This window comes from Camelus dromedarius, chromosome 6 (assembly GCF_036321535.1).
Source record: "Camelus dromedarius isolate mCamDro1 chromosome 6, mCamDro1.pat, whole genome shotgun sequence".
Classification (NCBI taxonomy): domain Eukaryota; kingdom Metazoa; phylum Chordata; class Mammalia; order Artiodactyla; family Camelidae; genus Camelus; species Camelus dromedarius.
The window spans coordinates 75,769,628-75,882,003 of NC_087441.1; the positions used below are offsets into that span (position 1 = coordinate 75,769,628).

Here is a 112,376-nt window from a genome sequence, read left to right on the forward strand (position 1 = left end):
AAATTCAAAGCTCTTGAAAAGAGGGTCTGACTGGCCAAGGGTAAGGGATTTAGCAGCCCTTATCTGTGCCAGACAATTTTACCAGGAAATGAGTTGAAGGAGCTTCAAGTGGGGCCTAGACTCACTTTCCCAGCCGGATGGCACTCAGTAAGGGAGATGATTGCCTCAGAGGCTATTAGGATGCTAAAAGGAAGCAGGAATGAATGCTGTTGGGTAGACGAAATATGACAAACGTTTCCCATGCCCAGTTCATCTTTAGTCTTACCATCCCACCTCACTCATCATTTGTTAGCTAGTCCATAAATGGGCTATTTTATCAAGTTGTGGCCAGCCTTCAAGCATTTCAAAGTGAAATATAAATGACTTTCCAATTATCGGCTATTTTGAATTATTTACGCCATCACTTTCTTCCTTTTGCACGTCCTAGATCTGATCACGGACAGCGACTCTGTCATAACCATTCATCAGACAAAACTTTGGCATCGTATTTCTTCATTTACAAATACTTCTTTGGCATTGGTCTTTTATTTACTGCCATGGCAGGTGCTATGGCAGATAGAGAGGCACAGGATAAGATGTGATTATTGCTTTCCAGGTGCTTTGAGTTGAATATAAGAAACATAATACAAAATAAGTATATGCTATCATATATAATGTAATACAATATAAAGCAGCGCATAGCCAAAGATGAACGTATGTCTGTGAGTATGGGGGTAGTGCGGTGGAGGATGTAACTTGTATTAACGTAAGAGGAGCTCGGTGTGATGTGTAATTTAAATCTTAAAAGAAATATATTGGATCTGGGAAAGAGAGAAATTTGTGGCATGGCAAATAGACAATCTCTGTCCAGGCTGTGTTAATCTACATTATGATTTTTGCTGTTAATGTGTTCCAGAAGCTAGAGCAGACGTTGATTTAGAGTCTGTCTCTTCTTCTGCATGCTGCGTAAAGGTGTTGTCCCAGGTCACTGCCGTTGGCAATGGTCTTGCCTTGCACCTTGCAGGGAGGGCTGCAGCTCTGCTGTTTTTAAATGGACAGGCCCAGCCCGCTGTCTCCTGCTATCTTTCTGCTGCTAATGTCACGAAACGCCCCCAGCAGGATGAATAACTTTATTACTAAGCTGTAAAGCAGAGCAAGTTATTAATATTGTATCAATCGTAGTCTATTCATTTTTTCCCCCCTCTAATGTGGAGAGAGCTCACCATGTACTGGAAAATATATCCTTAAAACTGCTGAGTAGCATGTATTGGATGAACTGAATTAGAAGGCCCCATTGCTGCTGGAAATTTTGATTGGAAGCTTGTTTTAATAAGTTCAGGTTTACTTCTGGGACGCTCGTTTTCTTCAGGAGTTTGATTGATTAAGGCTGTCTAATTCTCAGTGGTAACTACAAGAAATTAGGTTTTGCTGTGAAGTATAAACAGGCCTGCGACTGATAGTATGACACTCCGAGCATTATCAGGAGGCCTGTGGACTGCTCTGTTGTGGGAGGTGATTGACACTGAAAGCGTCTGAAAATGGAGGTTTGCAGGAGCAGCCCAACTCAGCGAGGCTGCTTCCGTCAAAGTTTTCGAACAAGACGTGAGTCGGCCTGTTCTAGTATCATGTTACAGAGCCCACATTTAGGCAAGATATTCACCTCCTCTACAATAGCAGAAGCGAAGATGGAAAGAAGAAACAAAATTCCCTCCGGATCGGCGTGATTATTCTTTGAGGAGCGGGGTCTGCAGACATCACAGGTGGAGCCCCGCTGGATGTGGGTTCATTTCCCTTGGGCCATTAATAAACTACGAGTCAAGTATTCTTTTGTGGTGTTTAAAATTGAGAGTCTGGCTGATCCTTTTTTATAAGTTGATTAAAAAGCAAAACTCTCTAAAAGGACTCAGGACGCTAGGTTCTAGTCCTGGGTTTTCTGCCAGCTCACATGATTGTCAGCTTTTGTGTCCCTGGTGACAAGAAACACCTGACTCATAATATTGACATGCATAGTCCTCCCCTGGGGGTTCCAGGGAGCATCCAGTTCCTGGCTCACCAGCAGGGAACAGGCTGGTTCCCTCCCACTAGCCAAATACCACTACTGTATTGCTAGTAACAAACTAGGGTGACACTCTGCCATCCGCCGGTGCTCTACCAAGAATCTTTGCCCCTGGCTGGGGCCTGCCACCCAGGCAGTAGGGCTGACCAAGAATGAATCACAAATTTCTCTGTGTTCTATTTTCCTTACTCATAGGCCCCTTCCAGTTTTAAAATTCTGCAAGCATTGTGGAAGCCATAACCCAGCTAAATGAGACCTCTGTATGTTTATATCAGGCTAACATAAAATTGCCTGCTTATTAAGCCTCAGCGTTCTTCCAACACCGAATTCTGAACCTGACGGTGGCACAGGAATGTGATTTTGACCGTGTAGTTATTCTCACTGTTATTCAATTCCAGGGTTATGGCTACTCCCTTGAAAATAGTCTCATTTTCTTACTGTCCATGATGGATCTATCAGCCATTGATGCATAGCGAATACAACTCTATTATGATATAAACATGAGTGCGGTAGAAATATAAAATCTATAGTTGCAGTTCATTCCAGCCATCAGAGCACTAGCCCAGAAGTTCCATGAGAACCTAACTTTTGGTCTGGTTTGTTCAGGTCCTCAGCCTGGCACAGAGAGGATGTCTAGTAATATTTGCTGAGTCAGCTAACAACTTCAGTGACCATACATAAAGCAGTGGTATCTTTTATTTTTTTGTATTATCAGACTCTTCGTTTACAAGTGAAAGAAACTGGACTTGAATGAGCTTAAGCAAAAAGGAAAGATGCTGTTGTGTGACCAGTTCTGGAAGGGAGGGAGGAGGGTGGGTGCCTGGCCTTAGGAGAGATACTCAGGGACCCAAACCAGCAGGCCTTCTGTCTCCATCTCTCATCCCTGATTTGTTCCACATCCTCCACAAGGTGACTCAGGGCTACAGGCATCGCCTGGGTTCACATTTCAGGTTTACTGACAGAGAGGGACCACCTCCTCAGTTTTAGTCTGGCTCAGTTTTCTTACCCACTCTTAGTGGCAAAAGTTAGAAGCAGGGCAAGGTTCAGCAGAAGACCTTGTATCAAGAACTTGTTAGTTCACATTTAAAAGCAGGTTAAGGAAGGGTAAACTTCGAAGGATATTTCTTAAAACATTTTATTTTAGCTTGAATTAATTTGCCAATCTTTTGATGTGAAGCCAAGACTTTTCTTTTTCAGTCTGGAACTATTGTTTGGATTTCTATTCTGTTCTTGAAAAAAACAGATCTTCATGCATTTATACTTTTCGACAGTGATTTCTTTGTGATGGAGCAAAGTAAACTTAAAGATACTTGCAGTCAGTCTGAGTACAGAATCCTTCTAGGTGGTTAGGAGCTCCCCCTCAGCTGTGTGTAGTGGTATTTCTCGTTATTTATTTGACAGCTCTGTGTGTGTGTGTGTAAGACTCGCCTTTATCTACTTTCCCCAAAACTTTTCAGGGTACATGTCACAAAAATAAAATTTTCATTTCTGCTGCACTCACTTGATGTTTGCTTAGTATTTCATGAAATTACCCACTTTCAATAACTGTAAAACTGGTAGAAGGGTGTGGGAATAAATGAAACCGACTGTTGATTATTATACAACTCAAAAGGGGCAACTGAAGTACGTGGACGTCCTGAGTGAGGCCAACCAGTCACAGTGCTCGGTGGGCCCTGGGTACCAGCTGGTCTGGGGAGGAGAATGAAGAGCATCAGTTGAGTTTGACAAAGGCAACATCCTTGCCTTGAAGTCCTCACAGTGAATGGAGGGACAGACGTGCACAGATAAAGATTTGTAATGCAGACTGTGATGGCATCATATTAAAGATCTGTTTCCCCTGGCAAAGAGGAGGGGGTCACTAATTCTGCCCGAGGATGGGAGGTCAGTTGGAGCTGCTGCTTTACGAACAGCCAAGAGGGAAAGGAAATGGCAAGAACCAAAGCAGGGATGTGTGAAAGGGCAGCACAGAGCTTGTGACCACATCCAACTATCGAAGGTCCAGAATTATTAAATACTGAAGAAATGCCAAAACAAATGCATGAAAATTGGACTTTTTAAAACTTGACTGTAATGTGTGGGTTTATTTCTGGGCTCTCTGTTCTGTTCCATTGACCCATATGTCTTTTTTTTTTTTTTGAAGTGTAGTCAGTTTACAATGTGTTAATTTCTGGTGTACAGCATAGTGATTCAGCTGTACATATATATATATATTCCTTTTCATATTCTTTTTCACTATAGGCTATTACACGGTATTGAATATAGTTCCCTGTGCTACACAGTAGGATCTTGTTTATCGATTTTATATATAATAGTATCGCTAAATCCTGAACTTCCCCAAAATTGGGATAGTTTTTGAATGTTTACATTTAGCAAATTAAAACCATTCACATACATAAAAAGTGCTGCTCACAAGAGAGGGTAGGATTTATTTTAAAAAGCCACCCGGGCATAATGGGCCAGCAATGGGGTTTGTTTAAAATTGCTGGACACAGAGCTGAATGGTAAATGTTTGGTGTACTGATGTGACTCTATGTGTAGTATCATTTGAGATGAGCCCAAGTTTGATGTGGTCATAAATGTCCCACCATGGTGAGATGGCTTTCCTGCAGGCATGCCTCCTTACTCATGTACACGTGGGGCGTGGTATGTTAAGGTGACTGCATACTGAAAATGGTTGAGATGGATGACAAGTGTTGGGTATGTTTTATTTTTATTTTTTATTTATTGGGTTTTTTTTTTGAAGGAGGAGGTAATTAGGTTTGTTTATCTATCTATCTATCTATCTATCTATCTATCTATCTATCTATCTACCTATCTATCTATCTATGTAATAATGGAGGGACTGGGGATTGAACCCAGGACCTCATGCATGCTGAGCATGCACTCTACCACTGAGCTATGCCCTCCCTCTGGGTGTGTTTTAAAGAATCATGTTAACTAAGCAGTAGTTGGAGATAAGAGGCAAATCATTTGAAGACCTTGTAGCCATTCTCAAAAATTTGGACTAAAAGTAGTGGAGGACCCATCTGTTTCCCTCTCTGAAAACTACTATTAGCAGTCACAAGACAATTCTTGTATTTTCTCTTTCTATTAACATATTTTTAAAATAAGACACAGATCCTCCCCTAAAGATATCAAGCGGGTGCAGAATTAAATACTGAGTTATTGTGGACCCCTTGGACTGGATAACAAGATATTGAACAGTGCCCTTAGTTGAGTAACTTGGCATAAGGAAGGATCTGGCCTTAAAGGTAAAATTTGGGCTTAGGCTGAGTATGAGAAATGTTCAAGGAAGTACTCAACAGTGGAGCTTTGCACAAATTCTGATCTAGATAAAGCATCCCAGAATCTCACAGTTTCTGCCCTGCTTCTGAGAGTGACCACCGCCATCATTCACTCTGATATAAGCTACAAGGGATCTGGCCAGCGATGCCTCTCCCTGTGGTGCCGTATCTTTACCCTAACAGGTACGTGGTGACAGATGTCATAAACACACACGGACAGCACAGACATAAAAAGGTGGTGGTGTCTTGGAGAAAAAATAGTTGGCTGAGCGATGCCAGCTGTCTGAGAATATGATGATTAAGCCTGCTTTCTCATACTCATTACTATCTCCACACCTTTTAAAGAAAAAAGGAGTATACTTTTGGAAACATGATTGGGGGAATAACCTTTAATTGAAGGAAGGATATCTGACGGTGAGTCATGGATGGATTTTTAAGAGGGACGAACGCTGCTCTAATGAGCACCCACAAACTGGAAGAAATCGTGAAGCAGTTGACAGCTTTTCATTCATTAAAACTTTGCTTTTAGCCCTGAGTCGTGGAGTTTGATTCTTTCAGGCTTGACCAGCTCTGACAGCGCGAACGTGTTGACTCTCAGCACGATCGACTGAGTGGATTAAGGAAGATTTAAAAATACACTTGACATTTTCAGGAGTCACGCAAAAAAACTGTCAAGTTTTGACTTTTTCCTTATTTATCTTGACTAATTTTATCTTCCGTATGGAATTACAAGATCTCATAGAAATGATCAAATTTTAGCATGTTACATTGCAGTGATTGATCAATACCATGAGAGAATTTTAAAACCAGGCAAAATGGTAGGTGGGGTAGAAATGATGATGTGTGAGGGTCCAACTTTGGGATCTTTGCATTAGTGAGATCTTTGCATTAATGCAGTTGTCTGAATGGGCCCTGAGTTGATGATGTGTTTGGATTTGTTTATGAGGTACAGTTGTGATCTGAAATCTGTGTGACCTGCCCCCATTTACAACTTGTCCTTTTTGAGCTTAGAGTCTCCAGCTCAGCCCAGTGACAAAAGAGAGAATGTGTCTATTTAGTGTCTTAGACTCATGGTGAATGGGGTGTGAACGGAATTAGAAATAAACGTCTCACCATAGATGTTTCTCCTTTGTTTCTACCTTTTCCAAGTTGTTTCGATCTAGAGCAACTCCACTGCATCATGTGTTGCTCCTGCCAGTCACCAACACTGGTTTTATATATATTAATCTATTTTTAGGTGAAGATGGTAGTTCACCAAGGGCAGTATTTTTTACTACGACCTACAGTAAGAAATTTATTATATACCAATACATATAAATATACATTTATAATATAAATATATTCATATAAACATCTCTACATAGTATATAAGTAATATTTATATAAATACATATACAAATTATATAAACATATATATAAAATGAAAGTCTCACCAAGCAAACTTTATTCTTACCGCTAGTCATGCCCTCTGACTGGGACCGACAGGATGTGCAGGGCCCCCAAATCGGCATGTCTGCCCCATCCCGGCTGCCCAGTCTCCCTCAGTTTCACAAGAGAAATGCTGCGCCAGCCAACAAGGTTCAGCCCTGGGGCTCCTGGGTTACCCCATGGGCATCAGTCTTGGGGGCATCTGGTTGGCCCTTGGTGGGGTGGAGGGCTGGAGGATGGAGCACCCCAAAGGGATGGGGGCGGGGGGGTGAGTCCCTGTCCTACGCAGCACGCCCCTGCTGGGGTGACGGCTGGCTTTGTGAAGAATCCACTCTGCTGTATGGGGGGAGGGACTGAGAGCACTGCCCTGTGATCTATTCTATTCTATTCTATTATTTCACACTTTAAAAAATGTCTTCTGATTCTCTAGATTGACAATTTCCAACCCTGGTGTGCCTTTTCATTTTTCCATTTGGTGTCTGGGGAGAAGAATTTGATCAGCCGAGCTGGAATGAAGTGTCCATTCCTGTGCTCCTCACTATGGACACAGAGAATAGGACCTTGTAGTCCAGATGTGACCATTTTCTATCACAAACTTTCTACACCTAAGGAGCTAATTTGAGAGTCCTGTGAGCCAGGCAGCCACCTCAGGTGGCATCCGTTAGAGATACAAAGAACTTGGGATTTTGGACCCTAAGTTTCTCAAAGGCCCTGGCCCAGGGGATACTGACAAGTAGGAAGTATTATCTGATTTACTGGAGGAGAATCCAATAAGTAACAGGATGAGTGATTTACTCAGAGTTTCCACGGAAGGGACAAGGGTAGGCCCACGCCTTCTTACCCCTACCTGTGTTTCCATGTTGCTTGCTCAATGCAGAAGCCTTGTTGGCATTAAAACTGCTTTGTTTGTGTCATTAAAAAAAAAAAAACCTACATAATCCTATTTAGTACAATGTTCTCCGTAAAGCTGTCTTCACTGCTACACGTCTTATACAGCATTATAATGGCTTGTTTGACCATTTGCTGTGGTGCACATGTAAGCCCAGCAGTCTCTAATTTCCGGTGGTAGGGACAGCATTTCCCTTCCTTCATCTTCAGAGGTTTTTGGGATGTCCTTTCTGATTTCTCAGGAAGCTGGAATGGTGGCTCCACAGTGACAGCAGAACAGCAATTTGTGATCCTTCAAAAAGATGCAGTGCAAATAAAAATTATTACTCGGCGTTAATAGAGTAACATAGAACACCTACTATATTTTACTTTGATCCTCATTGTCCATCACTCTGGCTTTTCCAGAATTATGTTGATGAAAGTATATATTTTTTTTAATGTGCAGAAGACATTGGTCAAACTGGAAGAAAAGATCTTTATGCTTTAAAAAAATTAGAGTCAGTGGGGTTATGCCCCTGGACATTTGGGGAGACATTAACTGCTGTTGGTTGAGGACACTGACAGCCCCGAACTAAAAATTCTGTAATCCTTTCCAGATCTCTGTCAGGGTCCTGGTCTCTTAGTAAATAGATAAAGCCCAAGACGAGAGCCCTCACTCGGTCTGAATCATCACAGTGACCACCTTATACTTGTTGACTGCCCCGTTAGATCTCCACAGTGACGTGTGCTGCTCTATGTTGTGTGTGTTTCAGAACAGATGCGTTAATTCAGAATGTAGGTGACCGCTCCTTTTAGAAAAAGAAGATTCTGGTAGAGAAAGAAATATAAGTAAGGAACTCAGTGGTCAGGAAGGAACTTAGCTGGAGGTAACAACTCTGTTTTGTCAGAAGTTTGTATCTGGTTGTCATCATCATAGAGAAATCTCTGGTTTCTGCTTCAAAAGTCTGAGCAGTTTTTAACTCTATTCTGATGTTTATTCCCATTACCTGGCTCGCCACAGGAAAGGTTTCAAATGACTTAATATTTTCTAACACTTAACTGGGTTTAAGTCTCCCCTTGGGGGCTGAAAAGATAGCAGCCTGTCGCCCTCCCCCAGCCCCCAATAAAAGCTCGTCTGTAGTGTACCAGGAACGAACTTGAGCTGCTTCCTAAAATTATCATTCAGTACTGTCAGGAACGGAGAAATGGACAATCCTGAGCATGGAGTTTTCTACCAAAGTCATACACTTGAAGAACATCTCCAGGCAGTGGGGAGGGTTTTGCTTGGGTCCTTACCCCTTGCACTGTTCATGGCTCTACCTTTCCTCCAGGGGTATTTGCTTTCCCCTCGAAGGACTTGCCCGTTTCCAGGCTGATCTGTGGATCCACCAGTTCTCTCCGCAAAAGCCCTTTTCACGTTTAAATGGAGCTTGGAGGTACAAGGTACCCTGCAGAGGGAAGAATTCAGAGCCTGGCTGAAGTTGGTAGTAGTAGATCACGGATGTATGGGGGTGTCTAGACAAATTGTCCCATCTCACCAAAACATCCCCCTGGACTCAGGAGTAAAGTGATTACTTTCCGAGACTAGTTTCATGTACAGGGCAAGTCAGGAGAGGTTGCTGACACGTATTAGGTGGGTCCCCAGGCGGGACAGGAATGTCTCCCTTAGGAAGCCATTATGTGCAGGGTGAGCTATCAACAGACCATTCCCTGTCTTTGGTCTAATTAAGCTATACGCATTTCTGGGGGTATAAAATAGAGATGCTGACACACCAGCATTTACACTGCTGACACAAACGTTCTGAGTGTAGTTGATGTCGGTGGTGCTGACACACCTTCTCCTTGAGAGCAGCTGCTGCAGGTGCTTTCCCAGCATCTTCCGGTGGATTGACTCTAAGCGCTGTCTGGGCTGAGTCAAAACCTCCACGGCAGAGATTCAGTCCCCGCCATGAAAAATCACCTGTCACTGTTTCAATGACTTATTTCTTTCGTGTAATGACTACTTAAGTTAGAGCATGACTTCTTTTAAGTTTAGCTCAGTGTCTGAGGGAGAGTGCCGTGCTGTCTTTGTAGAAGAGGCTCAGTTTGCAGGGATTCAAAAATGACTGAAGTTCCTTTCGTTTGGGGTGGAAAGTGGAGGCGCGATTATTATTGTACAAAGTAAGTGAGGTCATAACAGATTTCACGTTAACTGACAGTCGGTTGCCACTGTAGACAATTTTGTAGATGAATGTTTCAAAATCCGCAGATTTTCAGCAAGAATTGCACACACCCTCAACATAATACACATATTACTTAAGGGCTTTAGGACCTCCTAAAGTCGCCGATGCAGCCCAGGTCAGGAAATTCCTTCATTAGTTCATTTCATGATCAGAGATGATCTCTGCCCTCTACATTTGGGGGTGTATTATCCCCAAAAAGGCTTTCAGAAGATAGCATCTTCACCCATAGTGTCTTTCTTTAATTTGATAATCAAGGATCATGTGAGTTAGCAGGATCTACTGGCTGTTGAAGGTGTATCAGTTCAAGTCTTCCACAAAGCTCATACCAAGACAGGATTAGAGGTGCGAGAGATTCCCCGGCAGGAACACCCATGGAGGATAGAAGGGGCGGGAGCAGGAGGTGGCAGGGGAACCTTCAGACCTGGGAGAGGATCTGGTACCTGTGAGAGCATAAAGGGAAGGAAGGCTTGGCAGGAAGAGTCTCAGCCAGGCCATTGGGAGTCCAGGAGTGAAGGCTGTGTGTTCCACACTGAGTGGGGTAGCCTCCCTCTCATAACCTGACCTGCCCCACCTTTGCCGGGGAGGAGCTTGGAGGATGCATGGTGGACAGGATGCTGCCGCAGATTCGAAGATGTAGGAGGCCGTCCATCACATGAGTCCCTACGCAAGGTTTCTTAAAAGGGTTTCTAGGCAGTGATCTCCATGGCCACCACCCTGGGATAACAGGGGCTTTGTAGGTGCAAAAGCGCACATCCTTACATTTTGATAACCGCTACTCTTTAGCTAGTATGCCTCTGCCCACCAAAAATGATCTCTGAATCCCAGCGAGCTTTTGATCTCTGAAAAGCCTGTTTTAAAACTAGATCTTAATAAGTTTCCCAAAATCATTTCAGAAAATGCATTTAAAATATAATTGGCTAAACCTAAATGAAAACACCCAGGTCTTCATTCTGAATTCAGTTGCCACTGTAGATAATTTTGCAGATGAATGTGATGAAACCCATAGATCTTCAGGGAGAATAAACCTCCCAAGATGGGCATGGTGCTGGATAAAGGCAGCCACAAGTCTCGCTGATTATCCTCTGAAATCCGTCTGAAATGTATGATCTTCTCGATAGTAAATAGGGGATGAGACAATAAAAAGTACTCAACTGTGAGAAAGGCAGACATTTCAATCCTTCTTTTGCAACATTAAACAATACAGCCTGCAATCTAGAGTGACAGGAGGAGAGAGCCAAGTGCAAAATGATGGCTTTGAGCGTGCAGGACTCAGTTAAACCCTGACCCCATTCCAGGGTGCAGCCCCAGAGCGACTGAGTGTACACCATGCCAGCTGGACTTAATGGAAGCCTCTCTCTTTCCATTTTTTTTCTTTTCTTTCTTTTCTTTTTTCTTCCCTCCCTCCTTCCCTCTACCTCCCTCTTTTTTTTTTTTTCTTTCTCTCTCTCTCTCTCTCCTTCCTTCTTTCTCATGAAAGGAACTCTTTAAGGTCTTCTGGATTCATCTTTTTAGCAAAAACCAAAAAAACAAAAATCAGTTGCTGCATTTTAGAATTAAATGATACACTTTAAAAGAGAGTATAAATTAATCATCAAGCCACTTTTTCGCCCCAAATCCAAGGCTACCCATAGATTCTATTTGTAACTTCTTCAATTAAAAAAGCAAAAATTAACTCAATAGCTGTAGGCAGTTGAAACTTTAATGAAACTTGATTAAGCCAACATTCAATTAAAGGACAATGTAGGTCACAGTTAGAAATAATTTACAGAATGAATGGGAAACACCTCTCATCCTGCTGTGACTAATATTTTTAAGAGCCGTCGCACTCCCTGTCCTCCGTTCCTCCCTCCACTGGCTTCATCTACGTCTCGTCCTGGAAAGCAGCTGTCTCTGGGGTTACAATGACATCTATGTGCAAATTTCCTAGAAGACATTCTATATCTATAATTTAATACAATTAAATATATATTAAACATAAAATAAATGAGTATGTAAGTATATATCCATTATATGTATAAAATAAAATACGGATTTTTATTAAATTTTCACTATAGCTGTGTGCGAAGTCTCCCTGTCCAGAAATCCAGCTCGCCCACTTCCGGCCGCTGTGGAATGGAGAGGGCGTCCCACGGCGGTCCAGCCGCAAGCGACCCTGTGAGCAGCCCATCGCTTCTGCCATTCCTTCTGGCCTGAAGGATGGGAGAAGACAGAAAGAGCACCTGTCCCTGGACGTGGATGTGGATGGCAGGCAGAGCCCTCTAGTCCTCCCTGTTCAGGACACAGAAGCCACACCTCCTTGGGGGACCCAGGCACCCGGGGCGGTTCAGACTTCTGAAGTTCTCCCCATCAGCTGAAGAACGCAGCACAGGCTGCCAGTATCCCCTGTCACCTGAGTAGAAAATAAATGGAACTGCAGGATATCCTTTGTCTGGTTTCAGAATGTCCCTTGGTGTTTGAACGCTTCTGTTTTCAATGACACAGAATCAAAGTAGCCTATCTTAGAGAAGCGAACATCCCTAATTTATTTTTTTGGGGGGGGAGGTAATTTGTTTTTCTTAAAAAAAAAATTTTTTTAATGGAGATGCTGGGGATTGAACCCAGGACCTCGTGCATGTTAAGCACGTGCTCTGCCACTGAGCTATACCCTTCTCCCCATAATCCCTAATTTTTTGAAAGATTTTAAAACAGGCTTTCACGATGCCTCTCAGATGATTGTGCGGACAGACTCACTGATGACCTTCCTGCTTCCGGGCTTTCTTCTGTTTGTTTTGCATTCTCTTATTTTGCTGTGAAAAAGTGTCTTGTCCACTGCCGTGTTGAAACATTCTAGTACAATTCTTGTGGGATAAAGTAAAAAATTGCTTGGCAAGGCATACCCCTCCCCTCCAGCCTCATCGCCCACCTTCACGCAACAACATATCAAATTTCTAGGACTAAACCCCCAAATACATGGGAGCTGTATGATTTGTGTCTCTTTCAGAGATTCTTGACATAGTTAAGAATTGTTATGCCTGACAAGCCACTAGGAAACCTGTGGACTGATTTTTGATGTTCCTTGAACCTCCTGATATGACTTACTCATTTTGAGTGAGACATACCTTAGAGTGTTTTTTGTTTTTGTTTGTTTTCTTTTTTTTTGCAGGGGAGAAGCCCCAAGTTGTCTGTGAATATTTTCAAGTGAGTCTGAACCCCAAAAGGCTCAGAACCGTGGTAAATCTATTGAGAGCTTGAGTACAAGTGAACCAAATTTGATAGAACAGTATACAAAATAAGAGTGGATGACAGTGTTTTAGTCAGATCACCAAGAGAGAACCTCATTGTAAAATGTAAAAACTGAGCGCCTGGGAATGATAATGACTTGCCTGGGGTCACTCACACACTGAACAACACAACTTAGATTTAATTGTGCATTGTCTTCCCTTTTGTTTGCTATTTCACTGATTTTATTTTTTTCAGCTAGAATAGAGTAGAAGCTACTAGAAAGCAGGGATCTTGCCTTGAAATGACGACAACGACGATGATGATGATGATGATGCTAAAGATAATTTTGAAGGAAATTGTGATTAAGTCCCATAACTAAAGTTAACTGTTAGTGCGTAGAGAACCAAGATACAAGAAAGATAGTTCCACAGTGCTCCTTCTTACGTATTGAGAGCAATCTACTTCTTAAAAATCCTGAATAATGAGAATTTACTGATTTCAATCAAGTACATTTAACAGATTAGGCAATTTCCAAATAAATGTGAGGTTTTCTAAATGAAATACTCTTGAAATGATGGACTCACGAATTTGCATTTATTACTTACTCAAAGCAGAGGAGTTGCTTTACCATCTTTGTTTAACCTTTACCAGACAGTTGAAATCTTCCCACTGTCTGTTTTACCGATTTAGAAGAGGTTTTAGGAACGGCTTTATTTTGTTAGTGAACTAAAGCGCCCTCTACTGTTTATTTTATGTCCTCACAGTCTAGTATCTGGTAAGATGCTTGATTTAGTAGAAAAGTGGTCCTTAAGGAAATAACAGCAGTAAATTAATTTCTGATAAACGCAAATTAAAACGATGGGTTATATTATTAAAAGGAAATTGTCCTTGACTAAGAATTTTTGAAGCGTTTATACATTTTATAATTTGATTAGTAAATACAGCTCCAGTTATTTGCCATAATATTTTTGTCGCTTATATTTGACCTTAAAAATGAAAATCCCACTTTATAAAGAGCACTTCCAACTTTTGATATTGGTTTAAATTCACTTTATACAGCTTTAGCTAGGTTGACCAATATCTTTTTAAAACGATGGATCAAGTAGATATACTCCCAATTTAAATATACAGAAGCATTAAATCATTAAGGGCTAATCATGACTACATTAATGTAATTAATAAAGTTCACTGCCGAGAAAAACTTCCATCTTGTTAAGATGTCATGCGATTAACATTCTGAATCACTCAAAAATAGAGTTATCCCAGAAGTTTACATGTTTTGATTGTTGTAAACAAATTTTGACTAATGATTATGCATGACTCTTCACCAAAAATTTCAAGTCAGATTTATTTCAGCCACTATTACTAATAGCATCGTTAAAAAATACATAAATGTCATCTCTAAGTCTTAATATTTCAGTTTTCTAAGACGCTTAAGCGGCTTTAGGATCTGTAGAGAACATTCTTATACAAGCTCATAAATCTAATCATTTAAGAACGTTTCTCTCTTTCTCACTCTCTTTTTCATAGGACTGTTGCATCACTGCCAAGCTTTTGAAAATTTTCTAGCTGTTGGTAGCTATTCAGTTCTTGCACAAAGACACAAATCCTGGCCGCTGGCCTTTTGGCGTCTGCTAATATTTTCACAGACCTCGATTGAACTTTCAGTCTGTTCGTGGGACTTCAGAGGCTGACAAAAGAAACAGCTTCTGTTTGTCTTTTTTCACCCTTCACTTTTAATCCTTTCCATAAGCCACTTGAAAGGACCATACAAGGCAGTTCAGGGATAAAGGGAGAAAGAAGAAAACCTGTGTTTCCTTAACAGTGTTTGAGTGAGTCTCCATTTTCTTCTCACCCAGAGAAAAGCAAATTAAGCAAACATTAGAACTTGGGGCAATCTGGTGCACATAACTAAGATTAGCATTGGACGAGCCTCAAACGTATCACACAGCCATTTAAGCCTCTCTTGTGTGCCAGAATGAATCAGCAGAAGCAGCCGCAGAAACACATACAAAAAAGGAAAAGTGCTTTAGCAGTGGCGCAGAACCAGGAGGGCCGGCCAGAGAGCAGTGAGCTCAGCCTTAACACAGCGACAGCATCCACGGTTGCTGTAACAGGCAGGTCCCTCTTGGGCGGGTCAGTTGGGCGTGCTCCCTTTTTCTGAAGCCCTAGGGGGAAGAACCACTTCAGTTGCCTTTGTCACCCTCAGCAACTCTTCTCCAAGGGACAAGGCATGGCCTGTCTGGTTGATGACTGATCTTACCTGCTTCCCAGAGTCAGCACATCCGCATCAGAGCTCAGATCACCTCCCGGGAGGTGGAAGGCTGGTCTTGGTGGCTGCAGTTCAGGCTGTGAGGAGCTCCTGTGTCCCCTTGGATCTCCCGCAGATGGGTGGCCCTGCTGCTGTCATAGCTACGGGCGCCAGTCAAATCCACTGGTAATAAAAATCTTAGGTGGACACCTGAAAAATGATAAAGGGCCAATTCACGGTGATGCACTTTGTCTCTGATATGTTTTCTCCCATGCTCTGGGGACAGCTGTATCGTTAGCTGGGGAGACTGCTGGGGACATTGTCGGTGGACAAGCTTTGCACACTGCAAATCCTCTCAGCCAGTGAGCTGTTTCATTTTCTTTTTCTTTCTTTTTAAATCCATACTGTCCTGAACGCCTTCTGCAAGATACCGTGCTTAATTTGCTGTGGCTGATCTTTCTGGCCTTCATGGTCTGGTGAAACTTTTAGACCTGTAATGTCAGACAAAATGTGTGGGAGTAGAAATGTGGAAGAAGTTGCAAATAAGGGACGCTTACCATGATGCGAGTTAAAATCCAAGTTTTGCAGTACCTTTGAAGAAATGTTTGCTGGAACACAGAATAAAAATAAGTGACAGTTTCGGGTTGGTGGGAGTTCTTTAAGGTCCTGAGGATCATTACTAACTTCATGGTGGTCCAGGAGGATTGGCTGAGAATCATACCAACGGTAGGTGGAAGGAACTGTGACTGGCTTCGTAGGATTTGGAGAGCACAGGAGCACAGGTGCTGGATGCTACAGGCAGCCTGTCTCATTGGGAACCAGCCCTGGAATCAGCCATTTCTCCTAGAAGCCTTAGTTCCTCTGAGTGAGGACCAAGGTCTTGGTGCCAGGTTTGCTGCTCTTGGTCTTTGCTCTTGGGCCCTTCCCATAAAGACAGCTGGAAAATCTACGTGTGTGTGTGTGAGTGTGTGTGTGTGTGTGTGTTCATACGTATACACATATGCATATACCTGCATACCAATATACTCCCATACATATATACATACGCATACATATATGTGCATATATGTGTATGTATATATGTGTATACTTGCAAACCAGCTTACATCATACACATATACATGCATACGTATGTGTATACCTCTGTCTATCCATCTCTCTCTCTAAAGTCTTGAGTTTATACCAATACCTCCTGTTCCAATCCACTCCCGAAGGGTTCTCTTTTGCCTTCTAGCATTCCATATTTGTGTGTTGGTCCTTCTTTCCATAGTGAAAAGTATGGCTTCCAACAGCATCAACACATGTACTCATTTGGTCGATTCTTTAGTATGTCTGAAATAGTTTCAGAATTGCTTTGCTCATGCCATGACAATAAACAGTCTACAAAGGTGAATTTGGGATTTGTTTAAAGTTCTCCCTCCTCCTCTACCCCAAGGGTATATAGTCAAATATTGTCAAATATTTATAAATTACTCAGATTGATGGTTCCTCCCTGCTTCCCTCCCAGCATGGTATTCCATTGTGTGTGTGTGTGTGTATTATACACCATAGTTTATTCACTCAACCTCCTATGCCTAGACATGACAAATAATATTCAGTGAAAGACTTTGTGCATATAGTACATGCATATTTTTATATTGTCGGGGATACATTTTCAGGATAAAAATTCATGGAGGGAATTCTGTGCTGAGATTTAGTTACATATAGCTGATGCGAAATTCTCAAATTCTCCTCCACAGAGGTGGTACCACACTGTTTTTGTAAACGGAAGGAGATTATTTTTCTTCCAGTTTTAGTGAGATATAATTGACTTACAGCACTGGATAAGTTTAAGGTGTACAGCATATGATTTGACTTATATACATCATGAAGTGATTAGCACAATAAGTGATTATCATGGACATCCATCATCTTGTAAAGAAATAGGCAAGTTTTTTTTCCTTGTGATGAGAACTCTTAGGATTTACTCTTTTAATAACTTTCACATATAATGTACAGCAGTGTTAATTATAATTATCATGTTGTACTTTATATCCTTAGTACTCATTTACCTTATAATTGGAAATTTATACCTTTTGACTGCCTTTATCCAGTTTCCCCTCTCCCCATACTCTGCCTCTGGTAATCACAAATTTAATCTCTTTTCTTTGAGTCTGTATGATTGTTTTTGTTTCGAAGTGTAATTGCCCTACAACGCTGTGTTAGCTCCTGGTTCACAGCACAGGGGTTGTACCGTCTTTCATGTCCAACGGCAACGTGGCGGTGCCTGTCTACACTGCCTCATCGTCAGAGAATATTGTAGAGCTTTTGAATTTTGTCAACTTAATGGGTGAAAAATGGAATTTCATTGTAGTTTTAATTTGCATTTCTTTTCTTTGAATGAAGCTGCACATCTTTTCTTATGATTAAGGGCCATTTTTATATTTCTTCTTGAGTTGTTGTCTCTGCCCATTTTTCTACAGGTTGCTTTTTATCAGTGAAACAGAAGTCTCAATAAATGGGGAACTTAACCCTTTATCTGTGATACATGCTATGACTCTGTTCTCCCAGTTTGTCAGTTGTCTTTGACTTTAATCAATTTTTTTTCTTGCCACAAAAAAATTTTTTATTAGTACGTAGTCAAATATAACAATCTTTTTTGAAATTGCATCTGAGATTTTAGTCACAGTTAGAAAGCCTTTCCTTGCATGTGCATTTTAGAGGAATCTGCTCATGTATTCTTCTGCTGTTTGCAGAGATGTACTTTATATATTTGTGTCTCTGATCCATTTGGAGTTTATTCTTGGATGTGACAGAAAGAATGGATCTGCTTTTATATTTTTCCAAACAGCCATCTAGTTGTCCCTACACATACGTGAAACACAGCATCAAGATATCTGCACCTCCAGTGATTCAAGGTACCACTTTGATCATAAACTAGATTTTGTATGTAGTTGGATCAATAGCTCGAGGTTTTATTCTATCCATTGATCTGATGGCTTATTCTTGTTCCTGTTCCATACTGTTTAATGAAAGCACTTTGTAGTGTATCTTTAATTCTGCCTGCCCCTGCCCTCCCCCCCTTACAGGTCTTCATAGTCAGTCACTTCCTAGCTACTCTTCTGTTTTTTCAGTTTTCAGTAAAACTAAAAATTTCATCAACACCAAGGCGGCTTTCACTATATTATCATTAATAAATCATACTAGTCTTGGATTATGGGACCTGCTTTTGTAAATACAGGGCAATAACAGCCATTATTCCTGACTGTGAAAAGTACTTCATCTATTTAATCTCTATAGGATCCTATAAAACTTATGTTTATCATCAAAGTACATTTTCTTTTGTCTCTAGCGTAAAATAACATTTACAAAATTATATTCCTAATAGGATTTCCTAAGAAACAACTATTTCTTCCATTAATTCTGGAAAAAACTTTTGTAATCTCAAGGCCAGCCACACATACTAGTTGATCAATAGGATTTTATACTCCACTGACATAGTCCAGAGCTTTAAAAAATGCATCTCAAAAGATATATCACATCACTTTATTCAATTTTATGTGGCTGTAATAAGCCAATGAACCATCTCATGAGCGCTTAACTTTCAGAGGAGATTGCCCTCAATTTAGAGAACTTTCACTTTAGAAACCTTCGTGACTATTATTGCTGTTGAAACTTTTAAGCATTTTATCATTTTTATGTCATTGGTGAATTATCATTTGATACATTTTTCCATTTTTCTATTAAAGTCTCTATCTTAATTATTTGAGTGCTCACATATTATGACTGTTAGTATTCTCACTGTCACAAAATTTGTAGATATTTCTCCAAATTATTTTTCATAGTTTGGCATATTTTGATTTGTAAGGTCTTAATTATCTTTATATTGGTCCTTTATCTTGTGGATTTTTGAAAATTGCTTTAATTCTTAGAAAACTTTCTCTCATCTTTAGATCATATATTCACCTATTTGGCTTTTAAGAAATACTTAACTCTTTCATTGAGTTACAATTTATTTTACTCTACAAGGTGAAGAACTACTTTTTGTTGTTAACTAATTGTTCTAGTATTATTTACTAGATAATTTAATCTTTATTGTTTTTTAACGATCTTTATCATATACACAATTAAAAAACTTGGGGGCGAAGGTAATTAGGTTTATGTATTTACTTATGTTTTTAGTGGAGGTACTGGGGATTGAACCCAGGACCTTGTACATGCTAAGCATGCGCTCTACCACTGAGCTATACCCTCCTCTGACAACTTTGTAAACAGGCTTTATTTTCTATTTCATCAATATATTTGTCTATTTTTGAATAGTACTATTGTATTTTAATTACTGTAGCTTACAACAATTTTTAGTATCTGGGTAAGGCAAGGCTCAATGTACTTCTTTCAAAATCTTCTTGACTCTTTTCACCTATATTTTAAAAATAGATGAATTCTGTGTAATTTAATAATTTTTTTTTTTGCCCAAAACTAACCATATTTATTCATTTCATCTCACGTTCCCCAGCAGACTCTGTCATCATCTTCATGCTGGTCTGTGTACAGTACTTGCATGTTTCTGTGGGTCAGACCTTTGGTTGGCTTGGTTTGTTCCCTGCTCTGGTTTCTCAAGGTTGAAATCAAGATGACATCAAATCTGCGTTCTTTTTTTGGAGGTTCTGGGGAGGAACTGGCTTCCAAGATCATTCCTTCTGTTGGTAGAATTTAGTTGAATGTGGTTGCAGGACTGAGCTCCTCCTCTCCCTGCTGGCCATAAGCTGGTGGTTGTTCTCAGCTTCTAAGGTCTGTTCACATTACTTGGCTAGCGTTATCAAGGCGGCAACGGTGGGTCAATCATTCTCATGCTCTGAGTTTTTCAGACTCTGCTTCTACCTCACTTCTTCTCTGCTCCTCTCTTCCCCTGCATCTCTCTGACTGTTGTCTTTATTCTGCATATGAAATTTAGGGCCAGTGTATCCAGCTTTATAAAAAAACCCATTGGAATTTTTATTGGAATCAGATTACACTTGTAAATTAAGGAGAATTGACAATTTGATGATGTTGAGATGTGCTAAGAAAGAATAAGAAATGTCTTTCCATTTTTTCAAGCCCATTTTTGTGTCTTACAGAAGTGTTTTATTGTTTTCTTCAAATAGATTCGGGGCATTTCTTATGAAGTCTGTTCCTAAATATTTTATCTTTTTTGTTATCTTGTGAATGATTTGTGCATTTATTATATCTCCTAACTGGTTATTATTTTTGTATATGACTGCTACTGACTTTTACATATTAATTTTATATCCTACTACTTTTATAATTATTTTATTGTTTGAATTCATTTTAGCATTGATTCTCCAGGACGTCCCCTGCATACAGTCATGTCATCTGCAGATAGAGATAGATTTATTACTCTTGTGCCTCTGGTGGTTTTCTCTAGTCTAATTGCATTGATTATTACCATTAAAAACACTAGACACCAATGGAGATAATGGGCTTCCTTACCGTTCTGGTTTGGATTTGCATTTCCCTGAAGACTCGTGATGTTGAGCAGCTTTTCATGGGTCTGTTGGCCATCTGTGTGTCTTCTTTGGAGAAATGTCTATTCAGGTTCTCTACTCACTTTTTGAATTGGGTTATTTTTTCTTTTGCTGTTGAGTTGTACATATTCTTTGTATATTTTGTATATTGACCTTTTATCAGACATGTCATTTGCAAATATCTTTTTCGTTTCCGTAGGTGGCCTTTTTGTTTTGGTGATAGTTTCTTTTGCTGTGAAAAAACCTTTTTAGTTTGATGTGTCCCAGTTGTTTATTTCCTCCTTTCCTGAGGAGACATATCCAAAAAAATTATGCTAAGGCCAACGTCAAGGGTGTGCTGCCTATGTTTTCTTCTAGTTTTATGGATTCATTTAAGCTGTTATTCCATTTTGAGTTTATCTTTATATATCGTGAGAAAGTTGTCTAGTTGCCTGTAGCTGTCCAGTTTTCCCAGCACAATTTACTGAAAAGGCTGTCTTTTCCCCATTGTATATTCTTGCCTCCCTTGTCATAGATTAATTGCCCATATAAGTCTGGGTTCATTTCTGGGCTCTCCATTCCGTTCCGTTGATCTGTGTGTCTTTTTTTTTTTTCTTTTGTGCTGGTAACCATACTGTTTGATTACTGTAGCTTTGTAGTATAGTTTGAAGTCAGGGCTCATGATACCTCCAGCTTTATTCTTCTTTCTCAAGACAGCTTGGGCTACTTGGAGTCTTTTGTGTTTCTATACAAATCTTAGAATTATTTGTTCTAGTTCTGTGAAAAATGCCTTTGGTATTTTGTTAGGGGCTGCATTGAATCTGAAGAGTGCCTTGGGTAGTACAGTCATTTTAACAATATTAATTCTTCCAACCCATGAGCATGGTAAATCTTTTCATTTGTTTGTGTTGCCTTCAGTTTCTTTCAGCAATGTCTTACAGTTCTCTGAGTATAGCTCTTTTACTTCCTTTGTTTAGATTTATTCCTAGCTATTTCATTCTTTTTGATGTGACTGTAAATGGGATTTTCTTAATTTTTCTTTCTGATAGTGTATTGTTAATGTATAGAAACATAACAGACATCTATGTATTTAGTTTGCATCCTACAACTTTACTGAATTCATTTATTAGTTCTAATAGATTTGTGGTGTCATTTTTAACATTTTCTGTATATGGTATTATGTCATTGGCAAATTGTGACAGTTTCACTTATTCTTTTCCAACTTGGATTCTGTTTCTTTCTTTTTCTTGTCTGTTGCTGTGTCTAGATTTCCAATGCAATACTGAATAAAAATGACAAGAGTGGGCATCCCTGTCTTGTTCCTGATCTTAGAAGAAAAGCTTCCAGCTTTTCACCTTTGAGTATGATAATACCTGTGGGCTTTGTCGTATGTGTCCTTTATTTATGATGAAGTATATTCCCTTTATACTCTGTTGTGAGTTTTTATCATAAATGAATGTTGAATTTTGTCAAAAACTTTCTCTGCATCTACTGAGATGAACATATGATTTTTATTCTTCAATTTGTTAATGTGGTGTATCACACTGATTGATTTCCATATATCAGACCATCCTTGCATCCCTGAGATAAATCCCATTTGATGATGTGATATGACCCTTTTAATGTACTGTTGAATTTGGTTTGCTAATATTTTACTGAGAATTTTGGCATCTATGTTCATCATTGATATTTGGTTTTGTTTTATGGTGTCTTTGTCTGGTTTTGATATCAGGGTAATGCTGGCTTCATAAAATGAGTTCAGAAGTGTTCCTTCCTCTTTAGGTTTTTTGGAATAGTTTGAGAAACATAGGTATTAACTCTTCTTTAAATATTTGGTAGAATTCACCTTTGAAGCTGTCTTGTCCTAAATTTTTGTTTGTTGAGAGTTTTAAATTACTGATTCAATTACATTGCTGGTAATTGGCCTTTTCTACTTTCTATTTCTTCCTAATTCAGTCTTGGGAGATTGCAATTTCTAGAAATTTGTCATTTCTTCTGGGTCATCCATTTTATTGTTGTATACTTGTTCACAGTAATCTCTTATGACCTTATGTATTTCTGTGGTATTGGTTGTAACTTCTCTTTCATTTCTGATTTTATTTATATGGGGCCTTTCTTTTTCTTGATGGGTCTAGCTAAAGGGTTATCAATTTTGTTTCTTTTTAAAGAATCAGATGTTAGTTTCATTGATTTTCATTGTTATTTTAGTCTATATTTTACTGATTTCTGCTCTGATCTTTATTATTACTTTCCTTCTACTAAATTTGGATTTTCTTTGATCTTTGTTTTTTATTTCCTTTAGGTATAATGTTATGTTTTATTTTTTGAGATTTTTTTTTTAATTTCCCAAGATAGACTTGTATTGCTATAAACTTCCCTTTAAGAAGTGCTTTTGCTGTATCCTATAGGTTTTCGATTGTGTTTTTATTTTCATTGGTATCCAGTTTTTTTTTTTTCTCTTTCATTTCTTCAGTGACTTATTGGATGTTTAGTAACACATTGTTTAGCCTCAATATGTTTGTGTTTTTTGCAGTTTATTTTCTTATAATGGATTTCTAGTCTCATATCATTGTGTTTGGAAAAGATGCTTGATATGATTTTTATCTTCTGAAATTTATTGAGAATTGTTTTGTGGCCTTGCATGTGATTTATCCTGGAGAATGTTCTTTGTGCACTTGAAAAGAATGAGCATTCTACTGCTTTTGGATATAATGTTCTATATATATCCATTAAGTCTATCTGGACTAATATGTAATTTAAACCAGTGTTTCCTTACTGATTTTCTGTCTGGGTGTTCTGTGATGTAAGTGTGGTGTTAAAGGCCCTTACTATTATTGTGTTACTGTCAGTTTCTCCCTTTATGTCTGTTAATATTTGTTTTATGTATTTAGCTACGCCTATATTACATGCATATATCTTTATAATTGTTATATCTCCCTCTTGGATTGATCTCTTGATCACTATGTAATGTTCTTGTCTCTTTTTACAAACTTTGTTTTAAAGTCTCTTTTGTCTGATGTAAGTATTACTACCCTGGCTTTCCTTTCATTTACACTCACATGGAATACCTTTTCCATTCTCTCACTTCCAGTCTATGTATGTTTTTAGGTCTGAAGTGTGTCTCTTGAAGGCAGGATATATATGGGTTTTATTTTTGCATCTATTCAGCCACTCTGTGTCTTTTAATTTGAGCATTTAGTCCACTTACATTTAAAGTAGTTATTGATAGGTTTGAATTTATTGAAATTTTGCTAATTTCTTTTGGGTTGCATTATAGTTCTTTTATTTTTTTTTTTTTTATAACTTCTTCTTTTGTTCCTCTCTTCTTCATTTCCTTTCCTCTTCTCTTCCCTTGTGGCATAGTGACTATCTTTAGTGTTATGTTTGGGTTCCTTTTTTTCTGCATGTGTATCTATTATAGATGTTTGGTTTATAGTTACCATAAGGTTTATATATAGCAATCCATATATGTGTGTATGAGTATTTTAAGTTGCTGATCATTTAAGTTCAAATGCATTTCAGCAACCCTGCATTTTTACTCCCCCTCAACATATTTACTTTTTTTGACATCATATTTTACATATTTTGTTTTGTATATACCTTGACAACTTATTTCTGACATTAATTTTACTACTTTTGTCTTTTAGCCTTCCTACTAGTTTTATATGTGGTTGATTTACTACCCTTATTGTATATTTGCATTTACCTATGAGATTTTTCCTTTTGTATTTTTCATGTTTCCAGTTGTGGCCTGTTTTTGTTTGTTTGTTTAGAGAAGTCACTTTAAAATTTCTTGTAAAGGTTTGGTGGTGCTGACCTCTTTTAGCTTTTGCTTGTTTGTAGAACTTTGATTATCTCCACCAAATCCGAATAAAAGCCTTGCTAGGTAGAGTATTCTAGTTGTAGGTTTTTTCCTTTCATGACTTCGTATTGTGCCATTCCCTTCTGCCCTGCAGAGTTTCTGCCGAAATGTCATCTGATAGTTTTATGGGAGTTCCCTTGTATGTAACTTATTGCTTTTCCCTTGTTGCTTTAATATTTTCTCTTTAATTTTTACTATTTTAATTACAACATGTCTTGGTGTGGACCTCTTTGGGTTGATCCTGTTTGGGACTCTCTGCTTCCTGGACCTGGATGTCCGCTTTCTTTCCCAGGTTAGGGAAGTTTTCAGCTATTATATGTCCAAATATATTTTCTGCCCCTTTCTCTTCTTCTTCTGGGACCTCTATAACACAAATGTCAGTACGCTTGATGTTGTCCCACAAGTGTCTTAAACTGTCCTCATTTTTTAAAAAGTCTTCTTTTTTTCTGTTTAATTTCAGTGATTTCCATTACTCTGTCTTCCAGCTTCCTGACCCATTCCTCTATATCACCTAATCTGCTGTTGATCCATCCTAGTGTATTTTTCATTTCAGTTATTGTATTCTTTAGTTCTGTTTGGTTCTTCTGTGTATTTTGTAACTCTTATTAAATTGCACAGTGGGGAAAAGAGTCATTGCCCCTACCCCAGCTTCATTCTTTTGCATATAGCTGTCCAGTTTTCTCAATACCATTTATTGAAGAGACTATCCTTTTCCCGTTGTATATTCTTGACAACTTTGTTTTAAATTAATTGACCATATATGTGTGGGTTTATTTCTGGCCTCTTTGTTCTGTTCCATTGACTTATATGTCTGTTTTATGCCAGTACCGTACTGTTTTGATAGCTATATAGCTTTGCAATATAGTTTGAACTCAGGGAGCATGATGCCTCCAGCTTTGTTGTTCTTTCTCAAGACGGCTTTGGCTGTTCAGTGTCTTTTGTGGTTCCATACAAATTTTAAGATTGTTCTATTTGTGTGAAAAGTGCTATTGGGATTTTTATGGGGATTGCACTGAATCTGTAGATTGGTAATATAGACATTTTAACAATATTAATTCTTCCAATTAACAAAATTAATTGAGAAAATACCTTCAATGAGCATGAAGTATCTTTACATTTATTTTTTCTTGTCTGCCTTTCCTCGGTGTGCTACAGTTTTCAGTGTATGGGACAGGTCTTTCGCCTCCTTGGTTAAGTTCATTTCTAGGTATTCTATTCTTTTTGATACAATTGTAAATGGGATTGTTTTCTGAAAAAATTTTTTAAATAGAACATTTTATTTTGTGACAATTTGAATCACGTGAAGTCATGAGAAATAATACAGAGAGATCCCATGTACTCTTTTTGCAGTTTCTCTTAATGGTAGATCTTGCAAACCTATAATACAATGATCATAATCATAATATTAACATTTATACAACAACCAATCTTATTCAGCAAGATCTTTAATTTTCTTCATTTCTTTCTTTCCTTCTACCACCTCCTGTTTAAGGAGTACAACCTCTTCTTTCTCTTAAATCTTCTCCCAGAAGCACTGCCTCTCTGAGGCTGCCACTTAAGGTCCTGAAAACTTTTACACTCCCTTCCTGTAGCCAGCCAAGGCTGTGAACTGCCAAATCCTAACCTGTGTTCAACATTTTTGTGTTATATTTCCTCCTGTTGGCCCCCTGGCCCTGAATCCCTGTACCTACAGGCTTGATGGGATGGTTTGCAAGTATTCAAAGCTTTGCTAGAAATTTTTTTCCCCTCATAAGTGATTTGAAGTTTGCAGTGTTTTCTAGCTCCTAACAATGCTTACGTCATAGGTTCTGTATACTTTTATTTGTTCTCCTTGTTGACCTTACAGTTATTTTGGGAACGTGATGGGGAGATTTGGAATCAAGCTGCTGCTATTGTTCTTCAACCTCATTTAATCTCTCTAACAGCTTTATGAATTACTGTCAACCCTCAGCCCTTTGAATAGGAGGAAACTGAGGCCCGGAGAAGTGAAGTGATACCAAGAAGTTGGCAAGTGATGCACCAGGAATTGCTGATACACATTTAATAAAATCTCAAGAGTGAAATGACAGGAACATTTCTATCGCTTAGGTCACTGCTATCACACAGACCCACAGTGGTTACTGATGTTACTGCTTGAGTATCTCCAGTGCTAAGGGACTCACTGCCTCCAAATGAGTCTGCTCCATCTTTGCATTCTCTAATGTGGCTTAGAGTCCTCTCTTATGCTATGTTGAACTCTGCTTCTGTGTATCATGGCCCTGGTACCAGTTATGTCAATTTTATGCAAATGAAGTTCAAATCTAAACCCTTGTCCTCACTCTTAGCGCTTTGTTGTTGGAAGTCAGAAAGGCATCCTATTCTTCAACAAGGCTTTTCTGAGTCTCCTTTGCCAGTGACTGTGTTGTTTTAGGCATGTCCTACTTTACTTATACCTCTACAGAAATGACAACAGAAGGTCTTGGAAAACCTGACCAACATAAAATAGAGTACACTGATGTGTGGTCCTACTCTGAACATGAGCTATATGTCATATATGTTGCATTGTGGGTTTTTTGGACTGTCGTGTCACTCTTTGGGCTACAAAAGCAATGGTCAGGAAGGGCTCCAAGTCTCTTCTGCACGTGCTGATGACAAGTCACGTGTCCCTTGTAGTCCCCGCCCAGTTGCTGTCTGACCCCAAAGATTGAACTTCTGCATTTACACCTACTCAATCCCATTGTATCCAAATCGGCCTTTTTGGCTTCCTGAGATTTCACTTGGACTTTGACTCATCTATTGTAACACTCTGCTTCCTTTAAAAAATTAATCATGACTCCAAAAATCATGTCTTTATCTTAGTGAACATAAAAATGTGGTGGAGGACAGGGTTGAAAACTCTGTTCTGTGGCCACTCAAATTTCCCCTCTAAAATTGATGATTCTTAAGGCAGAACTTAAGGTATGTGACACCTTATGGGCAGAATATATCCCTCTTATTCATCTATTCAGTATTTTTAAATGTACCTGAAATTGTAGCCAAACATTTGACAATCTTGTGAAACAAGATTTTCAGTTTCAATTTCAGGTAAATGGGTGAAATCATCTCCTCTTTCAACAGACCAAGTCTTCATTCTTCCCCTTTCTACCCCCATCCTAGCTCATTTCTCAAAGAATGAAATTCACACATGTTCTTTTGAATAGGTACCACTGTGTCATTTGGGTATCACCAGTACAGTGATATCACATACTTTCTATGAGCCCTTTCTCAGTGTGTGTGGACATTTTAATTTTACCTTAGTGGGTTTTTTTCTCCTCCTTAGGCAAAATGATATTCCCTTGGCCAGACGGCTGCCTACACGTTCCTAACAATAGGCGGTGATGTAATCACAGGTTTGTTCCCTGAACAGGGGGGATTATCACGTATTGTAGGCATAAAAAGTTTATTTCTAATCAAGATAGCAATGGAAATATTTCACAGGAATTTATCTTCTGTAAAGTTCTGCTACATAATATATATCCATATAAGCTTAATACAGTGAATGACCATGTAGTTTTAAATGGAAGATCAAGTTTTTTTTTTTAAATGAAAGTTTGTCACATTTGGATTTATATCAAATCCCCACTCTCCTAACAAAACAACCCAAAGGCTCAGCACAATTAGGTAGATCTTAGATCAAACCGAGGTCTACTGGAAGAATCACACTTTGGGCAGCGTATAAGCTGTGTCTAAACTTTATATGCTAGTTGCTATTCCCAGCAGAAAATGCTGGTGCTGTCCAAGTCATCAAGAAAGTCTTCATCCTCTAAAATACACAAAATAGGGGTGCTCTTTTGGGTGTGCTGAGAGGCAGGGAAGTCTTGATTTCCCAGTCCCTTTCCCAGCCTCTGTATCCCCTACCCCGATCTCCTCTTGCCTCCAGCTTTACTACAGATATACGCTACTCTCTGTGTTCTACCTGGTTCTACTTTTCTGAAAAGTCCTTCCAAATGCAAACAAACTGAAAAGGTTAAATTGAAAAAAGTGAGTAGATGAGTAATCAAACCAGATGTCAAGAGAAAAAAGAAAGATGTCCCTAGAAAGCATTTTAAAAATGATTTCTAACTATAATGGTTTAAATTTAGAATATTTAAGCCAAGAGGTCTCTATTACTAGTAGTGAAATTCACCTTAAGTTACATTTACTGTTTATCCTGTCCAGGTTTTCTTTACGCATAAATAAAGCGAACAGGCAAATTTAAAAAAAAATACACAAAACGTTTGATATATATGTAGAATATGGAGAAAAATGACTGAAAATGGTATTCCAAAATAAGTTTGCATACTAATCATTATTATTTAATATAAACAATAACCTTGGTATATTTGAGGTCTGTCAGATTTCTAATGGTTTAATTAACACAGAAGAAATAAGAATTCTTATGTTAAAAATAGTACTTTATAGAATGGTTTTGAAATGACAAAATTATAAGGATAAAGAGGTTAATGGTTGCCAGGAGTTAGGGGTGGTGGACGGAAGGGAGGTGGGTGTGACCATAAAGAAGATCTTTGTGGTGATGGAATAGTCTGTGTACTAATAGCAGTGGTGGTTACAGAAATCTACATACGTGTAATAAAACGGTACAGGACCACACACGTATACTGTGCCAATGTCGGGTTTCTAGTCTTGATGGGGTACTGTAATATTGTAAGACACAACTATTGGGGGAGACTGGATGAAAGGTATGTAGGATCACCCCATACTGTTTTTGCAACTTCATAAAAATCTCCAATTATTTCAAAATAAAAAATAAAAAAGCAACTTATACATTCTATTCATTGTACGTAGATCATTCTGCGAGTTAGTTATTTGCCAAGGTTAAACATATACCCAGGAACCTCCCTAATCATTTATGGAATAAGGCAGGATTATAAACAAATAGACAATAGCTTAAAAGCTACTGAATGAAGGGGCAGTAATGTTGTGATTAAGTAACGTTACAGAGTTAGAGTAATCAAACAGGAAAAGGTTTCAGCAACTAACAGAGCTAAACCCCAAGACTCAAGAGGTGACCCTGCTAATTTAGGGGACAGCACGTCCTCTTTGTCTTCCATCTTACCTGAACACCGTGGCCCCCGAGGTCATTCAGTAACTCAAGTAATGCAGCAGCCTGGGTCCCCAGGCCCTTCTGTTCCCTCAAGCTTCAGGACACCGAGCCTCAGCAGCGAGGTGCCGACTCTTGGGGGTTCCCTGCTGCTGACTGTCATGGTGGTCAGGGCTACCCAGCCGGCTGTGTGGTGTTTTCAGCCGGTGGATTTGGAAATCCCCAAACTCTGAGCTTAAACATGAGAACCTGGATAACTGGGGGGCTGCCTGTAAAGAAAGCAATACATATATGGATGATGGTGTAACTGTATGGAGTCACAGTGCTTGAGTGACAATTAACGTAAAGAAGGGTGAAGTCACGTATCAGCTCGCACCACAGAAACTTAAGTGTAGTCAGAAATTTGAGGAACACCCAGGACACTTGTGCATTCTTTAGCTAACATTATTGCTGACTGTCTGCTGCCAGAACTTGACTCTCAGAATTAACAAAGGCAGAACGATTTCTCAAGAGGCTGTCAGATCATGGCATTAATAAGCACCAGACCAAACACATGGGCCAGAGGCTGACAGAGACTTTTTTCCTACATGCTCTGAATCTTGGATTAACCGTAGACATCAGATTACAGTGTTTTTTCAATTGAAGTATAGTTGATTTACAGTGTTCTGTTAGTTTCTGGTGTACAGTATAGTGATTCAGTTGTACATATATATATTCTTTTCTATATTCTTTTCCATTATAGGTTATTATAAGTTATTGAATATAGTTCCCTGTGCTATACAGTAGGACCCTGTTATCTTTTTTTCTGTTTTATTTTAACTTTTTAATTTTTTATTGAAGTATAGTTGATTTACAATGTTAGTTTTAGATGTACAGCAAAGTGATTCAGTTACATATACACATACATATATATTTTTTCTTTTTCAGATTCTTTTCCATTATATGTTATTACAAGAAATTGAATGTAGTTCTCTGTGCTATACAGTAGGACCTTGTTGTTTATTTATTTTATATATAGTAGGTATTATCTGCAAATTTGCAGTTTTAACGCACTTTCATTACTATGGTAAAATCAGAAGGCAAGTGAAAGAACTAAGTTCAGGTTCCTGCAGACCTGCAGTACCAAAGGAGAGCTAATGAATGAAAACAATTATGAACTGTTGGGTCAGAGAGACCTGGATTCGAGACATATATCTGGCATCAGCAAACTATGGAAGTTTGGGCAAGTTATTTAGGAAAATTATCAACGTTAGGGTAGGTTGTGTTCTGGTTGCAAACACTCTTTCTCTATTCTCAACCCAAATCTCAGGGAGTTTACCAGAACAAAAACTTCCTTTGTATGTCCAGACTGGTCCAGGAGAGGGATGCTGTCCAGTAGTCACTCAAGGATCCAGGGTGACAAAGGCTCCATTTTGATGAGTGTTTCACCAACACAGGTAGGAAGGGACACAGTGAATTGTATGCAGGCTCTCAGTGGTTCCCTGGTAGATCTGCCCTCATTTCATTGACTGAACCGAGCAAGCCCCACAGCCACACCTAGCCTTGGAGGACGTGAAAAAGAGCTACTTTCTTATGCACCAGAAAAAAAAGGAGGATCTTGAATATTTGTCAGAAACCCAGTGACTACCACATTTTCTTAACTCTTTCGATTTCAGTTTCCTTCCCTGGAAAAATTGGGACAGTGATACCTACTCAGAGGGTCCTTGTGCACGAAGCTTAATGTTTGGGGGTGGATCCAATCCACTGCCCGGGTTGGAATCCTGGCTCCAGGCTTGTCAGCATAACCTTGGGTAATTTTCCTAATCTTTCTTGTCTCAGATTCCTTATCCGAAAAATAATATTAGTGCCTATTATTTAATTATGAGGATTACATCAGTTAATATAAGCAAAATGTTTAGCATAGTGCCTGGTACAGAGCAAGGATTTTAAGTATTTGCTTTTGGCCCCTAACATGGCTTGTGGAACACAGAGAACGTTAGTGATGGTCGGTGGTTATCACAGTGATGGTGATTACCAGGACGGAGGCCATGCTTGTTGTCAATGAATACCGTGAGGAAAAATCTAATCGGATTCCAGCTAGTGAGCTGGAGTGGATTATGTAGAATTCAAAAAGGTTCACAGGAGCACGAGAGGCTTCCTGAAGAGGTAATGACTTCTGTCTGCTCGCCACTGGTGTCCAGGGCCATCGCTGGGCTGGCATATCCTGGAGACGTGTGGGTATCTGCGGAGCGGGACGGAAGGGGAGGTGCAATGACTGCACGGGAACCACCACCGCCTCGTCAGAGCTCCGGGAAGGAGGGCTTGGCCCCTCCAGCACCCTCACGTGACCGGGCTAGCAACAACACCGAAAACAAAACGATCTTAAAATGCAAAGGTGGTTTTAAAGACTTTTTTTTTTTCAGGAATGTGTAAGCGTAGGTGTTGAAAGCATTTCAGTACATCTAGAAATTTACAGCCTCCCAGTGACTGAACGACACCTGGAGACCTGGCATCACCAAACTGCAGAAACTGTTTTACCCTGTGAAACTTAGAGGTTACAGTAGGACAGATTTTTCTGAATCAGAAAGGAAGCACTTCAAGGCCATCCTTGGCTTTTTGGTGACAAAGCTTTCCATGAGCTCAACATCACAGAATGTTTGGCTGTCACTCCAAGATCACAGGGTATTTTTCTAGTCAGTCTGGAGGCAATTTTTAATTTTAATCGTGATTATTTTTATGATCATCGAGACTATCATATTTGTCTGTTTTTGACTTGCAGGCTCCCAGGGAGAACATTACAGAGCTGCATTAACCTGAAGACTCTAAAGTGCACTTAGTTCAAATTCTCCTAAAAGTAAACTGTCTTTAAGAACGTGCCATTTGGTGCAGCCATTATGGAAAACAGTATGGAGATTCCTCAAAAAACTGAAAATAGACTTACCACAGCATCCAGCAATCCTACTCCTGGGCACATATCCGGAGGAAACTCTAATTCGAAAAGATACATGCACCCCAATGTTCATAGCAGCACTACTGACAATAGCCAAGCCCTGGAAGCAACCTAAATGTCCATCAGCAGATGACTTGATAAAGAAGATGTGGTCTATATATAGATATACACACAATGTAATATACTTAGCCATAAAAAAGAATAAAATAATGCCATTTGTGGCAGCATGGATGGAACTAGAGTTTATCATACTAAGTGAAGTAAGTCTGAAAGAGAAAGAAAAATACTATAAATCCACTTATATGTGGAAGCCAAAAAAAAAAAAAAAGACACAAATGAAATTATTTATAAAATGGAGACAGACTCACAGACATAGAAAACAAACTTATGGTTACCAGGGGGAAAATGTAGGGGGGAAGGATAAATTGGGTGTTTGGGATTTGCAGATACTAACTACTACATATAAAGCAGATAACAAAGTCCAACTGTATAACACAGGGAATTCTATTCAGTGGCCTGTAGTAACTGGTAATGAAAAAGAATATGAAAAGGAATATATCTATATACAGATATGTATGTACACACACACATATAACTGAATCGCTCTGTTGTACACCACAAACTAATACAGCATTATAAATCAACTACACTTTAACAAAAAAAAGAAAGAAATCAAAATTTTAAAAAAGTATCAGTTTACTTGGAGAGAGACTACTATTATTTTGACCAAAATTACCATTTTTGTGTATAGGACTCTCCCAAGCCCCGCAGGAGTGGCATCTCCCAGCTATTGTGACAACCCAAAATGCAGGGGCACGTTTCCAACCCCCTCATGGGGCTGTGCTGTCCCCAGGTAAGACATACACAGGGAGCTTGTTAGCACATGTGACTTGATATATGAACGAGGCAAAGTTTTCTAGTTTTGACTAAATTATAAAAGCTCCCTCAAGCTGATTTTTGAAGTTGAAGCCTTTTTTTCCTTAAAAAAAATTAAATTTAAGATAGTTTTAACAAACACAAAACACTCCTTCATTCAAATAAAAGACAAAAATTCAATCACAATAACCATTCTAAAGCAGAAAAATAAAAATGCCAAATTTGCACTCCATTTGTATCGCTGACTGTGAGTGGTAGAGGGTTTATATTTTTCTAGCCCAGTCCCGGGTTCCCTGGCAGTGGAAACACTCTGTCGCATCAGAGGCACGCCAGCGGTGTCTGCTTCTGTTCTCGTGTGGCTGCTGACGGCCGTGTAACCCTGGGGAGGTCAGTGAACCTTTTGGTGACCTGACCTCCTCCCCTGAACCATGTAGCAACATGCAGTAGATGAATTCCTTTCCAATCAGCCATTTCATCCTGATTTTCCAGGACGTGGAAAAATTGGGGTTGCATTGGCACTGTGAGCTTTTGAGAGGAGTGGTGTTCTGTGAAATGGAATAATACCTTGAAGAAAAGATGTTTACTTAAAAGTCATCTTGCCAGGGGGAGGGTATGGCTCAGTGGCAGAGTGAGTTATTAGGATGCACAAGGTCCCGGGTTCAATCCCCAGTACTTACATTAAATAAATCAATAAATAAACCTAATTACTACCCCCTCAACCACCAAAAAAAGTCAACTTGCTATGTGAACTTGTGGATGGTGGGAAAGTGTGTGCCCATTTCAGAGAATGTTCTGCAAGATGTGTGCTGTTGCTGTGTTCTGAATGATGCTCTGAGAGAAAAGATTTCTCTTGTGACTGCTTGGATAAGAGTTCTACCAGCCTAATTTCAGATCAGGTGATATAGCTTTGGTTCTTTTAGTATTTAATTAAAAAAATTTTTTTAATTAAAGTATAATATAATCAGAAAGTGAAAAAATTTTGGCTTGAAGACTCTTTGTGACGTGTCATACCTGTGTGACTAGACCTTAGACCAAGAATCGACACATTGCCAAACCCCCCCTCCCCCCCAGAAGTCCCTGGCATCTATCACCATAGATACAGTTGCCTGTGTTTGAAATCGGTATAAATAGAAACATACATAGTATGCCCTCTTCTGTGTCCTGCTTATTTCATTCAGCTTTGTGTTTGCGAGATTTACTGAAAATTTCAGGTGAAGTTGTAAATTGTTCATTCTCAGTGCTGTATAGTATTCTGTTGTAAGTATATACCACGGTTTATAAATCTCTTAGTAGGCACTTTGGGTAGTTCCCACCTTGGGGCTACTACAAACAGTGCTGCTATGAACATTTTATTCACTTCTTTTGAAAGACACTCTACAGGTTTCTGTGAGGTTCATGAGAACTGGGTCACAGGGCTTAGATACATTAAGTTTAAGTAGATGTACTGAACAGTTTTCTGAAGTTGTTGTCCCAACTAATGTTTCCACCTGCAGTATCATTTTACATCTGCCAACGTTAGGTTAAAAAAAAAAATTCACTAACCTAGTAGGTGTGCTTCAGCTCACCTACTCACAGCAAGCTGAGCTGTGATTTCAGCTGGCATTGACTTGATAACCAATGAGGCTAAGCAACCTTTTCTGTTCATCGGTCATTTGTACATCGTCTTTTTGTTCAAGTTTTAGCTAATTTTTCTCCTGGGTTGTCTGTCTTCTTAATTTGGAGGAATTCTTTATGTACTCTGGGTACAAGTTGTTATGTTTGTTGCAAATATCCTTCTTCTCTGTGCACTGATTTTCATTTTCTTAATGATGTCTTTTGATGAAGAGAAATTCTTGATATTATTATTTTCCAAATTGTTATTTTTTTCCCCTTTCTGGTTAGTATTGCCTTGTAAACTTTTTAAGGAAATTTTGCCCACTCCAAGGTCATAAAGATGTCCTACATTTTTTCCCTAGAAGCTTTATTGTTTTACCTTTCATCTTTAGGGCTACTGTCAGTCCATCTGGAATTGGCTTTTATGCATGGTGTGGGGTAGAAGCCAAAAATGCACTGTTTTTAATGAGGGTATTAAATTAACCCAGCACTGCTTATCGAAAAGACCATCTTTCCTCCAATGCACTAGTGTCATCTTTACCATAACGGTGTTTATTGCTACACAAATACACACCATACTATGACTTATAATACGTCTTGACATTTGGTAGGGTAACTTATCCATCTTTTCTTCAAGATTGCCTTGCCTATTTTTTGTCATTTGAATTATAAGTTTTAGAATTAGCTTATCAATTTCCAACCACACAGGCACACACACACACACTGGCTCAGATTTTGTCTGGGACTGCACCGAATCTATCTGATCAACCTGGGGAGAACTGGCCACTTAACGCTCCTGATCCTTGTTCTCCATGGCTGTGGTCTCTCTCTCCATTTTATTCAAGTTTTTAATTTCTCTTAACAATATTTAATTTGCAGTGTAGAGGGCTTACAGAACTTTTGTTAGATTTATCTTTGGGATATTTGATAGTTTTTGTTGCTGTTTTAAGTGGTATTTTAAATTTCATTTTAGTTTGTGGCTGATATACAGAAATAGAACTCATTTTTGTACGTTATTCACATAGCTTTCCAATGATGGTTAACCAAAATAATGCCCACAGACTTATTGTGGGTTGATAACTTGCTCTCTGCACTTTTAAGATGAAGAGGAGGGGAGAACTATATGTAAGTCCAGAAAAATGTAAGCCTGAGTTTATAGAAATAGGTTACCACCAGGCATAAGCATATTTATATTATAAAGACTTACTAATTTAAACAAATAGGGACAAGGAGACCATGAATTCATACACAAATAAAGTATGTATTAGACTTTTATTTCTGATGAGTTTTTATGACACAATTAAGCTTGCAAAGAACTGTAGTTAAAGCTTATGTTTTTTCAAATATAAATGGATAGTTGCATTTTAAAAGTTTTTTTAAAAGTAAAAAAATTGGCATTTACTTATCAAACGCCAAGTTTACAAATATATTGTAAAGATAAGTCATCCTTATCTGTATCTAGAGAACTTGAAGAGTAAGGTTCAAGTTAATAAAATTTATTTGTACTAAGTACAATTTGAATATATATATAATATACTTAATACATACATACATAACCATGCATGTCAACACAGACACATTTAGCCTTTTGATTATATAACTGCTTGGCTATATCTTCTCAGTAAATACACACACATATATAACAGTGACCTCCCAAGCATGTGTATTAACACTACTTACCCATGTCACGAAACAGGCTAGTAACAATGAGAAAAGACTTGCAAGAATAATGCCGACACTAACAATATTATATAGATTTATATCTAGACATTTTCATAGACAGGGAAATACATGTTCCAGGCTATTGAAATTCATTTAGTTTTGAAAGGCTGAAAAAAGCAATGATACCACTGAATAAAATTAGGTATTTCAGATCCACGGAGTAAACAAGACGTTTCTATCCTGACACATTACACGTAGTTATTGGCAGGTTCACGTGAGTGAGGATTCTGTTTCTATCACTGAGTTATCCTCAGCATCTGGAACTGGCACCTAGGAGGAGCTCAGTAAATACTTCCCGGGCCAATGGAGTAAGTATCAGCGCACCTTTCAGTAAGCTTTGGAGCAGCTACATTCATGACTCAAAGTCAAAATCAACCGGCATCCGGAATATTTACGCGGAATAACTAAAAAGCTATGGAAAAAGCCCAAGGGTCATTCCCCTTCTTCTACTTTGAGCTGGTTTTGCATTTACCCATGTAATCTGCCCCTCCTGGCAGGAAGCAGAATCTCAAACATTCACAGTAACTATTTCCGCGAGAAGACTGGAGAGCATTGTCTCAAAGGCGTCCTCCTGCAGCCCGCGGGCAGCGCCTGCAAAGGCTGACGACTCAGCCCGGCTGGCGCTGCTCACCCAGCCCTTCAGCAGCGCCGTCCTCCACTGCGGCAAGGCCGGCTGGTTCCAGCGCTTCCTTGAAATCACACCCTAAAGTCATCATATTCCTGCACCAATTTTTCTTTTTTTGTGGGTTACACTCACAGGAAACAATGGTTCCTATTGTCTTTCATGCTGCCCTCAGCAAGAAAGTGAAATTAATTCCTCTGATCCTTTCAAAGCAGTCGAATGTCTTTTAGCTCAAACCTGGTACATGCTGATGTGCCAAGGCAACATATACAAGTCATCGTGTCTAGATTTAATAGCAAAGCAGGCACTGCGTTATTTTCTCCTTCTAAGGGCTCGCTACATGAGAACACACCTTATGTAAATGTGCTCCTTGAAAAGAAAACTTACACTGATTAGAGAAAAACCAAGAGAGGAACACACATTTTGGCTTACACCAAAATCTAGACACAATGATCAATAAATCTTTGATTGAAAATGTTTACATAGAAGAAAAAATGAAGAAGGCGTGTGTTTTCTGGTTAAGGCTGAACCTAGTAGTCAGTTCTGTAATTTTTCTTAAAATTCTCTTTTTGCATCCCACCCGCCTCCCCGACAGTCCAGTCTTTTCTCAGAATGTGTAGTTATATTCCGGGTTTAAACAGCAGGCCCTGTTCTCACTGTTCATCATTACCACTCCTTAAGCCTGGGGCTCCAAACTGCATCTGATTCTTGACAAAATATCAAGTCCCAGGACATCAGAACTTTGCTTAAAAAAAAAAAAAAAAGCTAAACTCAGTGTAGAAATGCTATTCAGGTTAATGGAGAATTAATGGAGAACTGTTTGGTTTAATGTAGCCTCAGCCTCATAAGTTACCAGAAGCTTCATCTCCTGGGTATATGGTAATCCTTTTTTTTTTTTTCCTTTCCCTCAGTCAGTATTGTACTGGTCTGACAAATTATTTTTTATTTGTTAGCGTGACTCAGACCACTGACTCCCTTCCTTTTAGAGTTGATGTCATAAATAATAAATAAATAAATACTGGATAGGATCAATTACAAGACACATACGAAAACATTCCCAGGGCCGTTCTCTTTAGTTGATTTCCAAGGCAGAGAGAGTAAACAGCCTTCTCCCAGCTTGCTTACTGTCCACAGCTGAGAGTGTAGGATGTTTACAGTATCTGTCCCTCAGTGTTCGGTGGGTGGGGCTGGCAGGCAGGAAACCTAACATCGTTTCAAGATACCATAATGCATTGTGGGAAAAGACCAAAAAGCATACTTGGGACCAAACTGTGGCCCTCTTAGGGCTGGCCCTGGAAGGGGTGGTGCGGAGGCCACCTGATGCTACGTTCTTGCCCCCAACTCACTTCCTGTTCTCTTCCTGCTCTGCCCATCCTAGGATTCTCCTAGGCTGTACAGCTTTGGCCTTTGTACACTCATAAATTCTGTAAACATGGCATTTGCATTATTCTGTGATTTCCCAAAATGGTCTCAAAAGATTCATTCACCCCTTAAATGGTGCACCTTTCCTCTCTGCATGGAGAATTCAGCCTCTCGCTCTCTGAGATGCATAACTTTGTTTTAACTTGCACCCACAGATAACTGAGAACCACGACTGACCTGAGCTTGCAGACAGAAGACAATCTGTCTGTTTAATTCCTGAAAGTTAGTTACTTTAATTCTGGGTTAGGTAGTCATAAATTCAAGCAAATGAGCAAAAAGTAAATATGATAGGACACAAGGTATATGCATAATATGATGTATTATAAATTGTGAATATAATGCTGAAATTTAAAAAAATCTAGTATTTGGAAGGAAGTAAATCTGTAATTAGATGCATACACATGAGTGGAGTTAGTTGATACCTAAAGTTCTTATCTAAGACTGATTTATTCAGGAGGGAAGTTACAGTTCAGTGGTAGAGTGCATGCCTAGCATGCATGAGGTCCTGGGTTCAATCCCCAGTACCTCCATCAAAATAAATAAATAAACAAACAAACCGAATTACCTCTTTCTCAACAGAATAAAAAATAAATAAGAATGATTTATTTAAATAGTTCCTGGATTTCATTTGCTATGGGGCACAAAATACTTGAGTGAAAACAAAAGTTATCCATATTACATATCACAAGACAACCGTCCCTGATAAAGGACCCCCACACAGTAAACCAAAGTGGCACCTAATTTCAAACTGTTACTGGACATGGTTCATTCATTCAACAAACATGTGAGTGCTTACCATAAATCAGCAATGTTTTACATTCTGAGTGATGAGAAATTAATGGTATCATCCTTACCCTCAAGAAAGGCACAGCCTCATCTTCCAGACAGACACAGAAACCACTGTTCTAAGTTTGACAAGCTGGGTCCAAAGACCCTTGCGAGCTGGCTGTTAACCCAGGCTGAGTCTTAAAGAGCAAATACATTTTGCTCAGTGGAGGTGGTGCCAATGGCGGTTTGGAAGAGGACAGGGAAGGAGAGTGTGTAGCTCTCAGTATACGTGGAAGAACAGTCCTCCTCACTAGAGTTGGACTGTTCAAGAATTCAGCAGAGTTGGAGCCAAAAATGGATGTGAGTGAAGGGAGGTGAGGCTGGGGTAGAGCAGAGGGGGACTAAGGCAGGTCCTTACACGCAAGGCACACAGAGGTTTGGGCATCATCTCCACACTACGGGAGAGACAGGAAGAGACTGCAAAACAGGCAGGTGGCAGGACCATGCCTGCAAACTCGCTGTGAGGCTGCAGGTGAGGAAAACAGGCAAAGGACTACCCCACTGGTGCAGAGGAGGGCACTTAGGGAAGCAGTAGTGAGGACACAGGGATCAAAGACAAGAAGTGAGGAAGGTAAAAAGAGCAGAACCCAGTGCGGGGCTGGCTGGGGGGAGGCAGCAGTCAGAGATGATTCCCGTGCACTTGGATGGACCCTCTGGCTGGCAGGTGCTCACAGCTTCTTTAGCCCCAGCCCAGTGTTCCCTCTTCTGAAGCCTCCACTGGTCCCTGCACCCTTAACACCGGCGCCCGTTCCACTCTCTGACCATCAGGGTCCTCTGCATATCCCTCTACCACCGCACGTACGCTTTATTGCAGTTATCTGCTTACTTGTCTGGCTCTCAGTTAAACACTATGTTTCACTGCACTTCACGTCAAACAAAAATTTCAAAGCCATGTAGCCAGAGTTTGTTGGGCACCACAAAGAGGTTCCCAGTAAATGTTTACTGAATGAATCAATGCATGAATGTATGATGCCATCTGCCACCTGGGAATCTGCTTGACAGTTTGGAGATAATGATTCAGGTTTTAAATATTTAAATGACAAGTATTTACCAGTTCCTGAAAATTTGTTTGAAACTCTCAAGGACTATTATCCCTCAGTATCTGTGAGGGATTGGTTCCAGGACTCCTCAGATACCAAAATCCAGGGATTTTGCTCAAGTCCCTTATATAAAATGGCCAAGCACAGTCCGTCCTCTGTATCCGCGGGTTCCACCTTCGTGGACTGAACCAACAGTGGATGGAAATCTACTCACGGGGAACACTCAGATACGGAGGGCTGATTGTAATTCAAGATTCGGCTGCTTTACTTTTCCAAAGGACTCACAGCTAAGAGCAAAATTACTGCATCACAAGCAATCTTTCCTTCAATGACAGTGAAACCTTCTGGAAAGTTAACTTTTCAGGAAGACTATTTGATTTATTTGATTTCTTTCTTTCGTGATGGATTCCAAATGAAGTAAAATCACAGTCCAAAGTAAGTGCAGAGGAGAAATGCGTGTAAACAGTTTATAAATGGACAAGAAAGAAAGGAAATAGTCTTAATAGTTGGATCTGATTATTGAATAATAATTTAAGAGTTTAAAATGTTCTAACTGGAAATAGCCACACCCTGACTAAATACAGTAATTAAAATAATTGTAGTTACGTAAAGTGATGCTTTTAAGCACTCAAATAAGAAGGCTGAGAAGTTCTGGCTGTCACATGGAATCTACTCTTTTTGTTTAAGTAGAACTGTTGATTTAGCATGCATTTTAGTTACTGATAAAGCAGTAATTTGCTCAAAGTGACCCAAAATAAATATTTATATATTTATAAATATATATATAAGAATAGATTTATTTCAAGGGTATATCATATCTGATCACATTTGGCACATTTTGTACTCAAATCTTTTAATCTGTTATCTGATTAAAAAAATAAATCCTGCAGCAGTACAGAGCTCTCTCAGCACACACAGTAGCTTTCTCCAAATATCACTTTTAAGTTAAGATGTAGTCACGTCAAGATGTAGCTTTATGAGTGACGGGAGGAAAAACAATTGTTGCTACTTTCGAAGCTTCATGTGTCCCTTGAAAGCAGGATTTTCTCGCCCAGCCACGGGTGTTCCAGGCTGCAGGTCTCCACTGTAGCACCGTGGAGATGCTACGTGTTCCCTGCTGAGGATGCCTGCATGCATCTCACTCCATGGGCACGGCTCCATAAGCTGTTTTGCTACCTGCTGCCTCCCCTCACCTGGGCCGCACATTTGCCATGTCTCCTTCCTTTCGTTTGCTCTCCCTTTGCCCCTCGTGTGAGATGAGCATTTACTAGGGAACAATCCCCTCTCCCTGCCCCCAGTTGACAACAAAATCCAAACCTCCGACAGTAGGACAATCATCCTTTCAATGAATAATGAACTCTATGGAAATTTCTAGAGCACAATCAGGAGAAAAATCACAATGAAAATGTGACAATATGCATGCCTTCACTTGCAGTACTAACTTTAAAGTTTCTTACTCTAGTTTGTTTGTATTTACTTGAGATCCTAAAGGAAAACTAATAGGATGCTTCGCCACAAGGTTACAATATATGGATAACCAACAACAATGTGACTTTGAAATAGATACAAGCACAGAATATGTTCATAAAATTCATGGAGAATTATCCAACTCAAAAGTTCCACGGTTTTATTTTCAAAGCATTTGCTCTAAGAAGGTCCACTCCCTTTTTAATTAACCTTCTTGTGTTTATCCAGTGGAGAAAGCTCTCCTCCCTGACCCCAAAGTGCTGAACTTTGAATCTGTGCCTGCAGTGATCCTGTGTCCAGCTCTCACTGTAAGCTCAACTGAACTGCTTCAATCTAAAATCGAGGAAATCCTACATGGTTTAGGAATAGCCTGCAGTTCACGTCGTCCTTGTGTAGAATGCTGGGAGGAGGTTCAGAGTTAGGAGACCAGTCCGTGTGATGTAACCTATTCAATCATGCTTTTCCTACGTATTCTTTGGGCTCTTGATTCCTCTAATTTTTATTAGTTCGTTTATTTATTTACACTTACTATTTCACTTAAGTTATTGTACCTAGAAGGTGGGAAAAAAAGAATATGGATGAATTAATATTTTTACTGCCTAGCAATCTAATCAGTTTCTTTCTAATTATGCAAATGTCAAGGGTTTTTTAAACATTATTAAAGTTAAAAATCATTTTTGAGGCAAATGTGTGGATTGTCAATGAAAGTGGTAGAAAAACTGAATTCAAACCAAAAAAGAAAAAAAGTAAAGTCAATTATTAGAGTCCTCTTTCCATATATTCTGTGAGCAAGGTTACAAACTAGATCATTCAGACAATTTTAGCCACAGTAAACAACTGTGGGTTGAATTACATAATACACAGATAAAAGTTTGCTAGTTTGGGCTCCAGCCATGGTGATGGGAGTGTGACACTGTGACAGAAGAGAAGATATTCAGGCAGGCTTCACGCCTGGAACATCACTAGGAGACTCAACTGGTGGGCCTGCCAATATTTTAGTTAAATCCTGAATATTTACTACAGACATCTGAAGTAACTTTAGAAATAACTGCCATTGCTATAGAGTTTCAACTTGTTATACTAATCCTTAGTGGCACAAATTCATATTTTGACGAGGCTGGTCTCTCCACTGAAGAGGTTTTACTAGTATAAAGCTGCTTTGGCCAAATACTATCTTTTATGTACCAAACACACAAGAAAGTAACCATGCAGCTCTATATTAAATACAATGTGTGTGTGTGTGTGTGTGTGTGTGTGTGTGTGTGTGTTTAATGGTTCTGGAAACTACACACCAAACTGACAGCAGTAGTTATCACTGGGGAAAGAAGGAGGGGACTGGGGCTGGGTATCAAAGATCTCAACCTTACTGGCAACAATTTAATTTTTTAAAAGAGAAGGTACTCGTGCAATATATGTAATTTTTAACTTAAAATTCTCTCTCAAAGTCCGAGACAGTATTCAACTGAAAATGAAGTTTGGGCTTCTCCAGAGACTTCATCAAACTGGTTAACTTTGTGACCTTGGGGACTTTCTAGAATTCCCTCTGAGCCTCAGCTCTTACAGCTATAAAATGATAAAATAACATAGTATTACTGCCCGGGGTCTGCCAGATGTATTCTCAATAAACACGCATCCTCAGAAGCATTTCGTAAAATGTTATTAGTCATAATATTTCTAACTTCAGCATCAGCAGATTCTTTCTTCCTCCCACATTAATTAGTTTTCTCCTGTCTAAGGGCACAGGCTTCTCAAGTCCAAGGTGGAAGCGTAAAGGCCTGACTGCTCTTCCCAGTAGGACTTCCGGCCCCAGGATCCCTGCCAGGGAAAGGGGTGTGGGCCGGGAAGGAAAGGGCCGCTAAAGCACATCCTCGCTGATAAGATGATTACTTAAAAAAAGTTCTAGACCAGACAGATCAAATCAGAAAATATTCTTAAAAAAACAAAACACACACAAAAAAAGAGTACCACCAGGTGTCACTATAACCTAAAGGTCTGCTACTCTTCATTTGGCAAGAAACGCACATGACAAGCAAACAGGCACCGCCTTGCAAGTTGTTCCGTGTCAGTAATTTACATTGTCGTAGTTACTATAGTTACCCAACTCTAAGCAAATGGATCACCAGAAGCTTCAATTAAAATACATATATATAATATAGCAACAGTAAATGCTAAAAGATTTTAAATGCAGTAAGTAGATCTTTGGAGGTCAAGGATTAATATCTTCAGTTCTGCCCTTTGAGTGGGCAAACCTTAAGTAATGACTACAGTGATCTGTCATTTGACTGAAACAGATCTGTTCAGGGAGCAAGTGAATGAGTCTAGCTGACTGCCCGGCACTTTTCTTGTTTTTCTCTACTTGATACTGGGCATACCTTTCAAAGCAATAAAGAATAACAGTTGGAAATTCTCATAATAAAATTACTACATAGTGAATTATAACATTTATTTTAGAGACATAATTTATTTTACCACCTATCCAGGGATTTGAGTATCATTTTTACACTTTTCACTTCTTCTTAAAGACATAGGACCACTTAAAACAAACCTACCACACTGTATTCGGGATTTAAAGCACAGGCACACTTTGCTTCATTGTGCTTCACTATATTGTGCTTTGCAGATACTGCTTTTTTTAACAAACTGAAGTTTTGTGCAGTCCTGCTTGAAGCAAGTCTGTCACTACCATGTTTCCAACAGTGTTTGCTCACTGTTTCACTGTGTCACATTTTGGTAATTCTCAATATTTCAAACTTTTTCATTGTTACATTTGTTAGGGTGATCTGTGCAAAAAGATTACAACTTGCTAAAGGCTCAGATGATGATTAGCAGTAAAGTATTTTAAAATTAAGGTTATGTACATTGTCTTTAGACAGAATGCTATTGCCCACGTAATATTCTACAGTATAGTATAAACAGAACTTTTAATGCACTAGGAAACCAAAATACTTGTGTAACCTGCTTTATTGCAATATTTGCTTTCTTGTGGTGGTCTGGGACAGAAGCTGCAGTATCTCCGAGGGGTGCCTGTACACAGATGCAATGTGCGTATTGCCCTAACAGCACCAAGGGTGCAGGGAAGGTGAATGGAACTGTAGAGTTGCAAGATATCTATATCTATGTCTATATTTACATCTTTACATCTCCAGATATATGTCTGCAAAGTTAATTCAATAATAACTTAAAGTTGATTGTAATAAATTAAAGAAGCATGCTGCAATCCCGATAGTAACCATGAGAATGATGCAAACAAATATAGCTATAGAAAGCCAACAGAATTAAAATGGTATACTATACAATATTTAACACAAAGAAGGCAGAAAAGGAACAAGGAATACAAACAGAAAACAAATAGCAAAGGGTAGACCTAAATTCAACTATATCACTAATTACATTAAATGTAAATGAACTAAACACTCTAATCAAAAGGCAGATGTTGTGGGGCCATGCTGTGCAAAAAAGCTAGACTCAACTATATGTGATCTGCAAGAGATACACTTTAAATATCAAAACAGGTTAAAAGTAAAAGGTTGGAAGAGATATCCAATATGCATATATAAGCTTCAGTGGCTATATTAGGATCAGATAAAACAGAACGTGAGACAAGATGTATTACCAGATTCAAAGACATTTCCTAATGATAAAAGAGTCAATACAGCAGGGATTTGTGACAATTATAAACATATACCTACCCAATAATAGAATTCAAAAATATATGAAGCAAAAAACTGTCAGACTTCAAGGGAGAAAGAGACAATTACAAATATAGTTAAGTTGATGACTTAAATATGCATCTTTCAATAACAGAATGAGTAGCTGGAAAATCAGTAATGACAGAGTTCTACAACAGTATGAACCAAATTGGTTTAATTGATATTTATAGAGCATTCCGCCAAACAGCAGCACACGTTCCTTTCAAGTACACACAGAACATTAATCAAAACAGGCTATGTGTTGAACCATAGAACAAGTCTCAATATAGTTAAAAGGACTGAATTTATATAGAACATCTCTGACCACAAACTAAATTAAACATAGTAACAAAGATATCTACAAAATTCTCAAATGTTTGGATATTAAACAACACGTGTGACTCACCCTCAAGTCATAAAAGAAATGATAAGAGAAATGAGGAAACATTTTGAACTAAATGAAAATGAAAACACAACATCAAAATCTGTGGGGTGCAGTAAAGAAATGCTTAGAGGGAAGTGATAGCTTTAAATGCTTATATTAAAAAAGAAGAAAAGTTATTTCTCCTAAATGAGCTTTCAAATTTAGTAATTCCAGTTCTCGTATAGTCTCCTAGGTGATGAGGTTGAAGGAGTTATTGCCAGTTTTCAAATATATTGTACTTGATATGTATTTCACTTACTTTTGTGAATAACATCGCTACTTAAGTGCCCACTGAGCGACCAATGGTGTACTTAAATGAAACACTTTTTTTTTTTTTTCCCTGAGATCAATGAGGTTATCCAGAGTCACAGAGCTAGAAAGTGATGGAGAAATTCAGATGACTTGGGTCTGCCTGCCTTTACTACGTACACTCCCAGAAGGATGCCCGAACATCTGACAGGCATTCAACCTGCGGTCCACACGGGTCCTGTATTTCCTCTTGAGTAAGCTTTGATCTGTTCAGTTTATTTTCCATTATGATAGATTCTTTCTTATTAAGTGGAGTCTCCTACAACGTATGCATTATCTACTTATGAAAGATAGAACAACTGTCTGTATCTTTGTTACTCTGTTACCTTTCAGGTTATAAAGTCATAATGGGCAACATTAAGTTTACAACATTACCCTACCTACTGCACATGCCTCCATGTTCACAGGCATCGCATGCTGTTCATGATCATGACAACATGCCTTTATCACTTAGATTTACTTCAGGAAACACATCTGGTACAACGTGTTTGCAGCTATACCATCATCAATTACTGTTAAAAAGAAAATGCATTTATTAAGATCAGTTTCCTTAAATGACCTGAATAAGCCACGTGTTATGAGGGTTCTGGGTTCACATGACTGATCAGACTTTAAGAATGATAGCTTACGTCTGAATGCTTTGCAGATTCCAATCCCTGTGCTAACTGCCAATTACCATACTGCTGTAAATCAACCCACACAGATGAGGAAACTGAGGCTTAACCCTGCTCAAAATCACACAAGACTTACTTCTTTCAGCAGCTATATAAGTATGCACACCTTAAACAGAGACAGTATGAAGCACACTCTGATTCTAAAAGCTTGAATATTAATAGCTATTGCTATTAGAAGAGTACCAGGGGCTCAGATGCTTCTGGATACTTTATGGTCTCTTACAACTTCAAGGGGCGCCATATAAAATTTCAAGTTAATTATCTGTGGATCATGCAATGTCCCGTCGCTCCTTGCCTATCAATATTTCAATATGCAATAATGAAATTATTGACTCCCATGGATGTAGGAGTCAAGAAATGCCTGCTTCCACAGCTATGAGCATATAGCTCCTGAAAGAATTAATACAAATAATACAATGTAAAGATCACTACTTTTTTTGTGATTAAAATAGAAATAAATTTTCCGAGTTAGCATTTTCCAACTACTGATTAGCAACATTTAAATATACACACAGAATAGGCATGGCTGCAGCAAATCTGGTCTACTCACATGTAGCTAAAAAAATCTGCTTTGAACTTGGTGTTATCACTTAAGGTAATTTATTGTAAGAAAATTAAATAATAGAACTAAAAACTGTATGGGAGTATTTGTCATCAAAATGAAAACAACTTAAAGAGTAATCTGGACAATGTGATATCAACATAATGTAGTCATTTAAGTGAGTAGTTTAAAAATCTAGGTGTAATGTAGTATTCTTTTTTAAATATTAAAGCAAAAATTTTTTAAAGGGAAGTACAGGGGATTGAACCCAGGACCTTGTGCATACTAGGCATGCACTCTACCACTGTAATACAGTATTTTTTTATAAAGCATACTACTACTTTCAACATGCCACACGATTGCACCTGGGCAAAAAATGGGTAGGCACAAGGTAACAGGCAAAACCTCAATTATTTGGGTGTGAATAGTAGGATTATGAATCATTTTTCTTTGGGGACTTTTTAGATACTATTTTCTCAACATTTCAACAATTTTTAAGGAAACAAAGAAGGACACAAGAGAGCACCTTGCCTTACAGTGGTCAAACTTAAATAACGTAATGCTCTTTTTAGGTACTTCAAATTAAAGATGGTTGCTCACTGCACAATAATTGACTGGGCTTTTAAAATAGTAGCAAAAATATAAGAAGTTTTCAGGTGGCTGATTATAGTCAGTGAAATCTGAGTGGGGATTCCTTACATTTTAAGAAACCTTTTGAAATTTACTTCTTTTCCGCAGCACCAAGGGTGGTATCCTTGTGCAGTGTTTCGCTGCTATTGTATATTAACATGACAGAGTGTTTTCTTTTGATAGAAAACAGAACCCAGTAGAACAGAGCAAAAAAGAAAATGTGCTGGAATTTTTTTTAAAGCATATTAGTATTAAAATATTTTGGGACTTTGTTCTAGTTAGTACTTCATCTTTATGTCTTTTTAATTGTGTTTATATACATAGATTAACTTTATCACGACTCTTAATTTTTTCCATTACATTAAAATTGACAGTATGTTTCAGATAAAAAAATAAACTGAGGCTAAAAAGTCTTATGATAAAATAATGTTATCTTGTTACCTTTGCAAAACCAAAATGTCTAGCCTTGTCTACTCTGTTTCCTCCCCACCAAAAAAAAAAAAAACCTTTGAAAAAAAATGTGTCCTACTGTATGAAACTTCATCTGAGAACTGTACGTTTCCTTTCCAACTCACTGAAGGGTGAGGTGTTTGCAAGGGAAGCAAGAAAAAGTCCAAAATGCCTAAACAAAATCTGACTTGGCTCCAAACCTACTGGCTTAACCACCAGTGTCCGAGTGTCTCTAGGGAAGCAAGAGACATTTGTGGGGATGGAAGGAGCATAATTCATAAATGTGAAAGATGTGTTTCCCAATCGTCTCTCCTCTTTCCAAAAGGGTGGGAAGTAAAGCAACACAAGTTTAATCTTGAGGAATGAACAGCTGCCTTAGAATTAGGCAAAAGAAATGAAAAGTCAAAGTGAATCAGCCATTTCTTCTTCCTCAGCATTCCATATTAAAAGTTCGTGGAGAGAAGCTGGAGCCCCTGATTGGTATGCAACCTGCAGATGAATTACTGTTGCTATTCTGGCCTTACTCATTCTGATAAGCAGTTGCTTGTGATAAAGTTTAATGCCCTGCCCTTTAGATTCAGTGTGCTTTCTCTATAAAGACACACCAATAAATATTTATAAAATTAATTTATGTCTATTTGGAGGCATTTTACAGAGTCACCTGAATAAACAGTCAGCAGATTTGGGCAGGGGTTCCACTTACCCTTTGTGTGACCTTGAGCAAGCTCTGAAATGTCCATAGACTGAGCTTTAGAACAGAGATAATGATAAAAGCAACTCCTTCGTTAAGATAAACCTCAAGGTTCTGGACTGTCAAAATGTAATAGGTACTTCATGCAAAGAAGTTTCAGGGTTTACTATGAACCAGGCACTGTTCTCAACCACACGGATGAAGCGGTGAGTCCCTGAGCTCATGGTGTGCTTGAAGAGACAAATGAAATTGACTGAGAAATTAACATAATTTGACAAATGTGATGAATACTTCAAGGGAATGTATAGCAGGTCACCTGATCAGTTGGGATGAAAACTATTTTAGGCAGAGGTGGGGTTCAGGTAAGGCCTTTCTTACTCAAGTGACATTTGACCCAGAAACTACAAAAAGCCAGGGAGGGGGTCACGTGTTATCTCTGGCATCGCGTATCTGCCTAACTACATTTAGGCATGTTTCCATGTCTAAGTGTGACACCACATAGTTGTACAGGAGGCTACTATATGGAGAAACAGGGGTTTGAAAGGAGCCCAGGAAGTTAGCTGACTGGCAGGAAAATGTAAGAGGGAAGAAAACTGCAGTAGTGAGAAAAGGAAACACTTCCTGCCCTTTGGTCAACTGGAGAAGTCTCACCTGCAGCTTCTGGGTTTGATCACAAACACCCTGGCCTACAGCATCCCAGGTGGAAGGGAGGCCTTTTTCCTGCAGCCTCTTCTGGTGAGGCTACTAAACTTCAGAGCCCGGAAGGAGTGGTGCAGGAAAAGGGGCAAGAACCCGAGTCAGTGTTAGACTTGGGTCTTGGGCTGATTATCTTTTGTTTTTCCACCAACGGTCCTTCTGAGATCTGTGCGTGGGGTGTGATTAACTTTGAAGTCTGTGTAAGAGTCAGCCCAGGTGCAGCACACACCTGAACAAAGGACTTTCAGAAAATGATGGATACAAGCCCTCAGGAGAAACAGCGGGAGAGATGGCTATTGCATAAGCAATTCTCCGAAAAATCTCCCAGGGAACATTAGACTTAGGCAATGCAGTAAAAAATTGATTCATTGTTCAGCTGGGTCTTTTATCCCCCTGTGGCAGCAGGATCAAAATTCTCAGATGGCAGTTCTAAGTTCAAACACATTTCCTTCAGATGACAGTGCCACTTTTCTAGCACACTAACCAGTGTGTATGAAAACTACTGCCAGTGTGCACTTGAGTTACCAATGTGGAAAGTCTGTGAATCCCCAGTGTTTCAGAAAACAAGCTGCTCCAAATTTCAGCTTCTTAGGGTTTACTTGGTGCATGGTTCAACTAGTTTCCCAATCTGTGCTGGGATGTTTTATGTTACAAGACTGGTCACTTGAAAAGCTGCTACTTCTGCACGTGCTGTTGCCTGGCTCTGGTCTCTGGCCCACTTACAACAGTTGTTCTGTGCCGCAGCCCCACCCTCAGCCTCTTGGAGGGCAGCAGGCAATAGTGGATACTTCCGGGAGGGCAGGGGTGATCGATGTATGACTTGTTCGCAGCTGTATCTTAAACTCAGCACAGGGCATGGTTTAGAGTAACTGCTTCATAAATATTTATGAAACGAATAAACTGATGTCTGAAATGCTGTCTTAGACCCAGAGTTATCTTTTATCGTTTCTGAGAAGGCTCTGGGGGAGAAGGCAGGCAGGGATTTATGCAACACAGGTGTTGACTTTTATTTCCTCCCTTTTGGATAGGATTACTGGACAGGAAGACAGAGAAAACGTGTTAGGTAAAGTATATTTGACTGAGTCTCTCAAGATGTCCTTGTGGAGAAATTTCGCCTGGGTCCTAATACAATCAGGAAGATCATGACAGCAGAAGGACGGTGCCCCAGAGGATCTGTGATCAAGCCTGGTATCAACCTGGAGGAGAGACCTGAGAGCCAGGAAATGTGGCTCTGCCCTCGCCTGGACATTTTCTAGGCAATGGTTTTATTTTCATCTTTATAAATATCTTCAACTAAATGTGAGAATAAGGGCGTTCTCAATTTAACATCAAATTCAAGAAGTTATAAACATTATGTTGGATGCCTGAATCAGGGTCCAAAAGGACTGAGATTAGTAAAATGGGCCAAATCTAACAATTAGGTAGCACCTCTAAAACATTTCCTGCAGACGAAGAGATGACAGACCATAGCTCTTGTGAAGTCTTGGGGATAAATGCAAATACCTACTTAAATCCGTGTAATAGGTTGAACAAGCACCAACTGGGGCCAAAGAGTAATTCATGTGAAAAAGGAAGGGGTTTTAATTGACCTTAAGCCCAACCTGAAAAACACGGACAACTGCCAAAAAAAAAGCTAATGTGATTTTAGTCAGTTTTAAAGAATTGTGCTATCTTTAGAAACCCACTGAGTATTTCTGGAGCTTCTATTTGTATTGTTCTTGGTGCTGTGTGGGACAGAGAGGTACTGGGTACAAAATACTTGCTTTTAAGGCACATTCTAGTCACAGGAAGGTTAGCACTCAGAAAACAATGCAAGATTCATGACTTGACAGCCTCTCAAGGAAATGACCCCTCAAAACTCCCAAACACCCCAAATCAAAAGCGAAAACAAACAAAAAAAATTGGACTTGAAGGCACCCAATAGGGATAGTCCACTGGTATTTATTACCAAGGCCCGAAGTCAAGACAGAGACCAAGTAACAGGAATAAATCTTAGAACGTGTCTTTTTTGTTTAGTTTTAAGTAGGAGGTGATTCACTTATCTGGAAAATTCAGTTATGAGGATCAGCTCGTGCCTGAATGGGGTCAAATCAATCAGAGACTACAACTCAGAGTGAAGCCGTGGAGTGTTCAGGTCGATTCAGGCTGTCTGCGGAGGGAGGGAGCCGCACGGGAGCAGCCAGGGCGACGACGGCTCCCACTCCACACCGTAGGAGCCAGGCCAGACCTGTGGGCTCGGAGGACTTTGGGGTGACGGCATCACCAAAGACTTCGGGGTGCTGACAGAACGAGACGGGGAAGAGCAGCTGCTTTTAGATAAGTCAAGCGTATCATTTACCAAAATGTCCCAAAGTTGCACACGGCGTCGTGTTACGATTTACAGCGATGGTGCACCGCACACACACCAACGCACATTTCCTCCTTGGGTGGGTTCCAGGGCACAGTATTCTCCCTTTGTGCCTATGTTTGGGCTTTTGATTTAAGGCTGGAAAAAGTCACACCAAGTGGATACAAGCCCTTCCTGATCTATGGCCTCTGACCTCAGCCAGCCCTCGGTGAAGCGTCTGCTATCTTCCACTGTCAGCTTTTTTCTGGGCTCACAGCAGCTTTTCCAAACCTCCACCTCTTCCGTTTCCATCCCTCTCAGGCGTGACCGACCTGCCTCACTTTCTGTTTCAGAAAGCACGCTGTGTCCCATGCATCGCTGCATCCCTGCTCAAGGCTATACTGATGTCCACTCATCCGTCCTTCTTCACAGGATGACGCCTCTCCTGGTCCAGGCTACTTCCTTCACCCCTCTGAGCTGCTGATTCTGTCAATTCCTGCTCCTTGAATTCTCTACTCCTTACACCTTCAGCTGCAGTTCCCTCCTCCTCTCCTGCTCTTTCCTGGCATTTTCCTCTGCCCACCCCCCCCCCCCCCCGCCCTTTAAGCATCCATTCCTCGATTCTGTGATTCTGTTCGTGGTCCCGCTCTCAGTCTGGTCCACCAGCCGCTCTTCCCGACAGGCTCTGCTCCCCGCACCTCCATCCTCTGTTCAAGCTCTTTGTCCTTCTGGTGTCTGCTCCACGGGGTCACTCCCCTGGGGGCTGCGTATCCAATATGTTCCGGTTTTTTGGAATTGCTTCCCGATTCTCCCACTAAGCTCAATAGATCTCCATCCGCCCCTTCTCCTAAAACTCTCGACAAGAGTTCTGCTGTAGGTCTCTCATGCAGTTGCTGGTCTCCATGGTTTTATCTTCTTTTAGATAGCCGACTCCTTGAAATAAGAGGCTGCTTTGCTCCGTGCCGTATCCCTGCGTGGGAAGGGCTCAGTAAACATCTCTCAAGTGAATGGATACATTTTATATGTGCAAAATATGATGCCAACAATGAAGTCCATGACTCGGGAGATGTCCAAACACTGGGTGACCCATTGGTGGGGCTGCCATTGATGGGGATGTGGACTGAGTGACTTACTGCCCCTGCCCAGAGGAAGAGTCTGTGATGGTAGGAGGATTCTGTACCCAGTAGATCTTCTTAAAATCACTTCTTTCAAGACTAGAAATGAACAAAGTCTAAGGAGACTGTGCAATAAATTAGAAAGTAATCAGTGGTGGTGTGCTGTCTTTCTCTCAGCAGACACGAGACACTCTGGGGGTAGCTACTGCTCTGTTATGGCCATAGGGGTCACTGGCTGGTGAGCTGAACCCTCTCTCATGTCCCAGACCTGCAGCTCTAGATGGCCTCTGCTCCTCAGCAGAGGGCCTCTAGCTTTGCGCCGTGACCGCTAACCAGCCGCGTAGCCCCGCTGGAGGGACGCGCCAGGCCTGGGAAGCTCGTGTCCTCTGCGGCCCTGCTGGAGGCTGCACGTGGTTAGAAGAAAGAGAGAAGGGTGACAGGAATATCTTTTCCTCTACTTTGTGCAGTTTTTATTTTTAACATAAAGCTATTTATGTTTCAGGCTTTTAAAAATACCAGGTCTTATGGTGAGTGTGTGAGAGAAAATCACTTCCTTGTTTCCGGCATGGCTGGAGCCTTTAAAAGGGCTCGGACTGGAATCACAGTTGTCAGCCTTCCTGAGACTGTTATTTCCTCACTAATTCCCCTTCAGCAAAATATTTAAGATCAGGATGAAGTTAAGGGACTATAGCTTTTTCTCCTGAGGATTACCTTTCATGGAAATGATAGAAAGGAAAAATAATGATTCCACAAAGGCCAATAAAAGAGCCGGACCCTCTCAGCAAATCCACAGATACCGTTACCCTGAAACACCCTCCACTTATCGGGGGAGAAAAAGAAAACCTGCTCCGAACCGTTCAAAATGAAAACATTCTTTACTACATTGAATTTTATAAAATCCCATTGTTAAATGCTTCCTCTCAAACTCCTGCCAAGTGGGAGGGTTACTGCTGAAACAGACAAGGCTGTGTGACACCCCCGCCCCCCGCCCTGGGAACATCAGACTCGCACTCTGGCACACATACAGACCTGTGTGCTACAAAGGGCGCAGCTTCCAGAGACGTGAAGGACCCGCAGTGAGCACGCCAGCCCTCATCAACCCGCTTCCTCTGTTGGAAGGGAGTCCCCCGACGCGACCTCTAACGGAAGCACGGGGACGCGGTCGCCCACGTTCAGCACAGTCACAGCCGCCCGGGGATGTGCTTCCCCCAGACGTGACGCAGGGCACGGCAGTCACACTGCACGTTCCCCGGGACCCTTCATAATGCAGTTTTAGATAAATATTTGCACAGATGCACACACATATTTATTTGTTCTGCTTCAACGGGACTCACCCAAGTGCTGGTTTTAAAATATAAACAGTGGGAAACTGCTGTAGTAATGACTCGCAAAATATGGCAATTATTTGCAAGAGCTGAAACTGTTCATCTAATAAAAAGTAGGAAGCTGTGTGGGAGAGAGAGGAGTGAAAGTCTCCAGCGAGTGAGGCCAGCTGGAATTCAACAATTCGCTTTGGCGATCATATTTATTTAGTCAGCAGGCCAGCGGTCTTGCTGGGCTGCACGATGCCAGGGACAGTCTTCCTCTAAAACACCCAGCGTGCTCAGAGAGCGGCCGTTTCCAGAGGAGCTGCATAAACACATCACTGCAGCAGCCCCTGAATACGTACCACTTACTGCATGTCTCTGAGCAGACAGGTACTGTCCAGAAGGGACTCCTGTTAGTTCAGAGGTGAATGTGGCTGAGATGGCATCAGATTATTTGACAGAGTGTTATTATGCAGCATTTCAGAAGTGGCCTCCTGATAGTGTCGGCTGATAGGCTCCACTTATAGAGGACAAGATCATCTCCAGACTATATAAAAAAAATTCATTTTGAAGTCTAGTCAGTTTACAATTCTGTGTCAGTTTCTGGTGTACAGCATCATGTTTCAGTCATACATATACATACATATATTCCTTTTCATATTCTTTTTCATTATAGGTTACTACAAGACATTTAATATAGTCCCCTGTGTTAGACAGTAGAAACTTGATTATCTATTATATATATACATATATATATAGCTCTTAGTATCTGCAAATCTTGAACTTACAATTTATCCCTTCCTACTCCCTGCCCCCCACTGGTAACCAGAAGTTTGTTTTCTGTCTGTGAGTCTGTTTCTGACTATATTTTTAAAATCTCCTTAGTGATACAAACAGACCAAGACATTAAAAGCTCTGCTTATTATGCATTGTTTTAATTCTTCAAGAATATTTTCTTCAGCATCCTCATTGAAATCAACTTCCTTTTTCAAAAGGTGAAGAGAGGCAAACGTGGGGGGATTATAAGAATGTGTCTATACCGCTAGAGGATTAAGGGCTGATAGATGTAACTGATGATCAGAATAATATAATTAGATTTGTGCAACTCCTATTAGGCAAACAGCACAAGTTTATCAGTAACAGTTGGCCACCTATGGACAGTTCATAAGGGAGGTGGGAAGGCAGGCAAAGAAATAGAAAGTCTAAGAATATGTGGCTGCACATATGTCTACATATGTCTACTCACCCAAATATCTTTGTTTCCTATCCTGATTCCCAGATTCTCCTATGTTTGAATCTCAAACATCATTTAATTGGTTAAATTAATATGTCACCAGGATTAACTCTCTGTTAGTTATCTTGGTAACCGCGAAGCCATAGACCTGGTTTTTCAGGTAGCGGACAGTCAAATACTGCCCCGTAGAATTTTTTTTCCTGTGGTAAATATATGATGGAAATGTCCCTGGAAAGAAATCTACATATTCTTTGGGTGGAGGAGGAGAGAGAATTTGGCATTTGGAAAGAGGGGCATTCCTAAAGCACAGATTCTCGTAATGCCTGTGCAGTGAGACACTCAGGCAGTGAGTCCAATCTGAGTTCCTCCCTCTCCATCAAAAAATGTCTGGCTGTGACAGTCCCACCCCGCTGGCTGGGGCAGTGTCCCCACTGAGCAGAGCCCACGAGAGGCAGCAGCCTCCATCTCAGGGAACAGGCGGGGAGCTCCTGGTGGAGTACAGGGAGGGGAGGTGGCATTTTCTGGGGCACAGAGACAAGTAGATCGCTTGGAGAAACAGCTGGGGAAGACTTGGAGTGCAGGTCTGAATGGGGCGCGCTAATAGACTGAAAGACTGAAACATCTTCAGACTTCCACTGAGAGAGCCGAGCAGGAAGCTCCAGGACTAACAGGCATGGGACAGAGACACCTCGTGAGGAGAAGGACCTCCCTGGGGTCGGTTCCCTCGGCCACGTGGTCTGTGATTTGGTCAAGGGCCCTACTGGGAAGATTCAAAGTTAGTATCTGGGTCTTCTTTGCTGGATCATAGTTTTTCTTTAAAAAACCCTTTTTAGAACATTGTGAAGAGCTACCCTCTAGCGTTCCCCACAGTCCTTGCTGCAGAGGACAGCTGTGAGAGAAAAATAACCTCCCATAACGACTCCCTCTGCCGAGGTAGCCTCCCCTTCTGCAGGCCTGTCTGCCCCAGACCTCGGAGCCTCCCAGACTGAGAGCAACTCGCCCCTGTGATGCTGAAGTGTCCTCGGGCTGGAGAAGACACCAAGACGGCCGGGAGACAATGGCAGCATGAGCAGGCCCTCGTGGAACAGAATATATAATTCCATTTAACAGCTGCGGAAGCTCATTAACTCCGCCGGCATGAATGATTCTTTACAACCACAGAAAGGAAGAAAAACAGCCGCCTCTTTACAGATGCAGTGAGAGCCGTCCCCAGTTTTCCAGCTTTCAGGGGAAACAAAACATTTCTGCCTGGTAACTTCATCCTCTAATTCAACGCTGTTTCAAAGTGGAGCTTGCCATAAGCTGGAAGATATGTATTTTCCAGCACATTTTCGAAAGCCCCATCACCTTCCGGCACAGCTCTGCTGCAAGGATTACACTGTGAGTTAGTCCCGAGCACCCAGACCAGAGCCAGGCACACAGCACGCGGAGAACACGCACCTGCCAGCACCGCATCATGACTGCAGCTACTTAGCACGCTGCGCACAACTGTTACTTATCTGACGTGTATTTTGTCCACCCCACCTGAATGAAAGTTGTTGGAGGGCACGTGTTGGCATCCGGGGGCCCACCAGAGCCCTTCCTCGCCCTGCTCCCACCCCACCCCCGCCCCGGATGCATGGAGACGTGGCCATAAAGACCTTCCTCCCACTGGGACAAGCTTTCTGGTGGATGCTCTTCCTCCCGAGAGTAAGCACTAAGGTGTCCTCTGAGATGGGTCCCTATTCTTATTTCTCTTTAATCCTCAGATACTCTCTCTTCTTTAAGATCTCTCATATGTGGACCTGCCCACCATGAGGGTGTAGGTCGAAGGAGTGTGAAATACACCATTCTTGAGTGCAGCCTGGTTCTGTTAACATTCTGTTATCCGGGTTGGAGGGAAGGCTCTACTGGGTGACGTGATTCTGTTTGCTTTCCCTTTATTTAGCAGTACTCTTGGCTCCTGAACAATGCAGTGGTTAGGGGCTCCCTGCAGTTGAAAATCCACGTGTAGGTTGTGACTCCCCCCAAACTTAACTACTAACAGCTGACTGTTGACCAGAAGGCTTACTGATAACATCAACAGGTAGTTAACACATTTTGTCTGCTACGTGTGTTATATACCATGTTCTTACAATAAAGCAAGCTCAGAGAAAACAAAATGCTTGTGAGAAAATTGTAAGAGAAAATAAATTTGCAGTGCTGTACATACTGTAAGTTTACATCATCTGTTTAGGAGGTGAATCGTCTGTCAGTGCCAACATCAATGGTCTCTTTAATTGAAGTAGTCAGTTTACAATGTTGTCACTTTCTGCTGTACAGCATCATGTTTCAGTCAGACATACACATACATACTTTCCTTTTCATATGCTTTTTCATCGTAGGTTACTACAAGATATTGAATATAGTTCCCTGTGCTCTACAGTGGGAACTTGTTTATTTTATATATTAGTAGTTAGTATCTGCAAATCTCGAACTGCCAATTTATCCCTTTCCACCTCCTTTCCCGCCCAGTAATCATCAATTTGTTTTCTATGTCTGTGAGTCTGTCTCTGTATTTTTTTAACATTTTAATGGAGGCATTGGGGATTGAACCCAGGACTTTGTGCACGCTAAGCATGCACTCTACTACCGAGCTATTTCCCTCCTAATATTGTCTTTATGATATAAAACACTGTAGATGTTACCCGTATCACTAACACTAGACATAAAAATGAAAAGATAACGTGAAAATAAATTCATATTTATTTACATGTGTGAAAATTCACACACTGATAACAAAGCAGCAGCAATGTGATTGCTTTATGGTCACCTAGTGTAGTCGATACACTTGCTTCCCAGTGGCCTAGCCTCTACACTAATGAATCAACGGTTACTAAAATTTTTATGGCATAGAGCATTACAATCATATTCACAATGCAAGAATGGAAACATTTAAAAAAAAAAAAAACACTGGTGATAAGAGGCTGACATTCAGTTTCTCCAGTTACAAGAGAGGGGGTGTACTGTACTGTCATGTAATTCTTTGAAAGCGGAGTTATAAAGCAGTAAGGAAACTAACACATTACTCATTTTATATTAAACATCATTCACCTTGCACCTATGTAGGCCACCCACTTGCATACAAGTCTCATATATGACGTGTTACAGGGTTGGTGATGTTGGTGATGACGACACAGAAACGTCCCATGCAGGACCTGCAGAACAGTTCTCAGATTTCACACGAAGACACCCACACACACAACAGGTGTTTACTGACTGTACGGCAGGATGATTAGTTACTGTTCAGTAAGTGGGGGTGGATCGTCATGTTGGTCCTCATCTTCTCATCTTCATGCTGAGTAGGAGGAGGGGGAGGAGGAGCGTTGGTCTTGCCCTCTCAGGGGTGACAGGGACAGAAGAGGGGAGGAGGTGGAAGGGGAGGCAGGAGAGCAGGCACACTCGGTGTAGCTCTCCAGAAATACAATGTAATTTCTAACATTTCTGCACTTTCATTTCTCTAAAAATGTTTCTACAGGGTACCGAGCCCTCTCTGTGTGTCTACTTTGGTTTCAGTGCCTGTATCATAGAAGGGTCCATGTCTTACAAAAAGTCAAAAGCCGTCTTTGGATGATCAGAACCCTTCCACCAGATGGTCTGATGTCTGTCTGTTTTCCTGCACTGCTTTATTCTACATCTTCTTCCTCATCATTTGGCACTGGTTCCGAAGCCCTCATCTTCATCAGGTCGTCTTCTGTTTATTCCTCTGGTGTGGTGTCTGTTAGCTCTTGAATTTCTCCAAGAGCTATAGTTCGAAACCCTTCACCCCCCACTTTTTTTTTTTTTTTTTTTGGCTGCATCCACAGTCTATTTCATGATTTCCTTGATTGGCTCTGTTGTGGAATCCTATGAAATCATGCACAATATCTGGACAGTTTTCTGCAGTGGAAATTTGTTTTAGACTTGATGGCTTTCACAGCTTTTTCTTTGACAATATTGGCTTCGATAGTGGTGTGATCCCTCCAGACTCTCACGATGTTCCCTCTGTCGGGGCTCTCTTCCACAGCATTGGCAAGCCTTTCCACAGAGCACCATGTGAAATGAGCCTTAAAAGGTCATTATGACCCCCTGATCCAGAGGCTGAATTAAAGATGTTGTGTTTGGGGCCAAGGAGATCACTTCACTGTCTTTGGTGTTGAACTCATGGGGTTCTGGGTGGCCAGGGGTATAGCCCAACATCAAAAGAACTTTAAACAGCAGTGCTTAATGACAAGGTACTTTCTGACCTCAGGGACAAGGCACTGATGGAACCAGTCCAGAGAAAGGGTTCTCACTGTCCAGCCCTCCTTTTCGTACAACCAGAAGACTGGCAGCTGGTGTTTATCTTTCCCTTTTAAGGCTCGGGGGTTAGCAGCTTTATAGACAAGGGCAGTCCTAATCATAAACCCGACAGCCCTTGCACAAAACAGGAGACTTAGCCTGTCCCTTCCTGCCTTAAATCCTGGTGCTCAGTTCGCTTCCTTACTAATAAATGTCCTTTGTGTGTTTTTTTCCTGCCAGAATAGGGCACTTTTGTTTGCATTAAAAACCTGTTCAGGCAGATGTCCCTTCTCCTCAATGATTTTCTTAATGGCATCTAGGAACTTGTCTGCTGCCTCCCGGTAGCTGCTTCTCCTGTTATCTTGATATTTTTTAAGCCAAATCTCTTTCTAAGGTTATCAAACCATCCTTTGCTGGCATTAAACTCCCCACCGTTAGATCCTTCACCTTTCTTTTGCTTTAAGTTGTCATACAATGACTTTGCTTTTTGCAAATCATCTTGGTCTATTGGTAGGCCTTTCTTGTAGCAATCCTGCACCCACATAAAGGCTGCTTCTTCAGTGCAACATCAAAAAGTATTTACCCCAAAGTGCAAGATTTTCACACTTTCACACTGGCATAGCTACAGTGACAGCTTCATGAATTTCCTTTTCTGCTTTTTTTTTTTTTTAATTAAAATGGTCCTTACATTGGATTCATTTTTCTTGAAATGGTGGCAACTGCAGCTGCAGACCTCAATCTATGGTCCATATCAAACAGTTCAACTTTTTCTTGTAACATCATGACTTCCCTCTGCTTCTTGGGAGCACGTCCAGCATCACTAGTGGCACCCCGTGTGGGTCCCATGGTGTTATTCAAGTTTCCTGTATTGCACCAAACACGATGAAAAACACATGTGAACTGGGAGACATCACTTTTTATTTCGATACACAATTTACTGGAGACACGAACTGCCCATGCGGAGATGATGAGTGTCACCTGGCACTTCCAGCAGAAACTCCAACACTTGAGCTCACCCCAAGAGCAGCAGGAGGTGACTGAAATTATTAGAGCAGCACAGCAGGTACTACAGTTACGTTTATGCCGTATGATTTAATGCGCATCTTTATGTTTGTTTACACGTTTATATTCACATGAGTGCAAATGGCACCAGGTGCCATCTGTGTTTGTGTGAACAAGTTTTGATAAATTTTAACCTTTAATAATAAACTTGTATATATTTTATGCTTGTAAATCATAAAACAGACTGATACCTACATACATTTTATGCTTTTGTGATACCTTTGTCTTAATTTACATTGATATTTCTAGGCTATGTTGTTTCTTGAGTTTTTTCAAATTTTTGCACATCTCCAAAAATTTTACTAATATATTTGGAAAAAATCCACATATAAGCAGACCCATGCAATTCAAACTCATGTTGCTCAAGGGTCTACTGTATTTCTGATAAGATCTTTCAGGGAGAGGTGGCTGGTCTCATGTGGGATTCAGGTAATCTTGGGCCTTTGGTCCAAGTGACATCTCATCCAACCCTTATTACCAAATCAGAGGGATCAAGTCTTTTTCAAGATTCTATCCTTCAGCCCCTAGCAAGCTCACTATTCTTTATACTGGTAGGCATTCAATATTTACTGAAGTGAGTTGTTATTCACCTTTAAAAAAAAATGTTACCCACATTCTGGTAGGGTCAGTCACTATGATTGAGGTTCTATCAGCTAATAAACTAGATTCAAAATTCAAAGAACATTTCAAGATAACAAGTACTAATCTAAATGCTTATCAGTAAAAGTCAAACTTGTCCCCTTGACCTACATGGCCCTACCCTGCCTGCCCCTTGCCTACCTCTCTGACTCTGACTTGCTTGCTCTGAATCAGAACACTTCATAATTTTTGATTATCATCCATCTTCTGCTCATTTGCACTCTCTGTTCCCTCTGTCTGGAATGCCTTTCCACCCAGAATTTCACATAATGGGTAGCTTATTAAGATTTCTGTCTCAGGACAAAGAAGGAGCCCTACAGCATCAAGAAAAGGGAATAAAGGGAAACATTCTCCAGAAGAAATTACATTAAGTATGAGACACAGTATGAGCATGAGTGAGTACATGTGTGCATGGCTGTGTGTGTTTGGGGGTAGAGGCAGGTAAAATAAGAGTGCTCAATCTATGCAGAGGGAAAAGCTAAGGCAAAAGATTTGGGATGCAAAGGAATAGAGCAAGGTTGCATGGAAACAACCTAAGTGTCCATAGACAGATGACTGGATAAAGATGTGGTATGTATACCCAATGGAATACTACTCACCCATAAAAAAAGAATGAAATAATGCCATTTGCAGCAACATGGATGGACCTAGAGATTATCACACTAAGTGAACTAAGTCAGACAGAGAAAGACAAATACCATATGATATCCCTTATATGTGGAATCTTAAAAACTGATACAAATTTTATTTACAAACTAAAAACAGACTTATGGACATAGAAAACAAACTATGGTTACCAAAGAAGAAAAAGGGTGGGGTTGGGGGGGCTAAATTAGGGACTTGGGATTAACAGATACACACTACTATATATATAACAGATAAACGGTGAAGACCTACTGTATAAACACAGGAACTATATTCAATATCTTGTAATAACACAATGAAAAAGAATCCAGAAAAAAAATGTATACTTGTAACTAAATCCCTTTGCTGTACACCTGAAACTAACATTGTAAATCAACTACACTTCAATGAAAAGTTAGATTGAAAAAAAAGGCAGTGTGGCTGGAGCTTAGACTCTGGGGGACAGCAGAAGAGGGGGCACAAGCCTAATATGAAGACCCTCGTTTAGAAGAAGCTCCAAAGGGGGGAGGGCAGGGCAGCATTTATGCACAGTAACCCCTTTAGTAACATCTTAATCTAAGATACAGCTGAATCATTCATCATAAGAAAACAATCCTTCTGCCCCACTGGTATTCTCGTCTTCTTCCCTAATCTAAAAATTATCAGCAGGGCAAGGTTTGAGTCACCCCTGGACTTTTATGTTTCCTTCAGGAAGAGTGAGCTCCACGTCCAAAGTCAGGGAATGGGACTGCTCACCAGCCCTGAAAGCTTGTTTTCCGACCTTCAACGTAACCCTGACTTCTCCCAGCAGTACTCCTAGCACAACTGCAGCTGGGAAACTGAGTGAGTTTTTAAAGTTGGCTTTACTTAGCTATGAGCAAATCACATGCTTCAATAAGAATTAAATGTGTACCAACAACGTGAATAGATTCTTTTCTATATAAAACAAGGATAAATTATATTTCAGCAAGTTGCATTTTGAAAAATTGAATTTATGCTATTAAAATAGCCTTAGATTTTTTAGAATTTCTAGTAACTCATGATGATTTATTTCTGAATTACTCAGAGATTTAGGAACAAGTGACAGGAAGTCAAGAACAGCAGCTCAGAGACTAAAACTAAAGTGGAGAGAGATCAGACGATTAGCTCAAGACACAGCCGAACATCATTCTTTCTTCGAACAAACAGTGTGCAAACAGCCTAATTTCTTATTCAAAATCTGTCTGTCACAACTTATTTTAGTAAAATGCTTACTTACTGGGGTAACAGAGTAGAATGAGAATTGGAAAAAGACAACAACATATCTGATTTGCCCAAGAAGGCCCCTGACAGTATATGAAAAAAGAGTAAGTTTCAAAATTAAATTTTCTAGATGGGCATTCCATAGTTGAAAGATTGTCATTCCACAGATAATTTTAATCTAACAAGACCATTAAACAGTAAGGAATTTAGTAAAATCACTTCCTTGATTGGCACTTAGAAGGATCTATTTTGTGCAAAATGTGAAAACTCAAAGTTGAATATCTGACATTGCAACTTCTACCGATTCTGACTCACTTCAGCATCCTACACTCTGCAAATACATCTTCATTTAAGAAGGGCAATAATGTTTCTATTCATTAACATCACACATACTGCACATAAACATCTCTACTGTGGGACTCTTGACTGCAACTGCTACTCTTTCATGCCACTGAGACATTTATTTACATACTTAACTGCAGGCATAGCTTTAGCTTCCATATACATTTTCCTTCATTGATACAAACATTTGCTCTCTTCAGAAGTTTAACTCTTTAGCCAAAAAAAATTGAATCCAAAATTCAGAAATGGTAGTTCAATCTCTGCAGGGAAGCACACTGAGGATAGCAAGCTTCCGATACGTTATCACGCTGTAAACAGTTTGTTTTCCGTCACACTTCCCAGTCAGGTAGCTCGCATCCTGAGAGCTCATGGTGTCATTTTTGAAATGAGAGCTGGGGAGAGATTTGGGTTTTACTCGAGTTGTCAGGGTACCTGAAGGAGCTCATTAATGTCTCTAACCACGTGGGACCCTGAAGTTTTTGGGGACAGCAAGTTCACACTATTTGTGCTGATGAATCCCCAACCTACTTTGTTTTAATTTACATGAAAAAGCCTCCACTCTCAAAGTACTGCCTCATTAAGCTTATGTATTAATTAGATATGCAAATTAGGAAAGGCAGGCTGAGTATCACTTGGCAACATCGACTTCCCCACCAAACCCACAATGGAGATTTAAAAGTGTGTATTAGCGAGAGGGATTTGTTCGTGTGTAACAACCGAAGAAGCCTATTAAAGAATATTTAATCCATTGACTATTATTTTTAATAATAAGCACAGATCATGGGATTTTTGGTCATTTTATTCACTGGCTTTTTGCCATTGAGAGGAGTAAAAATGAACAAGAAAGACAATAATCATAAAACCCCCATCTCTTAAATGATTTAACAGCTTAGCTCCTGCACACAGACCACCGTAGGACATGCAATCAAACACACCTTCCCTGTCTAGTTAGAATGCTCACTGATGCAGCACCAGATGAAGAAAGGCTTCAGCATTTCACTGAGACTGCTAAGACAGTTCACTCAGAACCACCTGTAAGATTTCAGCAAGTCACTTCAAAAGTTAAGAGAAATAATTAATTTTTGGTTACTCTCCTGCTACAGAAAACCAACTGGCATCTCTGCATTATTATTTTTAAGCCACCTCAAACTGACACCACTCAAGAAAGATTTCCTTCCCCCAGTGGTAATTTAGCTACAATTTAAATGAAAGAAAACAAGGCGGTCTGACAGCAATCTGTTTGGGCAGAGAGGGGTTTCAGAGGCAGAGCTCTGATTTCCTTCTGAGGAGGCCCCCTTGTCACCACGGTCCTCACCTCTGGTTTTAGGTTCCACACGTGTATTATTTAGAGATACCGTCACCCTGAAATGGGGTGCAGGTTCAAATCTGAGTTTTAAGGTCAGGGAAAATACGTGTCACTTAAATGAGTCACCACTGCCACTTTTAGAACCTCCTAGAACTCTTCATCTCAAGGATGTTCCAGTTTTCATTCTGGCAAATCAGAAATACAAACTGAACATACACCAGTCATGATGAAAGCTTGGTGTGGTGAAATATATTTTTTAACATTACAAAAGTGACAGCAACACAGGTTACATTTACCTAGAACGTATTTTGACAGTGTTTTATTCTCTGTAACTGACCTACTGTGATCCATGTCAAGAATTTTATTCTCTAGATCATATATGATATTTTATTCTGCTGATATGAACATGAAATTTTATAAAGTATGTAAAGAAGAACTACATGAAAGCAATTAGCAATAAAGAATTTCTAATTTATGCTAAATATTAATTTATCTTAAGTGCACAATAACTTTGTAACTGTAGAAACGTATTACTGTAAATTTTAAAAGTTGGGTATTTTTGTGAAATAAAACAAAAGGTTGCACCCAGATAGATCTTAGTCCAAGTGTAAATAGCACACTTCTGATATTATCTGAACACAGCATTTTAGGTTGTTACTATGGAAACATGGGGCACAAGACATAATGAATCATAGGCTTTAATTTCAGAGCTTCCCAGAAGGTTTTCTGGAGGTTTGCAGTTGTTGGTTGAAGAGTTTTTAAGAAGGTTCTGATTTTTACATATGAAAATATTCCAACAAGTAATTACTTAAAGGAAGGAAATCAGCAAATATAAGTGGGAAGTGGAAAGTTTAGAGGGGCGGTGAGGTGAGGGAGGGGAGCGCAGGGTAACAGGACAGCCCGGGGAAAGTCAGAGTCAAAGGACAAGAGGGCTCGCTCATTCCTCCAAACCACCAGTCCCGACCTGGGCAGTGCGGCTGAGTTCCCTGGGTCACAGCTGAGTTATCTGCCCGAAGTGCTTTAAGTTTACCTATTAACAAAACAGGCCACATTCTCAACTCCACACCCCAGGGCCCAGAGGCTGGAGAGCCCTGCCCCTCCCGCCCCGTCTCAGTGGCATCTACTGACCCCTCTTGGCCAGCATGGCTGATGGGGTATTTTCCCCTTGGTGGCTACACAGGAGGGAAATTTAAAGGCATTCCTCCTCTACAGATCTCTCTCCATCCCAGCTAATCCGAAACTTCAACTGCAGTGTGACCAAATTTTAAATAGTGGTAAGGTCACACAGTTTCAATAACACCTCTTATCGACATCACCAATGGTCACTAAACTGAGAACAGAAATTATAATTTCTACAGTAATGATAATGCTGCATGTTTAGAAGATACTATGTTTTACAGGCCAAAGGATGTCACCTTCATCTCCTTTTAAAGTGTCTCGTTTCTATTATATAAGTGCTCCTATTAAACAGATCTGCCCTAAGACAAATCCAGATTTACAAAAAAGGCAAGCTAGAAATTCGGTCCTTCTCAGAGATGCACACAGGAATGTTTTAAAAACCTTAGTTTGCCTTCATATATTTAGGATAGCATTTGATTCATGAAATATTTTTGAGAGGTATATGCTAGTACATACAGCAAAGTTAACAATTCAGTTGAGTGGAGACAGTATCAACACGTGCCTACAACACTCTCCTCCCCAGCTAATGCAAGAACAAAGTAGATTTTTCAAATAAGGGGTAGTTGAGTCAATTAGTTTATTTTAGGCCCTTCATTCAGTTGAACACTACTTTATTAACTTCACGACTGAACCAATAAAAAATAAAAAAGGTTTAATTGAAACCATGTAAGAGCAAATTAACTCTTCACTCTGACTTTTACTTTGCTCTTGTCCAGTAACTTTGATTTTTTAATAGACGTATTTGTGAATGGCTACAAAAAAACACCTATTTTGAAATTATTTATCAATGGAAACAGCAAGACAAAACAAGTCACTTTTGAGAATGATTTGTGGAATCACTGTTTTTCGAAGAACAAAAGTGCTGGAATACATTTCCTCACCTCTCTCGGCAATACTTTACCTCTTTCTTCCTTTCTTCTTTTTTTGCCATTGCAAAACACACACACACACACACACACACACACACACACACAGAGCACCCTCCTCCTGCTCCACTGAAAAGGTACAGTAGAGACAGTCTGAACAGTGATGAACTTATGCCATTTTCACCCAAGCTCTGTAAACACGCATCACAGGGAGGGCGAGGTGTCCAGTGTCATTAGCAAGACGTCCACTCGGACGGAAGGCAGCTCCTGCAGCAGGAGACAGGCGGCGGCTGCAAACATCCGACTGAAAGCCCGTCTGAGCCTCACAACTTCCAGTCGAGGATGTTTACAGCCGCTTACTGTCCACAGGTCACCCCTCCTCTCTGTCTCTGTGACGGCCAGGCCCCGACTCTACACGCCACAAAAGTCTCACTCAAAACCACAAACAGTCTAGAAAATGTCTCAGATTCAAACCTCACGCGTGTCTATTACCCATCTACCAGATTTCTATCACATCCTGTGATAACCTAAGGCAACATATGCAAATAACTTTCCTCCATCACTGCTGGCAACAAGGAACACAGAGCAGTGGCGGGGTCCCTGAATGTGACTCCAACATGCACTGCATAATCAAAACCCTTCCTGAGGGAAAGTGACCAAACATACAGATTAAATTCTTTTAACAAGATAAAGTGTGCATTTGACATTAAATGGTACATTTAAGTGACCTTTGACTCTCGATGAAGATACAAAAGGTCTATTTCAAACATTATCAATTCTGACCAAAATAAAACAGAAAAGACTCACGGCCTGCTTTTACAGATCACTTTTGCTCTGAAATCTGCTCCCAGAGGCAACCTGTATAGTCAGCAGGTTTTTGGAAGAGTAAGCAACAATCAGGAGACACCAGAAAGGAGCAGCGAGGGCTGTAACAGGCATATATCAGTTTGTGATCAAAGTTTCCCACTGGAAAAACACAGAACCCATCACTCGCGATAGAGTGACGTACATGAACTCCAGATCTGAATGTTTTGAATTCCACTCCCATTCTCTTATGAAAATAAATGAGGAAAGCTGACGGCTCAGCGCTCTGTCACTGCTTTCCTGAAGGAATTCAAAACCCTTCCCAGCCTCGTGAAAGATTCAGCTGATACCGAAACGTGGGCGTGCCTTTGCCCGCGATTTGTCTTTAGAGGAAGTTACCAGAAGGTTCTTCAGCTGCAGAGGTCTTCGTTTGTGATAACAAACGCCAAACAAAATCAAAACCCACCCAAACAGTGTTGTTTTCACTGAAAGGAACAATCGGGAAGAGCTTCCTGGCCGACTCTGTCAAAGCCAAGGGGAACTCGATCCCATCCAGGGTGAGAAGTTCATCTCTGAGGCAGCAGGTGACACCAAGCTGAATTCTGCTGTGGCCTTTTGCTTTATTAAGTGAGGACTCTGAACTAGCAAAGCTTCCTAGGGAACCATGCTGGGTCAAGTCACAGAGGGGACAAAGCAGACTTTATCACTGCTATGCAATTTTACATTCCAGAAATTCTTCACACTGGGCATTCCTGTACCACTGCTGACCAGAGCTCCAGTCGGTCCACCAAACACAGCCGCAGCCACCAACCTTGTGAACTTCTCACCAAGGCGCCCTCTTCTTAGGAGTTGGTCACACACAGACAGGCAGGGCACTCTTTAATTAAAACAGATCAATACCAAGCCTTACACCCTGTGAAGACATTGTATGGCAGTAGCTGTTTACAAAAAGAAAAATATTTTTACTCCCCTACAGTTTTCTCCAAGTGACAGCTCCCTCCTTGCCTTGGAATCTTACCAGTTAGCGAGTAACTCTAAATTAAAAATGAATGGTACAAACTAAGGAAACCACCACAAATAACAATAAGGTGGACACTGAAAGAGATAGGACACATTAGCCCGGCTTTGACAATCCTGAGCCTTGTGGTCAGAGCTCTGTGCATAAACATTCAAAAATTCTCCAAATAAAGCCTGAAAGACCCTGAGATCATAGTGACAAGGGTTCAGTGATGGAAGGGCATGTAACAGGCATCTATAGAGCACTTCACTGCCTGAACATCCGGGCCTCCTCGTTAGCAAGGTGCCAGCCGGCGGAAATCTACAAGAACGGTAAACCGGATTTATCCCAACAAGGTGCTCAACCATTTTGCCAGTTTAAGGGAGACTCAAAGTTATTTAGTTTAATTGGGCAGTACTGGAACAGTAGTCGTAAACAGGATTATCAGGATGGCTTCTTCTAACCCCACAGACCTGACCTGCCTCTACCCTCATCTGCTCTGCAGTCCTTCTTCAGATGGGGAGGGTGTTCAGTGCATTTTACAAAAGCCATCAAATGATTCTGGCCTACCTTCCTGGCCGAGAACCACTACTCTGGAAAGATGGAGTGAGATAAATTTGCTCCAGACTAAAATATCACATGTCTACCTGAAACATGTGACCAATAAAAAGTCATGAATCAATAACAAATATGCAGAGTAAAATCTGATTATGTCCAATATATCAGACCCTGATTTGTCTTCCTAACCCTGGAAGCGCTCACTGAAAACGACTGACTTAGTTCAAAACCCCAGGAATCAGGCTGCTTTAGCCTTGTTAAGACAAGGGCCCTTGGGAGGAGGGTATAGCTCAGTGGTAGAGTGTGTGCTTAGCATGCACAAGGTCCTGGGTTCAATCCCCAGGTCCTCTGTTAAAAACAAACAAACAAACAAACCTAATTAATTATCTTCTCCCCTCCCCAAATAAAAAAAAAGGGCCCTGAATGTTTCCCCACCTAAAAGGGCAGCTCTGCGTATCTATGTCCTGATCATGTTTTATATATAATTGTCTCCATATTCGTTCTGTTTGAAGGATTAATTCCTTCTGGTGGTGGACAGTTTAGGACTAGCCCCAGATAAAGTTTAAGAATTTTCCTTAGCTACCCTAAACCATTCAGTCTGGAACCCTCTTGTGAGTCAATATAATAATAAAATAATAATAATAATAGTAATAATAATAATAATAATAATAACAGAATCATAGTGTCATGAATTTTCCTAAGCTATGCATAACTAAGAATAGCTTAAAATATTACAGCCACTCAAGCTCCCCCACCTCCCTCCATTCAGAATCCCAATTCTCCAGATTTTGAGAAACCAGAGTACTTAAATTAAATGGCCCATCCTTGAATGGTGAGATTCCAGGCACTTATCAGGAGGTGGCAGAAGTCACCAGCGCTTCATTTGTTGACGAGTCTGTTTACACTAGGACTCTCCTTTGGCCGTGGAAATGCAAAGGTGCACGTGGGTGACCTATGGGGGAGAATGATGTTTCTCCCCAGGCTCCCCTTCCCTCCTGGTGCCCACCTAACCTCCACCACTCTGGCCTCAGAAGCGTCTCGTCTTGTGTCAGCGGGGTCTAGGCTCTGGCCTGCATCCCCCGCATCCCTCCGCCCACCATCTCTGGGGACCGAGGCCCCGGGCAGCTGTATCAGTAATACTGACGCAGCCCTTCCCTTCCTTCAGGAAACCAGTCTAAAGAAGCAGCACAAGTGGCCTCTGCTCCCTCCTGCAGGAAGCCTACACGCTACCTCTCTGAAATGGAAGTAAAATACACATACAAACAAAATCCTGCCCTTCAAAATTCACCTTCCCCTTCTTCTGTTTCTCCTTTACACTGAGTTGTCAGCACAATGTTTGGCCCAATTCAAAGGCCAATAATGAAGATGATGAATTCTCCCTGCATCTGTGTGTGTGTGTGTGTGTATGTGTGAGATTGAACAAAAATACAAACCTACCTGGTCCTTGCCTCTTGAAAATGGCTGAAGGGGGAATTTACTGGAAAATTTAACAACTTCCCATGAATTACAACCACACAGAAGATTACAAAACTCAAATTCTAGGTAGTACAGAGCTTACAGAGTTATAAAGAGTAAAAACTCTCCTACTCTAGAAATTAATCTAAGTATTTTAGTTCAATTAACATTCTTGAAGAATTAAGCTAGATAAATGGTGTGTACTCAAGTTTATAGCCTTACGTTTAATACATTTTTGTTGTGTTCCTAGCAATATCTATGCACAATCCTAGGTTGTCCCGGCCACACATTTATTCTTGCCATCATCACACATGTGGGGACACTAGGCTTGGAGAGTTGGAATCAACTCTCTCACTCACTCTCCTATTCTGATGCCTTGCTTATTGTAAGCTCTTCTGAATCCTTTGTGGAGTTGGGGAGAGTGTGGATTTGAATAAATATCAGATACTGATTACACAATAAAAATTATGTTTTCATTGTAAATGGGCATAAAAATTAATAAGTTAAAAAAAAACCTTTTATAAGTGGAAACAAACATCCAGATCCTCTGGGATAAAACAATTCATTCACTCCTCAGATGTTTATTCATTTGCCAAACTCTCCTTTAGAGTAGCCCGGATTTACAGTCCAGGCCAGGGCTCCCCGGACGGCTCTCCGAGCTTATCGGAGAGTTCTGGGTTGTTCTTACCCTGCTGCCCCATCTGGCTGAGCCCCTCCTCCCCGACTCTGTCTGCATCCTCTCACTACGGAGGGGGATTCCAGAGGCTCAGGGCATCCCAGCCTTAGTGCTGATCTGGGACTTTCCGGCCGTCCCCCTCCTCCCAGGCCCTCCTCCGGCTCTCTCCCTTCAGGCTGTCACTGTCAGCAGCTCCCAGGCCGCATCCCTCAGACCACCTGCTGGCCCACTTCTTCCCCCTCAGGGGCTCCTGCTCCTAAGACTCCTCACAAAGAGCAACTCTCACACAGGAATGCTCTCCCATCCTTGCTGAAACAAGAGATCCTATTTCTAAAGGGACATCAGGTGACTTTCACATGAATTTCACTGTAATAATCACGTGGCAGAATTCAGAATTCAAACCCGTCCTTGTTTTGTTGTCTTAAATCAAGGCTATTAGGTTATATCATCATTAAGGCGTATTTACCAAGTTATGCAAAGATAGAGAAGGTTAGATATGCAGACAAGTTAAAGAAAAGCCAAGAAAAAACTACATGTCTGATATAAATATTATCATGTATAAATTCAGTATGGGGGGGAGGGGATAGCGCAGTGGTGAAGTGTGTGCTTAACATGCATGAGGGCCTGGGTTCCATCCCCAGTACTTCATTAAATAGATACATAAATAAACCTAATTACCCCCTACCGGGGAAACAATAAAAATTCAGTACATACATGATTTTTCTCTCTACTTTTCTATACTTTACAAGTTTTCTTTAATGTGAATTCTTTCATACAAATATTTTTAAAATGTTGACCCATTTTAGACAAGGGAATTAGTATCTCTCGTACCTCAAAAGTACTGCAGAGAGTACCAGACATTTTTCAAAACCAGCTCTGTATCTACAGAAATCTTTACAAGGAGAGATGCTTGCATAAGCCTCCCCCCTGAAGGCCATGGTGCTATCTCGGTCACCACTGTGTCTACTGGAGTGGCCCACAGTGCCTTTCATGTAGTGGGTGACCAATATACACTGGCTGAATGTTTAACATGTTGACAAGGAGATTCTTAAAACATTCTTATTTACAATTATCCAGCATCATTCTTTTGAGAAGTTCATGAGCTCACAGCTGTTTTAAAAGTGCTTTTCTTCCTCCCTTTAAAAGTAATGAAAAAGGCAATCTTGGGTCCAAGTTTCGAGCCAGAGCTCTCCTATGAAGGCGTGACTCCCCATCCCGTGGTCCAGGGAGCGGTACTGAGACCAGCTGATGCTGTTGCCGACGTGGGAAGACAGGGAGCACGAGGCTCTTTTGCTAGATGGCCACCAGGCACAGGTGTTTGTCCATCCAGGGGCCCATTTTCTCTGCGAAGGGAAACTAATTGTTTACCTATACCTCCCAGAGCTCGTCTGAGGAGTGGCTGAGAGATGTATGAGGAAGCACCATCCACGCGTGTTATCTTCCTCATCACTGCCTTCCTACTGTGAGCACACCAGGGCAGGTTCATCAGAACAGTGTTTACTGATGGAAAGAAACTGCTCACGTCACCTGGGCGTTTAAATGAGCTACGTGATCTCGTTTGGCCTTACTGGTTACCAGTTTTCTCAACTGTAATAAGAGGGTAAATCAGATTCTCCCTAAAATCCTTCCAGCTATAAAATCCTATGACTCTAATGCCTTCACTGCTTGAATTTAGGAAGTGGGGGTGGGATCTGGAGTGGCAGCCGGAAGAGTTTTTTAAAACTTCAACATACACAAATCGTGGAGGGCAACTTCTCTTAACCAGTATGACTTTTCTTAGTGCAAAGAAGCACCGATAACCCTGACTTCATTCACCATCACTTCCCACACCCACACATTTTTTTTAAATAGCAGACTACAAAATAGTTGAGAGTATATTTACAGACACAGTCGTTAGCAGCTGACTTATGAAGCTGTCTCTGGAAGAACTTAACCATCTCCACTGGCATGGGAACTGGGCTAGAAGCAAAAGAGGCTTGTGTACCTTATACCTGTGGCAAACAGTGATGACAAATTTTTATCAGAGTCCAACTCTGAAATCAGGTTGCAAGACCTCCACACCATTCCGTGTAGAGAATGGGCAACTTAAGTCGAACTAGCTCACTGCATTTCCAAGTGAGTTTTACTGCAAGGTAGTGTGTGACTTACACTGGCCTGGGCTAACAGCCGCCTAGTTGCTCGTGTAAGGATCTTCTAGCTTTTCAACAAAATAACTGTAAACTTGTAAGAGAAAAACTATACTTCAATTCAAAGAACAGGTATGAAAAAAGTCATGTTAAAATTTCATCTTATTACAGTCACCTAATTAGTATGTAACTCACAGCAGGTTTGTGCTAAATTTGAACCACATGGGAGAGTTGATGATGGAACTACGGTGTGGCTGGCCCTGATTTCATTTGTAGATTTAAATATTAATGATGGAGGTAAAAAGGCTTGTCAACCAAAGAGCCACAGAAGCAACAGTGACAAACCACCAACCGCCGTTCTGCTCCTCTCACTTCCGGGAGTAAAGACAGAGTCTGAGGGAGCACGGGATCATTTCCATTACCTTCCAGAGACACAGGCTCCATTTCTGCCTAATTCTAAGGAAACCTGGTGCAGTGGTAATCTAGGACAGAGAAGTGGAGAGCATCTGAGAGACAGTGCAGAGAAATATAAATTTCCAGGATTATAGGAAAGGATGGACACACTGAGTAGGGATAAATGAAAAAACAAACAAACAAACAAGAAAGAAAAGCTCCCTCTCCCACTCTCTGTTTCCTAAGGGTAATTCAATAGTGATTCTTGAAATGTTTACGTTAACTGCCATGCAATGATCAAGAAAAAAAAAATAGTTTACTCTGTTTTACTGATGGGGATCTAATCAAGCCTGTTAAGACCAGGACCCTCTACGTGGGAAATGAATAACTATTTAAAAAAAAATTAATTCCAATCAATCAATCAATCAATCAATCCCTTCCAATCAATGCTTTTATCATTTAGATTAGCTCAACATTTTTAAAATTAAACCAGGTATTTCTTATAAATGCTACTAAACAGTGTAACTTTCTACAGGAAACAGGATAAAGAGAGACTTCAAGGGGCCATAACATGAATTATTGGAAAACTTAAGGGTAAAATTAAACATATACTCTAGATTTTCTGTAAGTGTCCCAATTTCAATGATTCTGTAGGACATACTTTCAGACCTGATCTGAGCAAGTCAAGTCATTAGAGATGATTTCAGCAGCCTCTAAAAAATCCTAAATGCCCCAAAGAATTAACCTTGGTTTTACATCGTATGGAACAAAAGTGTCATACTTTTATTTTACCTAAACTATTGAGAGGAATTATATACAAGAAGAGTACTTTATACTTATTTTAAAAGAAAAACAGTGGATGAGTCTGATTTTGAGTCTTTGAAAACATGAATTAAAAAAACAAAAACGAAAAACAACCTACCACGTTGGTTGGCTTTCCAGAGCCTAAAAGTCCTAAGTTTTCTTATTTATTTATTTATTTTTTCTTTCTTTCTTGAGCGCCTCTGAAAACTGCCTCCTGGTATTTTTTAAAATGTACTCAGAAGTCCTAGGGCTCTGGCAGGTTTTTTAACTAATAAAATAAACACAGCCATTGAGTACCTGCAGTTCTGCTAACAGTATTGTTTGTATTCTGAGCCCCATCCACAAAGGCTACAGAGAAAAATATCCAGTATAAACAAACATTGCTGAGATACCAGAGGCATCTCAGAGCAGCACACCCAAGTCTCAAAATGCAAAAGGGAGAAATTTTCCACTCCCGCAGCGCTCACCTCCCTGGTGAGCCTCGGGTCAGGCGGCAGAGAGTGAAATGGCCTCTGTTTGGGTGAAGGTGGGGAGGGGCTCGGGGTGGCAAGCACACCAGGAATTCCTTTTCTTCGTTTTTCGCCATCTGTTTCCCCTGAATACAGATCTGCTTTCCCCTGAAGTCTCTCTCCTGCCCATATTTCCTACAAGCAGCTGTTCTCTCCTCTTCTACCCTCAGTTCCTACAGACAAGACAGCTTGGTCCTGCGGTGTCCTTGCTTAACATCAGTCTCTAAACTTCATAGGACACGCATAGGTGAACATCTTCGGGTAGCATCTTCAAAGTAATAGACAAAGAAGGACCAAAAGAGGGACCGAAGTGGGCGGGGGTAAGACTGGGAGGAAATTCCTCCACTAGTATTTGGAACACCTGAACTTCCAGCTGGGCGAGCAGCTGAGTCCTCCTGGGGAAGAGAAGCTTGTATCCCAGAAATGCTAGGAGCAGGGGGCTTAGAGGTTGTCGTGGTCCTAAGAGAATCAGGGTGACGAGGACCGCCCTCCTCCCCTGGCTGAACTGGCGGCCACCGGGACCCTGTGAGGTGAGGAGCGTTTCCACACAACCATCACTTCCCGGAACTGAGGAGTGGCTCCTCCTTCTCCGTCTGGCCTTTGTTTCCGCAGCCCAAGGCTTAATTAAAACTGAGAGGGGAAGTCACCTTGCTCTTTGCCACTGGGCCCCACTGAGTCCCTGATCCTTCCCGCGTGGACTCAGCTTCTCCCAAACTCTTGTACCTCTTTCTGTTGATTCTCAGCACTGCTGTTATGTTATCCAGTCTGTCTGCACTCATGAGTCTCCCCCAAATTTTAAGGCCCTGCCCTAACATAAAACTCTGTGCCTTAGTTGTCTCAGCTGAAAAATGATAGCAGCTGTTAACTATGTAATAATAACTACAATTTTAGGCTTAAGAGGATTAAATAAACACTTACAAAATGTTTAGAACAGTGTTTGGCACATGAAAGTGTGATACAGGAATTTGTTAAATAAAATGTCCGTGAATTCGCATATAGGGATTCAAAGGACAGAAAACTCTTCATGGGGCCAAACAGACTTCAAATAGAAGAGAAGAGCAAATACATTGATTTTGTCCCTGCGGGGTCACCAGTCCAAAAGAACCACCAAGAGAGACTGCCCAAGGAACCAGGATTTATCTCAATGCTCTGTATTTAACCAATTCTGGCTGGCCCCGAGACACTTATATATCGTGGAAGAAATAAATCTGTGGAAACCACAGATTACAGATGGAAGTGTGAGAGTTCACACCTGGTCTGGGGTCTCTTGTATCTGACTATTCAGCACTGCGGTTCTTTGCGTTCTTTACGTATTATTCAGATCATATTATTTAAGAGGCTTCATTGTATATTGTAAAAAAGGATAGAGTTTGAAGTTAAATGCTTAAACTAAAGGAAAAGGACTCATTTTCTTTTGGAGGTGGGGCTCTAAAGGGATGAAAAGGACAGCTGTAAGTCGTACAACTGAAACCAGAAAGAGGCAGGAAAGACTGTAATGAAAAGGAATATGGAAACCAATACATATACATGTGTAACTGAATCACTCTGCTGTACACCAGAAACTAACACAACATTGTAAAACTGACTATGTTTCAATTAAAAAAAATAAACTCTTTCACAAAGCTTGGCAATTTTTGTTTTACAAATCACTTCTTTGGTTAAATTAGTTACTATGTAGTTTACTCTTTCTGATGCAATTGTAAATAAAATTATTTTCTGAATTTAAAAAAAAGGCGGAAAAGCAGGATGGGACAATATGGAAGGAGAGACAAGGAGAAGATAAGTTTCGCTCCATGAAGTGAGACTGTCCCCAGTCCTGAAACGTGTGAATAAATAAATGTTATAATGACTTCAGAACTTATTATCAACAGGGAAAAAATGCATTCCAAATATGGAGCTACATATCTGAAAAGGACAAAACTACCTCATGAATATCAAAACTCTGGTTTTAACTTGATCTCCCCTATTTAAAAATTGATTTTAAGACAAAAATATTTTTTAAATGTTTCCTCAAAGGTATAAATTACCCCAAATTGGTAATTCCATGTTTTTATTTTTCTATCAACAATAAGCAAAAAGTGTAGCTCCTTTCCCATGATCACTAGAAATATTAATTTAGAAACCTGTAAGACACTAACAATGCTAAAAAATTTCCATAGCTTGATTTCATTAATACCCAGAAGTGTTCAAACGTTTCAGCAGGTGTTCTCTCAGTGATGGTAATAAAACATTAAGCTTTGAGAAAGAAATATATTTGACTTTAAAAAAATAGATAGTTTATAATAAAATAAAATTCCACTCAGAGCAATTCAAGGAATATAATTAGAGTCTGCTATAAAAAGAAACCCTTTGAATCCTTGTTTAATAAAAAGTATTAGGACTGATTTATAGTTTTAATCTACACAAACGGACTTGAAAGATTTTCAAAGTTTAGTATGTTAAAATTATGTAGTGTTGAGGTGTTAACCTTCCCTACATTTTAGCATTTTACCTTGAAGAGGTCTAACTTCTGTCAGAAGAAAAGTATGCCTCAGCCACGCATGAAATTTCCATGCCTCCTGTGTTAAGAAGCCACACCCCATCCAACTAATGACAGGAAAGGATTTCAGTTCAAATCTGACACTCTCGAGCCTGAAGCAAAGTTTAAAAAAAAAAAAGATACAAAAATAAAACCCAACTCACATTTTTCAGGGAGGAAAGGAAACTCTCGCTAAATAAGTAGTGATTATGCTGCAGAATTTATATGCTAAGCACGACTGAATGTAAAAACACCCGAGCAGTCAACCATAGCTTTGGCACTTGGAGTATGATTAACAGAATGAACTTTCAAAGGTCAATTAAATGTCAACACACTTTAAAGAGATACTCGTCTTAGGTCGGGTCAATGTACAATAGCACCTCACAACTTGGGGTATCCTTCCTCATCTAAGCGTGACATGCGTGTGATAAACGTAAACACATATGCAGACTTACAACACGTCACCAACCAGACTGCCATAAGAGGTCATCTAGCATCTAGCCTAGCGTTTTGACTACTTTATTAGTGTTTTTCAAGTTACGAAGTGATTAAAAAGAAAACAACTGTGTTTGCTACAGGGCACCATCCAATGAAGATGACATGTGCAGTCAATCACACATGCGAGGACTAAGGTTTATCCAATAGCTGAGCCTGTTTCTCCCATCACAGGAAGTCATTCAGAGAGATAACCCTTTATTGTCCCTAATACACCACCCTGCTAACTCATCCCCCACTAACCTTCCTTGAAGGCTTGCGGTTAAAAAGCTTACCAAAAAAAGTACATGGTGTTCAAAACCTGTCTGGTTTGGCATCAGGAATCTGTGGGCCAGAACAAGTCCTGAAGGCATCCAGTGCCCAGTCCTGGCATTTTCATCCAGGATCCCAGCAAGAGCCCCAATCCATCCCACATATGGAAGGTCACGTTGTCCCAGAACCTCAGAAAGAGAAGACACCACCAACAAACCTGGTCCAAACCTCTCCACCTCCGCGGCTCAGGCAACGTGGACCCATGAAGGCGGAGCAAGCTAGCTTGGCTCCCATGGCTCCTTATTAGACAGCAAGTCTCTAAAACCTACTCAGTCCAGTGCTTTCTCCTCTATACCAAGTCTCCGTCATAGACTTTTTCTCTATCAGGACTTTAAGGCCAGGTTACCCCTGGAATTCAGAGGAAGACAGAAGCTTTAACATGATCTGGGAAGGCTCCAGGAGGAGCTGGAGACTGCAAACGGGTAGAATCTGGATGGTCTGAGAGGTGTCACTAAATAGGCAGCAGCCTGAGGTGAGGGAGGCCACCGTATTCCAGTAACCACAGAGAGGAATTCAGAGTAGGATGGGGACCCTGGTTTTAAGGCCAGCATGGAGAAGGGACACACAGAGAGTAATGAAGGGATTTTGACTTTAGAAAACTGATGCAAAGATGCCAAGGCTAACCTAGCAATAGGTCTGCAAAAGAGGATGGAAGTGGAGAGAGAAAGATTTGAGGTGCCGCGTAGGGCTCTTGTGGTAATATTAATACTATTTTACAAGACTCTTGTAAGGATCTAGTGAGCTGATGTGAGAAAAAGCACTTTGCAAAGTCTGAAAGCGCAAGAAGGTAAAGATGTTTTGAAAAGTCGGGGGCAGGAGCCTCTCTAATCATGTCCCCATGCCTTGACAGCATACACTTCTCTGAAAAGGCAGATTCGGAGTTGAATTCTAGATCTATGCCCATGGGATCAGAGATAGAAATCTCTTCCTTTGACAATTCCAAAAGCCAGATCCCGAGAGGAGAGACAGCCGTCACCTGAGTCCCTGCAGGTTGAGGGTCACGGATACTAAAATCCAAACCCAGGGTTAAAATTTTGATGTGGACCACATAACTGATGTTTCTCAAACTGAGTCTGAAAAGTATATAAAGTGCAAAATGAGGTGGTATAAAAAGGGAGAAGAGTTAAGGAGTAGCCCCCGAGCCAGGGAGATAGGGGATTAAAAACAGGCTCTTCGCAGGCACTGCCCCCTGCATCCTCCTCCAGTCCCTCGTCCCTCTGCCCCATAGTGACTATTTAGCAGAATGACCTCCCCTGTGTCTACTTCTCTCCTTCTGCTTGTCTTTCTCTCCTGTCCCTCTTCCACAGCAAATCCCCAGGGCTAAAAAAGGAATTTTCAAAAGTTACCCAATACATTCAAAGCTATACTACATTTGGAATATATACTGAGTTACAGTTATCTGTCACTGATTTGTATCTTACATAATTTATAATCTTACATAACTCCCAAAACAACTCCTGGGAGGCAGGTACCATTATCCTCATTTTTCAAGTTAAGGAAACCAAAACTTGGAGGGTCAAGGACGCAGCTCAAGGTCGCCTGGGGAGAAAATGGCAAAGCCAGGATTTGACGCTGGTGGGGCTGACTTCTCAGCCTAGGCTTTGAACCTTTCTCCTGAACGCTCGCCTTTGTTTCCAATCAATATGAAAATCCTTCCTTGTTGGGGATTTGATGGATACAAAAATTATGGGAGCCATCCTCGGTCTGAAGATGAAAGTTCTGACAACAGAGGGCCTGGGGCCCAGGTTCAGCCACATACCCGCTGGCCAATCGTCAGCCTTTGGACTAAAATCTTCCACATGTGACTGCTACACTGTGTCCAGGGGACAGCTTTCCATTCCAAGTTCTTGCTCGGTTCCCTCCCAGGCCGCCTGTCCCTCAGGGTCCTTTCCCAATTATTTCCTTGAAACCTTATTTCGACAGCTGAGGAGGAGGCTGCTAGGACTGACACTACTGCAGATCATACACAGGCTAGGGGTGGGGTGGGGGGTCCCAGGATAGGAGGGGATCTCCCAGGCCTCATGCCCCAAGGCCACCTTAATGCTGCTTGTTGGTGGGCTCCTGGTTTGCTTGCAGAAGCAGTTCCTGAGGGGCTCCGTGGCACCGGGTCCCACTGAGAGATGAAGCCAACCTGTCTGTGGCCGGAAGGGAACTGATCAGAGCGATGAGCATCTGGGGATGCCTTTTTAATGTTCCCCTCAACAATGGCAAGAAAATGCCAATGGTAATTCTCAAAACATAGTGTGATCAACTCACTCTGGCAGGTTCCAGTTAAGAATACCGATTCTAGGATCTGCTCACGGCCATTCTGATTCTCTAAGTGTTGGCAGGTGCCAGGAGTCCGAGCTCCGTAAGTCCTGCAGGAGATTCTAGCACAGAGAGTCTAAGAATGACGACCCCTGAGACCATGCCCTGCCCACCTACGAAGACGCCCGACCAGCAAGCTGGCTCCAAGGAGAACACACAGTCTATGAAGACAGCTGCGTGTTCACACATCAATGCTGGGTTCTGGGTTGGGTGGTCACTTCAAAATAAGGCCACCACGCTTTCCAGAAGTTCCCAGGCTTACAAATGTTGAGGACTTATTTTCCTGATGTCACCAAATAACCTACCCTACAGGCCCTGCAGGAAAAACAGTATCTCACACACGATCCAGTACACACAGGACCTCCCCCCACCCACCCAGCACTGGTCTGGAGTGAAGACCCTCTTGGCAAGACGGTATTGCCAAGGCTTACTTTCTAGTCAGTGTAAGACTGGAGATGATTTTCTCACAGCAAATTTAATGATTGCAAAATGTCCACTTTTCCTCCTGCAACTGAACTGAAAGATTTATTTCACACTATTTAAAAACTGAGCTTAAAAACCAGACCGCACTCAAGTCAAATTATTAAGGACATGATTAGGCTATTTAATTAGATATTCAATCACAATGCAAACAGCTACTGATTATTTAGGAAACATATCTCTTCAAAGGTGTGTGTTCTTCAAAGAAAGCTAGGTCATAAAATGCAGTATGTTAAATCAACAGTGCTATCTTTCTCCTTGAAACCCTATCAGGGGTCTTTGTCTCTTTTGAAATCTGTATCCCTACTTGAAGCTATAAACTTTCAGGCTGGATACTGGAATTAAGCTCAGTTTTTCCACCAGTTCTTTCTTTGATACCTTTTTTTCTTTCCCCTAAAGCATGATAATAATTCTCTTTAAGGATGGGCAAGAAGAATCTTTAATTATTTTCATCCGAGCACCTGGTATTTTATCCAGCAAATATTTGCTATGTATATTTATGTACTTACATTAAAAAAAAAAAACAAAAAACTTTTCTTGTTCTAAGCTCCACGAGAAGAAAAAATGCCCAAAAGTGCACCTGACATCTAGAAGGCACTCCATGAATGGTGAAAAACCTGGGGGAATCTATCACTGAGGGAACAAAATCATTTCTCCTATATTCAGTACTGACAGTATACATTCCATAATTGAGAGACTTTTGGTTATGGAAAATGCTTGATGCCACTTTTTACGGGAAAAAATGCATAGATAACCAAAAATGCAAGATAACCAAAAGTTAACACTCCATTGTATTGCAACACAACCTGCAAAGACAGTATTTCAATGCCATTGCCAGGCCAAACCTTGAACATTTATAATTTATCAAAATTATACATGTCACTAACACATTGCAACAAAGATGATTATGTAAGTGAACCGTTCTGGCGTCAGTGATACTGAACACAGCAGCTATTTTCAATCCTTCATTAAAATTAGACCAAGATGTACTTGCATTATGTGTTACTGTTCCTGTAAGGAAGATGTATATTATATTAGCTTAAGATTTACTCTGGTTGACATTAAGTGACATTTTCTTTTCCCTCTTTGTCGGAAATTAGAACCGCCCCTTCCCCACACAGAAGTTTTCAATAGAAAGAAGCAATTCAGACAAACATCAACAAAAAACACCTGCCCTGTTTACTCTCTCCTACGTATAATAAAAGCCCTGTTTTACCGCTAAACTGAGCCCGGAAGGCATGAAGGGATTGCTGGGGGCACCTGACACTTGACCCTTAAGCTCGGTTCTGTGTCCCTCGCCTGGCCCCTAGAACTCCAAGCGGCGCGGCAAAGTAGACCAGTCTTAAGAAAGGTTTTAAGAAGTAATGGGTAACTTACTTTTCACTGAAAGAAGCCTTCTCATAGTAATGTTGAAAAAACATCAGACTTAAAAGTTACTTCGCAGGCTGAAAGGTGACTCCGGGCGCACGGAAACGTACCCGGGCCTGCGGCTTCGCAATTCGCGAACCACGTTGAGGCCCCAGGGAAATTTTCCGACCAAGATGTGTTTTCAAACCGGGAAGACACGGTGGGCTCCGTACCTCTAGCCTCCTGCGGCCCCCAGGTCTACGGGGTAGGTCACCTGTCCAAGGTCAAGCAATGCCGGCTACAGGAGAGGCTGGTGCGCGACCTTCCGATCCCCACCCCCCAACCCCCACCCCGGCCCGTTCCCGCACCAGTTACCGCACCGGCCCCGGCCCGGGCTCCCTCCCGAGGTTCCCACGGACCCGGCGCCCCAGAACCCTGGCCCTGACCATCGTCTGGTGTTTGTCCTCCCCGCCAGCTCCCAAAAGTACGCAGGGGTCCCGGCACGAGCCCCCCAGCCCCGGGCCCGAAGCCAACTCACCCGCCACCCCGCGCGGGGCCTCGGCCGGACGCTGGCCTCGGGGTCAAACTTTTCCCGGCTCGCGAAACGCGGGGCGCGGGGCCGCTGGCCGACTTCCGTCCCCGGGCGGGGCCGTCGGGTCGGGTCGGGTCGGGCCGGGCCGGGCCGGGGCGCGTGGGGCCCGGGCCCGGCCGCATTGTCCCCGCGGCCGCGGACCGGCCGGGCGGGAGGTGGGAGGTGCGGTCCCTGTGGCCCCCCCGCCCCTCCGTCTTTGTGAGTCGCCGCCCGCCCGCCGCTCCCTGACAGCTGGGGGCTCGCCGCGCGCTGCGTCCCCGGCCGCCACGGAGCCCGGCCCGGCCGGAGGCTAGAAGAGGGGAGTCTGACACTCGCTAACTCGGGGCGGCCGCTGCCGAGGGAACCAGACAGCTTTCAGGACGCGGCAGGCCCCCGCCCCGCCCCGCCAGACACCCTCCTCCCGACACCCCGCAGCGGGGACCCTCGCCCTCCGTCCGCGCCGCTCCGTCCGCGCCCCGCTCCGCCGCGGAGCGCGCTCGCTCAGGAATCCGGGAGTCTGCTCCACCCCCTGCTCTGCGACCTCCAATGAGCTCGGCCTGCCAAGACTGGCTTCGTCCAATCAGGTGCTGGAAAGCCCGGCCCGGCCCCGAGAGGGCAGCCAATGGGCGGTGACTCCGGCGGCTACCCCGCCCCGACCCACTCCGAGCGGCAGTCTCGGCGCGCGGCGCTGGGACCCAGTCCGACCCGCAGGCAGGGCGAACGGGGTCTGGCCCGAGCGGTGCCCGAGTGCGCGTCTGCTCGACCACCGGAGGTGTCCCCCAGGGGGGACGCTGGGCGCACCGCTGTTGCAGGTCATCTAAATCCCCGACCTGAACTTAAACTCCTTTTCTGGCGACAGTTCCTGATTTATGAAAGCAAGCTGCACAAACACGTTAAAACTGTGGTCCCGTAACTGTTCGAGCGATGGCCTTTCCTCTCCTTTTACAGTGTTGCTTGATAGTGTCCAAACGGGCGGCGCTCAAGGTGGCTCATCCGCAGTCCTGAGCATTTGTGTGCAGTCTTAGTAAGATCGCCAGGACACCAGGGAGGTCATTTTGTGTCCTGCTCCTAAACAGGCGGTCACGGCAGTGCCAACTCTTTTTTCTTTCTGAAAGAAAATTGCATTGAAGAATGAAAATACAGGAGTTTTGTATGCAGGCCGTCTTTACTGCGAACTTATTTCTGTAGTAAAGTCACACACTACCTTCAATGGAGGTTGAATGAAATGGGGGTTAGAGTATTATATATAATATTAACAGAGACAGGGGAGCGTTGAGTCAACTACCGGTTATGAACGACTGGAGCTCTTAATCACAACACCTTGCGAATAATAGGCCCTCTACAGTTGCTTATTGGATATGAATAAGATTGCCCATTTGTTCTTGGTCATATAGTGTTGTAAACTCCATGGAGCTCTTTACTGAAAGTGAACTACACGGGATGAAAATAGGTTTTGGTCTCACATATTTGCATATGTTAAAATCAGATGACAATTCTTTGTACTTCGAATAGCTGTCATGTTCAGATTATTTTTTTTTTTGGTAATAAACTTTGCATTTAAACATCTTTGTACATGTGTGACATGTTTCTTCTGCATAAATTATTTTGGTGACCAAATTTCTTTTTTAAAGGATGGTCTGTACAATGAACCAAAAGAAGAAAGGGAGAGGGTGTGTATGTGTGAGAGAAAGATCACACAAGAATGGTTTGTGTTACCATCTTGCTTTCATGATTGACACTTACCCCACCTGCACGGACCCAAGACTTAAGTTTTGTCGGATGATTCAGATTCTGAATTGACCCTGAGCAAATCTCTTCACAACTAACTCTGTCATGAAAGGACAATGTCTTGGACTCTGTCCGCCTCATGGAGCTGCTGTGAGGTCCGGGGTAGCGTTTGTACAGAGTGTGTTTTCTGTAGGATGCTGTGCCAAGTGCACAGCAGACTTAATTGCGTTCGTCTCATTCTCTGCTTTTCTACAAGCAAGTATCAAGATCCTTGTCCGCTGGCAGCCTATTAATATTTCCTCTGACTGCACATGTTCTCAGTCTGAAGTATTTTTTGAGTCCATCAGTTTTCCTTCAAACTGGCTGTAAGAGAAATTCCTGCCTCTTAATTATAAAACAAAGCAGTCTTTCCAGATTTTTTCTTTTTTCTTCCTTCCTTTCTTTCCTTCCATCCTTCCTTTCTTCCTTTATTTTTCTTTTTTCTTCCTTCTCTCTCTTTTTAACAGAGATGTTAGGAGACAAAGTGAATGTATTCTGTGACTGCTAAAGTGCATAGTTTTACATGGGAGTTGTTAATGGCTGGGTCAAATTAATACTCATAGAACCAAGTAATTTTGCAGGCATTTATTAGGGATTCACTTAAGGCATCTGTGCTTAACTTAAAGAGGAAATCAAATGTGTATTTTTAGAGACTGTTCCATGTGTCATAATGTAATTTGTTTACTTGGTTCCAAAGTATGCAATCTAGTTACAGACATTTAATTATTGCTTCAAACAAATGTACATATGGTAACACTAGAATGTGAAATTTGCTAAATTTAATCAAACCAGCAGTTGTTATTTTCAACTAATTAGCTGCACAGATTTCATTTTCTGAGGGAAACCTGGGAAAGAATTGATCAGTAAGAATTGAATATGCAATGACCTAGGAAGTATAAGTCAAAACCAGTATTTGGTGATAAACAACAATTTATTACAGGGAATAAGTATTTTATCAATTTTCTAGGTAATATTTATGACTCTACTGCAGTGACGTTTCATTCACTAAGTGATATTTTCAAAGTTTTTCATCAATGCTTTCTTCATCAGTTGTCCAGTACAGGACAGAAGAATTGTCATTATTTTAGAGAATTAACAGTTTTAACACATATTGAATGTTTACGAGAGAAGCTATGACTTTGAGGGTAATTTAGCATTTGTAAAGACAATTTTTAAATACACAGACAAGGTCTGTTACAAGTTGTGTTACGTGATCAGTGGTAGTATGACTGACGACAGTATTATTTTTCTGTATTTTTACGTTTAAGATACTCTCATCTTAATATTGCTTCATCAGTGAGTATGACAAATACCTAGATTCCCATCTTCTGGATTCTGATTGTTGATCTGCCTCTGAACTTCGGTGTGTCTTGGACAAATAAGACTCCTGTGTGACTTCTCACCAATTCACTGAACCCAATTCTTTCATTTGAAAATGCTGTCATTAGGAACAGTGAAATAACATCTCTAGAGAGAATAAAAAAATACCTTGTTTGTTTTCCTTTCTATTTCTCATATGGACGGGGAAAATTCCTTTTGTGAACCACACTATCAGATGCCTTTAACTTTCCTTTTACAAAACTTATATTTTTCTTATTTCTTGAACCTGACCACAGTACATCTCCTCATTGTAGGATATGTTTATGTCAAGAGTCTTATTTGCATATGAAAAAACAGAGAGAAAATTCCAGAAAGGACTGGTGCTGGGCACATGAGAGTTCTCTCCCCATTTTATCTTAGGCCACAGTCCCTAAGGAAAATTTTGTGAGAATTTAGTATTAGGAGAAATGTTGTCTTCTGAATTGAAATCTTCATTACTTCCCTGTCTTGTTTCAGCTCTCAGGATGCCCTGTATAACACATGTGGCTCAGTTTAGGAAGGTGTTATAGACTGCTTCCTTGTGATTTTTTTTTTAACAAACACAATATTTACCTTGTTTTGGTTTATTATTTTCCACTTATACATTACTAGTTTATATGTGTAGGTGTGCATTTTATTTAAGCTACCTAAATTGCTTTATTTTTTGGAGGGAGGAGGTAACTGGTTTATTTATTTAATGGAGGTACTGAGGATTGAACCCAGGACCTCGTGCATGCTAGGCATGCCCTCTACCACTGAGCTATAACCTCCCCTCTCAAATTGCTTTCTGAAATAAGGTGATGTATAAATGCACAAATGACATAATTTGAGCCGTACATAAACCATGGCTGTGATGCACTGGCGTAACTTGAGCAGAATGTACAATGATGGCAACATGAAGGAGATGGCTGTGGTTCCCTTCACAGAGGAAGAAAAATCTGATTCACCAGGTGGAAAATCTCAAAACCTTTCTCAGAGAGGCAGAAAGATATAGAGGAACAAGATGGGAAAATTTTATTACACTTATTTTTTTTAAGTTCAAATTAAAGAAAACACACATTTATGGATGTGTTTCTCAAAGAGAGATTTAACTCAAAACCAGAATATTTGCCTTAGATGTAAACGGAAATGCATATTATAAATTACGCTTAAATCATGATCACTTCTCGTGTTACCCATCAGTAGACTTTATGTTTAAGACAATGACCCCCTAGAATATGTTTCAAATGCAATAAGTCTTTTCACTAGGATTGCTATGCACCTATTTCCTTCCATTTTAGTAGTCCCTTTGAGAAAATAAGCAATGGATCCCCCTGTTTTTAAATAATATTCTTTAGTGGTTTTATTTTTTAAAGGCTTTCCTAGTAAGACATTGTCTAAGAACTATTGCAGAACTTCATCTTATCAGTTTGTTTTGTTTTATGAGATATCTTTTAATTAACGACAAGTTACAGGTTAAAAAAAAAACCCATACATCCTTTTGAAATAGAGTCATTTACACAAAGTAGATGGTAGCATCCTCTTCCCTGGCCAGCACATCAGCACGTAGGAGGCGCCCAATGAAGAACACTCAACTCAAACTGACTGAAATACAAAAACGCTTTTGTTAGCTGGCATAAATGACAATCCACTTTCCAACCATGACAAAGTCCGTGTCTATGTGTAGACAGCAGACAGAAGATGGAAGATGAAAAAGGAAGTAAAACCGGAGAGAGGAGCGGGGGAGTTAACAGTCTTATTCCACCCAGAGTGGGGGTCAAGAAACTGAGTGAAGTTTACTGGACGAGAAACCGAAGTGTCAGGAGATATCTCTAAATTACAACAAATAAAACTTGAAATCATAATGGAATTATCAAAATTACAGTGGCGTTGAGCAGAGGAGTCCAGTAAAGGAACTAAAATCTCATGTTACATGGCCAAGGGTCAAACACATAGATCTAGATAGGTAGATAAAAATCAAATATATAGCTCTATTGTTTCCTTGTTTCAATGTCATATTTTTTTCAAAGGAGGTTATTATTTAAAAGCAGACGTGGCTGAAAGACTTTCTTTTGGGCGGTGTGACAGTTGGGTGTGACAATTGTTGTCTTTGATTTTTTTTTAAACCAAGGATGAATATTGTTTCAATGAAAATTGTCAATGTTTCAAAAAAGTCTTAGCGTGAAATTTATTAAAAAAAAAAAAAACATAGGGTATCAACATATGTTGGGAAACCACACTTGTAACGTATTCAGGGTAGGATAAAATGCGGTTTAGGATGCCGGTGTGCTGAAACACAAACCATCAGGAATATATATGGTGGTTTTAAGAAAGCAAAGATAATGGATATTTAGAGACATTATTTTATTTCCTTCACAAGCAACAAGCAATTCATAATAGAGTAGATTATCTTTTTCTGTTCTTGAGAACAACTGTGCTTTTGGATCCCACAGATTCTAGTACAGATTGACTACGGGAGGGTGTTTGTTAAATGCTTCTTTGTTTTTTGATGAAGTAATTGCATCATCTGGAACTTCAACTCAGCACCGAGGAAGACTCAATAGAAAATGTGTTCAATTGTGAGCTTCGTAGCTTGAAAAATGAGTGAAAATTATGGAGACGATTCCACGGAAAGTTACAAAAGAATTAGAAATCTGGAGCATAGAATATTTGAGAGATGGATATTTTTGAGTTTGGGGGGGTTTCCAAATTTTTCATCTATATTTCATTGTTAATTTTCTGTGCCAGTGAAGAAGACTATTGGGGCCACAGGGAGATGCCCCTGGGGTCTCTTAGAATCATTTCATCTTGGATAAAAGGGAAGTCAATCTGCTAGACTTACAGTCTACATTGGAAATATTCAAAGGCAAGGGGAAAAAAATTCACTTACCAGGAACCATGGAAGAAGAAGAGGTTGTTGTGTGTCTGTGTTTGTGTGTGTGTACAAATGAGTGAGAGACTAAGCTGAATAAATGTTTGGATCACTTTCTAGTTGTTAAGGATCAGGATAAATCTAAAGAAGCAAGTCCCCCAAAATTAAAGAATCATTCTGGAACCCAAAACTACTGTCAGAGTGTTATGTTCTAATCCTGACAGGCAAACTTTTATTTTATAACGTGCCTTGCCATTTGGAGAGAATATTTGTAGAAACTACCTGATCTCTCACCAAAGCACTTCCATGTCAGTGGCATCTTTCCTAAGTTGTCTGAAAATGAATGCAGCAATAAAAAATGTTGGGTTTTCATTTGTTTTTTTAAATTTGGAAAAAACCTTCGCATACGTAATGTCATTAGAGCCTTGTAACTTTCCCTCCAGGTGAGGAGAAGGCAGCTTGGTGTGGAATTTGGGTTCAAAGACGTTTTTGAGCTCTGCTACTTCAGTGGGACTCAACCATTGCATAATTCCTCTGGACCCATGCAGAGGATGATAGTAATCACAGCTGCTGTTACTTCTCTCCCTGCATTGTTTTGAGGATGGAGGCGGCCAATTTGTTTGAACGTGCTTTGCAGACCATTATGTGAGTCTCATGTTCTTCCTAGCATGGGTCTGTTCCCACTTTACAGATGATGGGAAGGAGACGCAGTGGCTGGGATGAGTCTGTCACCAGTGAGATAAGGTTGGGTCCATGCCCCTAGGGACCCAGGTCTCCTAATTAATCACGGGTGCTCTCAAGACCTGGAGGAGACACAGGAAGCCAAGGCAGTGGGAAAGAGCTCTGTGTAGAAAACAGGGAAGTTGTCCTTGCTCCCGAGAGAAAAGAAAGAGCACAGAGCACCAGGGAGATGGTGTGAACTTGGAACTACAAAGGATGCCACAGTTGCTGAAGTTTTGTGTGTGCCCTTCGGAATCGTGAGTTATTAGGAAGGCAGCTCTGGGACAAGATACGTGGATACAGGGCAGGATTCTTCCTCCCCACCGATGGGATCGCGAAACTTGTGTTCTCATAGGAGGATTCTTGGGTTAAGGAAACGGCAACAACAACAGGAATTTGGCAGTGCTTTTCGTTGTGTTAACCCCACAACCCTGAAACTTTTCTTAGGGCATTTTAAACTATGATTTTCAGTTGGTTAGTGCACGCAATCTGATGAAGGTACTGTGTGCTTTTTGATGTTTCTCCCTGGAGAAGGCATTAACTCGCTTCCCTGTGAATGAGAATGAAGACTGGTAACTAAGATACATCCATTTGGTCTTTACCACTCCTTTCCTCAAAGAACAAGCTATGTTTTCGTGCAGGATGAAGCGCTATATCGTGACTGTGTTTTGTTTTCATTTTTAAGTAAATGCGTCATGCTTACAGACCCACAGAACTGTCTTTGGCAGGCAAGATGAAGATGTGCTGAAGATTAGGTTACTTCACGCCGTCAGAGGCTTGCTTTCTTTCTTTTTTTAAACACCTTCATTGTGGTATGGTTCCTGTACAGTAAACCTCACATATTTCAGATGTACACGGTGATGAATTTTGATAGATGTAGACACGAATGTGAAACCACTACCACAGTCAAGATAGCTAACATTTCCATCACTCCCCAAGATGTGCAATTTTTGAATTCCTCAAAATTTATGTCTTCCCACCCCCTTTACCCCCTGGTAATCTTAAGTTTGTTCTTTGTCTGTGAGTCTATTTCTGTTTTGTAGATAAGTTCATTTGTGTCCTTTTTTTTTTTTTTTTTAGATTACACATATGAGTGATATCATATGGCATTTTTTTCCCTTTCTGGTTTACTTCACTTAAGATGATGATCTACAAGTCCATCCATGTTGCTGTAAATGGCATTATTTTATTCTTTTTATGGCTGAGTAATATTCCTACATATATATGTGTACACACACACACACACACACCCCCCCCCCGACAACTTCTTTATCCATTCACCTGTTGATGGACATTTAGGGTGCTTTCATGTCTTGGCTATTGCAGATAGTGCCGCTATGAACATTGGGGTGCGTGTGTCTTATTGAGTATTTGATAAAATTGATCCTATGAGGCTAATGAAAAAGGCATGAATCCTGTTCTGTAAATAATTACTATATGTTTTAATTGGTGTAGGAATCAGGAGGCAAAGAGGATTGCAGGATGACTTTGTCAACATACTTCTTTATTTTACAGTATTTTTTGTTAACAAGGATTTCTTTCTGCTCATCAAAATAATATCTTCTAACCATTTAATTTTTGGAAGTTTCAGGAAAGTATAAAAAGAAAAGATATCCCAGAAACCACTGCTTCTAGCTCAGATCAACTTCCTTCCAGTTCTTCCATGAAACAGAGGTCACTCTGTGCCCAACCCAAGCTTTTGCCTCCTCCAGAGTGAAGTTACCCATCTCATCAACCTTTCCAAACAAGGTTATAGTTTCTGTATTACGTATTTTAAATGGCTGCCCCTAACTCAGTCCTACAAGTGGCTGTGACTTTTTTCTCCTCTGTGAGGCACATAGATGAGTTCTGATGTACACATAAATAAGAAAGGATCTGGTTTATGCAGATTTCCTGGAGATTTGTCATTGCTCTGTCTCTCTTGCTCACGCACTGTACACTAGTAAGTGTAACGTTACAGACAGAACCTTGACTGTACTTTAATTCATTCACTAATGTTTAAAGTTTGGTACTTTATTAGTAGTAACAAATTGTGACACCCCTCACAACCAGTGGGGGATATTTTATGACATCTCAGGTGAACACTGAATTCAACTAAATGCATGTTAATGCAGTAACGAATGTCCCTGCCATCAAATGTTCCCTAATTATTTCTGTAAGTTGAATGGCTAAAAGTGGAGTTACTGAATCTAAGAATATTAATGCTTGATTTAGATCATCAAAGTTGCTTCCCAGAAAAGTAGTTCCAATTTCTATTCTCACATTCGACAATACTGGACTTCAGAATTAAATTTCAGTTATTTGATGACTAAAAAATATCCTTTAGAATAAAAGTATTTGAAATTGAATAATCTTTTCCCTCTTGTTGAATGTTTCTTTTTTTCTTTACCTTTCTTTCTCTCTGTTTTTCTCTTCCTCTCTCCCTTCCTTCTTTTTTCTTTCCTGGAGTAGAGACTTAACATTCTTTGCCAATTTTTCTATTGAGGTTTTAAGGTTAGCACAAACTCTTTATATATTAATTGTATTAAACTTTTGGATGTAAATTTATATCAAGTATTTTTCCCAGTTCTGTGCTTTTAAAATTATGTTTATTTTTTCATGATAATGGAGGTTTTATTTCAGTTTTTGATGACCTTTCTTATTGTTTTTGATGCCTTTCTTTTTTCTCCACAGTCAAGTATACAATACTTTTTGCATCATTTCTTTCAGTGGTTTTACTACTTAGAAAGCATTCTGAGATCTGGAAAGTGCCCATATTTTCTTCTAGATTTGTGTGTGTGTGTAGGGGGGAGGTTCCAGTTTTTAACATTAAAGCATTTAATCAGTCTACAGTTTATTATTGTTTTGCAGTATAAAGTGAGAATCTGACTCTACTTTACTTCAGTTTGTTAAATACTTGTCACGCCATTCATCAAGTGTCTTTTATGTCCTCCCTAACTTGGGATGTCACCTTTATCTCGCACAGGGCTTTTTTCATTCCTGCCATTGTTTTATTTCTTTAATCTGCTAGAGTTGGCTTGTCATCTGTCCATTCAACTCCATTGTGATACCTATTTTCACATCCCACCAGTGGGACAAGATTTCCCCATTAGACTTTTTTTTTTTTTTTAAGTTTCTCCCTTTTAATGTGATAACCTTTGAAATTGCTTTAAAAAGATTCTCTTTCCGACTGGTACTCCAAGAATGTTCATTGGAATTTTGATGGATTAGAGTAAACCGATTTTCTCCCCATTCAGCCACAAGGTATGCCCTTATTTCATGAAAGTCTTTTTATGCTGTTCACAACCTCTTGTAATTTTCATTGTACCGGTTCTATACAATTCTCTTTTCAAGATTATTTTTCACAGTTGTATATTGTGGTATATTGTCTGTAAATAAGTGTATCTGTTCCCCAATTTTTTTAAATTGACAAATGCACCTTATGTTTCAACTTTTTTATTTGTTTTAGCTATGATTTCTGGAACAGTTGGAAATGATAGTGGTAATATAAATATTCTTAACTTGTTTATGATTCCACCAGTGTATTGTTATAAAATATGTTGGCTGTATGTTAAAGATAAATATTCTTTATTAAGTCCATGAATTATCATTTTATCCTGAGCTTATTAAACAAGTTTTAAAAACCCAAGAGAGTTTGTTAAATTTTATCAAATTAGTTTCCAGATCTATTGAGCTATTTATGTTTATTTTTCAACCTATTGATGTGATTTATTCACTAGGAATTATATACATGAATTCTTAGGACAATCCTCAAATATTCAGGGTAAATTACTATTTTAATGTAGTCTGAATTAAGTATGCTAATCTTTTATTCAAACTTGTGTGTCTATACTAAGCATTTTTAGATTTTGCTATAAAGGTCATCCTGGCTTTGTAAAATGAGTTAAAACATTTTTCCTTTTTTTTTTTTTCCTGTATGCACAAGAAGAGTATACATCACAGGAATAATTTATTTCTAATGTTGAAGAGCGATCATTGATAAAACTTTTGACTCTGCAGCTGCATTGAAAGTAGTTGCTGAAAACTTTTTCAATTTAGTTCTTTAATAGATTTAGTGGTCTTTTTGGGTTTGGCTAACAACTATTTTTCTTTATGATTTTTGAATTTTCATATTAAAATTTTCAAATTTATGAAGCTAATTCATGTATGCTAATACTTTAAAAATGATGTTTTAAAATCATCCTTGGAGCTATATAAATTATTTTAATATTATATATTCTTCCTTCTAATTGTATTTATTCATTTACTCTTTTATTCTTGATTAGATTTATTAGCACTTTCAGACTGTTGTCTGTTCTTGTTCTTTAGGAATTCAATACTGCAGTTTATTTGACAACTTTATTGTTTTTCTGTTTTCTCATTCATTAATTTATACATTTATTTTTAATATTTTCTTCTTATTTTGTTTAATTTCTTTCACTGTTCTAACTTCTTGAATTGAAGTTACATTCAATTTTATTATTTGTTTTTTAGCTAGAACAAAAAATACTTCAGGTCACATGTTTGCCTTTGGGCACATTCTATAATGTTTGATAAATCATTAATGGTATTCTATTTTCATTAATTTAAATGAGTTTTTAAGTTTACCTTTAATTTTTCTTTCCTAAATAATTCTTTAGGAAAGTATTTGAAATTTGCAAAGTGTTTGAGCTTCAGATTGTTTATACCTTGAAAAAAATATATATATATTTTGTATTGTGGTTGGAGAATGTACCCTCTATAATTTCTGATTTGGGTAGTTATTGCAAATTTTATTTAGACTCACCAAGAAAATAAGAGAGAAAACTCAAACTAGTAAAATAAAAAGAATTAAAGGGGAGATATTACAACTAATACCACAGAAACACAAAGGATCATGAGAGAATATTATGAAAAATTATACTAATAAACTGAACAACCTAGAAGAAATAGATAAATTTTTAGAAACATACAACCTGCCAAGACTGAATCATGATGAAATAAAAAATTTGAACAGAGTGATTACTACTAAGAAGACTGAATCAGTAATCAAACACTTCCCTTCAAAAAGAAATCTAGGACCAGACAGCTTCACTGGTGAATTCTATCACACATTCCAAGAAGAATTAATGCCAATCTTTCTCAAACTCTTCCAAAAAATAGAAAAGGAGGGATTGCTTACAAATTCAATTTACAAGGCCAACATTACCCTGATACAAATACCAGACAAGGACACCACAAAAAAGGAAATTATGGGCCAGTATCCCTGATGAACATAGATGCAAAAGTCCTCAACAAAATATTAGCAAACTGAATTCAACAATACATTAAAAAGATTGTACACCACGATGAAGGCCATGGTCAAGTGAGATTTATCCAGGGACGCAAGGATGATGACTGAAAATCAGTCAATGTGATACAACAATTAACGAAATGAAGGGTAAAAATCATATGATTATCTCAATAGATGCAGAAAAAACATTGGACAAAATCCATTTATGATATAAAAAAAAAAACACCTCTCAACAAAGCAGGTATAAAGGGGATGTACTTCCACATAATAAAGGCCATATATGACAAACCACAACTAACATCATACTCAACAGTGAAAACTGAAAGATCTTCCTCTGAGATCAGGAACAAGACAAAGATGCCCACTCTTGCCACTTCTATTCACTGTAATATTGGAAGTCTTAGCCAAAGCAATTAGGCACGAAAAAGAAATAAAAGACATCCAAACTAGGAAGAAAGAAGTAAAACTGTAACAATTTGTAGATGACATGATATTATATATAGAAAACCCTAAAGACTCCATTAAAAAGCTGGTAGAACTAATAAATGAATTCAGTCACGTTGCTGAATAATTTATTTAAAATCAATATGCAAAAAAAAAATCTCTTGTGTTTGTACACACTAATTATGAACTATCACAAAGAGAAATTAAGAAAACAATCCCACTTACAATTTCATCAAATAGAATAAAATACTTAGGAATGAGTTTAACCAAGGAGGTGAAAAACATGTACATTATTGGTGAGGATGTGGAGAAAAAAGAACTCTGGTACACTGTCAGTAGGATGAAAGTTGGTGCTGCTATTGTGGAAAAAAGTCTGGAGGGTCCTCAAAAAATTAAAAACAGAACTACAATACAATCCATCAATTCCACTTCTGTGTATTTATCTGAAGGAAATAAAAACACTAACTTGAAAAGATATACGCACCCACATGTATACTGCAGCATTATTTACAATAGCCAAGATATGGAAACAACCTAAGTGTCTACCAGTAAATAAATGAATAAAAAAATTATAAAAATACAGTCAGCCCTCACCGTCCATGGGTTTGGCATCTTGGATTAAACCAATTTCAATCTATGATTGGTTGAATCTTAAGGGGTATCCAAGGATACAGAAGGCCAATTGTATTCATTGTACTACACCATTTTATATGCGACTTGAGCATCTAGAGATTTTGGTATTGGAGGAGGTCCTGGACCAAACCCATGGAGTTACTGAAGGGTGACTGTATATACACAATGAAATATTACTCAGCCATAAAAAAGAACACAATCTTGCCGTTTCCAACAGCATGGATGAAACTCAAGGGCATTACACTAAGTGAAATAAGTCAGACAGAGAAAGACAAATGTCAGTTGATCTCTTTTATATGTGGAATCAAATATATATATATATATATTTAAAAATAAAGCCAACCTCATAGATGCAAAGAATAGATTGGTGGTTGACAGAGGTAGGGAATGTGCAGGGGAGATAAGAGATATCAGTGAACTGTTTTTGTTTCTGTTTTCAGTTTAAACAAAACTGAAACTAATATTTTTTTAAACAGGAGATTATCCTCAGTGGACCTGACCTAATCAAGTTCTAACCTTTTAAAAGAGGATCTAGAGATCAGAACTGGGAGAAGTTAAGAATTTCCAGCAGCAGCACACTTCTGCTTTCCTGCAGGAAGCAAGCTTCCATGAGTTCCTTAGTTGCAGAATAATGAGTTATGCCAATAAAGGCATGAGCTTTGGAGAGGGTCCTGAGCCCCCAGTGAGACCCCAGCAACACCTTGAATGTAGCCAGGTGAGACACTGAGCAGAGGACCAGCCAACCTGGACCTGGAATCTTGGCCCATAAAAACTGAGATAATAAAGGTGTGATGGTAAACTGGTGCTGTTTAACTATATATATATGTATATATATAAACACACTATGCATATTTATTTATTCATCAAGGGCTCCAAGAGATTCATCCTCACAACAAGATGCTTTTCTTTTCACATGTCTATTACTTGCTCTCTCTATATAGATATTATCTTGTACAGCTTACAAATTTGAAAGACCATTGTTTTTCTTGAGATTGTAACTCTGTTAAATATGAGATGACCCTTGATCACCATTAATATCTTTTGCCTTTTCTGAAATTAGCATCTCCTGTTTTCTTTGGTGAATGCCTGATGTATATTGCACATTCTTTTACCTTGTCTAAGTCAGCTTGTTTTAGTTTCTCTTACAAGTATCATGAGGTGCATATTTTGAAGTTAGATCTGAATTGCTTTTGCCTCCATTACAGGGTTTCAGTTACTCAAATTATTATTGCAACTAATATGTTTACTCATTTCTTTTGTCTTGATGTGTGATTTTTCTCACGTTTTCTTAGTAATATTGCTTATGTCATAAGCTTTTACCAATTTAGAATTTATTTTGTATAAAGATTACCTTCAGATTTTTTAACACTGTGCTTCAACTCATATTTTAAATTCTCAGAATCATGAAAGAAGAGAGAGGTTTTAACTCCCTTCCTACAAAAGGAGGAGTTTAACTGATTTTCCTTCTCAGCTTTGTCCTTTCTTCACTTCTGTGTTTCCCTTAGAATAATGTACAATTATAGACCTCGATAATTATCATTAAACACTTGATGTGTTTGCCTTCTGTTCTGTAACAATGTCAGCAGTGATTCTTGAGATTACCTCCCCATCGAACCGGTTTGATAGATGCCATGACTTCCTGTGCTTGAGATCTCATTAGGATTTATCTCTTGGTCAGTAGGAGCACAACTTTAACTTTTTCACATAGATAGTTCATTTTCTGACCTCTTGCAAACCTGAGAGGATTTCTGTGTTTCCTTCGTACCTGAAAATCAAATTCTCTGGGAATGCAATTCTTGAAACTTTTACTCTCACACTTTTTCCCTTAAGAGATGTTGCTTCATTGATTTCCATAATTTTATTTGTGGAAAATAAAGTCTTATAAATAGCACATGGTTCAATTTTATTAGAGGCCATTAACTTTTTTCCTTCCTGAATGCTTAAAATAAACTTTCTTAATCATTGAATTCAAAGTTTTTTCTCCCTCAAATGTAATTCACTGTGGTTCTACTTCATTTTTTTTCACAAATTGTTGCATAGAATATGGTGAACACTTTTGATCTTAATCTCAAATCTTTTAGTGCAATTATTCATATAAAATTTTGATTTTTTCCCCACTCTGGGATATCTTTTATGATCACACCTATTCCAGTAGTTTTCTTTTTCTTTTTCTTGTGATTACCTATAACTCTTGGGTTGAGTTCCATGACTGCCTTCCATGACTATCCTCTTATTTCTAAGAATTTTCATCTTCTCTTCACTTTCAATGGCTTTCTGATAAAACTACTCAAGTTTGTCCTTAAGATCCGTGATATGATTTTACAAATTATGGGGCTTATTGCTTTTGTTGTGGATTTAATTCAACTATTAAATACATCAAGTATTCAAAAATTATGTAATTATCCACTATTTTACTGATGGACATTAGGGTTGTCAGATTTTTGCTATTATAAATTACCATCTGATAAGCATCCTCATTTGTAACGCTTCATACATCTGTGTAAGGATGTTTCTAGGGTTAGATGCATGTCCAAGAGTGGAATTTCTGAGTTACAACTGCATTTTTAGTTTTCTTGTATGTCTTTTGTTTATCACTCATGTCTCATAATATTCTCTCTCTTTTCTTTCATTCTCTTTATAACTTTCTCTCCTATTTCATACAGAAAATATTTTCTCACATCCTTTAAAGGATGACAAACATCATTCTAAAGTAGTTAAAGTAGTTTTAAGGGGTTTGTTTTTAATATAGGAGTCAAGAATTATGTTCCTTTTCTCTTTTTCTTTAATTGCACCAGTTTCAATTTATTGTAGGTCTGGTGGGTTTTGTCTCTACTCTCACTGAAATAAATATCCTATTTTTCTATGCAAATGATACGTCCATAGGTCTTAGCACCACTCTTCTTCCACTGTTAGACAAGCTAATATTGCCCCATTATTATTGTATGTTCTAATTAACAGTTCTCCTGGTTTATCATGGAGTCTTTGTCCTAAATCTCAATTCCTGACTTTCTGCCCATCAGGAAAGCTGTAATAGATAAAGAACTAAAACTCCCAGCAAATCCGGCTCTCTCTGCCCAGTTTGATGTTCCTGGGAGTCTCTCCCAGATTCTGCCACAGGTTTGCCTGACAGTCTTAGTTTCCTCGTGTTGTATCTTCAATTGTTTCTTTAATTTTAAACAAAATTTGGGTGAGCAGCCGGGAAAAACTTCCTCACGTACTCCTAGCCAAGTTTCCCTTTAAAACAGAGCCCTTTGTATATTTCAGACAGATTCTTCCAAACCGGAAGGACTTGCTATATCTCAAGTTCTAGAGGGCACTTTGGAATTTTGTATTTATACGACAAAATTAAGCAATCAGTGATGCGAATAAATAATTCAAAGAATTGTTCAGCACATACGTGCTAATGTTTTTGCAGTTGTTTTTTGTTTTGTTTCGTTTTCTTGGTAGCTTGGCACTTCCTGCTGACCTACTTCCTCATAAAACAACAACTCGCTGGTCCTGCAGATCTTACTGAAACTAACAAAGAGTGCCATCTGTTGATGTGTGTGACGTGCTCTCTAGTATTAGTCCTTGATTGCTTTGTGGCACTCAAAGCACTTCACGGTTTTATTTTGTTTTTAACCTTTTAAAATGTCTCAGAGTCACTGTAAGAAAAACTTAAATCGTTCCCATCTTATAGATGACCACTTTGAGGCAAAAAGCAAGGGAATTGTGTTAGCAACAAACAGAAAGGCACCCCCCAAGTCAATAGTGCAATCCACATCCCATGATTTCTGGGTAGATGGTTTTTCCCATTTCTTAGCGTCTGTGCAAACTTCCCATCTATAATGAGTGTCTATGACTGTGAAATTCACCCCTGACCAGTGCTGCTCCCTCTGGGAAGGTGGTCCTCTCTACAAAGCACACCTTTGCCAAATACTCTTAGAGGAGCTGTGAGGAGGGAGGGTTACTTGTTCAGCCAGATGTGACACCTCACATTTACTGTTTTAGGAATAATCAATAATATTGATTAAAATTTTTCATTCAAACTTGTATCTTATCTTTGATTAGTTGTTTTCATTCAGAGCCCCCTGGCTTGTTCAAAAAATTAGAAAGAGACTTAAAGAAGACCTATCATTTCAGAGGAAAATACATGCAAAAATCTCTGAGTTTCTATAACATCTCAGAAAGATTTAGTTTTTTTGTATGTGATTTATGCTTTGGAGAGATACATGTATCTTTAGTAGCTTGAGGCTCATAGATAGATAACTTCAGTAACAAAGGGGTTTCTATACTTTCCTATTGAGGAAAACCCAGAATATTAATAATAATTATAATGGAAACAACTGACATTTTTATGTTCTTACTCTGTGTCAAGTTTTTTTCTACATATATCATAACTCATTTAATCTTCAGTGCTCTGTATGAGGTAGTTAACTTTATCATTTCATTTTGCAGAGGAGAAAACTGATGTTAAGAAACTCTCCCAAAGAAAGTATTTGCAAATGATGTGACTGACAAGAGACAAGTTTCCAAAATATACAAACAGTTCATACAGCTTAATATATAAGAAAAAACAAGCAACCCAATCAAAAAATGGGCAGAAGACCTAAACGGGCATCTCTCCAAAGAAGACATCCAGATAAAAGATGTATTGCTAACTGTTAGAGAAATGCAAATCAGAACTACCATGAGGTATAACCTCACACCAGTCAGAATGGCCATCTTTAAGAAGTCTACAAACAACAAATGCTGGAGAGGGTGTGGAGAAAAGGGAACCCTCCTACACTGCTGGTGGGGATGTAAATTGGTGCAGCCATTATAGAGGTTAATATGGAGGTTTCTTAAAAAACTAAAAATAAACTTACCATATGATCCAGCAATCCCACTCCTTGGCATATATCCAGAGGAAACTCTAATTCAAAAAGACACATGCACACCAGTGTTCACAGTAGCACTATTTACAATAGCCAGAACATGGAAACAACGTAAATGTCTAGCAACAGAAGACTGAATAAAGAAGTTGTGGTATATTTATACAATGGAATACTACTCAGCCATAAAAAAGAATAAAATAATGCCATTTGCAGCAACATGGATGGACCTGAAGACTATCATACCAAGTGAAGTAAGACAGACAAAGACAAATACCATATGATATTGCTTATATGTGGAATCTTAAAAAAAAAAGACATAAATGAATTTATTTACAAAATAGCAACAGACTCATAGACATAGAAAACCAACTTACGGTTACCAGCACATAAAGAGGGTGGGAAGGGATAAATTGGGAGTTCAAGATTTGCAGATACTAACTAATACATATAAAATAGATATAACAGCAAATTTACACTGTATAGCATAGGGAACTATATTTAATATCTTGTACTAACCTATAATGAGAAAGAATCTAAAAAGGAATATATGTACGTATATCTTCTGAAACGTTATGCTGTACACCAGAAATGGACACAACATTGTAAACTGAGTATACTTCAGTAAAAAATAGTACAAAAAAAAAAAAAGAAAAGAAAAGAAACCCTCCCATCTTTGAGCAAGTGTACTGTGGAGCTGAAAGTCACAGACAAGCAGTCTCAGACCACTGCTCACACCTTACCCCACTGGCCTGTCCTCCCTGCAGAGTGAGCCAAGAGATTTTTCAATCCCGTTTTGTAAACCAAGCTGACACATTTAGCCAGCTAATCCTTGATGGATGAAATAGTGCTCAGTTTCTATGGCAAAAATTAGCAAACCATTTCAAAAAGGACAGATTCAAGAAAAAAAATAAGTGCTAAAGGGGACATGCATAGGGAGATTCTTTCAAAAGAAGTGTCTCTTTGAGATCTCTCTCCCCATTCCTTCCTTTGTTTCACACCCCCCACCCCAGGATGTGGCCAGCCCCCAGCCTAAGCTTTGCTTCCTTGGCTCATTTTAGTAGGTTCAAAAGTGGGGAAAATTGTGAAGAGCAGCGCAAGCGTCCTAGCCGCCAGCTGGCAGAGGGGGATGCCATATTCCAGCCGTGCTGGGCGTCCCCTGGTGCGCTTTTCACTACAGTTGTTCTTTGGCGCACACAAGTCAAAAGCTCAGCTGGCTGCCGGCTTCTCAGGGGATGACAACTCTGCAATATTCCAAATGTCCCAACACAACCGACCAGATCTGGTCTTCGTGGACTTTGAGCAAGCTGCAGTGAGTGGAAAAAATCATAAGGTCATAGGTTGTTGAGAAATAAAGTCTCAAGAATAGGAAAGAATAACCCTCTTTTTTTTTCCCCCTGTGGCTTCGTGTCTTCAGTAGGCTAAAGGGCTGAGAAACATCTCTAAACACAGCCCCACTGTGTTGTAACCATGGTCAGCGCTGCTCCGTGGCTCTGTGGCGCTTGGAAGATAAAGTCAAGGCACGTCACTTGGTATCTGAGGCTTCCATGCTTTGCCTCCAGCCTCCTCTCCAGTCCCATCCCTCAGACACAACAGGCTGCTATTTAGAGGCTGCACAACTGGTCCAGCCACGCCATTGTGGGCACACGACATGCATTCTGGTTGGCCCTTGTTTATACCTCCATAGGTGTTAATTCTTTTTTTTTTTAATTTTTAAGCTTTATTCTTTTTTTTCTTAATTTTATGTTATGGAGTTATAGTCAGTTTACAATGCCGTGTCAATTTCCAGTGTAGAGCACAATTTTTCAGTTCTACATGAACATACATACAAAACAGAAACAGAGTCATAGACATAGAATACAAACTTGTGGTGTTAATTCTTTTTCGGGAGGGGGTTTCTCTTCTTTATTAAAGTATAGTTGATTTACAATGTTGTGTTAGTTTCTGGTGTACAGCATAGTGATTCAGTTTATATATATTCCTTTTCATGTTCTTTTTCATTCTAAGCTATTACCAGGTATTAAATATAGTTCCCTATGCGATACAGTAGGACCTTGTTGTTTCTCTCTTTTATATATAGTAGTGTGTATCTACCAATCTCAAACTCCCAATTTATCCTTCCATCCCCCTGTTCCTGTTGGTAACCATAAGTTTGTTTTGTATGTCTGTGAGTCTGTTTCTGTTTTGTAAATAAGTTCATTTGTGTCCTCTTTTTTTTTTTTTTTTTGTAGATTCCATATATAAGTTATATGTGGCATTTTTCTTTCTCTTTCTGGCTTACTTCACTTAGAATGATGATCTCCAGGTCCATTCATGTAGCTGCAAATGACATTATTTTACCCTTTTTTATGGCTGAGTAGTATTTCATCGTATAAATATATCATATCTTCTTTATCCAGTCATCTGTTGATGGACATTTAGGCTGTTTCCATGTCCTGGCTATTGTAAATAGTGCTGCTGTGAACACTGAGGTGCATTGTGTCTTTTTGAGTTAGAGTTTTCTCTGAATATATGCCCAGGAGTGAGATTGCTAGATCATATGGTCAGTCTAAGTTGTTTAAGGAATCTCCATACTGTGTTCCACAATAGCTACACCAAACTGCACTCCCACCAGCAGTGTAGGAGGGTTCCTTTTTCTCCACAACTTCTCCAGCATTTATCATTTGTGGACTTCTAAATGATGGCCATTCTGAGTGGTGTGAGGTGATACCTCACTGTAGTTTTGATTTGCATTTCTCTGATAATTAATGGCTAAATCTTTTTCATATCACCCCTTTCCTTTGTATGCTTCATATACCATATTTTTTAAAATGAAATCCTATTTCTTTCTCCTACTAGACTGTATGCATCTTAAGATCATTGAGTCTGTCTTACTCCATTTTGTATTTATCATAATGTCTAGTACTTTCCTGGCCCATAATAAGTGCTGAATAAATTTGTAATGCACACAGGAGAGTGATAAATACTGCAAGAATATACATTTATACTTCTTATCTTGCTGTGAGAAGGGAAAATAGTTTTGGGTTAGCTAGCCTAAGAAGGAAGCATGTGTAGACCTTCAATTTCTCCTGGCACAGAATTTCCCAAAGCCTGTGAGAATGCAGGGAGAAATTGTGAAACCGTTGGGCAGGGAGCAGAGAGTGCCTCTTCAGAAGCTCAGTTTCTGTGGGAAGGGAAAAGTGAGGCCAATATACAGGATCCAAGGAAAGAAAAATATAGAGTTCCTATGACTAAGAAATGTCCAAGAGTTTCATTCTAGGTGGACACCCTGGGTATTAATGCTCAAGCCCCCAAGACAGCAAACACCATTGTCTGCTCAGGTGCCAGGAAATGAGGGAAACATAATTATTCAGTATCTATTAGTGCTTATTAGATATATTTTTAACAGTCAATTTCAGACTGTAGTGCCAGGCTGCCTGGATTAAAATTCTGACTTTCCCAGATTCTTGTGCTACCTTATGTCCTCAGAAGTTAAATCAGAATGATAATAGCATCCACCCCATAGGACGTCAAGAGCATTGTAAAACAAATATTTATACCGTACCAAGAACACTGGCTAGGATGCAGCAAATAACAAATAAGCACTTAGTAAATTGAAACTGTGAACGTGTTATCTCTCAAGAAACACTGTTCTTTGTGATTTTATGTAGTACTAGAATGTTCATAGTAGGACTATCATAGTAGCTCCAAACTGAAAAGCCCTCAAATGCCTCTAACATCAGAATGGAAAAACAAATTGTTGTGTTTGGTTGGTTTCTACTACCTGGTTTCCACTGTGCAATCCTGTTTCTAGACAAATATACAAATAGCAAGTTTCTTCCTTATCCTAATTCAAAACCTTGTGATGGCATTGAAAGCGTACAGGCGATGTAATAATTATATAGGCAATCAAAAATGCAACAAAAGCGTGTTCTGAATTGGTTAGAACATGGTTTATTCTTATAATCACTTAACTAAGTGTAGTCACTGAGGTTGTAATTGAAGTACAGTGGAAGGTTAGAAATTTTATGGCTGATGGTTCTTTTCACCTTCCTCTTTCTTTGTAAATGTTACCGGGTGTGACCCATCTCTCCACTCCAAAGGATTCCCTTGTCTCCACGCCTGTGTTTCTCTGACAATGTGTTTCCTCCTATGATGACAGTTGGGGGGCACTGGATGAGTTCCCCTTTACGCTGGTGCGTCAATGGAATTTAACAGAACAACTTGTTTCAGACTTCCTCAAATGCTCTCTCTCCATTTCTAACTGCTACCAAGGATGTCACTACTAAATCGAAATTTCTAGGGAAAAGAAATAAACCGTATGTTGCTTTTCCCTTCAGAGTATTTTAACCATATGGCACTAGAAATAGGAAGGCAGCAATGCTGGTAATTTAGACTCCCCATGCTCTCAGCATTACTATTCTCTAGCTAATTAAAAAAAAAAAATCCTTACTACTGGCCTGGAAAAATTGTCTATGCCAAGTAGTTAAGGAGCAGGTTTAGGAAAGAAAACGTAATTGAAGGGTACACTTTTGATGAAGAGGGCCTGAGCTAAGGACATCACTCAAGACCATAGATAGCTGATGTTTCCCACAGAAGGAAGACCAGTTGTCTCTATACCATTTGTTGGATAGTTCACTGTTCCTGACTCATTTGTGATGACACTTGTGTTACACGATAGTCTTTGATATATGTCTGGGTCTATGTCTTCTGTATTTTTTGTCAATTTTCCTCTCCTTGGTTAACATCACTCTTTTAATCACAATAATATAGAATGGTGACCCTGATAGGGCAAGTCCCTGTTTAATGCTCATTTTCAGAATTGTCTGGGCTTTTCCTGACCTTTTAGTTTTCCAAATAACTTTTAGGATGACTTAAAAATGTGCTAGAGTTTTGGCTGTAATCACACTGAACTTAGAGATGAATTGGGGAGAAATTGAAACTTCGTATTTTTGAGTTTCCCCATCCATATTTGATTAGAGAGAACCCTAGCATCTATAGATTTTGATGCTATTTTGAAAGGAATTTTATTTTCTTTTATATTTCTTAGTGGTTATTGTTAGTGTATTTAACGGCTATTGAATCTGCGTGCTGATACCACAATCGGTGAACTTTCTTGACTTGCCAATGTTTTAAATAATTTGTATATTTCTATGGATTTTCTATACAATTAGGTCACCTACAAATAGAGATAGTCATATCTTTCTTTCTAATATTTGTATCTTTTATTTCTTTTACCTGTCTTATTGCAGTGGCTAGAACTTACAACAAAATGTTACATAAACTGGTGATAGTAGTCATCTTCATCTTGCTTTTGATTTAAAATAGTGCCTATAAAGTTTTACAATTAACGATAATGCTTGCTTTAGGTTTTTCATAAATATACTTTTTTGGCTAAAGAAATAGTCTTTTTTACTGAGGTTACTAAAATTTTTGAATTATAAATATAATTTTAAATAATTTATTTGTATTTTCAGCACCTACTATGATGATTATATTATTTTTCTCCTCTACCTGTTCTATGGTATGTAAATAATAGATTTTCTGATGTTGAACCATCTTGGCATTTTGGGTAAACTTTTCTTGTTCATGGTATACTAATTTTTAATAGACAGTTGATTACCCTTGCTTGTATTTTGTTTAGTGTTAGTGTCTATGTTTATAAGTGAAATTGGTCTACATTTTTCTTGTATATTCCTTGGTAATATTGATTGTTGCTTTGTTATTAATGTTCTTGTAGTTTTCTGCAACAGTTTATATAAAACAATAATAGTTTATTTTTGGAGTCAAGGTTACCTTGAAAGCCATCTGGCCTTGAATCTTTTGTGGAATCTAACAATAATCTATTCACAATCCAATTTCTGTAAAGTTCACTGCCTTATCATGTTTTTTCCATTTCATCTTGAGTTTTAGTGATTTATACTTTTCTAAATATTATCCATTACATCAAAATTGTAAATTTTATTTGCGAAAAATAGTCTTACTATGTCCTGCGATTTTTTAGAATCTTTCTAGTGTCTGCAGTTAGTCCTCTTTTAATTTATAATATTGTTTCTCATATTATCTCTTTTTTTGTTTCTTGAATAGCAATTTCTGGAGGTTCTAGTTGGTTTTTGTGATCCACTCTATTGCTTTTTAGCTTTGCATTTGATTAATTTTCCCCTCATTTTTATTATTTCCTTTCTTTCACTTTCTTTATGTTCACTTTATCATTCTTTTTGAGTTTTTCTGAGCTGAATACTTGGTGCATATTTTACAATTCTTTTTCATTTTGTTTTGTTTTCACTACATGCACTTAAGTCTACAAACTTACTATAAATGTACTTTAGATTTACCACATATCTTTTATATATAGCATGTAGAAAAATCACTCTGAATGTTTTGTAATTTCCATTACTTCAAAGAGTTTAGGAGTTTTTAGGTTTAGTTTTTAGGTGTAGGAGTATTTAGTTTCCATTCATACATAAATATTTTACTTTTTTCATTTTGATAATTTCTAACTCTGTTTAAGTATAATCTGAAAACATGTTGTATATAATATAATTTCTTTACAGTTTATTGATACTTACATTGTGGACAATATTTTTCCTTGTGTACTAAAAATTTCTTTTTCTAAATTCTGAGCATATGTATCTAATATATATAGAAAAATATGTTTTTGTTTTATAAATATACATTACATCACTATTATTGTTCAAATCTTTTATGTATTTACTATATTTTTTTGTCTGCTGGATCTCTCGGTTTCTAATAAAAATGTGTTAAATTCTTACACCACGATTGTGATCTTGTGAGTTTCTCCTTGTTATTTGTCTTAATTGTCCCATTGTCTTTGATGATCCTTATTTATCAGTTAGGGTGTGATCAGAGGATCAGAACCTCTGTGAGGAAACTTGAAGGAATTTAGTGCAGGGGCTGGAGCAAATGTCACTGTGGACTCTGGCTTAACTGTCTGTGATGCCTGTCGTCTGGTGCTGGGCCTGAGCCGGGAAGGAACATGAGATGAAGTGGGCAGAGCAAGGATAAACAGATCCCCTGAGGACAAGCTGGAACCTGGGACTGTATCTCACGGCCATCAAGGTTTGACCTTGGATGACACAGCTGACCTGCAGGAGAAGCGGGTGCCCTTTGCCCCAGAACTTGCCCCAGACATTGGTGCAGAAGTCAGAGATGCTCCGGGAGGAGACACAGAGGTGGCAGAGGAGCTCAGGGCTGGGGTTGTCCCAGGTGCTGCAGGAGCTGAGCTGCAGAGCACAAAGGCCCCCTAATCCAACTTCTGCCTTCCGCATCTCATGCAAATTTCTATGGACACCAACCCACGTCTGGAAACATACACGGACAGGAATCTTGAGAAGCCTAGCTCCTGTTTTGCTTGGTTGACACAGGGCTAACCCACCATTGGTTCCTTCTGGAACTATTGTTCTTTCTTTAGTTCTTTAAATGTTTTTAGCCTTTAAGTATTTTGTTTAATATCAATATTTTTATGCTGCTTTCTTTTGTTTAGGTTTTGTTGGATAGAAATTTCCCATCCCTTTTTATGTAACTGTTGGTGATAACCATGGCAATACATGGCTCAGTTCTCCCCATCAGGAGACGTAATTGACCAGGTGCCCCACCAGCTGCTTTTCCAGATTCACCACCATGTCCAAGATAAGCTAGCTTCCCAGAGGCCACCCCCAGTCCAAGACCCAGCAGATTGGGAGAAGCGATGCAGCTACATTTCTGGGACACAGGGAGCTCTTTAACCAGGTGATTTTGACTCCGGGGCTCTGCACTGGCTCCAAGACTCTTCCTACTGGGTCCCTCCTTCCCTCTGTCCTTCACAGGGTTCAGACTGGCATCACAGTCGGACGGCTTTCCCCTTCCAGACCTGCCCCTTTTGTCTGCACAGGCATTTACCCAATACATTTCCTATACATCTAATTCTGTCTTAGTGTCTGCTTCTTGGAAAACTTGAACTAATACACTATGTATGCATGTGCTTTTAATGTGTGTTATTAAGAAGCATATACTTTTTAACTGGCTCCAGCAAGGCTTTCTTTTAATGGGTGAGTTTAATCTACTGGGATTTATTGTGATTTGCAATACATTTAGTTTTCCCATTACATTGTTTTCAGTTTGCCAGCATTTTCCTTTACCTTTAACTTTCCTCTTTCATGGTTTCAATTTGACCACTAAAGCCTATCAGTCAGGGAAACCTTGGGATCCTGGAATAATGAAGCCCAAACTTTTGTTGCTTCAAATCATGATTATTTCTCACTCGTCCTATGAGATCACAGTGGGTTTGCTTTTTCGCTCACAGAAAATCAAACCGATGCAGAGTCATTCTGAACACGTGCTTCCATAAGGGAGGCAGAGAAACGAGACACGCCAAGAGCCACTTGGCTCTTAGAGCCGCCGTCAACAAGGGACACGGGCCGCTTTCACCCCCATTTCTCTGACCAAAAGAAGTTACTTGGTCACATCTGAATTCAAAGGGGCTGCGAAGTGCAGTGCTGCCATTTGTCTAGATAGAATGGGATGTTTGCGCCTGGTCCCATCTTCTCTATACCTTTTGTCCCCCTCTGCTGGGTTGGAAGCTATAAAATGTGTTCTTATTACTTTAATGGTTTTTCTTCAATAAGTTTTAAACATATCTACTTAATTATACTTATTTACCTAATGAAGTCTAAAACACATGTAATATTTTTCTCCTCATTCTTTTTTATGGAAGTCTAGTCAGTTTACAATGTTGTGTCAATTTCTGGTGTACAGCATAATGCTTCAGTCTTCCATGTACATACATATATTCATTTTCCCATTCTTTTTCATTATAGGTTACTACAAGATATTGAATACAGTTCCCTGTACTATACAGAAGAAACTTGTTTATCTATTTTACACATAGTAGTTACTATCTGCAAATTTCGAACTCCCAATTTATTCCTCCCCACCCTCTTCCCCTCCACACCCTCTGGTAACCATAAGTCTGTTTTCCATATCTGTGAGTCTGTTTCTGTTTGTAAATAAGTTCATTTGTGTCTTTTTTTTTTTTTTGATTCCATATATAAACGGTATTAAATGGTATTTTTATTTCTCTTTCTGTCTCACTTCACTTAGAATGATGATCTCCAGGACTTAAAATGTATGTAATATTTTTATCTTCCATCAAAGTTCAACAGAAACATTGATGGTCTTTAACTATATCTTTTGTGTGTGTGAGCTTTGTTTTTAAAAAATAAAACAATTTATGGATTTTTTAAAATTTTTACCATTGTTCTATATCAATGATCATATTTTTATTTCAACTTATAATTTTTTCTTTTATATCTACCAGTTCCTATTATGTATATGCCTGTTTTTGTTTCATAATTTTATGTTTGTTTTTATTAAAATCAGGAGCCTGCAACTATGATTCAGTTCCTATGTGGCTCACTGCCATTTCTATAAACAGAGTCTTATTGGAACACAGACATACCCATTCATTTATATATTGTGAATGGCTGCTTTCTTACTATAACAATAGAGTTGAGCAGTTACAGAAGAGACAGCACAGCCAGCAAAGTCAGAAAATATTTGTTACCTGGCAGTTTCCAAAAAAGTTTGCAGACCCCTGCTTTAAATGAATGCCAGGACCTCATTTTTTTTTCTTTTGATAAACTTAAACATACTTTAAACAAGTCTTTGTCAGACTGTTATACAGCATTCATTTCATCTAAAAGGCTTTCCTAGAATTGTATTTCTTCATAGATTCTCAAACTGTGGAGTACAGGCTTGTTTTGAGTGGAAATGTTTTTGTTCGGTTAAGTATCGATCTTACTTTCTTTTCTCTCTCACTGACTCCCCTCCCTTCTAGCTGTTTTGTCTTTACCCATGTCAGGTCCCAGCTCTGCAATGCAGGATTCAGTCTTACAATGCAGTCTGGGCTGATGATTCCTTCCCTCCTGGTGACTGTGACTGGGGTGCTTGTGCATCCAGTCATCAAATGTAAGAATAGTCTGTCTAATCACCATACACTTCCCTCCTCAGCCTCCCTAGGCTCACCGTATTAACCCTTAGCTGAAGACAAAGATGAATAGTATGTTCTGAGCCTCTTTCTTATCAGAGAAGAAGGCAGACACACCGTAGCCACTAGCTTCATTAAACACCTGGATCAGTTCCCTGATACCATTCAGGAGCAAGCTCTTGCTTAACATTGCCTGCCTCTAAACCAGGAAACCACCTGGCCTGTAGCTTAGTCCTGCTATCAGTTTGTATTTCTGCTGTTTGTTGACCACAGGACTGCTTGTCACATTGTATTTTCAAACCTGGGTTTAGTTTTTGGCTTTCTTTAAAGACTTTTTATTAAATATTATTGGTCATCTCTTCAAACA

At 39.8% G+C, this 112,376-nt stretch overlaps 1 long non-coding RNA gene across 7 annotated transcripts; it reads right to left on the reverse strand.

The window, feature by feature from the left end:
• Positions 1-11,517: 11,517 nt before the first annotated feature.
• On the reverse strand, positions 11,518-84,666 carry LOC105085058 (uncharacterized). Of its 7 annotated transcripts, none has more exons than XR_010381325.1 (5): positions 84,135-84,666; positions 83,627-83,870; positions 29,708-29,961; positions 15,301-26,010; positions 11,518-15,205 (listed from the first exon to the last, which is right to left on the reverse strand). It is a non-coding gene; the product is annotated as an uncharacterized LOC105085058 (long non-coding RNA). The 7 variants fall into 7 exon arrangements; XR_010381329.1 differs by having other exon boundaries at positions 11,518-15,221; XR_010381330.1 differs by having other exon boundaries at positions 15,301-15,498; positions 84,135-84,658.
• Between the last annotated feature and the right edge of the window lie 27,710 nt (positions 84,667-112,376).